This window comes from Populus nigra, chromosome 12, assembly GCF_951802175.1.
Source record: "Populus nigra chromosome 12, ddPopNigr1.1, whole genome shotgun sequence".
NCBI lineage: Eukaryota > Viridiplantae > Streptophyta > Magnoliopsida > Malpighiales > Salicaceae > Populus > Populus nigra.
This window is the reverse complement of record NC_084863.1, coordinates 4,921,262-5,041,928: the sequence shown is the minus strand read 5'-3', so window position 1 is coordinate 5,041,928 and position 120,667 is coordinate 4,921,262. Positions and strand designations below refer to the sequence as shown.

Genomic DNA, 120,667 nt, shown 5'->3' with positions numbered 1-120,667 from the left:
AATATTATTTTAATATATTTTCTAGTAAAAAATATTTTAAAAAATAACCGCAACCACACTTCCAACCACGCTTTCTCTTATTTCCTTATTATGGCCGCCATGCCATGTATATATATTCCAAATAATTTGATTAATTGTTTGACTAATTGTGATGCTTGTTTTTGTTGAATTTAAACTAGAGCATATCAAATCTTATTATCCTATATTTCACCATAATTCTTTCATTATTTATTTATTCCATCTGAATTTAATTCATGTTTCTGGATTTTTTATTTTTTAACTATTTTTCACAATTTATTTTAAAAAACCATATATAAATATTTTATTTTAATTTCTCTCATCTATCACGATCTTCATGAGTTAAATATTCCTTTTACATATTTAGCATAATATTTTCTTCATTGATTAATATTTTTTCGGGGCTTACAAAGTACTCTCTAAGCAAAAAAATAGATGTATACACGAAGCAAATAATATTTGGGTGAAAGTGGGTAAATGTTTAATTTATTAAAGGGGCTAACTTCTCTCCTTTTTTTTTCTTTTTTTTTTTATAGCTTTTGGGTGCCAAGGAGCTAAACATGTTTAAGAAATAAGTTGTGAGCGTGGGAGGAAAATTTTCATTTTTGAAAGGGCCTGTGCGAAATATAAAAAGTAAAATTAGAAAGGAGTGGATGAAAAAGTAAAATTAAAAATATCAAATAACATATAAATAAAATTAACAAATGTAATTATTAAAGGTTAACAACATAACAAATAGGTAAATGAATGGTATTTTTGTAAGTTAAAGAGGTGTTTAGAAGTGTGATTTGATTGTTTTTTAAAATGTTTTTTTTGTTTAGAAATGCATTAAAATAATATATATTATTTTATTTTTTAAAATTATTTTAAATATTAATACATTAAAATAATATGAAAAGCTTAAAAAATTATTAATTTAAAATATAAAAAAATTTAACTTTTTTTAAAATATAAAACTTGACAGCTCACTCTAAATAATACGTGATAAATGTGCTGGAGTCAATGACTGAGCCTTTATGATTTATGAGTACCTTCAGTGTCTTTTACTTAAAGTACGTTTTGTAGCATTGAAAGAAATAAATAGTATACATCTAGTTTATAGCTTGCCCTAAGTTGTTGCTGAAATCAATTTTTTTTATATAATAATAAAATATTTAATTCTTAGATAAATATAAAAGTTTTTTATAATTCAAGTATTAAATTAAATTAAATAAAATATAATTTGATATGATCTAATTGATTTTATAAATTTAAAAATAATTTAATTTTTATAATGGCACGAAATAGAAGGTTAGTTGGAGTGTATTTGTCTATGCGGTTGCAACTGTATTTTAATTAAACCATAGATAACTGTTTGGTAAACATGAAAACGAGATTTTCTGTTTATGGATCCCACGCTACTTTTGCGTTCCAAATACATGGAAAGAAAAGCAAGGAATTCTTGTTTTTTGCGCCATGTTTATACTAATTACACTGTTCACTGAACATTGCACTTAGCATGAATAGTGTACATTGATACACTGTTCATGTGAAGAATTGCACTGTTCACTTATAAAACAATAAACAGTGCAATTCAATTGCATTGTTCATGAGTGAATTGTACTGTTCACTTAGTGAACAATTTTTTTCCAGTGTGTTAATTTTTTTAACAGTTTTTTTTATAAAAAACTAGTTTAGAGTGAATTAAATTCACTCGCACTGTAATATCAATTTTATACCTGATAATATTTTATCTAATTTTATTACATGCTCAAAAAATTATGGAAACTATAGTTCTTATCGGATGAATTTTGTACGTAATGGAATTATAGATAATTTAATGAAATAATAAAAAAATATTTTATATAAAGTATTATTTATTTCATGATATAATAGTAGTAATTAATTCTACAATATTTAAATTTAAAACTATCAATATATATATATATAATTTATTTATTTTATAACCTCAATTTAAAAAGCATTATTAACCAAATAAATTAAATTATTTTTTGTTCAATCTCAATTTTAACCATAGTTTTAACCAAACATATATAAATATCAAATCAACCTCAACTAAAAACACTTTTTATAAAATAATTTTTTTTCAAAACACAATCATAACAGCTACCACAATATCAATGTAAGAAATCTTAAGTTCTAATACTTGTTTGTTGACATTCCTCTCTTTATACTTTTAATTATTTTTCGATCGTTAGCTTATTTTATGAAATCAAAAAGGTTTGTATTCATTGATATACATTGCCGGAGGGAAGAGAGCAAACTCAGCTTTGGGCCTTGCATTTGTTTTTAGGCATATCACTTTGCTTGTTCATGTAGACGAAGTGTCCTTATATAATAAGGCCGACAACTTAATTATTACTAAAAAAAAAAAAGATAACGAAAAAATCCATTTTAAGTCGTGAATTTCTCTTAAATGCTAATTATCACTGTCTGTAATAAGTTAATAACTGAAGAAAAATGCATGCGTGGATTAAGATATTACTGGGTCCCTCCAGTATGTAAATTTTCCATGAATGCTAATTATGGCTGTCTACATACAGAGAACCTTGACTGCAGGGGCGGAACCAGGGAGGCAAGCGGGCTCAGGCACCTACACCACATTTTAATTTTTTTTATTTAGTATTTAAATATATAATAATATGATATTTTTATTTTAAATAAATAAAATTTTTAATAATAAATTTTATTATATTAATCTTGACCTTCCATGATAAATGCTACCAGCTCCGCCCTTGACTGGGACGCTGTCTCTAGAAGATGGGACAAAATGCTTCGGATCCTTGGATTTCCCAGAGTGGATCGGCAAATCAGCGATCTTTTGTTTATTTTTTTTTTATTATTATCATATATACTTGAGCTAATTTATATATAACTTAATTGATTTTATGAATTTTAAAATTAATAATTATATAAATTTTAATGATTTAAAATTTATAAAATTTAAACAAATTTAAAACTTGACCAATTAAATTATACCCTTCAAGTTTATAATACTTTTTTCATGTTGGGTTCTTGCTAAAACCCAGAAATTTATTATTATTTATCAATTGAATCCTTTGTTTTCACGCTGGGTTCTTGCTAAAACTCGAATTTTCTGAGAAATTTATTATTTTTATTTATTAATTGAAGTACATCACGAGCTCAGCCCTCCGTTCCCTTTTATCACCGTTTTTTTATGCAGAAGAAATGTTGTTTGAGAACGGTAACGTGAGAAGATGCACATTTTATGCTTGATAGAGTCAAACGCTGTAAAAACTAGTGTTTAAGAGACCCATTCATTCGTGAAGTAAACAGTTATCAATCCTTGAATTCATCGATTCACTTTAAACACGAAAAGTTATGTACATTTTATGCTTGGATTTTCCAATTTCTTATTTTAAAATTATGGACATGAAAAAGGTTACCGATGGTGAAAAAAAAACACAATTTTTTTGGCCACAACTCAAATAAAGTAAGAGAGTGTTTGTTTGCAGGTGTGATTGAGTTTTTTTAAATGTATAATTTTTTTAAAGTATAAATTACATCTTATAAAAGAAAAAAATACAAGCTTTTTTATGTGAATTTCATTAAAAAAATCATCACACCTCCAAGCTAAACATGCTAAAATCTACTCTAGTATAAGCTATGATGATTGGTTTCAGGGGAGGAGCCCCCCGAACCCCACCTTATTTATAATAATACAAGATGGCATGCCCGCGTGCTGCCGCGGGCTTATAAAACAAATATATTTAATAGTGTTATAATTGTGAACCAGCACTAGATAAGTAATAGAAACTAAAGGTTTGATGAAGCTAATATTTTATGATGGAAAAAAAAGTTGTTTTGGTGATCAAAACTTAGAGACTGAACAAAATGATTTGTAGCAATCCACAGTGTTTTTGGGAGGAAAGATACAGTACTTTCGTTACATGATTTAATTTTTCTGTTAATAAAAAGTAAAAAAAATTATATTATTAATATTGGATTTCCTTCTTTTAATTCAATAAATTAAACCCGGCTCCAGCTGGAACTTAAGGTGTTTAAGAGTGTGGTAGTGTTTATTTTTCAAAGTGTTTTTTTACTCGGAAATACATCAAAATAATATATGTTTTTATTTTTTTAAAATTATTTTTACATAACACAATAAAATAATCTAAAAACACCAAAAAATATTAATTTAAAATAAAAAACAATAAAAAAATTCAATCTTTTTTTTTAATTTTAAAATTAAAAAATAAATAGGGTAAAAAACTAGATACTCCACCAACGCTTTGTCATGGGTTAGTTATTTTTTTTCAAAACACACACACACATACTCATGTGTGTGTGTGTGTGTGTGTGTATATATATTTCTCGCAAATTAAATCCAATTCTATATAGAGAATTTACAATTAAATTGACCAATTCTTTTATAAATTTATTTTTATTTTACAAAACCAAGGAAGACGGACAAGTTGACAAGCATTTGTGATTTAAACCAACACATCAATGGTAGGAAAAACAAGGAAGGTGAAAAAGGGTTAGCGTGGTAAGAACATCTCTAACCGAGAAGGTAAAAGAAGAGCCAAAAGAAAAATCTTGTACTTTTAGCTTTTTTATTTGTTTCTGTCCACTCCAATCGGGTAGCTAAAATGACAGCTAAAATAGCTGTTGGGTACGGTAAAAGCTATTTCTATCTTTTCCTGTAGCAAAAGGCAAATTAAGACGTTGTCAACCGTTTTTTTCTCTGTTGATTTATATCCGTTGGCCAACGTTAATGTTTTTCATTTAAAAGAAGAACCAACAGAAGGAAGAAGACAACATTTAAGCAAAACAGAAGGGAAAAAAACTTACCTGCAAATTTCACCCTTCTCTCTGATTTAGAAAACAAGAATTAATTATTCTCCGGTTAATTAATAGTATCGATTGTGTTAATTAGCTGAAATCAAAAAGTATGTTTGCTTAAAGACTTTTTCTATTTTTATTATTTTTTTGCATCTCTTGATTTATATTTGCTATTTGTAATGATTTTTATTTCTTTGTTATTTTATGTTTTTGATATGGGTCAAGGAAGACAATTTTTATTTATATTGTTATCTTAGACAAAATTGAAAGGAAGTAATGATGGTAGCTGATATTTATAAAAACATTGAGTGACATATCTTAAATTTATTTTTGATTGCCTATTTTAATTTAAAGTCAATTATATTTTATCTTGTTAAAAATGCAACTAAACCAAGTGATTAGATTAATTGTATGATTAGATTAATGTTAGAACAAGTAGAAGGCAATTATTATTATTAATTCACATGTATGAAAACTACAAAATTGCTAGACATTGAATGTGAGCTTCCTTTACACCCTTTTATAAGGTTTTAACTTGAGTTTTTTTTTTTTAAATGTAGATGGATTCAAATTTTCCAAGCTCTTTTACCAACTTTCTTATGAGCGAGTCAGAAGATATTCTCTCTCAACCAAGTGATTCTAATCAATTAATTAATGACTTAACATACTCGAATTTAAATGTCAATACAATAAAAAAATCACAAAGAAGGAAAAACTTCTCACCAGAAGAAGATTGTTTACTTGTCTCTGCATGGTTAAATACAAGTAAGGATCCAATTACAGGAGTTGAACAACAAACAAAACAATTCTGGGCTCGCGTATATGCTTACTTTGTAGAGAATGGAGGAAACTTAAATAATCGTTCCCAAATAAACATCTCAAGTAGATGGTAAGAAATAAATAGAGAAGTCGGTAAATTTGTTGAATTTGTTACTCAAATTGAAAATCGTCAGCAAAGTGGAATGACCGAAGAATCAAGGGTAATTTTAATATTCATTTCCTTGTTAAATTATTTATCACATATTTATCACATTATTTAATTTATTTATTTTTTTACCAGATTAATGATGCTCGGTAAATGTATGCTTCTTGCATTGGCAAACGATTTCAACTAGAACATTGTTGGGTTATCTTAAGAAACGAACCAAAATGGTAATTTGAGCGTGCAAATCATCATCAAAGGTCAAACAAGAAACAAAAAAGTCACGTCAATGCAAGTCCGGCTTCATCAACTTCATCTACCCCTGATTCTGTTAATTTAGGAGAAGATAGTGAACCAATGATTTATCAAGATAGATCAATCGGTCAGAAGGCTGCAAAGGAACGACTTAAACATAGACAAGGAAAAGATAAAGTTGGGGAGGTAACTGTAACAAATCTCTTACAATAATTCAGGGATACTGTAGTTGAAATTGAGGATCAGAAGAAACAAGACAAGAAAATTATGTTAGAGCAACAAGCCATGATGATTTAACAAAGTCAAAAGAAACAAGAATTGGACAGGATTGAGAAAGAAGAACAAATTATAAAAATGGATATTTCTAATTTGGATCCAATTTCTGCAGTGTATTTTCAAAATAAAAAGTTAGAAAGTATGCAAAAGAGGGGTTTTAATTTTTAATTAACTTTGATTGATTTATTGTAATGTAATGTATTTTTAATTAAATATGTAGAAAATTCTTGGTTATTTTAAATATATTATTATAAAATTGATATCAATTCATAATACTTTTTTGAAGTTCCTCTAACACTTAACTATAATAAATAGGATTAATTAACTTAAAAGATAACAACCATAATGAAATAAAATATAAAAAACCTGATAATTATGATAACATAAGAAGTTCAAATTTAAAGATTCTACTCGTTGCCATATTGTTCCCACAAATATTCAATCAAATCTTCTTGTAGTTGAGAACTAGTTGCTCTATCCCTAATTCGATTATGAGTGTTGTAACCCATTTTTGGGTCCCCACAAAAAAAAATAAAAATAAAAAGCCAAAGGAGGTTAGAAAAATAACAGGAGGTAGAAGCGCTCAGAAAATGGTCGGAAAATTGGTCAAGGAGGTTAAAAATACAAAGATTTGATTTTTGACAGTATATTCTTGAAGGATGAGAGCCCTGTTGAGAAGGAAAATTTGAATTTTGAGGAGAAAAGCCCAAATTTGGATGTTTATGGACTTAATTGGATTTTTATTTTTCAATTTATAGAGGATTTGATTGTAAGAAAATTTGATTTTAAGTCAATTTGGGCTTTAATTAGAAGAAATTAAAGTTCTGGGGCCAAATTATAATTTTTAGGAATTTATTAGGTCCAATCAGGGGCTTAATTGCATAAATATTGAAGTTTAATAGCCAATTAGGGACTTAATTGAGAAAATCCGAAACCAAGGACCAAATTGGAAAAGACGCGTAAGTATAGGGGCTGCAATTAACAAAATCCGGGGGCCAAATTGAAGAAATTGAAAGTTTAATGGTCAATAGGGATGAGTTCGAACGAAACCGAAAGTCGGAGGACTAAATTGAAAATTGGCAAAGAAATCTCTATTTTTATCAAAACGGCGCTGTTTTGCATTTTAAAAAAAAAAAGCCCGGTATTGTTCACTTTCTTCCCCACAAAGCTGCCCGAGTGGCTGCTTTCCAGGCGCATTTTCCGGCTCGTCTGGCCTTCAAATCCGACAAAACGTGCACCAACATATCCACCTGAAACCCCTTTATCCCGGAGAATGGTCCGGTCGGGTCGAAAAATTTAGAAACGGCTCCGTTGAGTGGCTCAAAGTTGCCACCTCGGGCAGTTCACAGCCTTGAGCTGCCAAATTTGGCAGCTCGAGGTGCATACTTTAAACCAACGGTTTGGATTCCTCGAGTTGAATCAAGGGCTGAAAATTTTCCCCAATATAGACAATATGGCCCTCTTACACCGCCTATAAATAGAATCTTTGTTGAAGACCTGGAGAAAAAAGAAAATCGGGTCCAAAGTCAGCCAAAAACCAGCATTTTCGCCCAATTTCTGCAGATTTCTTCCTTTACTTCCAACGCCGGCCTCCACCGCTGCAATCACCGGAAGCACACCGTCATCCTCAGCCACCGACCACCGTCACAGCCAGCCGCCGCGACACCAACACTACCAGGAACAAAGCACTTCCTCTCCACCGCCACCAGGTTTGCCCCCTTCATCGCTGTATATTTCCTTGCATTTCACTGTTCAAGTGAAATAATTCACTTGAACAGTGAAATGCTATTTCACTGTTCACTTAAAAAATAATTCAGTGAAATGTTATTTCACTGTTCACGTGAGGCTGCTGGGTTCAGCCCAGCCACGTGGGCCCAGCTGGGTCCAACCCAAAAAACAATAATAATAAAAAAAATTCTTCAAAAATTATTTCAAAGAATTTGTGATTTTTCTGTAATTTTATTACTGTATTTTGGTCAATATCGGTTTTGTATTTTTATACTGTAAAAACACAATCCGGTATTAAAATACCTGGTTTTCGTCAACAAAAAAAATGTTTATTTAAAAAAAATGTTTTGTTTTCATGCATACGGCCAATACCCTAACATTGTTTTTACGTCTTTTATCTAAAAAAACAAATATTTGAAGTTTCAAAAATGTGTTTTCGCATGGATTTCTTAAACACAACAAAAATCATTTTTCTTGCATTTCTGGATTTTACAACATGTTTGTAAAACTCCAAAGGGTATTGGCCAATATTCCAAAAATATAAAAATCTGATTTTTGGGGAATTCATCTATTATTCACCACTAATGTTTGGATAAAGAAATCCCTAAAGGACGAATATCCAAAATATTATCGGGGATAATTTGTTATTATTCACCGCTAATGTTTGGATAAAGAAATCCTTAAAGGACAAATATCCAAAATATTATTGGGGATAATTTGTTATTATTCACTGTTAATATTTGGATAAAGAAACCCAGAGTGGTAAATATCCAAAATAATTTTCAGGAATAATAAATCTGCACACATCCTTGAAAGAAGCCTTGATTATAATCGAGGACATTTCAAATTTTTTTTTTACTCCACGGTTTGCGAGCCGTGAGAGTATAAAACACTAAGACAAAAATAGGTTTTTAAAGCACCCTAGATTTCGTTCATCAGAGCAGACTTATCCTAGGAAACTGATGGGATTAGAGAACATCAACACCATAACAGTTATAAGGCAAAGCAAACACTAAGCAGCTTACCTTAGGTAGGGCGTACTAGGGGTGCTAAAACCTTCCCTTTACGCAACCAGTCCCTTGCCTTAGAATCTCTGAAAGACCAGTTAGGTTTCCTAGTGATCATAATACTAGGTGGCGACTCCCTTTTTTTTCACAACAGAAAGACCCCAACATCAATCCCCGCTACGAAGGATGGGTCGCCTCGACGTCGAGATCTCGGGAGGGTGCGACAATGAGTTTGAGGAAAATCATGTAGTTCTGGTATTTCACCATGTGACACTGATATAAAGGAATTGACTTTATGTTCATGATCAAATCCAAGGTTCATTGCTCCTTCATCCTCAATAATCATATTATTCATTATTATGCAAGCTTTCATAATATATGTAAGCATTTCTTCATCCCAGTATCGAATAGGTCCACGTACAATTGCACAAGGAGATTGGAGCACCCGAAATGCGCGCTCCACATCCTTTCTTACAGACTCTTGCTTGCTTGCAAAATATTTTTTCTTTTCTTCTAATGGTCTTGGGATTGTCTTAACAAAGGTTGACCAATTAGGATAAATCCTATCTGCTAAATAGTATCCCATTGTATATTCATGTTCATTAATTGTATAATTGACAGGAGCAATACGACCTTCAGCAAGTGCAGCGAAGATAGGTGATCGATCAAGAACATTAATATCATTTAATGATCCAGGCAATCCAAAAAAGGCATGCCATATCCAAAGATCTTGTGAAGCCACCACCTCTAGAATTATAGTTGGTTCACGACAATGACCAGTATACATCCCATGCCATGCAATTGGACATTTCTCCCATTTCCAATGCATACAGTCAATGCTCCTTAACATCCTTGGAAATCCACGCTGCTCTCCAATTGATAATAATCAACAAATATCGGCCTCGTTTGGTGCCTTTAGATACCAATCACCAAAAACTTCTACGATTGCTTTGACGAAAGCTCTAAGATTTTCTATCGCAGTGGTTTCTCCATTTCAAAGATATTCATCAGTAAGATCTGCAGGAATACCATATGCAAGTATTCTGTGAGCTGCAGTTACTTTTTGAAGGCAAAATAAACCAAGAACACCAAGAGCATATGTCCTTTATTTGAAATATAGATTATGAGCTTCCACTACATTTGCGATCTGAAGAAAAAACCGATGACTCATCTTAAATCTTCTTTGAAATTAACTTTCAGTGAATTTAGGATTTTCAGCAAAATAATCATTATATAACCTTAACTCACCTTTCTTTCTATTACGATTGACAATATTGTGATAAAAAATAGAGCCACCATATCCTGTTCTCCGCCCTTGATTATTCGATTCTTCTTCAACAACCACAACGGTAGCAACTCGAAAAGCGAACACAAGAGTGTCATCATCAAAATCAAAAGCATCATAAAAATTAAAATTAGAATGATTCATAATGAATTTTAATGAAATATAACAAAGATTGGAGAGAAGAAAATGATGAGAAAAAATGTTAAGGTATATGAGAATATTTATAGATGGATTATTTTTTCAAATTGTAAAATCTTAGAATGTTGGCAGCTTTTTAAAATTTGAAATTTTAAAATTTAAAATGTTGGCGGTTATTTTTTCAAATGTTAGCGGTTATTTTTTTAAAATTTAAAATGTTGGCGGTTTTTTTCAAAGTTTGAATTTGAATTTACTTTTAAAAATTTAAATTTTTAACAATAACATATAAAACTTAAAATTAAAAATATTCATATAAATAAATTTTAAATTATATCTTTTAACTTTCATATTACTTCATTAATTTTATATTACTTTTATAAATTACTCATATTAATTATATAATTAATAACATCATAATTATATTATATATAAAATATCTAAATTAGTTATATAATTATATTAAAATTAATTTAACATGAAATATATTAAAATATAATTGACTTTTCTAAATAGCTTTTGACCATTGGAATGCACATAATTAAAAAAACTATATTTACACTATTCAAAAAGCCATTTTCTCAATTTGTCTATTTAATACAGCATTTCTCATTGGAGATGCTCTAATATCGACACTGGCAAGAAAGCAGACGGCTGCAGAGGGAGGCTGAGCTTGAGTCTAATCCAGTGGGGACACATCAAAATGATCACAATACATGTCAGATCCGCGTCAGTCTACATGTCGCCCTTCTATTCAATTCATCTTTGTAGCTCCAGATATTTCAAATCCATTTTCGTTTATATTTATAATAAGGGGAATATTTTTATGTTTTAAAAGTATTTTTTAAAAAATTAATTTTTTTTTAAATTAATTTTTTTTATTTTTTTAGATAATTTTGATGCACTGATGTCAAAAATAATTTTTAAAAATAAAAAAATAAATTATTTTGATATATTTTTGAATGAAAAATACTTTGAAAAACAATCATAACCACATTCCCAAACAACACTCTAAAGCTGTTGCCTACTTTTCAGACTAGTGCCCGTGTTACCATGTGAATCTATATAATTTTTCTAATAAAATATTTAGATACTATAAGTATGTTTTCTTAAAAAAAATTAATAACTTAGGTTATAATTTTGTTAAATTAAATAAGTTGTTTTTATTTAAATTATATATATAAAAAGATAATATAATAATAATAATAACAATAATTAATAACAACAATAACAATAACGATAACATGAGAGGAAATTTTTTATCTAGAAGCAAAAAGATGATGCTATTTAATTTTTAGCTAATTAAACATAAAAAGATGAAATAAAGTGAAAAAAGATAAAAAAAAAAAATAATGTGAATCAACATGAGGTAGCATTGTAGACTTGTAATATGAATATTAAGGGGTGAGTTAGTGCAAATTAAGCTAATAAATTTGTGCTTTAAATCATGAAATCTGAAGAATTGGATAGAAATTTTTTTTTGAAGAAACCTATAAAGCCATTAAAAAAAAACAATGTCGAATGAAGATATCAGAAAAAATAAGAAAAAAAAAGATGTAGATCTTTGTTAATTTTTCAAACTCGTGACCCGAGTCATCAGATCAGAAGCAATATATATGAAAAAATCATGAAGTCCAACCCCCATAAAATAAAACATTGAATGATGAAAAAACAAATCACACAAATAAATTCAAAATAAAAAATAGCAATTAGAAAAATGAGAGTTAAAATGAAAATTAAAAAAAATAAATTAAAGGTAACAAGAAATTTTCAATTTAAAAGTTAAATTGAAAAGAATAAGAACATTAAAAAAAAAAAAAATCAAAATCAAAAGAATTAGTACCAAAATAAATAAAAAAACAATACACTATCAACTTGGATTAAAGAGTGAAACTAAAAAAAATAAAACTTTTATGAAAGGGTTAAGGAAAATACAAAAAGATCAAAAGAATAAGGATTAAACTGAAAACACTAATACATGATAAAAACAATTAAGTATATAAAGTTTTCAACATGTTTTTTTACATAAAAAATTATAGAAGTAGATCTAAAACTTATGCACACATCTAATTAAATAAATCATGAACCATTTGTGTAAATAAATGAAAAAAAGCCATCAATGATAAATAAAAACATAATCAAGAAAATCAAGAGATAAATGTAGATTAAAATATTTGGCATTGCAACACGGGTTATTTATCCGATTGTGTTTAATGAATTTTTTTATTAAAATAAATTTGTAATGGAAATCAACAAACATATAAAAATTACAAAATAAAATAAAATAAAATAATATTATGCAAAATTGCATATATTAAAAATCTTATAAAAAATAAATGTTTTTTATTTTTAAAAATAAACATCATCTATATAAAATATAAAAATAAATTAAAGATAAATCATATTAACCTCTTAAAAAAAATTAAAAACACCCAATATAAATTAAAAATAATCACTATTTATAAAAAAGGTTAAAGAAACAAAAACGATAACTGCAATTCTTTGGTGTCATGTATTGTTATGCTTTTTATATCATTACCAAACCGAGCATTAAAGACAGGAGCAGAAACCTATTTATTTATGAAAATAAATATGAAAGAGGTACATAGTAATGAAGAAAACATGCCAAACATGAGGAGTTAGGTTTCCTAGTGACCATAATACTAGGTGGCGACTCTTTTATTCACAAAAACAAAAAACCCGAAATCAATTCCCCGCTCCCGGGGATGGTCGCCGCGACGCCGCGCTCCGCGCAAGGGTGCAACAGGATGACGACTCCACTGGGGACCCTAGGACTAGGCTTGGTAATTGTTTTTTTTTATATTGTTATTATTATGCTATGTGTTGTTGTTTTCCTATGAATGATACGTTGTTTAAAAGCTTGAGCATGCATCTTTACATTCTGTCATACATGGTATATTGGAGATGGGTAAGATCTTGTGGCATCCTGTCATGCATCACTTCATTATTATTATCTTTTTGAAGGCACACACATTAAACTTTAAGTTAAGTGGGGGACTAGAAGCTTGCCTTATGAATTGAGTCAAGGTTTAACGGTGTGTAAACCCCAACTCTTTAATTTGCTCAGTGTTTATACTGACAGTGATTGGTACATGCGCCATCCCACTATCTGTTACAAGGGTGATCACTGGGACAGCAAGAGACCCTCTTTAGAGACCAAGTAGTAAACCTACCCTGTGTCTCACATAAAGAAACTAGATCCTATCCTCTGGGTATATGCTCCATAATATCTTTTGCATCAAAACAAGTCTAACCCCAAGGCATCTTTAATTCCAGGACTTGTGAACGAAATGACCACCACTGCTGAATTTTCCATCATAGAATATGGGAAAAATTCTGAACTGTCACAATTGACTGAAGGACACTACCCTAGAAGTGATGCTAAGAAGCTATCGCCAATCAAGAACCTGAATTGCACTATGAATGAGGTGAGCAAGTTAATAGCTCACTTCCAGAATGTGGATAAGGATGAATACGGACGCTTGGTAGAGATTGCAAAGGTAGAAGCTTTTAACCCAGCTGTGCGAGCTCTTAATTCTCCAGATTTTTTTCCTTTAACACTTGTCTCTCAATCACACTGGCAATTAAGATATGCCTTGTAAAGTGAAGAGTGGTATTTTAGAGGGAGTCAAAGGTTGGTATCTTGCCTTAGCATGTTCTGATGAGCGCAAATTTGTTTTTGGAAAAAAAGCATTTTAGGGACTGCCACCTATCATGATAATAATGAATAGAATTCTAATACAAATCATGATTTAGTTTCAAATAATTGTTTGTATTGTTTAAGATCATTGATTATCCTTCTTCGTAGTTTCCTTTTTTATAATTAGAAACAACTTTTACAAGCAAGTAACACTGGCTATGGTTCTGGTCTATAAAAAAGAAAGGATTTTATGTGCTCAATAGGTGTTTAAAAAGTTTAGATGACTAGGATCACTTCAGGATAATTGAGAAATAATTAGGAGGCTTAACCTAATAGTTAGCCAACCCTTTCTATATATATGAGTAGGGCAATATACAATAGTAAAGGTGGAGATTACCACATAAGAATATGATTACAATATTTCCTATATAGTTACATTCTATAATACGCCCCCTCAAGCTGAGGGTGGAGGATCAACCCGAAGCTTGAATCTAAAAGTAGTAAACGAAGAAGCAGGAAGTGGCTTAGTGAAGACATCGGCAAGTTGATCCCGAGAGGAAATAAAACGAATCTGAATCTCCTTTTTCGCAACTCTATCTCGGACAAAATGATAATCAATCTCAATATGTTTTGTGCGAGCATGAAATACAGGGTTTGCGGACAAATACGTGGCACCAAGGTTGTCACACCAGATAATAGGGGCAGAAGCAGTCGGAATCTGAAGATCTGTTAACAAGTACTGAAGCCAGATAACTTCAGCCGTGCCATCGGCTAAGGCTTTGTACTCAGCTTCCGTCGAAGAACGAGCAACAGTGCGTTGCTTACTCGATTTCCACGAAATCGGCGTCTGACCAAAGAACACAAGGTAACCACCTGTAGACTTTCTATCCTCAATACTACCAGCCCAATCTGCATCTGTAAAACCATGTAAAGCAAAGGAAGAGCTGCGAGTAATATGTAAACCATGTGATGCCGTACCACGAAGATAACGCAAGATGCGTTTCACGGTGGCCCAATGAGATTCTGTAGGAGCATGCATAAACTGACAGACCCGGTTAACAGCAAAGCAAATATCCGGGCGTGTGAAAGTGAGATATTGGAGAGCACCAACAAGTTGCCGAAAACGAGTAGCATCAGAAAACAATGGATCCGGCATAATGGTGGCTTTGGATGCCGAAATAGGAGTATCAACTGGTTTACAGGATAACATACCAGCTCGTGTGAGGATGTCAAGTGTATACTTATGTTGGCAAAGCATAAGTCCCAGACCAGTACACTGTACTTCAATACCCAAAAAATAATGAACATCACCCAAATCCCGAAGTTTAAATTCTGAGCTCAGTAGCTGAATGAGGCGTTGTAGCAGAACAACATTATTACCCGTAAGCAGAATATCATCAACATAAACTAAAAGATAACAAATATCGCTACCAACCGAGAAGATAAACAATGAGGTATCCACTTTAGAAGCATGAAAACCAATGGATAATAGGAAGTCATTTAGACGAGTGTACCAAGCCCGCAGAGCCTGTTTTAACCCATATAGAGATTTATGCAATCGACATACATGACCTGGGAGAGCAGAATCAACAAAACCTGGAGGTTGTTTCATGTAAACCTCTTCATCAAGGACTCCATTTAGAAATGCATTATGAATGTCAAGCTGATGAATTTTCCAACCACTCGAAACTGCAATGGAGAACACTAAGCGTACCGTTGCCTGTTTGATAACAGGACTAAAAGTTTCTGAGTAATCAATACCTTTTTGCTGAGTGAAGCCCCTAGCAACCAGGCGTGCCTTATACCTCTCAATGCTACCATCAGATCGGCGTTTAATTTTGTAGACCCATCGGCTACCAATAACATTCATGGACGGATGAAACGGCACTAAAGTCCATGTTCGGTTTGCGCGTAAGGCCTGAATTTCCTCACGCATAGCATTATGCCACGCCTCATATCTGTTAGCATCAGGAAAAATAAGAGGCTCATGTGAGGGAGGAGAAGCTACCCGACTGAAGGAGGCAGCAGATGTGGCAGACGTGGTGGTGGTCAGCGCTGTCTTGGGCTGTCTCGGACGAAGAACCATGGGGTGTTTAGGAGCAGCCGGACATGGAGTAGCAGGACCTGTACCTGGAATGTGCTGAAGAGGATAAGAGGAGAGATCAACACAAAATTGCAGACCAGGAGGTGAAGCCGGGAAGGTGCTGGGTTGTGCCGCTACTGAATCCTGCAATTCAGAACCTGTTCCTGCACAATAATCATTGGAAAGACAAGCATGTGGTGACAGTATGGCTGTGTGGGGTGGTGAGGCAGGGTCAGCTGAATCAATGGGCAAGGGGGCAAGCTGGGGAGGTGCGGCAAGGGGCAAAGATGAGTTGTGTGTTCTGCCGATTTGGGAAGGAATAGGCTGAAAACAGGAAGGGGGATGCAAGGATGGAAGATAGGTATGTGGAGTGGGGGGAACCAGGGGTGGTGTTACCTGTTCAGACTTTTTAAAAGGAAAGACACATTCATGAAAACGGACATGACGGGAGACATAGACACGACCAGACTCTAAATCAAGACACCGATAACCAAGATGAGACGAGCTATAGCCTAAAAACACACAAGGAGAAGACCGAAAATCTAATTTATGAGCATGATATGGACGTAAAAATGGAAAACAAAGACACCCAAATGTACGTAGGAAGTTATAATCAGGAGTGCGATGAAACAGACACGCAAAATGAGATTTATTTTGAAGAACATGAGTAGGCATGCGATTAATAAGATATACCGATGATTCCATAGCATAGTTCCAAAAATGCAATGGGGCATTACACTGGCCTAAAAGGGTTAGGCCAGTTTCGACAATATGTCTATGACGACGTTCAACTGTGCCATTTTGTTCATGAGTATGAGGACAAATTAATCGATGATGAATACCAATGGTTTGAAAAAATTTATTTAATTTTCGATATTCACCACCCCAATCAGTTTGAACAGATTTAATTTTAAGAGAAAACTGACGCTCAACAAGTGTCTGAAAACGTTGAAACGTGGAAAATACATCAGATTTCGCAACAAGCGGATAGTACCAGATATATTTAGTGTGCGCATCAACAAAGATAACAAAATAACGAAAACCATCAGAAGAAAACATTGGAGCAGGACCCCAAACATCACTAAAAATTAATTCAAGTGGGGCAGAGGTTTTGTGACCCGTCGGTCGTAATGACAAACGAGATGACTTGCCTAAAGGACACGCTGGACATTGAGTAAAAGATCGTCTAGATGTACAAATAATTTTATTATCGGAAACTAACAAATTTAGAATGCGAGGAGTTGGATGACCTAAACGACGATGCCACAGGTCGGCAGTCGCGGACATGCAAGGAGACCAAAAAGCTTGAGGAACTGACGTAGCTGAAGACTCAGAGAGAACATAAAGGCCATCATGACTCCGACCGGAAAGAAGAACTTCCTTGGTGACGAGATCCTTCACATAAAACACAGAATCATGAAATTCAAAATAAACATGATTATCACGACAGAATTTCTGAACAGATAACAGCGGTTTGGTAATGTGAGGCACACGAAGAACATTAGTTAACGTAAACAAGCGTTTTGGGGAATATAAAGTAGTATGTCCAACATGGGATATGTCAAGGGCCTTACCATCACCAACATGCAAGAAATCATTACCAAGATAAGGAGCAGAATCAGTTAGAGTTGCAAGGTCAGGCGTCACATGTTGATTCGCGCCGGTGTCGGGAAACCAAGTCGTTGCAGCAGAATCATTCGCAACATCAAGGTGAGCAGAGGGCTGCTGTGTGTTGCTGCGAAACTGAGAGCATTGAAGAGCTGAATGGCCAAGATTGGAACATACTTGGCAGCGTACCTGTCCAGACCACTGCCCCTGATTCGGCCTGAAATCTGCAGCAGAGGTGCGCCTGTTCTGCCACTGATTCTGCCTCCAGTCTGCAGCAGAGTGGCCTCTGTTTTGGGCCTGAAATCGGTTGTTGCTGTGACGCCAATTACCCCTATAGCGTCCCCTGTTTCGGCTGTGATTGGTCATGGCAAGATGAGCAGAAATCTGAGGTGTTGGCAGCAATGGTGGCTGCTGCGGCAGAGAAGAAGAAGACAGCAGAGGTGAAGAGGATGAACCGACAGCCATGGAGTGAAAAGAATTCTTGTGCAGAAACTCATGGGTAAGGAGATGGCTATGAAGATCAGCATACGATAGCGGTTCGGCCTTGGTTATGAGGCTAGTTACCAAGTCTTTGAACTCACCGCGAAGACCACGAAACACATAGAGATTGAAATCTTCAAGAGACATTGGGCGACCAGCAGCAGCCAATTCGTCAAATAACGATTTTGCTTGCTGCATATACATACTAACGGATGCATCACCTTGCTGAAGGTCTTGAAAGGAGCCATGTAGTTGCATGATCCGGGAATTAGATGGAGAGGCAAGTGCCTTCTCAAGTGTGCGCCAAACACAATGTGAAGTAGAACAATCTACTACAAGATGCAACACATCCACGGAGAGAGAGGAGAGTAGAGCACTCAAAATAAGTTGATCTTGTTGCTTCCAACGAAGAAAAGAAGGGCTGATGGCAGAGGAAGAACTAGCCGAAGCATCAATCATATGAGATGGAGGACACGGTAAGGAGCCGTCAACAAAGTGAAAAACACCTTGACCAAGGAGATATGGCTTCATCTGCATTCTCCAATAGAGATAGTTTGTGTTTGTAAGTTTCAACGACACAATTTGGTGGGTGTTGGATAGAGGAACCATTGTTGAAGTATGTGTTCCCATAAGAGGCAAAGGAACGGCAGAATTATGAGAAGAAGAATCAGACACATGAGGAAGTTGTTCTCGACCAGCAGCAGGAGGATGACTGGCCGGTGATGTTGCAGCACCGGTGGAAGGAGGAGAATCCATGGGAAAGAGAAGAAGTTAGGGCCGGCTGCAAAGTTGCAAAGGGAGGAAAGAGTTTTGACGGCCGAAGGCTCTGATACCAAATTGAGAAATAATTAGGAGGCTTAACCTAATAGTTTGCCAACCCTTTCTATATATATGAGTAGGGCAATATACAATAGTAAAGGTGGAGATTACCACATAAGAATATGATTACAATATTTCCTATATAGTTACATTCTATAATAAGGATCAATCTTGTCACATGGTCCTTCTTATTTAAGAATTTTTCTTGACGAGACATCCTTTTGGCTTTGACTTTTTCTTATTTTTGTTTTTAGCATTTTCTTCACATGCTTTTCTGATTTATGGTTGGTTGGAGATTTTAAATTATTTTTTTTTATTTCTTTTTACCCTGGTGTGATCCCGGTAAAAGTGTGAGGTGTGATCCTAGTAACATCTTAGGATTCTAAGTAACAATAAGATATATGAAAAGATACTTTATTAAAAGTGGAATGAAGTCCTCGAAACAAGAAAAAACAAAAGTGAAAAAAATGGTCTCAAAGACCTTATTCAAATTTGTTGAAACCTATTTATTTAGGATGATAAAAATGAAAGAGATACGTTGTAATGAAGAATACATGCCAAACATGCATGAGGCTACAGCTTCATATATGTCTTCTATATAAATGTGTTCTTCTAATTGTTGTTGTCCGTCCAGAGTTGTTTCTGAAGATAGTCGACTACCTTCTTGTCCACTTGGAAGGCCTTGGTTAGAACATTAGGATTAATGGGTGGATCTGCTCCAAACACTGCCTTTGCAATTGTAATCACACCAGGGTTCTGGCTGCTTAAACTGGCGAATGCAACGGCGTTGGTTTTTCCCACATTGAGCTGGAAATGAATGAGTCCGACTGGGAACACAAAAACATCTCCCGGATTTAAGACCTTGGTGATTAGGCGATTATCTCCGTTAGCTAAGTTAGATGTGACAAAACCAACATAGAGGGTACCCTCCACCACTACTAGGATCTCAGTGGCACGAGGGTGAGTGTGGGGTGGGTTCAGGCCACCATGTGGTGCAAAATCAATGCGAGCGAAGGATATGCCAAGAGTGTTGAGTCCTGGAATTTGAGCAACATTGACAGCAGTGACATTTGAACCAACTGGACTGGAAGTGTCCCGAGGAACGTTGAGTCCAGGAAAGAAGAAATCGTTTGCAGCAACTTGCTCTGGGTCCTTGCAGAACTTTCCGTTCACAAACACTGCATGCATGAGAAAGGCATTTTTGATGCCCGTAAAAAGTCAGTCAATTAATAGATAACTAGAATATATACAGGATGCGTGATATTATCATGTAACTCCTAACAAAAACTCTTAACGAAACACTTAAAAACTAAGCACATACCACCGTCGGTTTCTTTGATGGCAACACAGAAGTCCTGAAGCGGACCAGGATCAGAGGCAGAGGCAAATGAAGAAGCCAAGGCCAGGACGACGAAAACTAGTACAAACTTGAGTCCTTCCATCAGATTCTATACCGATCTTTCTTGTGGAGAGGGGTGAGATATCTAGCGAGGATGCAAGGCTATTTATAGAGTGGAGTCATTGAATTAGTCCTAAATGAAGGCGACGAAGACTCAGTAGTTGCTCGTTCTATGATGTCAGTGATGAAACCAAGTCCTCAAAACATTTGACATTATCCGTCATATGCCAACATTCTGTTTATAATACTCTTTCCAACATGAAACTTTTCCATTAAGTTAACAGGACTGGGTGTGCATGTCTCCTGTCACAAGGCTTTATCAAAGAACTCCGGTGAAAATGTCTCTTGTCCAGAACTAAAGATTGTTAGGTGACAAAATGTTACCGGTCCTGGGTGGTTAATTGAATGGAAGTTTTTTATGATTGTCCTGTTGATACGGTTTTCTAGCTCGTTCTTAATATTGTCCACTTTCACCAAGTGCTTACAATCTTGTGTTAAAATAATGCAACTGTGAAGTCTATATGGAAATCACTAAAAACGTTCTTAATATTTCAAACTTATATCGGAGCTAGCTGGTTTAAGGTCTATATAATTAGATAGTCATCTAATCTTATTTTACCTGTCATGTAGAACTGAATAGTAATCTTATTTTGCATTGGTATCGGTAGATTGCATTAAATTTTTCCGATTGAATATGCTCTCACAATATCCATTTGTAGACACCGATGCAAATATTATCTCGGTATATACCGAAGGAATAACAGTAGAAAAATAAGGAATGAAAAAACTCCAAAAAGTACGATGACGTGTTATTTTTATAGACAGAATACCGGCAGATTTAAATACGTCGATTAAGTCCATCTGTAATATTTAATCTATGACCTAATAAGCAACCCTTCGCTCTCCATCTTCCCATTTCTTCTTCGTCCTCTATTTTTCTCTGCAACAAACAGCACAACAACCCTCCCTCCCCAATTTTATCACAAATCAATCACCCACTACAAACTAGACCACCCCAACACATAGTTTGTGCAATATCTGACCATCGCAGCTATATTCTGTCACTCATGACATCTTAAAGAATTGGCCTATACCTTTAGGGCTCACTGCTTCTTATGGCAGATTCCCAGTCAGATTGGGATGCTCGGCATTGTCAGTTTCCTGAATCAGATCAGGAGATCCTTTTGACCAACCAGATTTCAGCCATATTCTGTTCTTCAAAACGATTTATCTCACTTTGAATCCTTCATGAAAGTTGTAGACTTGTACGCGTGGATGAATTTAGGTTTTTGAATCCCCTGATTTCGATATCAGAAGCTCAAGATATTCCCTTTTGAATATCTAGTGTGAAAGCAGAGAATCCTGCCGCAAGAAGGATTCCAGCCCGATTTTTTCACGTCTTGATTGGAGGGGCCCGTTTTAATGTTTTAAGGATTTATCACATTAATTAAATACAAATTTCAAACTTTGGAAAGTGAATCGGTTTCGTTGGAGGAATTAAAAAAAAAAAAAGAGGGACTCGATCATCAGAAAATGATAGGAATTCCACCACGCTGGATAAGGAAATAAGACTTTTGCAGCATGGTACTAGGGGTGCTAATACCTTCCCTTTACGTAACCACTACCTTGCCTTAGAATCTCTGAAAGAGCAGTTAGGTTTCCTAGTGACCATAATACTAGGTGGCGACTCTTTTATTCACAAAAACAAAAAACCCGAAATCAATTCCCCGCTCCTGGGGATGGTCGCCGCGACGCCGCGCTCCGCGCAAGGGTGCAACAGGATGACGACTCCACTGGGGACCCTAGGACTAGGCTTGGTAATTGTTTTTTTTTTATATTGTTATTATTATGCTATGTGTTGTTGTTTTCCTATGAATGATACGTTGTTTAAAAGCTTGAGCATGCATCTTTATATTCTGTCATACATGGTATATTGGAGATGGGTAAGATCTTGTGGCATCCTGTCATGCATCACTTCATTATTATTATCTTTTTGAAGGCACACACATTAAACTTTAAGTTAAGTGGGGGACTAGAAGCTTGCCTTATGAATTGAGTCAAGGTTTAAGGGTGTGTAAACCCCAACTCTTTAATTTGCTCAGTGTTTATACTGACAGTGATTGGTACATGCGCCATCCCACTATCTGTTACAAGGGTGATCACTGGGACAGCAAGAGACCCTCTTTAGAGACCAAGTAGTAAACCTACCCTGTGTCTCACATAAAGAAACTAGAACCTATCCTCTGGGTATATGCTCCATAATATCTTTTGCATCAAAACAAGTCTAACCCCAAGGCATCTTTAATTCCAGGACTTGTGAACGAAATGACCACCACTGCTGAATTTTCCATCATAGAATATGGGAAAAATTCTGAACTGTCACAATTGACTGAAGGACACTACCCTAGAAGTGATGCTAAGAAGCTATCGCCAATCAAGAACCTGAATTGCACTATGAATGAGGTTAGCAAGTTAATAGCTCACTTCCAGAATGTGGATAAGGATGAATACGGACGCTTGGTAGAGATTGCAAAGGTAGAAGCTTTTAACCCAGCTATGCGAGCTCTTAATTCTCCAGATTTTTTTCCTTTAACACTTGTCTCTCAATCACACTGGCAATTAAGATATGCCTTGTAAAGTGAAGAGTGGTATTTTAGAGGGAGTCAAAGGTTGGTATCTTGCCTTAGCATGTTCTGATGAGCGCAAATTTGTTTTTGGAAAAAAAGCATTTTAGGGACTGCCACCTATCATGATAATAATGAATAGAATTCTAATACAAATCATGATTTAGTTTCAAATAATTGTTTGTATTGTTTAAGATCATTGATTATCCTTCTTCGTAGTTTCCTTTTTTATAATTAGAAAGAACTTTTACAAGCATGTAACACTGGCTATGGTTCTGGTCTATAAAAAAGAAAGGATTTTATGTGCTCAATAGGTGTTTAAAAAGTTTAGATGACTAGGATCACTTCAGGATCAATCTTGTCACATGGTCCTTCTTATTTAAGAATTTTTCTTGACGAGACATCCTTTTGGCTTTGACTTTTTCTTATTTTTGTTTTTAGCATTTTCTTCACATGCTTTTCTGATTTATGGTTGGTTGGAGATTTTAAATTATTTTTTTTATTTCTTTTTACCCTGGTGTGATCCCGGTAAAAGTGTGAGGTGTGATCCTAGTAACATCTTAGGATTCTAAGTAACAATAAGATATATGAAAAGATACTTTATTAAAAGTGGATTGAAGTCCTCAAAACAAGAAAAAAAAAAGTGAAAAAAATGGTCTCAAAGACCTTATTCAAATTTGTTGAAACCTATTTATTTAGGATGATAAAAATGAAAGAGATACGTTGTAATGAAGAATACATGCCAAACATGCATGAGGCTACAGCTTCATATATGTCTTCTATATAAATGTGTTCTTCTAATTGTTGTTGTCCGTCCAGAGTTGTTTCTGAAGATAGTCGACTACCTTCTTGTCCACTTGGAAGGCCTTGGTTAGAACATTAGGATTAATGGGTGGATCTGCTCCAAACACTGCCTTTGCAATTGTAATCACACCAGGGTTCTGGCTGCTTAAACTGGCGAATGCAACGGCGTTGGTTTTTCCCACATTGAGCTGGAAATGAATGAGTCCGACTGGGAACACAAAAACATCTCCCGGATTTAAGACCTTGGTGATTAGGCGATTATCTCCGTTAGCTAAGTTAGATGTGACAAAACCAACATAGAGGGTACCCTCCACCACTACTAGGATCTCAGTGGCACGAGGGTGAGTGTGGGGTGGGTTCAGGCCACCATGTGGTGCAAAATCAATGCGAGCGAAGGATATGCCAAGAGTGTTGAGTCCTGGAATTTGAGCAACATTGACAGCAGTGACATTTGAACCAACTGGACTGGAAGTGTCCCGAGGAACGTTGAGTCCAGGAAAGAAGAAATCGTTTGCAGCAACTTGCTCTGGGTCCTTGCAGAACTTTCCGTTCACAAACACTGCATGCATGAGAAAGGCATTTTTTATGCCCGTAAAAAGTCAGTCAATTAATAGATAACTAGAATATATACAGGATGCGTGATATTATCATGTAACTCCTGACAAAAACTCTTAACGAAACACTTAAAAACTAAGCACATACCACCATCGGTTTCTTTGATGGCAACACAGAAGTCCTGAAGCGGACCAGGATCAGAGGCAGAGGCAAATGAAGAAGCCAAGGCCAGGACGACGAAAACTAGTACAAACTTGAGTCCTTCCATCAGATTCTATACCGATCTTTCTTGTGGAGAGGGGTGAGATATCTAGCGAGGATGCAAGGCTATTTATAGAGTGGAGTCATTGAATTAGTCCTAAATGAAGGCGACGAAGACTCAGTAGTTGCTCGTTCTATGATGTCAGTGATGAAACCAAGTCCTCAAAACATTTGACATTATCCGTCATATGCCAACATTCTGTTTATAATACTCTTTCCAACATGAAACTTTTCCATTAAGTTAACAGGACTGGGTGTGCATGTCTCCTGTCACAAGGCTTTATCAAAGAACTCCGGTGAAAATGTCTCTTGTCCAGAACTAAAGATTGTTAGGTGACAAAATGTTACCGGTCCTGGGTGGTTAATTGAATGGAAGTTTTTTATGATTGTCCTGTTGATATGGTTTTCTAGCTCGTTCTTAATATTGTCCACTTTCACCAAGTGCTTACAATCTTGTGTTAAAATAATGCAACTGTGAAGTCTATATGGAAATCACTAAAAACGTTCTTAATATTTCAAACTTATATCGGAGCTAGCTGGCTTAAGGTCTATATAATTACATAGTCATCTAATCTTATTTTACCTGTCATGTAGAACTGAATAGTAATCTTATTTTGCATTGGTATCGGTAGATTGCATGAAATTTTTCCGATTGAATATGCTCTCACAATATCCATTTGTAGACACCGATGCAAATATTATCTCGGTATATACCGAAGGAATAACAGTAGAAAAATAAGGAATGAAAAAACTCCAAAAAGTACGATGACGTGTTATTTTTATAGACAGAATACCAGCAGATTTAAATACGTCGATTAAGTCCATCTGTAATATTTAATCTATGACCTAATAAGCAACCCTTCGCTCTCCATCTTCCCATTTCTTCTTCGTCCTCTATTTTTCTCTGCAACAAACAGCACAACAACCCTCCCTCCCCAATTTTATCACAAATCAATCACCCACTACAAACTAGACCACCCCAACACATCGTTTGTGCAATATCTGACAATCGCAGCTATATTCTGTCACTCATGACATCTTAAAGAATTGGCCTATACCTTTAGGGCTCACTGCTTCTTATGGCAGATTCCCAGTCAGATTGGGATGCTCGGCATTGTCAGTTTCCTGAATCAGATCAGGAGATCCTTTTGACCAACCAGATTTCAGCCATATTCTGTTCTTCAAAACGAATTTATCTCACTTTGAATCCTTCATGAAAGTTGTAGACTTGTACGCGTGGATGAATTTAGGTTTTTGAATCCCCTGATTTCGATATCAGAAGCTCAAGATATTCCCTTTTGAATATCTAGTGTGAAAGCAGAGAATCCTGCTGCAAGAAGGATTCCAGCCCGATTTTTTCACGTCTTGATTGGAGGGGCCCGTTTTAATGTTTTAAGGATTTATCACATTAATTAAATACAAATTTCAAACTTTGGAAAGTGAATCGGTTTCGTTGGAGGAATTAAAAAAAAAAAAAAAAAGAGGGACTGGATCATCAGAAAATGACAGGAATTCCACCACGCTGGATAAGGAAATAAGACTTTTGCAGCATGGTACTAGGGGTGCTAATACCTTCCCTTTACGTAACCAGTACCTTGCCTTAGAATCTCTGAAAGAGCAGTTAGGTTTCCTAGTGACCATAATACTAGGTGGCGACTCTTTTATTCACAAAAACAAAAAACCCGAAATCAATTCCCCGCTCCCGGGGATGGTCGCCGCGACGCCGCGCTCCGCGCAAGGGTGCAACAGGATGACGACTCCACTGGGGACCCTAGGACTAGGCTTGGTAATTGTTTTTTTTTTATATTGTTATTATTATGCTATGTGTTGTTGTTTTCCTATGAATGATACGTTGTTTAGAAGCTTGAGTATGCATCTTTACATTCTGTCATACATGGTATATTGGAGATGGGTAAGATCTTGTGGCATCCTGTCATGCATCACTTCATTATTATTATCTTTTTGAAGGCACACACATTAAACTTTAAGTTAAGTGGGGGACTAGAAACTTGCCTTATGAATTGAGTCAAGGTTTAAGGGTGTGTAAACCCCAACTCTTTAATTTGCTCAGTGTTTATACTGACAGTGATTGGTACATGTTTACAAGGGTGATCACTGGGATAGCAAGAGACCCTCTTTAGAGACCAAGTAGTAAACCTACCCTGTGTCTCACATAAAGAAACTAGAACCTATCCTCTGGGTATATGCTCCATAATATCTTTTGCATCAAAACAAGTCTAACCCCAAGGCATCTTTAATTCCAGGACTTGTGAATGAAATGACCACCACTGCTGAATTTTCCATCATAGAATATGGGAAAAATTCTGAACTGTCACAATTGACTGAAGGACACTACCCTAGAAGTGATGCTAAGAAGCTATCGCCAATCAAGAACCTGAATTGCACTATGAATGAGGTGAGCAAGTTAATAGCTCACTTCCAGAATGTGGATAAGGATGAATACGGACGCTTGGTAGAGATTGCAAAGGTAGAAGCTTTTAACCCAGCTGTGCGAGCTCTTAATTCTCCAGATTTTTTTCCTTTAACACTTGTCTCTCAATCACACTGGCAATTAAGATATGCCTTGTAAAGTGAAGAGTGGTATTTTAGAGGGAGTCAAAGGTTGGTATCTTGCCTTAGCATGTTCTGATGAGCGCAAATTTGTTTTTGGAAAAAAAGCATTTTAGGGACTGCCACCTATCATGATAATAATGAATAGAATTCAAATACAAATCATGATTTAGTTTCAAATAATTGTTTGTATTGTTTAAGATCATTGATTATCCTTCTTCGTAGTTTCCTTTTTTATAATTAGAAAGAACTTTTACAAGCATGTAACACTGGCTATGGTTCTGGTCTTTAAAAAAGAAAGGATTTTATGTGCTCAATAGGTGTTTAAAAAGTTTAGATGACTAGGATCACTTCAGGATCAATCTTGTCACATGGTCCTTCTTATTTAAGAATTTTTCTTGACGAGACATCCTTTTGGCTTTGACTTTTTCTTATTTTTGTTTTTAGCATTTTCTTCACATGCTTTTCTGATTTATGGTTGGTTGGAGATTTTAAATTATTTTTTTTATTTCTTTTTACCCTGGTGTGATCCCGGTAAAAGTGTGAGGTGTGATCCTAGTAACATCTTACGATTCTAAGTAACAATAAGATATATGAAAAGATACTTTATTAAAAGTGGAATGAAGTCCTCAAAACAAGAAAAAAAAAAGTGAAAAAAATGGTCTCAAAGACCTTATTCAAATTTGTTGAAACCTATTTATTTAGGATGATAAAAATGAAAGAGATACGTTGTAATGAAGAATACATGCCAAACATGCATGAGGCTACAGCTTCATATATGTCTTCTATATAAATGTGTTCTTCTAATTGTTGTTGTCCGTCCAGAGTTGTTTCTGAAGATAGTCGACTACCTTCTTGTCCACTTGGAAGGCCTTGGTTAGAACATTAGGATTAATGGGTGGATCTGCTCCAAACACTGCCTTTGCAATTGTAATCACACCAGGGTTCTGGCTGCTTAAACTGGCGAATGCAACGGCGTTGGTTTTTCCCACATTGAGCTGGAAATGAATGAGTCCGACTGGGAACACAAAAACATCTCCCGGATTTAAGACCTTGGTGATTAGGCGATTATCTCCGTTAGCTAAGTTAGATGTGACAAAACCAACATAGAGGGTACCCTCCACCACTACTAGGATCTCAGTGGCACGAGGGTGAGTGTGGGGTGGGTTCAGGCCACCATGTGGTGCAAAATCAATGCGAGCGAAGGATATGCCAAGAGTGTTGAGTCCTGGAATTTGAGCAACATTGACAGCAGTGACATTTGAACCAACTGGACTGGAAGTGTCCCGAGGAACGTTGAGTCCAGGAAAGAAGAAATCGTTTGCAGCAACTTGCTCTGGGTCCTTGCAGAACTTTCCGTTCACAAACACTGCATGCATGAGAAAGGCATTTTTGATGCCCGTAAAAAGTCAGTCAATTAATAGATAACTAGAATATATACAGGATGCGTGATATTATCATGTAACTCCTGACAAAAACTCTTAACGAAACACTTAAAAACTAAGCACATACCACCGTCGGTTTCTTTGATGGCAACACAGAAGTCCTGAAGCGGACCAGGATCAGAGGCAGAGGCAAATGAAGAAGCCAAGGCCAGGACGACGAAAACTAGTACAAACTTGAGTCCTTCCATCAGATTCTATACCGATCTTTCTTGTGGAGAGGGGTGAGATATCTAGCGAGGATGCAAGGCTATTTATAGAGTGGAGTCATTGAATTAGTCCTAAATGAAGGCGACGAAGACTCAGTAGTTGCTCGTTCTATGATGTCAGTGATGAAACCAAGTCCTCAAAACATTTGACATTATCCGTCATATGCCAACATTCTGTTTATAATACTCTTTCCAACATGAAACTTTTCCATTAAGTTAACAGGACTGGGTGTGCATGTCTCCTGTCACAAGGCTTTATCAAAGAACTCCGGTGAAAATGTCTCTTGTCCAGAACTAAAGATTGTTAGGTGACAAAATGTTACCGGTCCTGGGTGGTTAATTGAATGGAAGTTTTTTATGATTGTCCTGTTGATATGGTTTTCTAGCTCGTTCTTAATATTGTCCACTTTCACCAAGTGCTTACAATCTTGTGTTAAAATAATGCAACTGTGAAGTCTATATGGAAATCACTAAAAACGTTCTTAGTATTTCAAACTTATATCGGAGCTAGCTGGCTTAAGGTCTATATAATTAGATAGTCATCTAATCTTATTTTACCTGTCATGTAGAACTGAATAGTAATCTTATTTTGCATTGGTATCGGTAGATTGCATGAAATTTTTCCGATTGAATATGCTCTCACAATATCCATTTGTAGACACCGATGCAAATATTATCTCGGTATATACCGAAGGAATAACAGTAGAAAAATAAGGAATGAAAAAACTCCAAAAAGTACGATGACGTGTTATTTTTATAGACAGAATACCGGCAGATTTAAATACGTCGATTAAGTCCATCTGTAATATTTAATCTATGACCTAATAAGCAACCCTTCGCTCTCCATCTTCCCATTTCTTCTTCGTCCTCTATTTTTCTCTGCAACAAACAGCACAACAACCCTCCCTCCCCAATTTTATCACAACTCAATCACCCACTACAAACTAGACCACCCCAACACATAGTTTGTGCAATATCTGACCATCGCAGCTATATTCTGTCACTCATGACATCTTAAAGAATTGGCCTATACCTTTAGGGCTCACTGCTTCTTATGGCAGATTCCCAGTCAGATTGGGATGCTCGGCATTGTCAGTTTCCTGAATCAGATCAGGAGATCCTTTTGACCAACCAGATTTCAGCCATATTCTGTTCTTCAAAACGAATTTATCTCACTTTGAATCCTTCATGAAAGTTGTAGACTTGTACGCGTGGATGAATTTAGGTTTTTGAATCCCCTGATTTCGATATCAGAAGCTCAAGATATTCCCTTTTGAATATCTAGTGTGAAAGCAGAGAATCCTGCTGCAAGAAGGATTCCAGCCCGATTTTTTCACGTCTTGATTGGAGGGCCCGTTTTAATGTTTTAAGGATTTATCACATTAATTAAATACAAATTTCAAACTTTGGAAAGTGAATCGGTTTCGTTGGAGGAATTAAAAAAAAAAAAAAGAGGGACTGGATCATCAGAAAATGACAGGAATTCCACCACGCTGGATAAGGAAATAAGACTTTTGCAGCATGGTACTGGGGTGCTAATACCTTCCCTTTACGTAACCAGTACCTTGCCTTAGAATCTCTGAAAGAGCAGTTAGGTTTCCTAGTGACCATAATACTAGGTGGCGACTCTTTTATTCACAAAAACAAAAAACCCGAAATCAATTCCCCGCTCCCGGGGATGGTCGACGCGACGCCGCGCTCCGCGCAAGGGTGCAACAGGATGACGACTCCACTGGGAACCCTAGGACTAGGCTTGGTAATTGTTTTTTTTTATATTATTATTATTATGCTATGTGTTGTTGTTTTCCTATGAATGATACGTTGTTTAAAAGCTTGAGCATGCATCTTTACATTATGTCATACATGGTATATTGGAGATGGGTAAGATCTTGTGGCATCCTGTCATGCATCACTTCATTATTATTATCTTTTTGAAGGCACACACATTAAACTTTAAGTTAAGTGGGGGACTAGAAGCTTGCCTTATGAATTGAGTCAAGGTTTAAGGGTGTGTAAACCCCAACTCTTTAATTTGCTCAGTGTTTATACTGACAGTGATTGGTACATGCGCCATCCCACTATCTGTTACAAGGGTGATCACTGGGACAGCAAGAGACCCTCTTTAGAGACCAAGTAGTAAACCTACCCTGTGTCTCACATAAAGAAACTAGAACCTATCCTCTGGGTATATGCTCCATAATATCTTTTGCATCAAAACAAGTCTAACCCCAAGGCATCTTTAATTCCAGGACTTGTGAACGAAATGACCACCACTGCTGAATTTTCCATCATAGAATATGGGAAAAATTCTGAACTGTCACAATTGACTGAAGGACACTACCCTAGAAGTGATGCTAAGAAGCTATCGCCAATCAAGAACCTGAATTGCACTATGAATGAGGTGAGCAAGTTAATAGCTCACTTCCAGAATGTGGATAAGGATGAATACGGACGCTTGGTAGAGATTGCAAAGGTAGAAGCTTTTAACCCAGCTGTGCGAGCTCTTAATTCTCCAGATTTTTTTCCTTTAACACTTGTCTCTCAATCACACTGGCAATTAAGATATGCCTTGTAAAGTGAAGAGTGGTATTTTAGAGGGAGTCAAAGGTTGGTATCTTGCCTTAGCATGTTCTGATGAGCGCAAATTTGTTTTTGGAAAAAAAGCATTTTAGGGACTGCCACCTATCATGATAATAATGAATAGAATTCAAATACAAATCATGATTTAGTTTCAAATAATTGTTTGTATTGTTTAAGATCATTGATTATCCTTCTTCGTAGTTTCCTTTTTTATAATTAGAAAGAACTTTTACAAGCATGTAACACTGGCTATGGTTCTGGTCTTTAAAAAAGAAAGGATTTTATGTGCTCAATAGGTGTTTAAAAAGTTTAGATGACTAGGATCACTTCAGGATCAATCTTGTCACATGGTCCTTCTTATTTAAGAATTTTTCTTGACGAGACATCCTTTTGGCTTTGACTTTTTCTTATTTTTGTTTTTAGCATTTTCTTCACATGCTTTTCTGATTTATGGTTGGTTGGAGATTTTAAATTATTTTTTTTATTTCTTTTTACCCTGGTGTGATCCCGGTAAAAGTGTGAGGTGTGATCCTAGTAACATCTTACGATTCTAAGTAACAATAAGATATATGAAAAGATACTTTATTAAAAGTGGAATGAAGTCCTCAAAACAAGAAAAAAAAAAGTGAAAAAAATGGTCTCAAAGACCTTATTCAAATTTGTTGAAACCTATTTATTTAGGATGATAAAAATGAAAGAGATACGTTGTAATGAAGAATACATGCCAAACATGCATGAGGCTACAGCTTCATATATGTCTTCTATATAAATGTGTTCTTCTAATTGTTGTTGTCCGTCCAGAGTTGTTTCTGAAGATAGTCGACTACCTTCTTGTCCACTTGGAAGGCCTTGGTTAGAACATTAGGATTAATGGGTGGATCTGCTCCAAACACTGCCTTTGCAATTGTAATCACACCAGGGTTCTGGCTGCTTAAACTGGCGAATGCAACGGCGTTGGTTTTTCCCACATTGAGCTGGAAATGAATGAGTCCGACTGGGAACACAAAAACATCTCCCGGATTTAAGACCTTGGTGATTAGGCGATTATCTCCGTTAGCTAAGTTAGATGTGACAAAACCAACATAGAGGGTACCCTCCACCACTACTAGGATCTCAGTGGCACGAGGGTGAGTGTGGGGTGGGTTCAGGCCACCATGTGGTGCAAAATCAATGCGAGCGAAGGATATGCCAAGAGTGTTGAGTCCTGGAATTTGAGCAACATTGACAGCAGTGACATTTGAACCAACTGGACTGGAAGTGTCCCGAGGAACGTTGAGTCCAGGAAAGAAGAAATCGTTTGCAGCAACTTGCTCTGGGTCCTTGCAGAACTTTCCGTTCACAAACACTGCATGCATGAGAAAGGCATTTTTGATGCCCGTAAAAAGTCAGTCAATTAATAGATAACTAGAATATATACAGGATGCGTGATATTATCATGTAACTCCTGACAAAAACTCTTAACGAAACACTTAAAAACTAAGCACATACCACCGTCGGTTTCTTTGATGGCAACACAGAAGTCCTGAAGCGGACCAGGATCAGAGGCAGAGGCAAATGAAGAAGCCAAGGCCAGGACGACGAAAACTAGTACAAACTTGAGTCCTTCCATCAGATTCTATACCGATCTTTCTTGTGGAGAGGGGTGAGATATCTAGCGAGGATGCAAGGCTATTTATAGAGTGGAGTCATTGAATTAGTCCTAAATGAAGGCGACGAAGACTCAGTAGTTGCTCGTTCTATGATGTCAGTGATGAAACCAAGTCCTCAAAACATTTGACATTATCCGTCATATGCCAACATTCTGTTTATAATACTCTTTCCAACATGAAACTTTTCCATTAAGTTAACAGGACTGGGTGTGCATGTCTCCTGTCACAAGGCTTTATCAAAGAACTCCGGTGAAAATGTCTCTTGTCCAGAACTAAAGATTGTTAGGTGACAAAATGTTACCGGTCCTGGGTGGTTAATTGAATGGAAGTTTTTTATGATTGTCCTGTTGATATGGTTTTCTAGCTCGTTCTTAATATTGTCCACTTTCACCAAGTGCTTACAATCTTGTGTTAAAATAATGCAACTGTGAAGTCTATATGGAAATCACTAAAAACGTTCTTAGTATTTCAAACTTATATCGGAGCTAGCTGGCTTAAGGTCTATATAATTAGATAGTCATCTAATCTTATTTTACCTGTCATGTAGAACTGAATAGTAATCTTATTTTGCATTGGTATCGGTAGATTGCATGAAATTTTTCCGATTGAATATGCTCTCACAATATCCATTTGTAGACACCGATGCAAATATTATCTCGGTATATACCGAAGGAATAACAGTAGAAAAATAAGGAATGAAAAAACTCCAAAAAGTACGATGACGTGTTATTTTTATAGACAGAATACCGGCAGATTTAAATACGTCGATTAAGTCCATCTGTAATATTTAATCTATGACCTAATAAGCAACCCTTCGCTCTCCATCTTCCCATTTCTTCTTCGTCCTCTATTTTTCTCTGCAACAAACAGCACAACAACCCTCCCTCCCCAATTTTATCACAACTCAATCACCCACTACAAACTAGACCACCCCAACACATAGTTTGTGCAATATCTGACCATCGCAGCTATATTCTGTCACTCATGACATCTTAAAGAATTGGCCTATACCTTTAGGGCTCACTGCTTCTTATGGCAGATTCCCAGTCAGATTGGGATGCTCGGCATTGTCAGTTTCCTGAATCAGATCAGGAGATCCTTTTGACCAACCAGATTTCAGCCATATTCTGTTCTTCAAAACGAATTTATCTCACTTTGAATCCTTCATGAAAGTTGTAGACTTGTACGCGTGGATGAATTTAGGTTTTTGAATCCCCTGATTTCGATATCAGAAGCTCAAGATATTCCCTTTTGAATATCTAGTGTGAAAGCAGAGAATCCTGCTGCAAGAAGGATTCCAGCCCGATTTTTTCACGTCTTGATTGGAGGGCCCGTTTTAATGTTTTAAGGATTTATCACATTAATTAAATACAAATTTCAAACTTTGGAAAGTGAATCGGTTTCGTTGGAGGAATTAAAAAAAAAAAAAAGAGGGACTGGATCATCAGAAAATGACAGGAATTCCACCACGCTGGATAAGGAAATAAGACTTTTGCAGCATGGTACTGGGGTGCTAATACCTTCCCTTTACGTAACCAGTACCTTGCCTTAGAATCTCTGAAAGAGCAGTTAGGTTTCCTAGTGACCATAATACTAGGTGGCGACTCTTTTATTCACAAAAACAAAAAACCCGAAATCAATTCCCCGCTCCCGGGGATGGTCGACGCGACGCCGCGCTCCGCGCAAGGGTGCAACAGGATGACGACTCCACTGGGAACCCTAGGACTAGGCTTGGTAATTGTTTTTTTTTATATTATTATTATTATGCTATGTGTTGTTGTTTTCCTATGAATGATACGTTGTTTAAAAGCTTGAGCATGCATCTTTACATTATGTCATACATGGTATATTGGAGATGGGTAAGATCTTGTGGCATCCTGTCATGCATCACTTCATTATTATTATCTTTTTGAAGGCACACACATTAAACTTTAAGTTAAGTGGGGGACTAGAAGCTTGCCTTATGAATTGAGTCAAGGTTTAAGGGTGTGTAAACCCCAACTCTTTAATTTGCTCAGTGTTTATACTGACAGTGATTGGTACATGCGCCATCCCACTATCTGTTACAAGGGTGATCACTGGGACAGCAAGAGACCCTCTTTAGAGACCAAGTAGTAAACCTACCCTGTGTCTCACATAAAGAAACTAGAACCTATCCTCTGGGTATATGCTCCATAATATCTTTTGCATCAAAACAAGTCTAACCCCAAGGCATCTTTAATTCCAGGACTTGTGAACGAAATGACCACCACTGCTGAATTTTCCATCATAGAATATGGGAAAAATTCTGAACTGTCACAATTGACTGAAGGACACTACCCTAGAAGTGATGCTAAGAAGCTATCGCCAATCAAGAACCTGAATTGCACTATGAATGAGGTGAGCAAGTTAATAGCTCACTTCCAGAATGTGGATAAGGATGAATACGGACGCTTGGTAGAGATTGCAAAGGTAGAAGCTTTTAACCCAGCTGTGCGAGCTCTTAATTCTCCAGATTTTTTTCCTTTAACACTTGTCTCTCAATCACACTGGCAATTAAGATATGCCTTGTAAAGTGAAGAGTGGTATTTTAGAGGGAGTCAAAGGTTGGTATCTTGCCTTAGCATGTTCTGATGAGCGCAAATTTGTTTTTGGAAAAAAAGCATTTTAGGGACTGCCACCTATCATGATAATAATGAATAGAATTCAAATACAAATCATGATTTAGTTTCAAATAATTGTTTGTATTGTTTAAGATCATTGATTATCCTTCTTCGTAGTTTCCTTTTTTATAATTAGAAAGAACTTTTACAAGCATGTAACACTGGCTATGGTTCTGGTCTTTAAAAAAGAAAGGATTTTATGTGCTCAATAGGTGTTTAAAAAGTTTAGATGACTAGGATCACTTCAGGATCAATCTTGTCACATGGTCCTTCTTATTTAAGAATTTTTCTTGACGAGACATCCTTTTGGCTTTGACTTTTTCTTATTTTTGTTTTTAGCATTTTCTTCACATGCTTTTCTGATTTATGGTTGGTTGGAGATTTTAAATTATTTTTTTTATTTCTTTTTACCCTGGTGTGATCCCGGTAAAAGTGTGAGGTGTGATCCTAGTAACATCTTACGATTCTAAGTAACAATAAGATATATGAAAAGATACTTTATTAAAAGTGGAATGAAGTCCTCAAAACAAGAAAAAAAAAAGTGAAAAAAATGGTCTCAAAGACCTTATTCAAATTTGTTGAAACCTATTTATTTAGGATGATAAAAATGAAAGAGATACGTTGTAATGAAGAATACATGCCAAACATGCATGAGGCTACAGCTTCATATATGTCTTCTATATAAATGTGTTCTTCTAATTGTTGTTGTCCGTCCAGAGTTGTTTCTGAAGATAGTCGACTACCTTCTTGTCCACTTGGAAGGCCTTGGTTAGAACATTAGGATTAATGGGTGGATCTGCTCCAAACACTGCCTTTGCAATTGTAATCACACCAGGGTTCTGGTTGCTTAAACTGGCGAATGCAACGGCGTTGGTTTTTCCCACATTGAGCTGGAAATGAATGAGTCCGACTGGGAACACAAAAACATCTCCCGGATTTAAGACCTTGGTGATTAGGCGATTATCTCCGTTAGCTAAGTTAGATGTGACAAAACCAACATAGAGGGTACCCTCCACCACTACTAGGATCTCAGTGGCACGAGGGTGAGTGTGGGGTGGGTTCAGGCCACCATGTGGTGCAAAATCAATGCGAGCGAAGGATATGCCAAGAGTGTTGAGTCCTGGAATTTGAGCAACATTGACAGCAGTGACATTTGAACCAACTGGACTGGAAGTGTCCCGAGGAACGTTGAGTCCAGGAAAGAAGAAATCGTTTGCAGCAACTTGCTCTGGGTCCTTGCAGAACTTTCCGTTCACAAACACTGCATGCATGAGAAAGGCATTTTTGATGCCCGTAAAAAGTCAGTCAATTAATAGATAACTAGAATATATACAGGATGCGTGATATTATCATGTAACTCCTGACAAAAACTCTTAACGAAACACTTAAAAACTAAGCACATACCACCGTCGGTTTCTTTGATGGCAACACAGAAGTCCTGAAGCGGACCAGGATCAGAGGCAGAGGCAAATGAAGAAGCCAAGGCCAGGACGACGAAAACTAGTACAAACTTGAGTCCTTCCATCAGATTCTATACCGATCTTTCTTGTGGAGAGGGGTGAGATATCTAGCGAGGATGCAAGGCTATTTATAGAGTGGAGTCATTGAATTAGTCCTAAATGAAGGCGACGAAGACTCAGTAGTTGCTCGTTCTATGATGTCAGTGATGAAACCAAGTCCTCAAAACATTTGACATTATCCGTCATATGCCAACATTCTGTTTATAATACTCTTTCCAACATGAAACTTTTCCATTAAGTTAACAGGACTGGGTGTGCATGTCTCCTGTCACAAGGCTTTATCAAAGAACTCCGGTGAAAATGTCTCTTGTCCAGAACTAAAGATTGTTAGGTGACAAAATGTTACCGGTCCTGGGTGGTTAATTGAATGGAAGTTTTTTATGATTGTCCTGTTGATATGGTTTTCTAGCTCGTTCTTAATATTGTCCACTTTCACCAAGTGCTTACAATCTTGTGTTAAAATAATGCAACTGTGAAGTCTATATGGAAATCACTAAAAACGTTCTTAGTATTTCAAACTTATATCGGAGCTAGCTGGCTTAAGGTCTATATAATTAGATAGTCATCTAATCTTATTTTACCTGTCATGTAGAACTGAATAGTAATCTTATTTTGCATTGGTATCGGTAGATTGCATGAAATTTTTCCGATTGAATATGCTCTCACAATATCCATTTGTAGACACCGATGCAAATATTATCTCGGTATATACCGAAGGAATAACAGTAGAAAAATAAGGAATGAAAAAACTCCAAAAAGTACGATGACGTGTTATTTTTATAGACAGAATACCGGCAGATTTAAATACGTCGATTAAGTCCATCTGTAATATTTAATCTATGACCTAATAAGCAACCCTTCGCTCTCCATCTTCCCATTTCTTCTTCGTCCTCTATTTTTCTCTGCAACAAACAGCACAACAACCCTCCCTCCCCAATTTTATCACAACTCAATCACCCACTACAAACTAGACCACCCCAACACATAGTTTGTGCAATATCTGACCATCGCAGCTATATTCTGTCACTCATGACATCTTAAAGAATTGGCCTATACCTTTAGGGCTCACTGCTTCTTATGGCAGATTCCCAGTCAGATTGGGATGCTCGGCATTGTCAGTTTCCTGAATCAGATCAGGAGATCCTTTTGACCAACCAGATTTCAGCCATATTCTGTTCTTCAAAACGAATTTATCTCACTTTGAATCCTTCATGAAAGTTGTAGACTTGTACGCGTGGATGAATTTAGGTTTTTGAATCCCCTGATTTCGATATCAGAAGCTCAAGATATTCCCTTTTGAATATCTAGTGTGAAAGCAGAGAATCCTGCTGCAAGAAGGATTCCAGCCCGATTTTTTCACGTCTTGATTGGAGGGCCCGTTTTAATGTTTTAAGGATTTATCACATTAATTAAATACAAATTTCAAACTTTGGAAAGTGAATCGGTTTCGTTGGAGGAATTAAAAAAAAAAAAAAAGAGGGACTGGATCATCAGAAAATGACAGGAATTCCACCACGCTGGATAAGGAAATAAGACTTTTGCAGCATGGTACTGGGGTGCTAATACCTTCCCTTTACGTAACCAGTACCTTGCCTTAGAATCTCTGAAAGAGCAGTTAGGTTTCCTAGTGACCATAATACTAGGTGGCGACTCTTTTATTCACAAAAACAAAAAACCCGAAATCAATTCCCCGCTCCCGGGGATGGTCGACGCGACGCCGCGCTCCGCGCAAGGGTGCAACAGGATGACGACTCCACTGGGAACCCTAGGACTAGGCTTGGTAATTGTTTTTTTTTATATTATTATTATTATGCTATGTGTTGTTGTTTTCCTATGAATGATACGTTGTTTAAAAGCTTGAGCATGCATCTTTACATTATGTCATACATGGTATATTGGAGATGGGTAAGATCTTGTGGCATCCTGTCATGCATCACTTCATTATTATTATCTTTTTGAAGGCACACACATTAAACTTTAAGTTAAGTGGGGGACTAGAAGCTTGCCTTATGAATTGAGTCAAGGTTTAAGGGTGTGTAAACCCCAACTCTTTAATTTGCTCAGTGTTTATACTGACAGTGATTGGTACATGCGCCATCCCACTATCTGTTACAAGGGTGATCACTGGGACAGCAAGAGACCCTCTTTAGAGACCAAGTAGTAAACCTACCCTGTGTCTCACATAAAGAAACTAGAACCTATCCTCTGGGTATATGCTCCATAATATCTTTTGCATCAAAACAAGTCTAACCCCAAGGCATCTTTAATTCCAGGACTTGTGAACGAAATGACCACCACTGCTGAATTTTCCATCATAGAATATGGGAAAAATTCTGAACTGTCACAATTGACTGAAGGACACTACCCTAGAAGTGATGCTAAGAAGCTATCGCCAATCAAGAACCTGAATTGCACTATGAATGAGGTGAGCAAGTTAATAGCTCACTTCCAGAATGTGGATAAGGATGAATACGGACGCTTGGTAGAGATTGCAAAGGTAGAAGCTTTTAACCCAGCTGTGCGAGCTCTTAATTCTCCAGATTTTTTTCCTTTAACACTTGTCTCTCAATCACACTGGCAATTAAGATATGCCTTGTAAAGTGAAGAGTGGTATTTTAGAGGGAGTCAAAGGTTGGTATCTTGCATTAGCATGTTCTGATGAGTGCAAATTTGTTTTTGGAAAAAAAGCATTTTAGGGACTGCCACCTATCATGATAATAATGAATAGAATTCAAATACAAATCATGATTTAGTTTCAAATAATTGTTTGTATTGTTTAAGATCATTGATTATCCTTCTTCGTAGTTTCCTTTTTTATAATTAGAAAGAACTTTTACAAGCATGTAACACTGGCTATGGTTCTGGTCTTTAAAAAAAAAAGGATTTTATGTGCTCAATAGGTGTTTAAAAAGTTTAGATGACTAGGATCACTTCAGGATCAATCTTGTCACATGGTCCTTCTTATTTAAGAATTTTTCTTGACGAGACATCCTTTTGGCTTTGACTTTTTCTTATTTTTGTTTTTAGCATTTTCTTCACATGCTTTTCTGATTTATGGTTGGTTGGAGATTTTAAATTATCTTTTTTTATTCTTTTTTACCCTGGTGTGATCCCGGTAAAAATGTGAGGTGTGATCCTAGTAACATCTTAGGATTCTAAAGCAACAATAAGATATATGAAAAGATACTTTATTAAAAGTGGAATGAAGTCCTCAAAACAAGAAAAAAAAAGTGCAAAAAAATGGTCTCAAAGACCTTATTCAAATTTGTTGAAACCTATTTATTTAGGATGATAAAAATGAAAGAGATACGTTGTAATGAAGAATACATGCCAAACATGAGGCTACAGCTTCATATATGTCTTCTATTTAAATGTGTTCTTCTAATTGTTGTTGTCCGTCCAGAGTTGTTTCTGAAGATAGTCGACTACCTTCTTGTCCACTTGGAAGGCCTTGGTTAGAACATTAGGATTAATGGGTGGATCTGCTCCAAACACTGCCTTTGCAATTGTAATCACACCAGGGTTCTGGCTGCTTAAACTGGCGAATGCAACGGCGTTGGTTTTTCCCACATTGAGCTGGAAATGAATGAGTCCGACTAGGAACACAAAAACATCCCCCGGATTTAAGACCTTGGTGATTAGGCGATTATCTCCGTTAGCTAAGTTAGATGTGACAAAACCAACATAGAGGGTACCCTCCACCACTACTAGGATCTCAGTGGCACGAGGGTGAGTGTGGGGTGGGTTCAGGCCACCATGTGGTGCAAAATCAATGCGAGCGAAGGATATGCCAAGAGTGTTGAGTCCTGGAATTTGAGCAACATTGACAGCAGTGACATTTGAACCAACTGGACTGGAAGTGTCCCGAGGAACGTTGAGTCCAGGAAAGAAGAAATCGTTTGCAGCAACTTGCTCTGGGTCCTTGCAGAACTTTCCGTTCACAAACACTGCATGCATGAGAAAGGCATTTTTGATGCCCGTAAAAAGTCAGTCAATTAATAGATAACTAAAATATATACAGGATGCGTGATATTATCATGTAACTCCTGACAAAAACTCTTAACGAAACACTTAAAAACTAAGCACATACCACCATCGGTTTCTTTGATGGCAACACAGAAGTCCTGAAGCGGACCAGGATCAGAGGCAGAGGCAAATGAAGAAGCCAAGGCCAGGACGACGAAAACTAGTACAAACTTGAGTCCTTCCATCAGATTCAATACCGATCTTTCTTGTGGAGAGGGGTGAGATATCTAGCGAGGATGCAAGGCTATTTATAGAGTGGAGTCATTGAATTAGTCCTAAATGAAGGCTACGAAGACTCAGTAGTTGCTCGTTCTATGATGTCAGTGATGAAACCAAGTCCTCAAAACATTTGACATTATCCATCATATGCCAATATTCTCTTTATAATACTCTTTCCAACATGATACTTTTCCATTGAGTTAACACGACCGGGTGTGCATGTCTCCTGTCACAAGGCTTTATCAAAGAACTCCGGTGAAAATGTGAGAGTTGGTCGAGAACTAAAGATTGTCCGGGGTAGTTAATTCAATGGAAGTTTCTTATGATTGTCCTATTGATATGGTTTTCTGGCTCGTTCTTAATATTCTCCACTTGCACCAAGCGCTTGCAATCGATCTTCTGTCAAAATAATGCAATTGTGAAGTCTATATGGAAATCACTAAAAACGTTGTTGATATTTCAAACATATATTGGAGCTAGCTGGCTTAAGGTCTTTAATTATATAGTCATCTAATCTTATTTTAACTGTCATGCAGAACTGAATAGTATTCCATATGAGCCTCGTATTGTTGGTAAGATGTCTTCATTCTTTATCTAATATTCACTGCATTTGATCCTGTTAGAGCACTCGAACTGTTTTTTTTTTTTTAAATCCATGTTTGTTTGGATGTTTATTCCTTTCAATAATCCATTAAATTGCCCCACCAGAAGAAATTTGTAAATGCTGGTGGAGTATTCTGTTAGCGTGTAAACACCATTCCATCAACAATTTACATCTTCGACAGTTAGATTTGCTTTACTGACAAAAACATGTCGTCTAAAAAACATTGTTAGAAAAACTCTTTTCGGAGATTTTTTTTCCGTCAGTATTTCTGTCGGTAATTTGTAATGCCAATATAAATAACGACATGCTATTGGCACCAAAAAGAAGAAGAAAAAAGCTCTGATCAGTTTTCATCGACCACTTCTATCTGTAATTAAATTACTGATAAAACATTCCATCGCTAATTTTATTGGCAAATACCTAAACATTGTTGAACGAATGGCCGATGAAATCCCACGAGTCATGACAAAATTTCCATAGCTAATTCCATAAAAACATTTCTGAAACTTTTGAACCACTTTAATTGTAACCTTTCAATGAAATGGCTGCTATATATTGTTGACAAAATCATCGACAAATTTGTTTTGTCTAATTAACTGGTGATTTCATCGGAATTTCAGTAATTGTTTTTGAATTATTTAGTTGTTAATCAAAAAAATAACGAAAATCACAATAATAATTTTATTGAACATCAAAATTTTATTAATTATAATATTCTTTCAAAAATAATTTTACAATAATAAATATATCGCTACACAAATTTGGCTACTCGCTTTTTGACCTGTTTTAGGACCATCGCTACAAATTCCAGATTTGAATAGCTTGGGTTGGATTGTTGTGTGTGCAATAAAATCCGACCTCATCTCTTTAGTTGATGCCATACAAATCCCATAAACCCAATTCCTATCAAGTCCATTAGTTTCTCCATCCTCCATCCACAATTGAGGATCGTGGGGAGTATAGGTGAAAGCGTCTTCTCCATGTTTTTCAACCACTGCAGCAATTTATGTTTCATAGAAAACAAAAAATACAAGTCAAATATAATTATAAGAATTACAAGAAATAAAACATTTTCGCTCTGCTATCTACTAACTTCTTCACCCATTCCCCCCTATTTGTCGTTTTTATACAAGTTTCCTTGTATAACTCCATCAGAGTAGGGTTACGCCCAAGTTGTTTTTCTTGTAAAATAAATAAGTTGTTAAAATGTCTAAAAAATAAATGGTACATTAATAAATAAGGAAAAAAAATAATTTAAACATTCTCATCAGGCACTTTACATGGTTGACAAATGAAAGAGTGCCTACTCATCGAACCATTTGTTTTTTTTTTTGTATTGGTTTTGCGTCCTAGATTGCGAACACCTTTTAAAGTGTTTTGAAGCCCTAAATTGTAGAAACATCCCCCAATTATCCTTTGTGACGTGACTCGGTCTATGCTTCTTGTAACCACGATGTCATCAGAGCTGACTTTTTTTGTTTTTTTTTGGCATATTTGTGGGCATCATACCACAAATCATGCAACATAGTACAAAAAGTTTGTTAAAAATACATAAGATTAGAAAAATTAAGATTGCAATTTCACATATAAAATTTGTTAATTGCTTGATGCTTACTTAATTGCGCTGAGGTTTTCTCATTCTTTCTTGACTATCCCCTCGTTTCCCCTCTCCTACTAAAATCTTTCTAGCATTGTCAATTCATACATTAATTCTTGTTATATATATATATATATATATAAACTATATACTAACTCAATATATTTCTTATCTTAACCTAAAGGTTACCTTTACTATGTGTTTTCTCCTAAATGTTTTTCTTGAATGACCTTAATTATTATAATTAATTTTCTTTTTATAATTTTCTATAGAAAAATTGATCTCCGTTCCTAAAAATAGGAGACTTGTCGGTTTAGTTATGTTTTTTTTATAATTTATATGATTTTCATGGTTTTTTAACACATAAAAACACTTAAATAAAAATAATAGAAATGATGACAGCAATTAAAATTAACTAAAATTAGTAAAAAGATATATTTTTTCTATTGTTCTAATTTGATTTTCAAAATATACCTAAACTAGCATGTGAACACAACAATGAAATAATATGAACAAAATGAATAGTGCTAAAAATAAATACCAACAAATAAAAATATTTACAAAAAAATCAAGAAAATAACATAGCAATCAAAACGAAAAAGCAAGAGAGAATATACAAGTAAAGGCTCAACCCTGAAGCTCCCAGCAAAGTCATCATTTTGTCGCACGTCGATGGACATCTCGATGGGGAACAAATAACTATCATGGAAAATTGGAGTCACCACAAAGAAATCAAGCAAACTAGGGATCTTAAAATGTGCACTGGTTCCAGAGACTCAGGTAAGGGGTTAGTTATGCTTAAGGGAAGATTGACGGCGCCCTCACGACATCCTTTCTTATGAAATATTATCTTTATTATGTGTTTTCTTTTAAATTTATCTTTCTATTTGGTTATTCATAAAATTTAAATCCTGACATCGAATCCCTTTTAAAAGGATCCTTGTTATTTTGAACACGCGTATTGGACATCGAATCCCTTTTAAAAGGATGGCAAAATCGATTTGGGTTTCGGCCCATTCATTTTGGTTGTTTTGAAATGAACCCGAAGGCCAACATTATTCCATGGGCTTTCGTTAGTATTTAGAAATAGTACGATAACTGCAATTCTTCCGCTTTTTATATCATTACCAAACCGAGCACAAAAAGACAGGAGCAGAAACCTATTTATTTAGGATAATAAAAATGAAAGCGGTACGTAGTAATGAAGAAAACGTGCCAAACATGAGGCTACAGCTTCATATATGTCTTCTATATAAATGTGTTCTTCTAATTGTTGTTGTCCGTCCAGAGTTGTTTCTGAAGATAGTCGACTACCTTCTTGTCCACTTGGAAGGCCTTGGTTAGAACATTGGGATTAATGGGTGGATCTGATCCAAACACTGCCTTTGCAATTGTAATCACACCAGGGTTCTGGCTGCTTAAACTGGCGAATGCAACGGCGTTGGTTTTTCCCACATTGAGCTGGAAATGAATGAGTCCGACTGGGAACACAAAAACATCCCCCGGATTTAAGACCTTGGTGATTAGGCGATTATCTCCGTTAGCTAAGTTAGATGTGACAAAACCAACATAGAGGGTACCCTCCACCACTACTAGGATCTCAATGGCACGAGGGTGAGTGTGGGGTGGGTTCAGGCCACCATGTGGTGCAAAATCAATGCGAGCGAAGGATATGCCAAGAGTGTTGAGTCCTGGAATTTGAGCAACATTGACAGCAGTGACATTTGAACCAACTGGACTGGAAGTGTCCCGAGGAACGTTGAGTCCAGGAAAGAAGAAATCGTTTGCAGCAACTTGCTCTGGGTCCTTGCAGAACTTTCCGTTCACAAACACTGCATGCATGAGAAAGGCATTTTTGATGCCCGTAAAAAGTCAGTCAATTAATAGATAACTAGAATATATACAGGATGCGTGATATTATCATGTCACTCCTGACAAAAACTCTTAACGAAACACTTAAAAACTAAGCACATACCACCATCGGTTTCTTTGATGGCAACACAGAAGTCCTGAAGCGGACCAGGATCAGAGGCAGAGGCAAATGAAGAAGCCAAGGCCAGGACGACGAAAACTAGTACAAACTTGAGTCCTTCCATCAGATTCTATACCGATCTTTCTTGTGGAGAGGGGTGAGATATCTAGCGAGGATGCAAGGCTATTTATAGAGTGGAGTCATTGAATTAGTCCTAAATGAAGGCGACGAAGACTCAGTAGTTGCTCGTTCTATGATGTCAGTGATGAAACCAAGTCCTCAAAACATTTGACATTATCCGTCATATGCCAACATTCTGTTTATAATACTCTTTCCAACATGAAACTTTTCCATTAAGTTAACAGGACTGGGTGTGCATGTCTCCTGTCACAAGGCTTTATCAAAGAACTCCGGTGAAAATGTCTCTTGTCCAGAACTAAAGATTGTTAGGTGACAAAATGTTACCGGTCCTGGGTGGTTAATTGAATGGAAGTTTTTTATGATTGTCCTGTTGATATGGTTTTCTAGCTCGTTCTTAATATTGTCCACTTTCACCAAGTGCTTACAATCTTGTGTTAAAATAATGCAACTGTGAAGTCTATATGGAAATCACTAAAAACGTTCTTAGTATTTCAAACTTATATCGGAGCTAGCTGGCTTAAGGTCTATATAATTATATAGTCATCTAATCTTATTTTACCTGTCATGTAGAACTGAATAGTAATCTTATTTTGCATTGGTATCGGTAGATTGCATGAAATTTTTCCGATTGAATATGCTCTCACAATATCCATTTGTAGACACCGATGCAAATATTATCTCGGTATATACCGAAGGAATAACAGTAGAAAAATAAGGAATGAAAAAACTCCAAAAAGTACGATGACGTGTTATTTTTATAGACAGAATACCGGCAGATTTAAATACGTCGATTAAGTCCATCTGTAATATTTAATCTATGACCTAATAAGCAACCCTTCGCTCTCCATCTTCCCATTTCTTCTTCGTCCTCTATTTTTCTCTGCAACAAACAGCACAACAACCCTCCCTCCCCAATTTTATCACAACTCAATCACCCACTACAAACTAGACCACCCCAACACATAGTTTGTGCAATATCTGACCATCGCAGCTATATTCTGTCACTCATGACATCTTAAAGAATTGGCCTATACCTTTAGGGCTCACTGCTTCTTATGGCAGATTCCCAGTCAGATTGGGATGCTCGGCATTGTCAGTTTCCTGAATCAGATCAGGAGATCCTTTTGACCAACCAGATTTCAGCCATATTCTGTTCTTCAAAACGAATTTATCTCACTTTGAATCCTTCATGAAAGTTGTAGACTTGTACGCGTGGATGAATTTAGGTTTTTGAATCCCCTGATTTCGATATCAGAAGCTCAAGATATTCCCTTTTGAATATCTAGTGTGAAAGCAGAGAATCCTGCTGCAAGAAGGATTCCAGCCCGATTTTTTCACGTCTTGATTGGAGGGGCCCGTTTTAATGTTTTAAGGATTTATCACATTAATTAAATACAAATTTCAAACTTTGGAAAGTGAATCGGTTTCGTTGGAGGAATTAAAAAAAAAAAAAAGAGGGACTGGATCATCAGAAAATGACAGGAATTCCACCACGCTGGATAAGGAAATAAGACTTTTGCAGCATGGTACTAGGGGTGATAATACCTTCCCTTTACGTAACCAGTACCTTGCCTTAGAATCTCTGAAAGAGCAGTTAGGTTTCCTAGTGACCATAATACTAGGTGGCGACTCTTTTATTCACAAAAACAAAAAACCCGAAATCAATTCCCCGCTCCCGGGGATGGTCGCCGCGACGCCGCGCTCCGCGCAAGGGTGCAACAGGATGACGACTCCACTGGGGACCCTAGGACTAGGCTTGGTAATTGTTTTTTTTTTATATTGTTATTATTATGCTATGTGTTGTTGTTTTCCTATGAATGATACGTTGTTTAAAAGCTTGAGCATGCATCTTTACATTATGTCATACATGGTATATTGGAGATGGGTAAGATCTTGTGGCATCCTGTCATGCATCACTTCATTATTATTATCTTTTTGAAGGCACACACATTAAACTTTAAGTTAAGTGGGGGACTAGAAGCTTGCCTTATGAATTGAGTCAAGGTTTAAGGGTGTGTAAACCCCAACTCTTTAATTTGCTCAGTGTTTATACTGACAGTGATTGGTACATGCGCCATCCCACTATCTGTTACAAGGGTGATCACTGGGACAACAAGAGACCCTCTTTAGAGACCAAGTAGTAAACCTACCCTGTGTCTCACATAAAGAAACTAGAACCTATCCTCTGGGTATATGCTCCATAATATCTTTTGCATCAAAACAAGTCTAACCCCAAGGCATCTTTAATTCCAGGACTTGTGAACGAAATGACCACCACTGCTGAATTTTCCATCATAGAATATGGGAAAAATTCTGAACTGTCACAATTGACTGAAGGACACTACCCTAGAAGTGATGCTAAGAAGCTATCGCCAATCAAGAACCTGAATTGCACTATGAATGAGGTGAGCAAGTTAATAGCTCACTTCCAGAATGTGGATAAGGATGAATACGGACGCTTGGTAGAGATTGCAAAGGTAGAAGCTTTTAACCCAGCTGTGCGAGCTCTTAATTCTCTAGATTTTTTTCCTTTAACACTTGTCTCTCAATCACACTGGCAATTAAGATATGCCTTGTAAAGTGAAGAGTGGTATTTTAGAGGGAGTCAAAGGTTGGTATCTTGCATTAGCATGTTCTGATGAGTGCAAATTTGTTTTTGGAAAAAAAGCATTTTAGGGACTGCCACCTATCATGATAATAATGAATAGAATTCAAATACAAATCATGATTTAGTTTCAAATAATTGTTTGTATTGTTTAAGATCATTGATTATCCTTCTTCGTAGTTTCCTTTTTTATAATTAGAAAGAACTTTTACAAGCATGTAACACTGGCTATGGTTCTGGTCTTTAAAAAAGAAAGGATTTTATGTGCTCAATAGGTGTTTAAAAAGTTTAGATGACTAGGATCACTTCAGGATCAATCTTGTCACATGGTCCTTCTTATTTAAGAATTTTTCTTGACGAGACATCCTTTTGGCTTTGACTTTTTCTTATTTTTGTTTTTAGCATTTTCTTCACATGCTTTTCTGATTTATGGTTGGTTGGAGATTTTAAATTATTTTTTTTATTTCTTTTTACCCTGGTGTGATCCCGGTAAAAGTGTGAGGTGTGATCCTAGTAACATCTTACGATTCTAAGTAACAATAAGATATATGAAAAGATACTTTATTAAAAGTGGAATGAAGTCCTCAAAACAAGAAAAAAAAAAGTGAAAAAAATGGTCTCAAAGACCTTATTCAAATTTGTTGAAACCTATTTATTTAGGATGATAAAAATGAAAGAGATACGTTGTAATGAAGAATACATGCCAAACATGCATGAGGCTACAGCTTCATATATGTCTTCTATATAAATGTGTTCTTCTAATTGTTGTTGTCCGTCCAGAGTTGTTTCTGAAGATAGTCGACTACCTTCTTGTCCACTTGGAAGGCCTTGGTTAGAACATTAGGATTAATGGGTGGATCTGCTCCAAACACTGCCTTTGCAATTGTAATCACACCAGGGTTCTGGCTGCTTAAACTGGCGAATGCAACGGCGTTGGTTTTTCCCACATTGAGCTGGAAATGAATGAGTCCGACTGGGAACACAAAAACATCTCCCGGATTTAAGACCTTGGTGATTAGGCGATTATCTCCGTTAGCTAAGTTAGATGTGACAAAACCAACATAGAGGGTACCCTCCACCACTACTAGGATCTCAGTGGCACGAGGGTGAGTGTGGGGTGGGTTCAGGCCACCATGTGGTGCAAAATCAATGCGAGCAAAGGATATGCCAAGAGTGTTGAGTCCTGGAATTTGAGCAACATTGACAGCAGTGACATTTGAACCAACTGGACTGGAAGTGTCCCGAGGAACGTTGAGTCCAGGAAAGAAGAAATCGTTTGCAGCAACTTGCTCTGGGTCCTTGCAGAACTTTCCGTTCACAAACACTGCATGCATGAGAAAGGCATTTTTGATGCCCGTAAAAAGTCAGTCAATTAATAGATAACTAGAATATATACAGGATGCGTGATATTATCATGTAACTCCTGACAAAAACTCTTAACGAAACACTTAAAAACTAAGCACATACCACCGTCGGTTTCTTTGATGGCAACACAGAAGTCCTGAAGCGGACCAGGATCAGAGGCAGAGGAAAATGAAGAAGCCAAGGCCAGGACGACGAAAACTAGTACAAACTTGAGTCCTTCCATCAGATTCTATACCGATCTTTCTTGTGGAGAGGGGTGAGATATCTAGCGAGGATGCAAGGCTATTTATAGAGTGGAGTCATTGAATTAGTCCTAAATGAAGGCGACGAAGACTCAGTAGTTGCTCGTTCTATGATGTCAGTGATGAAACCAAGTCCTCAAAACATTTGACATTATCCGTCATATGCCAACATTCTGTTTATAATACTCTTTCCAACATGAAACTTTTCCATTAAGTTAACAGGACTGGGTGTGCATGTCTCCTGTCACAAGGCTTTATCAAAGAACTCCGGTGAAAATGTCTCTTGTCCAGAACTAAAGATTGTTAGGTGACAAAATGTTACCGGTCCTGGGTGGTTAATTGAATGGAAGTTTTTTATGATTGTCCTGTTGATATGGTTTTCTAGCTCGTTCTTAATATTGTCCACTTTCACCAAGTGCTTACAATCTTGTGTTAAAATAATGCAACTGTGAAGTCTATATGGAAATCACTAAAAACGTTCTTAATATTTCAAACTTATATCGGAGCTAGCTGGCTTAAGGTCTATATAATTACATAGTCATCTAATCTTATTTTACCTGTCATGTAGAACTGAATAGTAATCTTATTTTGCATTGGTATCGGTAGATTGCATGAAATTTTTCCGATTGAATATGCTCTCACAATATCCATTTGTAGACACCGATGCAAATATTATCTCGGTATATACCGAAGGAATAACAGTAGAAAAATAAGGAATGAAAAAACTCCAAAAAGTACGATGACGTGTTATTTTTATAGACAGAATACCGGCAGATTTAAATACGTCGATTAAGTCCATCTGTAATATTTAATCTATGACCTAATAAGCAACCCTTCGCTCTCCATCTTCCCATTTCTTCTTCGTCCTCTATTTTTCTCTGCAACAAACAGCACAACAACACTCCCTCCCCAATTTTATCACAACTCAATCACCCACTACAAACTAGACCACCCCAACACATAGTTTGTGCAATATCTGACCATCGCAGCTATATTCTGTCACTCATAACATCTTAAAGAATTGGCCTATACCTTTAGGGCTCACTGCTTCTTATGGCAGATTCCCAGTCAGATTGGGATGCTCGGCATTGTCAGTTTCCTGAATCAGATCAGGAGATCCTTTTGACCAACCAGATTTCAGCCATATTCTGTTCTTCAAAACGAATTTATCTCACTTTGAATCCTTCATGAAAGTTGTAGACTTGTACGCGTGGATGAATTTAGGTTTTTGAATCCCCTGATTTCGATATCAGAAGCTCAAGATATTCCCTTTTGAATATCTAGTGTGAAAGCAGAGAATCCTGCTGCAAGAAGGATTCCAGCCCGATTTTTTCACGTCTTGATTGGAGGGCCTGTTTTAATGTTTTAAGGATTTATCACATTAATTAAATACAAATTTCAAACTTTGGAAAGTGAATCGGTTTCGTTGGAGGAATTAAAAAAAAAAAAAAGAGGGACTGGATCATCAGAAAATGACAGGAATTCCACCACGCTGGATAAGGAAATAAGACTTTTGCAGCATGGTACTAGGGGTGCTAATACCTTCCCTTTACGTAACCAGTACCTTGCCTTAGAATCTCTGAAAGAGCAGTTAGGTTTCCTAGTGACCATAATACTAGGTGGCGACTCTTTTATTCACAAAAACAAAAAACCCGAAATCAATTCCCTGCTCCCGGGGATGGTCGCCGCGACGCCGCGCTCCGCGCAAGGGTGCAACAGGATGACGACTCCACTGGGAACCCTAGGACTAGGCTTGGTAATTGTTTTTTTTTATATTATTATTATTATGCTATGTGTTGTTGTTTTCCTATGAATGATACGTTGTTTAAAAGCTTGAGCATGCATCTTTACATTATGTCATACATGGTATATTGGAGATGGGTAAGATCTTGTGGCATCCTGTCATGCATCACTTCATTATTATTATCTTTTTGAAGGCACACACATTAAACTTTAAGTTAAGTGGGGGACTAGAAGCTTGCCTTATGAATTGAGTCAAGGTTTAAGGGTGTGTAAACCCCAACTCTTTAATTTGCTCAGTGTTTATACTGACAGTGATTGGTACATGCGCCATCCCACTATCTGTTACAAGGGTGATCACTGGGACAGCAAGAGACCCTCTTTAGAGACCAAGTAGTAAACCTACCTTGTGTCTCACATAAAGAAACTAGAACCTATCCTCTGGGTATATGCTCCATAATATCTTTTGCATCAAAACAAGTCTAACCCCAAGGCATCTTTAATTCCAGGACTTGTGAACGAAATGACCACCACTGCTGAATTTTCCATCATAGAATATGGGAAAAATTCTGAACTGTCACAATTGACTGAAGGACACTACCCTAGAAGTGATGCTAAGAAGCTATCGCCAATCAAGAACCTGAATTGCACTATGAATGAGGTGAGCAAGTTAATAGCTCACTTCCAGAATGTGGATAAGGATGAATACGGACGCTTGGTAGAGATTGCAAAGGTAGAAGCTTTTAACCCAGCTGTGCGAGCTCTTAATTCTCCAGATTTTTTTCCTTTAACACTTGTCTCTCAATCACACTGGCAATTAAGATATGCCTTGTAAAGTGAAGAGTGGTATTTTAGAGGGAGTCAAAGGTTGGTATCTTGCCTTAGCATGTTCTGATGAGCGCAAATTTGTTTTTGGAAAAAAAGCATTTTAGGGACTGCCACCTATCATGATAATAATGAATAGAATTCTAATACAAATCATGATTTAGTTTCAAATAATTGTTTGTATTGTTTAAGATCATTGATTATCCTTCTTCGTAGTTTCCTTTTTTATAATTAGAAAGAACTTTTACAAGCATGTAACACTGGCTATGGTTCTGGTCTATAAAAAAGAAAGGATTTTATGTGCTCAATAGGTGTTTAAAAAGTTTAGATGACTAGGATCACTTCAGGATCAATCTTGTCACATGGTCCTTCTTATTTAAGAATTTTTCTTGACGAGACATCCTTTTGGCTTTGACTTTTTCTTATTTTTGTTTTTAGCATTTTCTTCACATGCTTTTCTGATTTATGGTTGGTTGGAGATTTTAAATTATTTTTTTTATTTCTTTTTACCCTGGTGTGATCCCGGTAAAAGTGTGAGGTGTGATCCTAGTAACATCTTAGGATTCTAAGTAACAATAAGATATATGAAAAGATACTTTATTAAAAGTGGAAAGAAGTCCTCAAAACAAGAAAAAACAAAAGTGAAAAAAATGGTCTCAAAGACCTTATTCAAATTTGTTGAAACCTATTTATTTAGGATGATAAAAATGAAAGAGATACGTTGTAATGAAGAATACATGCCAAACATGAGGCTACAGCTTCATATATGTCTTCTATATAAATGTGTTCTTCTAATTGTTGTTGTCCGTCCAGAGTTGTTTCTGAAGATAGTCGACTACCTTCTTGTCCACTTGGAAGGCCTTGGTTAGAACATTAGGATTAATGGGTGGATCTGCTCCAAACACTGCCTTTGCAATTGTAATCACACCAGGGTTCTGGCTGCTTAAACTGGCGAATGCAACGGCGTTGGTTTTTCCCACATTGAGCTGGAAATGAATGAGTCCGACTGGGAACACAAAAACATCTCCCGGATTTAAGACCTTGGTGATTAGGCGATTATCTCCGTTAGCTAAGTTAGATGTGACAAAACCAACATAGAGGGTACCCTCCACCACTACTAGGATCTCAGTGGCACGAGGGTGAGTGTGGGGTGGGTTCAGGCCACCATGTGGTGCAAAATCAATGCGAGCGAAGGATATGCCAAGAGTGTTGAGTCCTGGAATTTGAGCAACATTGACAGCAGTGACATTTGAACCAACTGGACTGGAAGTGTCCCGAGGAACGTTGAGTCCAGGAAAGAAGAAATCGTTTGCAGCAACTTGCTCTGGGTCCTTGCAGAACTTTCCGTTCACAAACACTGCATGCATGAGAATGGCATTTTTGATGCCCGTAAAAAGTCAGTCAATTAATAGATAACTAGAATATATACAGGATGCGTGATATTATCATGTAACTCCTGACAAAAACTCTTAACGAAACACTTAAAAACTAAGCACATACCACCATCGGTTTCTTTGATGGCAACACAGAAGTCCTGAAGCGGACCAGGATCAGAGGCAGAGGCAAATGAAGAAGCCAAGGCCAGGACGACGAAAACTAGTACAAACTTGAGTCCTTCCATCAGATTCTATACCGATCTTTCTTGTGGAGAGGGGTGAGATATCTAGCGAGGATGCAAGGCTATTTATAGAGTGGAGTCATTGAATTAGTCCTAAATGAAGGCGACGAAGACTCAGTAGTTGCTCGTTCTATGATGTCAGTGATGAAACCAAGTCCTCAAAACATTTGACATTATCCGTCATATGCCAACATTCTGTTTATAATACTCTTTCCAACATGAAACTTTTCCATTAAGTTAACAGGACTGGGTGTGCATGTCTCCTGTCACAAGGCTTTATCAAAGAACTCCGGTGAAAATGTCTCTTGTCCAGAACTAAAGATTGTTAGGTGACAAAATGTTACCGGTCCTGGGTGGTTAATTGAATGGAAGTTTTTTATGATTGTCCTGTTGATATGGTTTTCTAGCTCGTTCTTAATATTGTCCACTTTCACCAAGTGCTTACAATCTTAATTGTGTTAAAATAATGCAACTGTGAAGTCTATATGGAAATCACTAAAAACGTTCTTAGTATTTCAAACTTATATCGGAGCTAGCTGGCTTAAGGTCTATATAATTATATAGTCATCTAATCTTATTTTACCTGTCATGTAGAACTGAATAGTAATCTTATTTTGCATTGGTATCGGTAGATTGCATGAAATTTTTCCGATTGAATATGCTCTCACAATATCCATTTGTAGACACCGATGCAAATATTATCTCGGTATATACCGAAGGAATAACAGTAGAAAAATAAGGAATGAAAAAACTCCAAAAAGTACGATGACGTGTTATTTTTATAGACAGAATACCGGCAGATTTAAATACGTCGATTAAGTCCATCTGTAATATTTAATCTATGACCTAATAAGCAACCCTTCGCTCTCCATCTTCCCATTTCTTCTTCGTCCTCTATTTTTCTCTGCAACAAACAGCACAACAACCCTCCCTCCCCAATTTTATCACAAATCAATCACCCACTACAAACTAGACCACCCCAACACATAGTTTGTGCAATATCTGACCATCGCAGCTATATTCTGTCACTCATGACATCTTAAAGAATTGGCCTATACCTTTAGGGCTCACTGCTTCTTATGGCAGATTCCCAGTCAGATTGGGATGCTCGGCATTGTCAGTTTCCTGAATCAGATCAGGAGATCCTTTTGACCAACCAGATTTCAGCCATATTCTGTTCTTCAAAACGAATTTATCTCACTTTGAATCCTTCATGAAAGTTGTAGACTTGTACGCGTGGATGAATTTAGGTTTTTGAATCCCCTGATTTCGATATCAGAAGCTCAAGATATTCCCTTTTGAATATCTAGTGTGAAAGTAGAGAATCCTGCTGCAAGAAGGATTCCAGCCTGATTTTTTCACGTCTTGATTGGAGGGGCCCGTTTTAATGTTTTAAGGATTTATCACATTAATTAAATACAAATTTCAAACTTTGGAAAGTGAATCGGTTTCGTTGGAGGAATTAAAAAAAAAAAAAAAAAAGAGGGACTGGATCATCAGAAAATGACAGGAATTCCACCACGCTGGATAAGGAAATAAGACTTTTGCAGCATGGTACTAGGGGTGCTAATACCTTCCCTTTACGTAACCAGTACCTTGCCTTAGAATCTCTGAAAGAGCAGTTAGGTTTCCTAGTGACCATAATACTAGGTGGCGACTCTTTTATTCACAAAAACAAAAAACCCGAAATCAATTCCCCGCTCCCGGGGATGGTCGCCGCAACGCCGCGCTCCGCGCAAGGGTGCAACAGGATGACGACTCCACTGGGGACCCTAGAACTAGGCTTGGTAATTGTTTTTTTTATATATATTATTATTATTATGCTATGTGTTGTTGTTTTCCTATGAATGATACGTTGTTTAAAAGCTTGAGCATGCATCTTTACATTCTGTCATACATGGTATATTGGAGATGGGTAAGATCTTGTGGCATCCTGTCATGCATCACTTCATTATTATTAAGATGTCTTCATTCTTTATCTAATATTCACTGCATTTGATCCTGTTACAGCACTCAAACTGTTTTTTTTTTTTAAATGCATGTTTGTTTGGATGTTTATTCCTTTTAATAATCCATTAAATTGCCCCACCAGAAGAAATTTGTAAACGCTGGTGGAGTATTCTATTAGCTTGTAAACACCATTCCATTAACAATTTACATCTTCGACAGTTAGATTCAACAATTTATATCTTCGACAGTTAGATTTGCTTTACTGACAAAAACATGTCGTCGAAAAAACATTGTTAGAAAAACTCTTTTCGGAGATTTGCTATCCTTCAGCATTTCTGTCAGTAATTTGTAATGCCAATATAAATAACGACATGCTATTGTCACCAAAAAGAAAAAAAATTCCATAAACAACAATGCTAATTTCATTGGCAAATACCTAAACATTGTTGAACGAATAGTCGATGAAATCCCACGAGTCACGACAAAATTTCCATAGCTAATTCCATAAAAAAATTTCTGAAACTTTTGAACCACTTTGTAACTTTTCAATGAAATGGCAGCTATATATTGTTGACAAAATCATTGACAAATTTGTTTTTTCTAATTAACCGGTGATTTCATCAGAATTTCAGTAATTGTTTTTGAATTATTTAGTTGTTAATGAAAACAATAACGAAAATCACAATAATAATTTTATTGAACACCAAAATTTTATTAATTTTAATATTCTTTCAAAAAATAATTTTACAATAATAAATATATCGTTAAACAAATTTGGCTACTCGCTTTTTGACCTGTTTTAGGACCATTGCTACAAATTCCAGCGTTGACTAGCTTGGGTTGGATTGTTGTGTGCGCAATAAAATCCGACCTCATTTCTCTAGTTGATGCCATACAAATCCTATAAACCCAATTCCTATCGAGTCCATTAGTTTCTCTATCCTCCAACCACAATTAAGGATCGTGGAGAGTATACAGGAAAGCGTATTCTTCATGTTTTTTAACCATTGCAGCAATATATGTTTCCTAGAAAACAAAAAATACAAGTCAAATATAATTATAAAAATTACAAGAAATTAAAAAAATATATATTTTATATAAGTTTCGTTATATAAGCCAAATATAATTATAAGAATTACAAGAAATAAAATATTTTCGCTCTGCTATCTGTTAGAGTATATTACTTTAGATTGTGACACTTGTCATAATCATAATATAGCAGGCAGTTAGTTTGTTAGCTGAAGGTTGTTAGTTTGTTAACTACAACTATATAAACAATTATCTCGTGTGACTGAGGTTAAGTTGAATAAACAAAAGGAATTCATTTAGTCTCTTCACTTCTCTCTATCTACTCTCTATCTGATTATAGTAATATACAAGCTTGTAGTCTCTGTTTTCTAAAGATTAACATGGTATCAGAGCACATTGCTGCTCACGCTTGAAATTCTTGATCCTCTATTGCTTTCGCATTCTCTGTTACCTCTACTTCAACTCTGTTCTTGCTCTGCAGTTCTGCTTAGATTTGAAGTTTCTAGTGGTTCGTGTTAATCTTCATTTCATGACTGGTAATTTTTCTGAATTGTGCACAACAAGTGTTTGGTATATTGTCTCATTCACATATTGATCCAAGAATCACGATGGTGACTGCTTCACAACTTCAACTACTTCAATCTTCAATTACAACCCTTATTCCCTCTATTTCTACATCAGTTAATGTCAAACTTGATGATTCGAACTACCTCAATTAGAACTTTCAGCTGCAGCTGTTGCTTGAAAGCAATGGAATTATGGGGTATGTTGATGGTTTGCTCCCTTGTCCACCTCTTTAACATGACTCAAACTCTGATGAATCTGGTATTACTTCTTCTTCCCCTACTGATGAGTATATAGTATGGAAAATGCATGACCGAGCTATTATGCAATTGATCACTGCCACATTATCACCTATTGCTATGTCCTGTGCAATTGGTAGTATAAGTTCTAAGGATTTGTGGACTAGGTTCAAGGAACAATTCTCCACTGTATCTAGGACTAGCATTTTTCAAATGAAATCCAATCTGCAAACAATTAAAAAGGGGTTAGATTCAATTTCACAATACCTTCATCGAATTAAAGAGGCTAGGGACTACCTTTCTGCAGCTGGGGTCTTCTTTGCAGATGAAGATATTGTTATTCTTGCTTTGAATGGTCTACCAGCTGAATATAACACATTTAGATGTGTTATTAGAGGGCGTGAAAGTGTGATCTCATTGAAAGACTTTAGATCACAGTTACTTGCAGAAGAAGTGATTGTTGACACTTCAGTTCATAATCCTCTTATGACAGCTATGGCTGCCAATACAGGTTCCACACGAGGGGCTCCTTTTCAGTCACAAAGTTTCTCTCTAAATCATGGTCAATCTCAGGTGAATAATAGAGGCTTTCAGTCCTATAATAGGAATAAGCACAGGGGTAGAGGCCGCTTCACTCAGGGATCTAGATTTTATGCTTCTAGACCTACATTTTCTCACCTGCCACATGTGTTTCCCAACTCTAATTCGGGAGTTCTTGGTTCATCTCCTGGTCAGCAATTTCAAACTCCTCCTGCATCAATGCTTCCAATTTGTCAATTATACAACTCTGAGGGCCACACTGCTCCATTTTGTGGAAATTTGTCTCCTCAACATACAAAATGTCACATTTGTGGAAGAAGTAATCATTCCACCTAGTATTGCTTCTATAATGATAAGGGTCCTAATTACATTGGGGTGCACACCAATGCTTCTTATTCTCCACAACCTTATTATCATCTGCCACCACAGAACTTGCAGTATAATTCGTCTCCAGCTTCTTCTCAACATGTATCAGTCACATCAGCATAACACAGAGCAACCTAACAGCCCCCTATGCAAGCCATGCACACGGGGCTTAACTCTGCCTCTCCATCCTCATGTTCTTCAGGTCCTTCACAAGTGTGGTTAACAGATTCTGGTGCCACCAACCATATGACAGCTGATTTGGGCAATCCGTCGCTGACCTCACCGTATCCAATAAATGAAATGATTCACACTGCCAATGGTGAAGGTTTGACAGTGTCTCATATTGGTCATTCTACCATTACTTCATCACTTTCTCCAATTAAATTGAATTATGTGCTTTGTGTTCCTCAACTCACTCAGAATCTCTTGTCAGTCCATCGACTTTGCCTTGACAATAATTGTTGGCTTATATTTGATGCCTTCTGTTTTTGGATTCAGGACAAAGCCACAGGGAAGATCATTTACAAGGGGTTGTGCAGTAATGGATTGTATCCTATCCACTCCTTCTCACCTTCAAATTCCCAGCAGCCATATCCAGCTCAGGTTTTTCTTGGTCAACTTGTTCAGTCCAATCTGTGGCATCATAGGTTAGGTCATCCTACAAATAACATTGTCTCTATGATGTTACATAAAGCTAATGTGCATGTTCCCAAAACCACCTCACCTATAATGTGTCATCCATGTCTTGAAGGAAAGTTTAGCAAACCACCTTTTCTACAACATGTCAATAAGTCTGTAATTCCTTTCGAAACTATACATACTGATTTGTGGGGTCCTGCACCTTGTCCATCGGTTGATGGTTATCGATACTACACCATCTTTGTTGATGAATGTACCAGATATTGCTGGATTTTTCCTTTAGTAAACAAGTTTGATTTGTTCTCTACTTTTGTTCTGTTTTATTCCTTTGTTGTTAATCAATTTACATCCACCATTAAAACTCTTCAAACTGATGGGGGGGGAGAATATACCAGCACTAGATTAAAGAATTTTCTCCTTGATAGAGGCATTTCTCATCACCTCTCATGTCCATATACTCCTGAACAAAATGGGGTAGCTGAGAGGAAACATACACATATCATTGAAACTACTATCACCTTGTTACAAACAACCAAATTACCATCTCAGTTTTGGTCCTATGCTTGTCAAACAGCCACATATTTAATCAATCGTATGCCTACTGTTGTTCTTCATCATAGCTCCCCTTTTGAGATGTTATTCGTCTCATCTCCAAGTCTTAATCATCTATGAATTTTTGAATGTGCTTGTTTTCCTCTCCTCAAACCTTATAATAGCACCAAATTGCAGGCTAAAACTACAAAATATGTGTTTCTTGGATATGCCACAAAATATAAAGGCTATTTGTGTTATCATGTACATACAATGAGATTGTTTATCTCTAGGCATGTTATATTTGATGAACAACAATTTCCATATCCAGATTTATTGTCTACACATTCAAACACACTAACATCACCATCACCTTGCCAGCCTTCCATTTGTCCTGTGCCTATAGTAACTCCAGAAAATGTAATTGTCCCAACCATCCCAGCTTCTCCATCTCCTCCTCCACATACCCATACACCTGTCCCTTATGTCGTCTCTGCTCATTCCCAGTCCATTGCTGCTCCACTCCACGCCTCTCCTCTGTTTCCTGTGGCACCTGATATCAGCGTTACTTCTGGTTTAGAATCTCATGGTTTTATTCCTGATAATTTGCAAGTGGTCTTGTCTATTCCTCCCCTTAATTTACATCCAATACAGACTAGAAGCAAGAGTGGGATTCTTAGGAAGAAGGCCTTTTCAGCTAGTATTCAGGACTTGAGAGGTGTTGATATGTCCTTGGTTGAACCATCTAGTTACAAGTCTGCTGTCAAAATTCCAGTGTGGTTACAAGCCATGAAAGAAGAAGTGAATGCTTTACATGCTCAAAGCACTTGGAGTCTAGTTTCATTACCAGCAAACAAGAATCTGGTGGGCTGTAAATGGATTTTTAAGGTCAAGAGACACTTCGATGGCTCTATTGCTAGACATAAAGCAAGGTTGGTTGCTAAAGGTTTCAGTCAAGAACCTGGATTGGACTATGGGGAGACGTTTAGTCCTGTTGTGAAACCTATAACTGTCAGGTTAGTTCTTGCTCTTGCTGCACATTTCAATTGGTCTCTGCGACAATTAGATGTCAAAAATGCTTTTTTGCATGGCATTCTCCAAGAGGAGGTTTATATGTCTCAACCTCCAGGTTTTGAAGATTCCAATCATCCTCATCTCGTGTGCAAGTTGCATAAATCACTCTATGGACTTAAACAAGCGCCCAGGGCTTGGAATGATCGGTTTACTCAGTTTCTTTCTACTGTGGGGTTTGAAACCACCTACTTTGATTCCTCTTTGTTTGTTAAACATATTGGTCCTGTGATTGTGATACTTCTTCTCTATGTGGATGATATTATTATCACTGGGAGTGCGTCTAGTGCAATTCAACAAGTTATTAGTGCTCTTACTACTGAATTTGATATCAAGGATTTAGGATTCCTCCATTATTTCTTAGGGATCCAGATTACTCGAACTGCTACCGGGTTGTTTCTATCACAGACTAAATATGTTGAGGATATGTTGACTAAATCTGAAATGGTTGCAGCTAAACCCTGTGATACTCCATGTCTCCCTTACCATCGACTACTCAAAGAGGATGGGGAACGAATTGGCTGATGTTGGTCGCCCCATGACATCCCTTGAAGACTTCAATCTCTATGTGTTTCATAGCCTTCGTGGTGAGTTCAAAGACTTGATAACGAGTCTTATAATCAAGGCAGAATCGATGTCGTATGCTGATCTATACAGCCATCTTCTCACCAATGAATTTTTGTACAAGAACTCTCTTTAGTCCATGGATGCCACTATCTCTCTGTTGCCTTCATCTTTGCTGTCGCAGCCACCTCTACTGCCAACACCACAGTTCTCTACTCATCTTGCTATGTCTCATCACAACTCAAACTTCAGTCGTAACAGGGGTAGTTCTTAAGGTAATTAGCATCCCAATAGCAACTACGACCATCAAATTAGTCTTCTCCATTGTCATTTCGTGTGATTTGAAAATTCATCAGCTTGATATCAATAATGTCTTCCTCAACGGTGTTCTTTATGAGGGGTTCTACATGAAACAACCTCCATGTTTTGTTGACTCTACTCTCCCCTCTCATGTGTGTCGATTGTATAAGTCTCTATATGGTTTAAAATAGGCTTTGCGAGCTTGGTACACTCGTCTGAATGACTTCCTGCTATCTACTGGTTTTTGTGCCTCTAAGGTGGATACCTCATTATTTATCTTCTCTGTTGGTGCTGATATTTGTTATCTTCTAGTCTATGTTGATGATATTTTGCTTATGGGTAGCAACTCTCTTCTATTTCAATGCCTCATCTAGCTACTGAGCTCGAAATTTAAGCTCTGTGACTTGGGTACTGTTTATTATTTTTTAGATGTTGAGGTTACACCTACTGGTATGAGGCTTATGCTCCAACAATATAAATATACACTTGACATTCTCACTCAAGATGGTATGCTATCTTGCAAACCTGTTGATACTCCTATCTCGACATCCCAAACTACCATACTACCTGATCCTTTATTTTCTGATGCTACACGCTTTCATCAAATTATGGGTGCTCTTTAATATCTCACTTTTACGAGATCAAATGTTTGCTTTGCTATTAACAGAGTCTGTCAGTTTATGCAAACTCCCACGTATTTTTATTGGGATGTCGTTCAACACATCTTGCGTTATCTTAAGGGTACGACAACACATTGCCTCCATATTACTCTTAGTTCTTCCTTTGCCTTACATGGCTTTACAGATGCAGATTGGCAGGTAGTGTTGATGATAGAAAATCTACGGGTGGTTATTTTGTGTTCTTTGGTTAGATGTCGGTTTCATGGAAATCAAGTAAACAACGTATAATTGCTCGCTCTTCTACTGAAGCTGAATACAAAGCCTTAGCCGATAGCACTGCTGAGGTTATCTGGCTTCAGTATTTAAGCCTCCTAATTATTCTCAACTAATTCTTTTATAATTTTTTCATGGAAAATTTGATGTCGATCTCTAAAAATAGAAGACTTATCGGTTTGGTTATTCATAAAATTCAAATCTTGACATCGATCCCTTTTAAAAGGAGACTTGTTGTTTTGAACACAGTATTGGACCTGTAAGGATGGTAAAATGGAATTGGGTTTTGGCCCATTCATTTTGGTTTTTTTTTAAATGAACCCGAAGACCATCATTATTCTATGGGCTTTTGTGGGATCACATCGACCGAGCTAAAAAAAATTTACCATAGACCCGAAAAAATATTACATAAAGTAAATATGTAATGATTGAAAATGGATTTTTTTGGTGTAAAACAACCTTGCCCTAATTTTCTTGGCAATCCTATAGTTATAAGAATCTAGGTATAACCAGCAACGAGTTGTTTGCCGTAGCGGGTGACAAGTTGCGTGCTGTTTTTTTAATTAAAAAAGTTAGGGAAAATGACATGTCATCTACCATTAAAAATAAATAAATGCCTAGACATGCAAGCATAATCTAGCAAGCTCATTTTGTTGATTATTGAGTTTTCAAAAGTTTACTTTTGTTGTTATTGTTTATTCTAGTCGTTTAAATTGTCTTCCATCATTTTAATTTTCATATAGTTTAATTTTTTTTTACTAGCACCTATTTGTCTTCTCTTTAAAAAAAAGAAAGAAAAAAAAGGTGACCTGTCTTCTGCGTCATGCGGGCCACAATATAGTATCTTTTAAGACATGAACAAGCTTCGGCAATGTAAAGGTACAATGTCTGGTTAGTATTTAGAAACAGTACCATAACTGCAATTCTTTGGTGTCATGCTGTTGCGCTTTTTATATCATTACCAAACCGAGCATAAAAGACAGGAGCAGAAACCTATTTATTTAGGATAATAAAAAAGAAAGAGGTACGTAGTAATGAAGAAAACATGCCAAACATGAGGCTGCAGCTTCATGTCTTCTTAATAAATGTGTTCTTCTAATTGTTGTTGTCCGTCCAGAGTTGTTTCTGAAGATAGTCGACTACCTTCTTGTCCACTTGGAAGGCCTTGGTTAGAACATTAGGATTAATGGGTGGATCTGCTCCAAACACTGCCTTTGCAATTGTAATCACACCAGGGTTCTGGCTGCTTAAACTGGCGAAGGCAACGGCATTGGTTTTTCCCACATTGAGCTGGAAATGAATGAGTCCGACTGGGAACACAAAAACATCTCCCGGATTTAAGACCTTGGTGATTAGGCGATTATCTCCGTTAGCTAAGTTAGATGTGACAAAACCAACATAGAGGGTACCCTCCACGACTACTAGGATCTCAGTGGCACGAGGGTGAGTGTGGGGTGGGTTCAGGCCACCATGTGGTGCAAAATCAATGCGAGCGAAGGATATGCCAAGAGTGTTGAGTCCTGGAATTTGAGCAACATTGACAGCAGTGACATTTGAACCAACTGGACTGGAAGTGTCCCGAGGAACGTTGAGTCCAGGAAAGAAGAAATCGTTTGCAGCAACTTGCTCTGGGTCCTTGCAGAACTTTCCGTTCACAAACACTGCATGCATGAGAAAGGCATTTTTGATGCCCGTAAAAAGTCAGTCAATTAATAGATGACTAAAATATATACAGGATGCGTGATATTATCATGTAACTCCTGACAAAAACTCTTAACGAAACACTTAAAAACTAAGCACATACCACCATCGGTTTCTTTGATGGCAACACAGAAGTCCTGAAGCGGACCAGGATCAGAGGCAGAGGCAAATGAAGAAGCCAAGGCCAGGACGACGAAAACTAGTACAAACTTGAGTCCTTCCATCAGATTCTATACCGATCTTTCTTGTGGAGAGGGGTGAGATATCTAGCGAGGATGCAAGGCTATTTATAGAGTGGAGTCATTGAATTAGTCCTAAATGAAGGCTACGAAGACTCAGTAGTTGCTCGTTCTATGATGTCAGTGATGAAACCAAGTCCTCAAAACATTTGACATTATCCATCATATGCCAATATTCTCTTTATAATACTCTTTCCAACATGATACTTTTCCATTGAGTTAACACGACCGGGTGTGCATGTCTCCTGTCACAAGGCTTTATCAAAGAACTCCGGTGAAAATGTGAGAGTTGGTCGAGAACTAAAGATTGTCCGGGGTAGTTAATTCAATGGAAGTTTCTTATGATTGTCCTATTGATATGGTTTTCTGGCTCGTTCTTAATATTGTCCACTTGCACCAAGCGCTTGCAATCGATCTTCTGTCAAAATAATGCAATTGTGAAGTCTATATGGAAATCAGTAAAAACGTTGTTGATATTTCAAACATATATTGGAGCTAGCTGGCTTAAGGTCTATAATTATATAGTCATCTAATCTTATTTTAACTGTCATGTAGAACTGAATAGTATTCCATATGAACCTCGTATTGTTAGTAAGATGTCTTCACTCTTCATCTAATATATATTCACTGCATTTGATCCTGTTACAGCCAAATTGTTCTTATTGAAAATGCATGTTTGTTTGAAGAAAATTATAAACGCTGGTTGAGTATTCTATTAGCGTGTAAACACCATTCCATCAACAATTTACATCTTCGACAGTTAGATTTACTTTACTGAGATAAATATGTCGTCGAAAAAGCATTGTTAGAAAAACTTTTTTCGGAGATTTGCTATCCTTCAGCATTTCTGTCGGTAATTGGTAATGCTAATATATAAATAACGACATGCTATTGGCACCAAAAAAATAAAACGCTTTGACCAGTTTTCATCGACCATTTCTATAATTTCCATTCCATTAAATTGTCCCACTAGAAGAAAACTTTTGAACCATTTTGTAACTTTTCAATGAAATAGCACCTATATATTGTTGACAAAATCATCGACAAATTTGTTTTTTCTAATTAACCGGTGATTTCATCGGAATTTCAGTAATTGTTTTTGAATTATTTAGTTGTTAATTAAAACAATAACGAAAATCACAATAATAATTTTATTGAAAACCAAAATTTTATTCTTTCCAAAATAATTTTACAATAATAAATATGTCGGTACACAAATTTGGCTACTAGTTTTTTGACCTGTTTTAGGACCATCGCTACAAATTCCAGCGTTGACTAGCTTGGGTTGGATTGTTGTGTGCGCAATCAAATCCGACCTGATTTCTCTAGTTGATTCCATACAAATTCCATAAACCCAATTCCTATCGAGTCCATTAGTTTCTCCATCCTCCAACCACAATTAAGGATCGTGGGGAGTAGACGGGAAAGCATTTTCTCCATGTTTTTCAACCATTGTAGCAATATATGCTTACTAGAAAAGAAAAAATACAAGTCAAATATAATTATAAGAATTACAAGAAATAAAACATTTTCGCTCTGCTATCTACTAACTTCTTCACCCATTCCCCCCTATCTGTCTTTTTTATACGAGTTTCCTCGTATAACTCCATCGGAGTAGGGTTACGCCCAAGTTGTTTTTCCTGTAAAATAAATATGTTGTTAAAATGTCAAAAAAAAATGGTACATTAATAAATAAGGAAAAAAATAATTTAAACATTCTTATCAGGCCCTTTGCATGGTTGACAAATGAAAGGGTGTGCCTACTCATCGAACCATTTGTTTTTTTGTATTGGTTTTGCGTCCTAGATTGCGAACACCTTTTAAAGTGTTCTCAAGCCACAAATTATACCCCAATTATTCTTTGTGACGTGACTCGGTCTATGATTTTTCTAACCACGATATCAATAGAGTTGACTTTTTTTTTTCATATTTGTGGGCATCATACCACAATCATGCAACATAGTACAAAGACATTGTTAAAAATACATAAGATTAGAAAAATTAAGATTGTAATTTCACATATAAAATTTGTTAAGTGCTTGATGCTTCCTTAATTGCGTTGGGGTTTTTCCATACTTTTTTGACCATCCCTTTGTTTTCCCTTTCCTGCCAAAATCTTTCTAGCATTGTCAATTCATACATTAATTCTTTTTTTTTATGTAAAAAAAAAACTATATACTAACTCAATATACTTCTTATCTTAACATAAAAGTTACTTTTACTATGTGTTTTCTCCTAAATTTATTTATTTTTAGTGACCTTAATTATTATAATTGATTTTTTTATTTTTTTTATAACTTTCTATAGAAAAATTGATCTCGGTCCCTAAAAATAGGAGACTTGTCGGTTTAGTTATGTTTGTTTTATAATTTATATGATTTTCATGGTTTTTTAACACACAAAAAACCTTAAACAAAAATAATAGAAATGATGACAGGATTAAAATTAACTAAAATTAATAAAAAGATATATTGTTTCGATTGTTCTAATTTGTTTTTCAAAATATACCTAAACTAGCATGTGAACACAACAATGAAATAATATGAATAAAATTAACAGTGCTAAAAATAAATAAAAATATTTACAAAAATAATCAAGAAAATAACACAGCAATCAAAAAGAAAAAGGCAAGAGAGAATATACAAGTAAAGGCTCAACCTTGAAACTCCCAGCAAACACTACTAAAACGAAGGGTATTTAGCATCAGAATAATTTAGTTGTAATTTTAGTAACAAATTAGCAACAGATTAAATATATATTAATTTTTTAATATTAGTAACGGATTCAGCAACAAAAAATTAGATACTGAAAAAAAATTAATATATTAAGAATCAACAACGGATTTGCCGTTGCTAATATAGTTGCTGATATAAAAAATTAAATTTTAACTTTTATAAAATAATAATAATTACATGTCGCTTTTTTATTGGTCTATATATCTATACCTTGAAAACAACAAAAGAATTAAAAACCCCACAGTTGCAAACTTTACTCATTCTCCGAAAGAACCCAATCTTCTATCCCTTTCTATAATTTTTCAAAAATCTAATTAACCCATTTCTCTTCCTTTCTATTCCTTTTCCAGGAGCCAAATCCATATGTCCTTTTCTTGTCAAGTACAACTAGAAAAAAAAGTAGGATTAATTCGAGGAAATCCACAGCCTCCAATACTTCACTGATTGCAAATGTTTTTTGATGTCTTTCTCATTAACAAGAAGACTTTAAATACAACTGGAATAACAACTGACTGGATTACCAGCACTTAAAAATAGCATAACTATGTATGCTGATATTCAGCTAACAACCGAAGCTAAAGACCTATTCTTAAGCTAAAATACTTGGCTGTAAATCAACAGATTAGAACAAGTATTAACCTGATGCCATGTATAATTATTGGATTCAATATCAAACTCAACTGGACTCTGGACTTAACTAAATTAAATAATAAGCAATAAATACTGGGGTCTTTATGAAGACCATAACCCAGCTCTGGTGACATGACATTGTGCACATAACATTGTCCCCCCTTAAATGACCTTGTCCACAAGGTCTAGAAATTCGTTGACTAAGATAGAATATTCTACCCAAGATGCTTCTTCTGCACCTAGTCCCTTCCATTTCACCAATACTTCAGTCACCGCATGATTTTTTTTCTTCTTCAACCGTCTGTGCAATATTTCTTCTGGTTCAGGCCGAATAATTCCATCTTTGTCTGTTGGTGGAAGAGTAACAACCAGATGTTGTCTTTCTCCCAACTTCTTTTTTAAGCAAGAGACATGAAACACTGGGTGTATTTTTGCTGCAGGAGGAAGCTCAAGCCGATAAGCAACAGTACCAATCTTCTCCAGCACTTGATATGGACCATAGAATCGTGGAGACAATTTCAAATTCCTCCTTTTCACCACTGATTGCTGCTTGTACGGTTGTAATCGAAGGTAAACCAAATCTCCCACATCGAAGCTTCTCTCAATCCTCTTAATATCTGTAAATTTTTTCATTCTGTCTTGTGCCAACTGCAGATTCGCACGAAGAATGCGGATGATTTCGTCTCTGGTCTTCAAGGTATTTTCTACTTCTTGAATTTGTGTGGTGCCCGACGTATATGGAATTAACTTTGGGGTCGGGTAGCCATAGATAGATTCAAAAAGGGATAACTTGGTAGAAGCATGAATGTTGGTGTTGTACCACCACTCAGCTAACGGAAGCCATTTAACCCATCCTTTTGGCTTGTCCCCCGAGAAACACCTAAGATATTGCTCAACCATCTTGTTGACAATCTCTGTCTGGCCATCAGTTTGGGGATGGTAAGCTGATGAAAATTTCAAAGTGGTTCCCTGCAGTTTAAAAAGCTCCTTCCAAAATGTACTCGTAAAAGTAGGATCTCTATTAGTAACAATAGAATTAGGCAACCCATGTAATTTAAAAATATTGGCTAGGAACACCTGAGCAATCTTTGAGGCAGTGTACGGATGAGAAATAGGAATAAAGTGAGCGTACTTAGACAACCGATCCACTACCACCATAATAACACTATAGCCTTCAGAGTTTGGTAATCCCTTAATGAAATCAAGGGAAATATCAGTCCATACCTTCATAGGAATTGGCAATGGTTGCAGCAATCCAGCAGTGTGGATATTCTCAGACTTGTTCTGCTGACATATATCACATTCCTTGATAAACCTTCTGACCTCCTTCCTCATTCCTTCCCAATAAAACTCAGATTTAGCTCTATGAAGAGTCTTGTGGAATCCTGAGTGTCCTCCTTGTGGGCTACTGTGCAACAAATGAAGAATTTGTTCTCTCAACTCCCTTGAGGCGGGGATGGATAATCTTCCTTTGTAAAATAATAGTCCATCCTGCTGTTTATAATTCTGGGATGCAAGACTTCCTTGTTTCAGCTTTTTAATAATCTGCTGCAATTTAGGATATGTATCATAACTGGTTCTAAGTTGTTCCAACCAAGTGTTTGTTGGTGCAGTAATAGCAGATAAGTTCCCTTCCTTCGACTCTTCCATTTTTCAGGACAAGGCATCAGCAACCTTGTTTTCCTTCCCTGGTTTGTATTCTACCACAAACTCATATCCTAAAAGTTTGGTAATCCATTTTTGCTGAAGAGGAGTACCCACCTTTTGTTCCAGCAAGTACTTGAAACTCTGGTGATCCGTTTGTATCTTAAAGTTATGTCCTAAAAGATAAGACCTTCATTTCTTCACTGCTAAAACCAATGCCATTAGCTCCTTCTCGTAGGTAGATAGTTGCAAGGCTTTTCCATGAATTGCTTGACTCATGTATGCTAATGGTCTGCCCTGTTGCATTAATACAGCTCCAACACCAATACCAGAAGCATCACATTGAATAGTAAAAGGAATAGAAAATTCTAGTAAAGCTAAGACAGGAGGGCTAGTTACAGCATGTTTAAGATCTTGAAAGGCCCTTTTTGTTGATTCAGTCCATTGGAATGAATTCTTTTTAAAAGGGCTGTTAAGGGGGCTGCTATAAGTCCATATCCTTTGATAAATTTCCTGTAATAACCCGTTAAACCTAGGAATCCTCTAAGAGATTTAAGGCTGGTAGGAAATGGCCATTTAAGCATTGCTTCAATTTTGGTAGGATCAGCTTGTACCCCATCTTTTGAGATTAGGTGACCAAGATACTCAATTTCAGCACATCCAAAACAACACTTAGATTTTTTTGCAAAAAACTAGTGTTGTTTTAAAATGTCCAAAACAATTTGTAAATGATGAACATGGTCAGACATATTTTTACTATAAACAAGAATGTCATAAAAAAAACCAATATAAACTTTCATAAATAAGGTTTAAAGATGTCATTCATAAGACTTTGGAAGGTTGCCGGAGCGTTGGTAAGGCCGAAGGGCATTACCAAGAATTCATAATGGCCTTCATGCGTACGAAAGGCTGTTTTAGGTATATCCTCTGGTTGAACCCTAATTTGGTGATATCCCGACCTTAGATCCAGCTTACTAAAGATGGTTGATCCATGAAGCTCATCAAGAAGTTCGTCAACTATAGGTATAGGAAATTTAACCTTAATGGTTTCTTTGTTAAGGGCTCTATAGTCAACACAAAGCCTCCAACTTCCATCATGTTTTCTTACTAATAAGACCAGGGATGAGAATGGACTCTGGCTAGGTCTAACAATACCAGATTATAACATTTCATGGACTATTTTTTCAATTTCAGATTTTTAAAAGGGTATCTGTAAGGTCCGACACAAACTGGTTTTGCACCTGACTGTAATACAATATGGTGGTCATGATTTCGAGTAGGGGGTAATCCCTTGGGTTCTAAAAACACTTCTGAATATCGGTTAAAAAGGTCAAATATTTGTGGCTCAATAGAAGTTTTAATAGACAGCAAACTAGAATTTTCAAAATCAATAAGCTGAATAACTAGTCCTCTTTTATTTTGCCTAGAAACTTCACCAAATCTTTCTCCTTCTACTAATGAGATACCAGTTGATGTCATACCTTGTAGTCTTCTAGGATTGTCCATGACTGAGAACTCCATTTGAAGTCGTGAGAAATCCCAAAGGATAGGTCCCAAAGTTCGAAGCCATTGAACACCCAAAACAATATCACATCCTTCTAGGGTCAAAATGTAAAAATCAATGGTATAGAGATTACCCTGTATGTGTAGAGGTACTGTCGCACAACTCCCTTCACTACGAATTGCCTGCCCGTTAGCCACTTTGACAGAAAGCCTTTCTGTTGGATTAGATGGTAGATGAACCCTTTGAACAACAGATGGGTCCATGAAATTGTGTGTACTTCCCGTATCAACCAGGATAACTACTGCTCTTCCACAAATGTGCCCCACAAACCTTATTGTTTTTGGGTTTGGTGATCCAGATAATGCATGGATGGATATTCCGGGTTCTAAATCCATTATAAGTGTTTCTTCCTTAGACTTGCCAGCATTCTCGTCTGCAACTTCAGATTTGGGCACCTCATCATCACTTGATTCATCACACTCTATAATAAATAGTCGAGCTGACTTGCACTTATGCCCCTGAGCCCATTTGTCATCACAATTATAACAAAGCCCCTTATCCCGTCGCTCTTTCATTTGGCTTGGTGATAACCTCTATATTAGAACAATGGCCCTTTTGTCATGTGGGTTTAAAGGTCTAATAGCCAAACGAGTAGGAACAGACCCTACTTTTGCAGTTCTCCTAAGGGCAGCAAACATTCTCTTCTTGCATTTTTGCTAAACCAAAAGCAATATGTAAATTTGAAGGATTTAACATACGTACCATAAACCGAATATCTTCTCGTAACCCACTTAGGAAACAACTGAGTTTGTAAGACTCAGCCAGTCCTCTAAGTTGGTTTGAAAGAGCCTCAAATTGGCTCTTATAATCTTCCACTATTGAAGTCTGCTTCAGCCGAATAAGAGCTTCCATGGGATCTTCATAAGGTGATGACCCAAACCTTGTCTGAAGTGCACGTACAAAACCTTCCCAACTACTAATTCTCACTGCTGCTTCAATGTCCTGGAACCAAACCAAGGCCTTCCCTTCCATATGAAAGGATGCCAATAAGACTCTGTGATGCGGATTGGTTTGATGATAATTGAAGAATTGATTAGCTCGATAGACCCACCCACTGGGATCTTCTCCATGAAATTTAGGAAAATCCAACTGCACTGCGCGAGTCTAAATTCCCCCATTATCTTCAAAAAAAGGATTAGTCATTTGTCGTGTAGATCCTTCTGGATCACCAGAATTATGCACAGTCTTCATCTAGACCAATGTCTTCACATTCGAGGCAACCACTTCTAATTGATGGGCCAACCCTTCAACCATTTGTTGCAAAGAATTATGATTTTGCTGATACTGCTCTTGATTTTGTTTGACAGTTGCCAAAGATTCTGCAAGCTGGGAATATCTAGTACCTGCACCCTCAACCATTGGAACTTGGCTCTGATACCAATTGTCAAGTACAACTAGAAAAAAGAGTAGGATTAATTCGAGGAAATCCACAGCCTCCAATACTTCACTGATTGCAAATGTTTTTTGATGTCTTTCTCATTAACAAGAAGACTTTAAATACAACTAGAATAACAACTGATCAGATTACCAGCACTTAAAAATAGCATAACTATGTATGCTGATATTCAGCTAACAACCCAAGCTGAAGACCTATTCTTAAGCTAAAATACTTGGCTGTAAATCAACAGATTAGAACAAGTCTTAACTTAACCTGATGCCACGCATAATTATTGGATTCAATATCAAACTCAACTGGACTCTAGACTTAACTAAATTAAATAATAAGCAATAAATATTGGGGTCTTTATGCAGACCATAACCCAGCTCTGGTGACATGACATTGTGCACATAACATCTACGTATCCTTGTCATGCGTCCACAAACATAACTTGTTGTTTTCTTAACTTTTTCTCCAGTTACTTTAGAGTTACTTTACGCTTCCAAAAATTCAATCTTGCAGGGAGAAAACATAGTGTGATAGTAGGTATAATCAAAAACCCATATTTAAAAAATTATGTTTGTAATTTAGAGAGAATAATTTTGTAGATCTATTGCAAATTATTTGTTAAATATGGAAGTAGTGAGACTTTTTATAGGGTTATGGGTTTTTTGGTTTTACTGGGTGTATGTGTGTTGTTTTTTGGGGGAGAAATATGGGAAATGTGTCTTAGAAAAGATGGTAGAGTTTGTGCAAAAGTTATGGTAAAAACTATATATGACAGCAGGGAATGTGTGTTAGCCGACTTCCTAGCAAAGCTTCCCAACTTCTCAATACAAATTTTGGGTAATGTGTCTTAAGAAGGTTGGCTAGGCAGCAAAAATGCAAAAGAGGGCTGATTGGTCCTGTGGGTTTGATTAATTTTGGGTTAATAAAAATATTAATATTTTTTTTATTTTAGATTTAATTTTGGCTGAATCAATTTCAAGTTTTTGAAATTAAAAATGAACTGGATAATAGTTTTTTTGGATTTTATAATCAGTTAATTTGATTTTTTTATTTAATTAATTTTTGAAGGCTTTTTTTTTTTAATTTCAAAGCTTTATCAATACTGCATGCTTAATAAACTCAAACGTCCAAGCATGTCGAGAGAGGAGAAATTTTAAATTTTTAAGTTCAGGGAGAAGATTAATGACTCAAATATGTTAAAAAATTTACCTTCCGGCCGATATACTTTTCCTGCTTTTTTCGATTTTGCAGAGGTAGCCCATCGCAATATATATAGTTCCTTCATTCTCGATATGGCTTTGGCTTTGTCTCCTTTAACCTTTGTTTTCTCCAACGTGCTACATTTTTCATTTATGCTAGTAGAGGACGATAACGTGCTACATTTTGTTTTTAACTAGTACGTAGTTATATTGATTTTCATTATTTGAAACCATTGGAGACTCATTATCTGAAATAAATGGAGACAAGAACGATGCATTTTAATATTTTGTTTCTTCATGGTGCCATTATCTTAAGAAGTTAAAAAAGAACATGACCTGCAGGATGGATCCAGAATTATAAGTATGGATCCAGAATTCATGAATTAGTCTTTGAATATATTAGCTACTATGCAATTTCTTCATGTGTTGAAAGAGTCTGCTATGTTCAATTCAATCTGAATATTTTAACTAGAAGTAAATGATTTTCATCCAGATGTCTTGTTTTCTGTCAGGATGCTCAATATAATATGGGACTCTTTAAAAGACTATTATTGTATGTGTTACAAATATGAGTCCAAATTCACCGGCCTCGCCGTCTACAGCCACGAATGCTAACTTTTGTACTATTAATTGCTGGAGGATTTCCTTCTGTGAAGTGTCAGTTGTCATCAATATCAGGTTATTTAGCCTGAGGTTGAGCAGAAAGGTGAGTTGAAATCTACTCCAATTCCGTTTCCCAGTGATTGTCAATTCTCTTTCCAGCCTGTTAAATGATTATTTTCTAACTTTATTTTTTGGTGAGCAAGGATATGGCAGTGTTGGGATTCTCTTTCCAGCCTATTAAATGATTTTATTTTCTAGCCTGTTAATTGACTTTTATTTTATAAAGTCTTGATAAATCATAAATAAAATGGTTGGAAACATTATTCAATGCTATTCTTGCTCATTACATGCTAATTTCCTTTTTTAATTTTTTAACACTATTATTCTTATTTATTTTTATTTTTATTTTTTTAATTTCAGATTGTTGAACCCATCATCATCACATTACTTATTTGCATTTGGAGTTGCCAAGTTTTTGGGTTATGCATATTGGTCCTCCAGGTTTGTCAATGTAGCTTAAAACTTTTTATTAATTTTGGAAGATAACTTGATTTGTAGAAAAATTGCATTGTAATTAAATCTTAGCCTCTATTTGCTAATAATGGTATAATTTGTCTCCAAAGTGTTTTTAGTTTGTTAGTATTTCTTTGTTTAACGTGACGATCTTAAGTAATAAATTATTGATGAAATAAATATTTAATAGTTGGTTAAAAAATAATAATAATGGCATATGTTTGCATGCAGACTTTATTTCTACAATATTACTTGACAATGAAAACGATTATATTTTTTTTTCCAATAGAATAGTCTATATTACTAAAGTTGAAGAAAAAAAATTATGGTGAGAAATAATAAACAGAGCAATTGCTTAGTGTATCCTATTTAGCTAGCTATTTTGCCTACATCATTTTTACTAATCCAATGGACAATCAAAACAACGTATTATATTTCCCTTTGATAACTTATAAGCTAGTTATTAATGAAGTTATTTTGATAATTTATTATATATAGTTTTAAATATAGATTAAGAAATGTATTAAATAATATTATAATTCTTTTTTGGTTTTAATTATGTTAATTAGATTAATATGGGCAATCGATCATGGATGTATTGTCGTCGTAGGGATGGTTATATTTTTCTGGAATTTATTGCAGGTGTACAGAGATCTATTAATTTTGCATTTTCAATTGATGAAAATGTATCTGGAGGTAAAATTAGATGTCCTTGTGTTAGGTGCAAAAATCAAAAGTTTTTAATGGAAGAAGATGCTTATAAGTACCTGTTTTCAAGAGGATTTTTACCTGATTATGAAAATTGAATTGTACATGGAGAGCCTTATGTTTCAGAACCGATAATAGCTGGACCTTCATCAGTTGGGTGTAGTCATGTTGTGAATGATGTTTTTAAAGAAAATTCATATAGGAATATGGTTCTGCATGCAATGGGGGTTGGTGATGCATACTCTAATGATATGATTTCTAGTCTTATGGTAGCAGAGGAACTTCCGAATCCGGAGGCAGATAAATTTTATAAATTACTTAAAGCTGCAGAGGAGTCTTTATGGGATGGGTATACCAAGCAATCTAAACTATCTGCTTGTGTACAATTGCTTAATATGAAGTCAACTCTAAATTTGACTCAGACTGCCTTCAACAAATTTACTGAATTTACAAAAAGTTGCATGCCTGATAATGAAAATTTGGTTTCAAATTTCTATGATGCCAAGAAATTTATGCGGCCACTTGGACTTGGTTAGGATAAATCTGATGTGTGTCCTAATTATTGCATGTTGTACTATGGGGTAGATGCAATGAAAACAAGTTGTGATTTTTGTGGAAGTTTACGATACAAACCTAGAAATCCCACTAGTAAAGGTTCTAATAAGTCAGAGAAACAACTCCGATACTTTCCCTTGACACCAAGACTTCAGAGGCTATTCATATCTCCACATCATGCCAAAGATATGACATGGCATCATTTTCATAGGTCAGATGATGGAGTTATGGTGCATCCATCTGACAGGGAAGCATGAAAGAAGTTTAATGAAGATCATCAAGACTTTGCATCCGATCCATGAAATATTCGATTAGGATTATGCACTGATGGTTTTAGTCCTTTTGACATGTCTTCAAATGTCTACTCTTGTTGGCTAGTAATTGTGACTGTTTATAATTTGCCTCCTTGGAAGTGTATGACCCGACCATTCATGTTTTTGTCAATGATTATTCCTGTGCCGAAGAATCCGAGGAAAAAGCTTGATGTTTTCCTACGATCGTTAATTGATGAGTTGAAAAAGTTATGGCTTGATGGTGTATATAGGAAGGAAAATTTTCAATTAAGGGCAGCTTTGATGTTGACCATTAGTGATTTTCCAGCTTATGGTATGTTATTGGGTTGGAGTACTCATGGGAAGTTGTCTTGTCCTTATTGTATGGAGCATAGCAAAGCCTTTAGATTAATGCATGGGGGAAAAATAACCTTTTTTAACTGTCATCGACGATTCCAACCTATGGATCACCCATATAGATATCAATTAGATAAGTTTTTGAAAGGAGTAACAACATGGCTCCCTCCTTTACCTCGTCGATCTGGTTCAAAAATTTTATTTGAAGTGTCTAATTTGACGATGGGACATATTAGAAGTTCATCTCATAATGACAAAATTCCAGGCTTTGGTGCTAAGCATAATTGGGTGAAGAAAAGCATTTTTTAGGAGCTTTTGTATTGGCATACAAATCTAATTCGTCATAATCTTGATGTCATGCACATTGAAAAAAATTTCTTTGACAATATTTTTTATACAGTAATGGATTGTCCTGATAGAAGCAAGGACAATTTAAAGGCTAGGTTGGATATTCAGTTGTATTGTAAGAAGCCAAACTTACATTTGCAACATGATGCAAATGGTCGGGTTTACAAACCTATAGGCACTTATTATCTCTTCAAGAAACAACAACAAGAAGTGTTGTCATGGATGAAAGAATTGTCTTTTCCTGATGGTTATGCTTCAAACATCTCACGGTGTGTAAAAAAGGCATAGTGTAAGGTTTCAGGCATGAAAAGTCATGATTGTCATGTTTTTATGCAAAGACTTCTTCCAATTGCTTTTCGACCTTACTTGCCTAAACCACTATGGGAGTCATTAACTGAATTGTGAGTATTTTTTCGAGACATTAGTGCTACAAGTTTAAATGTCCAACACATGGAGTTGCTGCAAATGAATATCATTGAAATTATTTGCAAACTTGAAAGGATTTTTCCGCCATCCTTTTTTGACTCTATGGAACACTTGGCAATACATTTATCTTATAAGGCAAAAGTCGGAGGACCCGTTCAATATCAATGGATGTATCCATTTGAACGGTATGTTTTCATGTCATATTATTTTTTACTCTTTTCCATTTTTTTTCCTAAACTAATTGATATCAATGATATAGGTATATGTTTTATTTGAAGAAAAAAGTGACAAATAAAGCTAAAGTTGAGGGTTCCATTGAAGCATATTTGATTGATGAAATTACCAATTTTGCATCTTATTATTTTGGAGATGACTTGCAAACAATATGGAATCGAGTTCCAAGAAATGATGATGGTGGCCTTAAAAGTCTTGACGGACAACTTTCAATTTTTTCTTACCCGGGGAAAAAATTGTCTAGAAGATCATATAGAAGACATTTGTCACATGCTGAAATGAAAATTGCACATAACTATATTTGTTTCAACTGTGAAGAATTGAAGCCCTATTTAGAGTAAGTATGAAATATTTTTTTAATACTTTATTCTTAATAATTTAATTTTAAAAATAAACTATTTATAATTTAGGCAATATCATCAAGAGCTAAAGTCACAACAACCATATGCGAGTGATGCTGAAATAGAAAAACTATGCGAGGAGATCTTTCCAATTTGGTTAAAAAATAATGTAAGTAGTTTTATATTATGGTTTTTTTAATGCAATTTTATAATTTTGAGAAATTATTTTTTTTTGGAAAAAAATATTTATTATGGTATTAAATGTTATGATAGGTTGAATATCAATCAAATGGAACTGAGAATCAAATCTTTGCACTTGTTATGGGCCCTTCAAATTTAGTTAAATGTTATAATGGGTATTATGTGAATGGTTTCAAATTTCACACTCAAAGTTATGGTCGATTTAAAAAGATGATGAATAGTGGGGTTTGTGTGAAAGGAATTTGTTATGATGCCAATGAATGTGACTATTATGGAATGCTTGAAGAAGTTGTTCGGCTAAAATATTTGGGGAGTAAGTGCAAAGTGTTCATGTTTAAATGCCATTAGTATGACACAAGATAAGGAATTAGAATGCATCGTTCAAATGGTTTGGTGGAAATCAAGCATACTTCTCGACTACATGGAAATGAAGATTTTGTGCTAGCGCAACAATGTCAACAAGTCTACTATACATGTCCACCTGACAATAAATCTTCTGAATGGTGGGCAGTAGTTAAGACAACTGCTAGAAGTCGTTATAGCGTTAACATGGGTGAATTTATTGAAGATGATAACAATACAAGATCATTTGATGTCGCTCAGTCAGATGAGATTTCTCAACCATGTCGTGTCCTTCCTACTCAAACACTTGATGACCCAAATATACTTGTTAAAGCATCATATTATACAGAAATCAACCACTGTGAATTGCTTCAATTACAGGCAAATTCAGTAGAAGTTGAAAGGGTTTCAGATGAAGAATTTGATGATGATGTTAATGGTGATTACGATGATGATGATGATGATGATATGGTTATGAGTGATGATAATGATGAGCAGCATGATGATGATATACTGTAAAATTTATTTTTTATGTATTGTATTTGGACTTATTTTTAAGTGATGTAAGTTATGTTTGTATTAATGGAATTAATTAAAAATGATTATTTTGTTCATTTTATTTTCTTATTGTATTAATTAGTTCATATTCAATAATTACAAATAATTCAGTTATATTTATTCTATAATGTTGTTTATTGATGCTAATTTTTTATTCTATTTCAGGTATCTAGCATGCCTCGACGTGGTTCTATATTAGGTTCCAGGAGTAATAGGACCACTTCATCTAGATCAAATGGCCCTTCATTTGGGCTGAATAGCCAAGCATCCATTTCTCATCAACCTATTCATCATGAGTTGCATGATTGCTATAATCCTACTTGGAATGCACATCATACTCAGCAAGATTATAGGAGGAGGGATGATTATCAATCGTACGAGGGTTTTCGCTTTCAAGATTTACTTCAAACTCAAGATGGTTTCCCTCAAGATCACCCATATACTTTTGGAGGATATAATGTTGATGGGGGTTATTATGATTGGAGGGGCAAGGATGTTAGGAGAGGTGAGAGAGTTGAGGAAGATAAAGGAGAACAATATGAGAGAGTAGATAGTGATAATGATAAAGATGAAGATGAGGGAGATGATGTTAATGCAAGAGGATTAGGTGATGAGGGAGATGATTGTAATGTTAGAGATTCAGAGGATCGAGATGACATCCCATCAATCCACGGTTCAACATCTTCTCCATTGCATCATGAGCAACGGGTTCAAAAGCAGGGTTTTGACACACATAAGGATCCAATTACAAAAAAAATAGAGCTTTGTTTATATGGAACATCAGAGTAAGTTGAAATTTATAAGGTTATTGAGTTTTATAATTATTTTTTAAACTTTAAAATTTTAATAAATCTTTGTTATTTTTTTAAAGCTTTAATAACTCATCGTGTGGGCGTGAGATCGGATTTATTTTGAGGTCAAATTTTAAAGGACCATGGCACAATTGAGAAAAAGTTGATTCAACTTATAGGGATGAACTCTTTAAGGAGTTTAAGGTATGGCATTATACATTTTTAAATTGATGAACTTATAGTGATGAAATTGATTATCTTTCAAATTGTTTTAGTAATACTTTTATGTTGACTTATTAATTGATATTGTGAGACTTGAATATATTGATAAGTATAATTTAGTGTTCAGAGATTGTTTGATGAATGAGATGTGATCCAGGATAATTGGATCAAGATTGAAGTTGTAATGACATATAATAGAAGTGTTGTCGATAACTTGGTACCAACAAAAATAGAGAAAACTCTACCGATTTTTTTTAAAAAAATCCATAATCTTAGATATATTATTCAATACTTGACATTAGTAATGAAATATTTAAGATTTCATGACATTATATTTGAGGGTGTTATATTCTTTTTTTCTATGCACATCATATCTTAGATGCAAGGAATATTAATATAGTAAAAATAGTTTTTTATGGAAGTGAAGACTAAAATGAAGTACGAACCTCTTAGATACAATTAAAAGAATTTATAGCAAAGGCATTAAGTTTGTTTGACCATTTCATTGATTGAAAATATAAATTAATATATAATTGTTTTTGCATCTCTAACGATATTAATTAGGTTAGAACATGTGAATTAATTATATTTTAGGAATATATTAAGAAATGGTAAGGTATATACCAAAAAAAATATGTTCATTTTTTTTACTACTGATTGTGTGATTGTAATTATATAGGCTAGTTAACAACTATGTTGAGCTTTGTTTTTTTTTTATAGAAAAAATATATATTTTCTGAGGATGATGAACCAATTGTTCAAAAGATTTAGGAGGATAAGACAAGAATTGCTTTGAACCAGTAGTTGACACGAGCTCGTAAGAGAGCTATGTCGGACAAAAATACCACAAATATTATGGATTGCATTAATAAAGGTCCGGTTTGGATAAACAATGATGATTGGAATCAAATGATTAAAGAAATTTGGTTCACCCCTAAATTTCAAAGGAGATCAAAATCTGCAAGAAATAATCGGCTAACTGAAACAGATGGTAAATTAAGCACTCATTCTGTAGGTACGGTGTCATTTGCATCATATCAAGCTAGCATGGTGAGGATTGTTTATATTTGTTATGTTGGACTTCAAATTTTCATATTTATTGTCTAATATTTTTTATTTGTTGATAGCAAGAAAAAGCAGATGGAAAAGAACATCTATGGGATGATGTGTTTTCGGTGTTGCATCAGAGTGCCAAAAATCCTGAAACCTTCATAGATAACAAGTCTAAAAAAGTTGTTGTAAGTATTTTTTTATGTAATTTAATTATTATTTAAAATTAAAATGAATTTATTATTATATTTAATTTTATTGTAGGAGAATTACAAAAAAGAGATGATTTCAAGATATGGAACTGATCGGGAAAATCATCATTCATTTGATGGAGCAGCTTGGTGTGCGGCTATAGGAGGAGTTGCAAAGGGTAGAATATATGGTGCACCTGGTATGCCAAAATCCATGGTTAGTACGCTTATTTCATCACAATCCTATACGATGGAGTCAACAACTCCTAGCTCATCAATTCAGGCATTGAAAGAGCAAATAAAGAAAAGAGATGGTCATATTTTATCACTACAACAGGAGATGACTTCAATCAAAAACTTTCTTAGTAATATGGGATACCAAGCTTGGGCATCAAATATGGACCAAGGTATGTCGACACCTATGGCTTCATTTATGCTGTCACATATGGCTCCACAGATATATCCCTTATCTAATCCAGTATATCGACCGAGGCCTCGACCACCGTATACCGGTCCCACCTCATGATGGTCAGCATTGTTTTGGTTCATTTCCATCATCACCCCCACCACCACCTTTATGATAAAACATATTTATTAAATTGTGACTTATCTATTTTGATGTAAGTTTGACGAGATTTAAAAATTTATTGTGAAATTCATTTTATTTGACTTATTATTTTTGATAAAATAATTTCTAGTATTAATTTATGTTCTTTCTATATTTATCTATAATTTTTGAAACAGCCATAAATAATTAAAAAAATTCAATAAATGAAAAAAAAATTAAAAAATTCATGTTAAATCAGCAACGGATTAGCAACAAAATTTCTATCGTTAATCAGCAACGGATATTCCGTTGGTGATCAGTAACGGTCATTACCAATGGAATATCCGTTGCTGATTTACATATTCAGCAATCGAATTTCAGCAACTGATAATCCGTTGCTAAAAAATTAGCATATATTATTTGCATCTGAAATTATCTGTTGCTAATTCCGTTGCTGAATTTTATCAGCAACAGATCAACAACGGATTTTAATGTTATCTGCAATGTAATAGTTAGTTGTTAATAGGCTCATTTTTTAGTAGTGAAAGTCGTCATTTTGTCGCACGTCGATGGACGTCTCGGTGACGACCAAATAACTATCATGGCAAATTGGAGTCGCCCCAAAGAAATCAAGCAAACTAGGGATCTTAAAATGTGCACTGGTTCCAGAGACTCGGGTAAGGGGTTAGTTATGCTTAAGGGAAGATTGACGGCGCCCTCACCACATCATTTCTTACAAAATGCTACCTTTATTAATTATGTGTTTCTTCTAAATTTATCTTTCTAATTACCCTTAATTACCTAATTATTTTTTTACTTATTTTTAATTCTTTTATAATTTTTTCATGGAAAATTTGACGTCGATGCATAAAAATAAAAGACTTATGGGTTTGGTCATTCATAAAATTTAAATCTTGACATCTATCCCTTTTATCCTTGTTATTTTGAACACGCGTATTGGACATTCAAGGATGGCAAAATGGAATTGGGTTTTGGCCCATTCATTTTTGTTGTTTTGAAATGAACCCGAAGGCCATCGATCATTATTCCATGGGCTTTCGTTAGCATTTAGAAACAGTACGATAACTGCAATTCTTTGGTGTCATATTGTTACGCTTTTTATATCATTACCAAACCGAGCATAAAAGACAGGAGCAGAAACCTATTTATTTAGGATAATAAAAATGAAAGAGGCACGTAGTAATGAAGAGAACATGCCAAACATGAGGCTGCAGCTTCATGTCTTCTTAATAAATGTGTTCTTCTAATTGTTGTTGTCCGTCCAGAGTTGTTTCTGAAGATAGTCGACTACCTTCTTGTCCACTTGGAAGGCCTTGGTTAGAACATTGGGATTAATGGGTGGATCTGCTCCAAACACTGCCTTTGCAATTGTAATCACACCAGGGTTCTGGCTGCTTAAACTGGCGAATGCAACGGCGTTGGTTTTTCCCACATTGAGCTGGAAATGAATGAGTCCGACTGGGAACACAAAAACATCTCCGGGATTTAAGACCTTGGTGATTAGGCGATTATCTCCGTTAGCTAAGTTAGATGTGACAAAACCAACATAGAGGGTACCCTCCACGACTACTAGGATCTCAGTGGCACGAGGGTGAGTGTGGGGTGGGTTCAGGCCACCATGTGGTGCAAAATCAATGCGAGCGAAGGATATGCCAAGAGTGTTGAGTCCTGGAATTTGAGCAACATTGACAGCAGTGACATTTGAACCAACTGGACTGGAAGTGTCCCGAGGAACGTTGAGTCCAGGAAAGAAGAAATCCTTCGCAGCAACTTGCTCTGGGTCCTTGCAGAACTTTCCGTTCACAAACACTGCATGCATGAGAAAGGCATTTTTGATGCCCGTAAAAAGTCAGTCAATTAATAGATAATTAAAATATATACAGGATGCGTGATATTTTCAGTGCAATATTATCATGTAACTCCTGACAAAAACTCTTAACGAAACACTTAAAAATTAAGCACATACCACCATCGGTTTCTTTGATGGCAACACAGAAGTCCTGAAGCGGACCAGGATCAGAGGCAGAGGCAAATGAAGAAGCCAAAGCCAAGACGACGAAAACTAGTACAAACTTGAGTCCTTCCATCAGATTCTATACGGATTTTTCTTGTGGAGAGGGGTGAGATATCTAGCGAGGATGCAAGGCTATTTTATAGGTTGGAGTCTTTGAATTAGTCCTAAATGAAGGCTACGAAGACTCAGTAGTTGCTCGTTCTATGATGTCAGTGATGAAACCAAGTCCTCAAAACATTTGACATTATCCATCATATGCCAATATTCTCTTTATAATACTCTTTCCAACATGATACTTTTCCATTGAGTTAACACGACCGGGTGTGCATGTCTCCTGTCACAAGGCTTTATCAAAGAACTCCGGTGAAAATGTGAGAGTTGGTCGAGAACTAAAGATTGTTAGCTGACAAAATGTTTCCGGTCCTGGGTAGTTAATTCAGTGGAAGTTTCTTATGAAAGCACTATATTTTACGAGCTTGAGAAAATCTTGAAAAAGAAAAGAAAAGAAAAATAATCATACCTGCTTGATAATCAAGTGCCGGCCTTGTGCCAGTTTCGTCACAACAGAAGTACAACCTTTCAAATCATAGTATGGTATAACATGCACTCTTACCGTCAACAATAATAGACCACCTGGGGGATCAATTTTTGTTCAGCACATTCATGCAAAGGTCTATCAATAGTTTCTAAGTAAATCTCTTACATGATTGTGCGAGGAATAGACAGCCTTAAAAAACCATGTTAAGAGAGCCCATCATCCAGTACATGCTACTTGAGTCCCTTCAATCCAGACACAATTTTCTACAGGGTCCCTTGAAAACCTAGCTACGCCACATAGTGTCCAAATGCACCAAGTGCTTACAATCTTCTGTTAACATAATGCGTCTGTATGGAAATCATCTTTCACCTGTTCTAGGACCGTCACTTCAAATTGCAGCGTATACTAGCTTCGGCTGGATTGTTGTGTATCTAGAGTTGAAGCAGTACAATCCGATCTCATTTCTCTAGTCTATGTCATGAGTATCCTATAAGCCCAATTTTTATTGAGTTTGTTAATTTCTGCATCTTCCATCCACAATTGAGGATCATGAGAAGTATGAGTGAAAGTGTTTTCTACATGTTTTTCAAACCATTGCAGCGTTATATGTTTCCTACAAAACAAAAAATACAAGTCAAATATAATTAAAAGAATTATAAGAAATACAAGAAAAAGAAACTTATAAAAAACACTTTCTTATTAAAAGCAACCTTTACTATGTGTTTTCTCCTAAATTTATTTTTTTGATTGCCCTTAATTATCCTAGTTAACTTATTTTTAATTTTTTAATTCTTCTATAGGAAAATTGATGTCTTGGGACGCAAAGCCTAAAATCAATTTCACCTTAGACAAGAATGCACAGTTACTTATCTACTAATGGATTAAGAGTATGTGTTTTCCTGATAGACATGCTTTAAACATATCAAGGTTTGTAAATTTGAAGGATTGCAGATTGTATGGAATGAAGAGTCATGACTGCCACATGTTTATGCAAACACGTATTCCACTAACTTACCAGAATTTATTGCTAAAGCGAATATGGGATGCACTCATCAAGATCAGTCATTTTTTTAGAGATATATGCTCCAACAAGTTACAGACACAACACATAGAGAGGTTTGAAATGAATATCATCCAGACAATCTGCAAACTTGAGATGATATTCTCTTCATTACTCTTCGAAACAATGGAGCATCTACCCATGCATCTACCGTTTGAAGCAAAAGTTAGAGGCCTAGTCCAATATAGATGGATGTATCTATTTGAGAGATTAGGGATTACATATGCATCATAATTAAAATTCTATTGTCTTTTTTAAAAAAATTGAAAACATTCGTTTAATTTTATGCAGGTACTTGTTCAACCTTAAGAGAAAGGTAAAAAAACAAGGCGCATGCTGAGGCTTTGATATGCGAGGCTTATATTGTTAAAGAGATCATCTCAACATTTATCTCTTACGATTTCAAACTTCACTTGAGAACAAAAATCAATCGCGTTCCAAAGCATAACAATGGTGGGTAAGTGTCTTTGAGGGGGAACTTATCACTATTCTCCTCTTTTGGACAACACGTACAAAAAAATATTGTGAGAAGAAGATATTTGACAGAAATAGAATTCAAGCAAGCATATAATTATGTGTTATTTAACTGCGATAAACTGAGACTTTTTATTTAGTAAGTACACTACTTCATATGTCGTTACTTTTGAATCATTTATCTCTCATACTATCATAAACTAATAGATTGTTGAATTCCTCATAGACAACATCGTCAAGTTTTACTATCCTAAAACTCATAGCAGACTCAATCTTAAATCTTTCGATTAAAAGATGAATAATTTTTCATGTGGTTCAGAACACATGTAAGGGCTGTTTAATTATTCTTATCTCTTGGGATACTTAATTTCATTACACATTTCTTGTTAATTGTGATGAAGATGTAATTAATGTACAAGGGTTATCATTTGGGAGGGAATGCTAATGTTACTTTGAATTTACCAAGTCTGGGTCTTGAAAGAAAGGTGAAGTGCTATAACGAGAATTTCATTAATGGACTTGTGTTTCATACGGAAGAGTATGATCAGGGTAAAAAGATATATAATAATGGGTAAAACAAGCACATCACCTGGCTTAAGGTCTATAATTATATAGTCATCTAATCTTATTTTAACTGTCATGTAGAACTGAATAGTATTCCATATGAACCTCGTATTGTTGGTAAGACGTCTTCATTCTTCATCTAATATATATTCACTGCATTTGATCCAGTTACAGCACTCAAACTGTTCTTATTGAAAATGCATGTTTGTTTGGACGTTTATTCCTTTCACTAATCCATTAAATTGTCCCACCAAAAGAAAATTGTAAACGCTGGTGGAGTATTCTGTTAGCGTGTAAACACCATTCCATCAACAATTTACATCTTCGACAGTTAGATTTACTTTGCTGAGAAAAACATGTCGTCGAAAAAGCATTGTTAGAAAAACTTTTTTCGGAGATTTGCTATCCTTCAGCATTTCCGTCGGTAATTAGTAATGCCAATATAAATAACGACATGCTATTGGCACCAAAAAATTAAAACGCTTTGACCAGTTTTCATCGGCCATTTCTATTTGTAATTAAATTACTGATAAAACATTCCATTAAATTGTCCCACTAGAAGAAAACTTTTGAACCATTTCGTAACTTTTCAATGAAATGGCGCCTATATATTGTTGACAAAATCATCGACAAATTTGTTTTTCCTAATTAACCGGTGATTTCATCAGAATTTCAGTAATTGTTTTTGAATTATTTAGTTGTTAAGAAAACAATAACGAAAATCACAATAATAATTTTATTGAACACCAAAATTTTATTAATTTTAATATTCTTTCCAAAATAATTTTACAATAATAAATATATCGCTGCACAAATTTGGCTACTCGCTTTTTGACCTGTTTTAGGACCATCGCTACAAATTCCAGCGTTGACTAGCTTGGGTTGGATTGTTGTATGCGCAATAAAATCCGACCTCATTTCTCTAGTTGATGCCATGCAAATCCCATAAACCCAATTCCTATCGAGTCCGTTAGTTTCTCCATCCTCCAACCACAATTGAGGATCGTGGGGACTATACGGGAAAGCGTCTTCTCCATGTTTTTCAACCATTGCAGCAATATCTGTTTCCTAGAAAACAAAAAATACAAGTCAAATATAATTATAAGAATTACAAGAAATTAAAATATATATATATTTTATATGAGTTTCCTTATATAAGTCAAATATAATTATAAGAATTACAAGAAATAAAACATTTTCGCTCTGCTATCTACTAACTTCTTCACTCATTTCCCCCTATCTGTCGTTACTTTTGAATCATTTATCTCTCATACTATCATAAACTAATAGATTGTTGAATTCCTCATAGACAACATCGTCAATTTTTACTATCCTAAAACTCATAGCTGACTCAATCTTAAATCTTTCGATTAAAAGATGAATAATTTTTCATGTGGTTCAGAACACATGTAAGGGTTGTTTAATTATTCTTATCTCTTGGGATACTTAATTTCATTACACATTTCTTGTTAATTGTGATGAAGATGTAATTCATGTACCAGGGTTATCATTTGGGAGGGAATGCTAATGTTACTTTGAATTTACCAAGTCTGGGTCTTTAAAGAAAGGTGAAGTGCTATAACGAGAATTTCATTAATGGACTTGTGTTTGATACGGAAGATTATGATCAGGGTAAAAAGACATATAATAATGGGGTCTATGTTGAGGGATTGATTTCTAATGTGTTTAAAGTTGACTATTATGAGAAGTTAGAAGAAGTCATTGAATTGCAATATCATAGCGAGCAAAATAGAGATATTTTATTCAAATGTTATTGGTATGATACCACTGACAGAAGAAATCAGAGTATATCTCCATCATGGTTTGGTCAAAATTAATATAAAGGGTAGACTCCACAACGTCGATGACATATTTATTTTCATCAAGCAATGTCAGCAAGTTTATTACTCATACACTCCTTCAAATGTTATTGGTATGATACCACTAACAGAAGAAATTAGAGTATATCTCCATCATGGTTTGGTCAAAATTAATATAAAAGCAAAACTCCACAATGTCGATGATATCTTTGTTTTCATTAAACAATGTCAATAAGTTTATTACGCATACACTTCTTCTTTTAGAAAGGATCGTTCAAGAGTTGATTGGTTATCCATAGTGAAAACCAGACCCAGGGGTCATGTCCAAGTTGTTTAGGATTGTCATAACCTATTTTTGGATCCCCACACAAAAAAGGAGAAAATACAAAAAAATATGAGCAAAAAAATAAAATAGTGAAAAAAGGATGTTAGAATGTTCAGAAAATGGTCAAAAATTGGTTGATGAGGTTTAAAAATACAAAAATTAAAATTTCCCAATATTTTGTTGACTGATGAGAGCGCTGTTGACAAAGAAAATTCAATTTGAGGAAGAAAAGTCCAAAATCATATGTTTATGGACTCAATTAAATTTTATTGAAGGATTAATTGAATTTATGAAGGTTTTGATTGCAAGAAAAATTGATTTTGGAGTTAATTTGGGCTTTAATTGGAATAAATTCAAGTTTTGGGATCAAAATATAATTTTTGAGAGTTAATTTGGTCAAATCAGGGGCTTAATTGCATAAATATTGAAGTTTGATAGCCAGTTAGGGACTTAATTGAAGAAATCCAAGACCAAGGACCAAAATGCAAAACGCGCGCAAATTAAAGGCCTGATTTTGAATCTGATGCGTTTTGACGCCAAAAATCCATTTAAATGAAACGGCACGTTTTTGAAAAAACAGCGTCGTTTCATGCAGTATTAAAAAGAGAGAGAGAGAGAACATTTATTTTTCTTTTATCTTTTTTTAATTAAAATTTTTTATTTATCATGTTTAGTTTTTATTTTTTTAATTACTATTTATTTTATTTAGAATAATATATGCATCTTTTTATCTATCAACTCTTATATCTGAAAACTACAACGAGCTATTTTGGTTTGTTTTGCAGCAACAGCAAATGAAACTTTTCAGTCATATAACCTCCTCTTCTGACTACATACAAAAAAAAAATTATTCAGAAATTGAACATCTCAAAAGGAGAGCCAATAGCCTTTCTTCCCAATCCATCCTATAAGATTATGTATTTTTCAAGTACAAATTCCTTAGCTTCGAACCGAACAGCCATCTATGAAGACGAAAAAACAAGCGCTCTTCAACCACTTGACCTAACGAGAAAATACAAGATGACAAGGGTAGTAAGCATTCCAAAATATTTGATCCATCTATCGAAACGGTTGCGCCTCTCGATCAGCCTCAGTACAGCATTGGAGAGCCCCACTGTGTTAAGCACATCCAAAGCCTTGCGTTGTGCCCTCTGTACCAGGCAACAGTTACAATCAAGAAAGATGGTTTCAGGATGATTTTTTTATTTTATTTCTTTCAACTCACAACATATAAAATTATTTAAAACATCTACTAAAACCTATATTCCCACCGATAACATCTTGTAAACTGACAGCAATTTCTCTCTGCTCTTTTTAAGAGATAGAGAGGTTAATTAGGGCATGAAAACATTAACATCCATACACTGTGATCCAGTTATATATATATATGTAATTAGAAAGTGCACAGTTGAAGGCAACCACCATTTCCATCTAGGTTTTCTATGGCTAAAGAATTGCAAAATATGCCTTTCAGTGAAGAATGGCAGCGCATATTCTATGGGCAGATGATATGCAATTTTGAGTATGCAAGGAATTGATCACACTATCAAAATTAATACCTTTAAGCGTTCCCTTTGTTCTGAATATTTGGAAAGAATGGCTGCTCCAGTTGATATTGAATCTGCCAGCATTCTTTTTGAATTATGAACTGACTGCATTGCTTGTGCTTCTTCATCGAATATTCTCAAAACATGAGCTGAATCACCATTCTGGAATATAAAATAGACACCACATAGTAAGTAAAGTTTCAGAGCTCTCTGACCAGTTGGATACATTAAACAATAAGCAGAAAACATACAGCTCTTCCAAGCAACTCTGCTCTCTCCTGAGCTTCCTTCATCCGTCTTTGATTCCTTGCAAAATACCTATCCAAACTCTCTTTCAATGACCCAGCCTCTTCAGCTACTAGCTCCACCTTTCTGTGCAATAAAGCATCAAATTTATCAAATCAATATCCCAACCATCATATGATGGTGATGATGATGATGAGATCATCATCATCACCATCATCATAAAAAAAACAAAAACAGAAGCCCGTTGCTTGAAGGAAAAGACAACCTGTGTAGTTTCTACACAACTTGGTTTTCATTCTGTCAACATTAGATATATCGAAATGGGCAAGCTGAGGTTTACTAAGAAAACTCCTGAACTTGAAATAGGGAGCATACAACAACATATCAGAATACGACATTTCAAAAGGCCACAGTGTGCTTGAAACAATATCACAAAATATTTTGACATCTGAAATAGCTGTAATCATTTAAATATGTAATGAGAGAAATCCACTAGTCAATCCCAGGAAAGAGTCTAATTCAACTGCTCAAGTGAAAAGCTCTAATAGAGGTGATTCCCTAGATGGAAACTTGTTCCAAATGTCTCAAGTTAAAATTATGAGGCATGAGTTCAAAAGACAAAAAGTACTATCATCCCAACAATGCGGATGGTTTAATCAAAAGGTTCTTTGATAGTACAAAAATCACATGTATAATAAATAAGATACATCTTCTGGCTCTGCTCTTTAGCAACAACTATGTAGAAAGCCATAATCCCAAACACTCTTCATGGATAGAATATTATCTGATGTTTATCAAAAACAATGAGAATGTTTATCAAAGTGAGTGATTATAAATAATTGTAGTTAAATTACGGCATGTAGTAAATGTGAATATAAAAATGATGAATTACAGATAAACCATACATGATCAAAATAGTCTTCTAGCGTTTTCTTGGTAGAGAACTTATCCCCCATGTCTATCATGAAATAGATAGGTGGTTGAAATAAATTTAAGCAGGCGGATGTCTTGACATTAACGTACAACAAAATAGAAGATCTTGAATCCCCACTAACTTTGGCTTCCTATATTCTACCTTCGAATACCAATTTTGAATCTAAAATTCAAGGGGCTTTAAGCATCCTTGCAATCAGAAGATCAATTACAGTCTGCAAATTTAACACTCTTTTTCAGAAGATCACTTACATTTAGCAAGAAATGAATAGATCATAATAATAATATATATATATATAAAAGCACATTGATCCTTCAATTAAAAGAACATCAAAAATCAAGAAAAGAGAGTAATTGACAGAAAAAAATACAATCAAAACCAATGCGCCTTTGTTTACACATTCACATCACGCAAAACAGAAACCCTAACTTATACATATAAAGAGAGAGAAGAAAGAATAGGATACCTTCTCCAGAGATCGCGTTGAGGTTTGGCTTGAACAGAGCGCCAGAGACGATCCATATCGGCACAAAGAGAAAGAACCTGAGAGATATCCTTCTTGACAACGAAAGATAGCTCAGGTGAATCTAATCCTCCACTAGAAGTCGAGTTCTCCAGTCGCTCCAGTCTCTCGATCCCATCTTGTGCTCTCATTAGCAACTTCTTCGCACTCTGGTATATTTCCGATAGTGTCCCTCCTCCTCCTTCCATCGCCGTTCTTCGATTTCGTTATCCTACTGAGGGAGGATTTTTGTCTCTGATAAAAGAAAGATAGTTGCTATTTTTATTTTTATTTTATATTTTATTTATAAATTACGAAATGAATTCTTAGAAATTGAAAGAGCCCAAGAGAAAAGAAAAGGAGAAGAAGAGGAGATTCGATTTTTCATTGAAATGAATTCAAGAACGAAATGGATTGGTGTCGGAAAGAGAGAGGGGACGCGTCATTGATCCAATAAAACTGTGCCACGTCACGTCATATAGTTAATTACATTAAAAAAAATTACTCACAATTCACTTGGGATTACAACAATGTTTTTTTTTTTTTTTTATCAATTTAATTCTTTAATATTATGTTTATTAGGATTTAAGGTTAGCAATTTATTTCAATTTTTATTTTATGTGGTTATTGTTATATTATAAAATTATTTTGATGTTAAGTTTACGATGAATTTCATAAAAAATAAAAAAAAAATTATTATTTGTAAAAGATTGAAAATCAGCAGCGGATCAAAAATAAAACAAAAAACAAATGACATGTTTTTTAAAAAAAAAATTTATAGTATCAACTCTGATTTTTTTTTCGTGACTGATTTTTTTTTTAATTTGAGTTTTTGATGATGTGTTTTTTGGGAATTGAGATTTATAGAGTTTTTTTTGTTGTGGTTATATTGATCACTAAAACCCTTATGGCTATTTTTATTTTTTTTTGTGTTTTGTTTGGTAAAAAAATAATTTAATTTTGTTATTTAAAAATGATTAAAAATTAGAGGACCAAAATTACATAAGTGAATTATTTAAAGGCCCTTTTTTTAAACAAAGAATGTTACAGTCTCTTTTCCGTATTTTTTGCCTTTGGGTTTGGTCAAAAAATCATTTTTAATCCTTTCAGTTTTGCAATTACAAGGTTAGGTCCAGAATTTCATTTTTCTTAAATCTCTGAATTTAAAAAACAAGATTATTGAATTACAGCGAAGAGAGAAATTTGACAAAAACCCACTTTTTGACAACAAATCCTATTGTTTTTTATATCAATAAATTTCATTTTCTTATGGAAGTTCAATTTAGATCGGAATTTTATTTTGTGTTGGGTTAAATGTTTGTTTTTTTGCAGGTTAAATGGTTATTTAATACCTCGAATGGGTGGTGCGGGTTATTTGAGGTCTCTAAGATGTATTTTTAAGTGTTATGGGATGAAAACATTGGTTTAAATGGGTTTTTTACTCGTAGGGGTGGCTGCGGGGCATTTCACATGTGGTGATCCCAACCACGTTGCATGAATTCCATGAAAGCATCAAGTTGTCGACGCCAATGTAGAGGTTGCTTATGATAGGAGGACAGAAACCGTAGACTAAAATGCTGCAATCCGTGATCTATAGTAAATTGCGAGATTGCTTTAGATTTCCAAGAGTTTGAAGCGTTGTTTTCTGTTTTTTACAACTAAGACTCAAAATTCACTCATCGGAAGGTTGCACTCCGATTCCCAGTTGCTGGAAAGGCCTGACATCTTCTGCCTTGGCGATATTCTCCTGTCTCGTCATCCTTTTGCATTTTAGCTCCCGGTGAACTTTTCATCGTACCCACAGAGTCAAGCACGCCCCTCTGATTTTTGGCACTCCCTACTTTCAACCTACCTGCCGGATCTTCACCAGATCTTAGTGCAGTAGTATAATCAAATGGCTTCAGCTTCAAACCGCCACTTGGTTCTCCAGATTTCTTAACTTCTGCAGTTTTTTTATTTTGATTACCGGATGGGAAGCACTTCTGGAAACTCATAGACAAATCAGCTAGAGAAACAGGTTCCTCTCCATCTGTTTCCAAAGCAGATCCTGAAGATTTGTCATCCCCATTGACATTTGTAGTTTTGGAATCGTCTCTATCTGGTTCTGCAATGTGAGTGTTTTGTTCCATGTCTGAATCATTGTCCAACAGTATTATATCTTGCAAACTAGAACCAGTAGCTGGGACATCCAAAGATTCTTCAGGATGTGAAATTTCAGAAACTCCAATGGGCTCTTCTACTACTAGTTTTGGAGGTTCATTGATGCCCATAAATGAATGGAATGGAAGGTTTACTGAGGATCTTATCTTTTCTAACTTGATCTTCTCCTTGACCTAAATATTTGAAAAACAAAAAAGTCAACCAGAAGTCAAAATAGATACAAGGATTTTTAACCAAGCATAAAAAGGCAGTAAAGATGCATCAAGACAACTTCCTCAGTTGAGCATGTTGACATCCAAGTTTTGTTCCATGATATGAATAAGTTGCACAGTGGAACTGCCAATAAGGATGAAAGTTCCCATTCCAAATAATGACAGTCAACTGGCAAAAAAAAAAAACAAAAAGGGCAAAAACATTGCCATTCCTTCACTCTCAGTTTAGTGTGTGTGAGAGAGACTGATTTTAATACCTTTCAAAATTAATATGCTCGGAAATTCAAGCACAAAGCAGACCACCCAAGTGAAAGATCCATTACTATTTTCTAGATTATCTGCTGTCTACATTGTTGAAAAGGAAGCAAAGTCAAGGTAAGAACGTTCACCTTTTTATCAGTATCAAGTTTCCTCTTTGCAACTGCACCCCCAAGAAGTGCTCCAAAAGCACCAGTTGGCTTCTTGAGAACCTGAACAGTTGCTCCAGCAACCTGTACAGAAACAAGTGAACATGTTAGTCTAAGGATATCTAACAAGGATAAGTTTCGATCAACTTATCAAATATTTACAACCTCAGCTGTTGGAGATGTATCTGAAATATAACTACTGGATCCAGTATTCACTTCACCATTTGCACCATGATGCTTGGCAGAGCTTCCTTGTCCACCTCTGCCAAGTTCAACAATACTGCTTCCCTGCTTCAGAAGCCCCTTTTCCAGCTGCGCAGAAGTTTCATGGCAGGCAGCCACACCGCTGTTCATTCCATTGCCACCAGGAATGCTTTGCGCTTCAGATCCATCATTAGCTTCTGTCTCTTCTTGTGAGGCCTTAATAAAATATATCTTTCAGTTATAAGAAGCACAAAAGGAAGAGAAGAAAAAGAAGAAAAAAAGCAGCAGCAGCAGCATGCACAGCAAAGTAAGAATCCAAAGTTTATTCTCATTAAGTCTCCAGCCCTGCAGGTAACATGATTACAAATTTATTTCAAAAGACCTTCTGAATTTTGAGCAGATACTAAACAAACCCAGCCATGCAGGAAGACAGTTCAGGTTGCCCTGAACTCATTCTACTTGCCCAGCTTTCCAAATTAGAGTGCAACTTTGTGGTTGCCAAGGCTCTGTTAACCTTGACTGAACAGGTTGCTTCACTTTAAGCAAATAAAACCACTGCTTAGCCTAGAATATCAAGTCTTCCATTTTTCTTTCTTTCTTTCTTTCTTTTTTTTTTTTCTTTTTTTTTTGAGAATCTAGAATATCAATAGTTTTTATTTCAGAACTGAAGTCAAGATAACATGACACAAAATAATTTGAATTCTCAGCCTTTTCTCATGCCAGGTAGGGGGGCTGGCCCTCAATTAAATAGTTAGTTGATCTACGAGTAACACATGAATTTGTAATCCAGGCATCCTTGTAAGTTAAGATTCATAATAGTCCCCATAAAGGACTGAGACACCTCTATAATACATGTGGAGATCATCAAATATGTGCAAGCAAAGTCTTACTATTTCCATGTGTCTCTCCTTTAAATGTTGAACAGCAGCTTCAAATGCAGCAGAGGTTTGCATGGAGTGCCTAATGATGCTAACAACAGAACTAAGGTGCCGTTCAATATATGAGTGCTTTGATTTCAGCAGTTGACGTAATTTGCTAATTGTAACAGGCATCTCTTTGGCTTTCACCATTTCCAAACAAAAGAGGATTTAAGAGTCAGCCTTTACCATAAGATATTCACAAACAAACTAAGTTGAAGTTATGACAAATTTGAGAAGATTCTTACCAATTTCAAGAAGAGTTTTGTTAGGCAATATATAACCTGTGCTCTCATCTTCTGCACGGGCAATGGCATCTCTCCACTCATAAAGCCCCTGGAATTCATACAAAGAAATGGAGCACACAAAATACCCTGGGTTAAAACAGGAGACTATAATAACTCGGCAACAAAGTTATATCTATGCAGTATAGTCCACTCAGTTTGACAAATTAAAGAAGTAAATGACAATAAGCAACTACTTACTGCAACAATGGCAAGCTGCTGAGCATTGAAACCAGCACTAGGCAACCTAAATCAAGACATAATTACACCCGGAAAAAAGCATAGAAATTAGTGCTGGTTGATTTTGTTCCAAGATACAGTAATTACAGAAAAAGAAAGGCACAGAAACAGCCCAAATTTTCAGAAAGAAAGACATTCCAAAAAAAAAAACAGCATTGCTGTGTGAAATATCACACGGCTCATGTGATGGTACATAGAATCATAACTAAATCGTCAGTAACATACCCATACATGTTGAGATACGAGTTTTCAGTGAAAAGCTCCTTCTCATACAGCTGCATGCATACATCATGACTGCGTTTGTAGACCTGTTATCAACTACAACTCACTCAATATTGTAATGTTGTAGTTAAAGAATTACCATATCCTATTTTTAAGATCATAATCGACTGCAGTAATCAGATGAAGGAAAGCATTCCCAGTTCCCATAAAAGATTACATGGAAGAAATCAAAACTGTAGCACTAAAAGACTCATAACAACATAAAACAGAGATGTTAAATACAATGTTCAATTTTACAGAAATTCAAGAAATCTGGTATTTTTCATGTGTCTTCACTTACCCAGAGACATGCAAATCAAAGAAAATATGAGAAATATTGCCAAGCAAAAATAATGCCAGCCAAAAGAAATGACTCAGCCCCCATATAAAACAGAGGAAAGGACAGATGACAAGTCACATTTCATCTCCTGTTCTCCGTTGTCTCATTCTCTCATATAGTTGAACAATCTAGAAAATGCCTATTGTTTATCAAAACCATACCTCTAACAAAGGAGGATCAGCATTTTCATTGTCAATAGGCTTTGAGAGTAACAGAGCTCTCATCAAATCATATATATGCAGCAGATAGTGGGTATCTTCTCTGGCATATCTGTCACCAAAAAAGAGTTGCCAATTAGATAATTGAAGAAAGTTAGCATCAACAGCTTTCACCTAAACCAAAATTAATAATGCAAATGACAATGAAGGAAAAACAACAAAGCGATATGAGCGAGCTAGAAAGACTTCACAGAGTATCATGCAAGTCCTAACCCATCTTGTTTCCAAACAACAAATTGTATATGATGAATTACAAACTTGCACAATTGGAAAATTACGAAAGAAACTTTACTACTAGATGGAACTTTTTGCACAAAATACCAACAATGCGTTATTAAACACCAGAAACTCTTGCTTTGTAAAGTGAAATTTCCTTCCATGCCCATCTCACTTGTGGACCATGCAACTAACACTGGCCTTTTTCTTCCATTTTTCACTAATGAACAGAATTTAACAGATATGTTTTTCTGCGCCTCTATTTCTTTTTTATAGATTTCTTGTTTTTATTTCCTCCACGATTTCCCCATTCAATTTTTTTATTCTCTTATTGACATATTAACATTTACAATTATCTAAATTGAAGTTCTTAAATGATATTTATAAAAGAAATCAAATATAGAAACATCATTCTTCCAGAAACCAGATATCTGTGTATCAGAAGAACAGCCTCATGCTCAGAAGATGAAATTTTTTGCAGGTATAACAGAAAATTAGACAGAAATTGATCAATTTTGATTGAAATATACACTTGACATGAGTGAATAAAATAGCATGAGCAAGAAAATCTTTGTACGTGAGAAGCTGTCACACTCCACTAAAAGAGCACTATGAGGAGTTGTTGCATGAAACAAACTACTACTCAACAGCCATTGTTTTCATGCTTCTGCAACCTACTACCCCACATTAGCGATCAGAGCATAAGCTGGAGTCTTGAGCAAATATTTCATAATCAGTTTTACAAATGCACAGGTAAACTCAGATTTATTTAGATGGACAGTCAAGGATATTTTTGGTGTTTACAAGAGTCAAACTAGGTTCAACTAGTTGGCAAGGATAATTTTTCCAGCTATGCAATCGAAGATATTTGCCATGCGACATTACTACAAGAATGTGTAATATCAAATGGTTTCCAATCTCTGGGGAAAAATGATACCATAAGATGTCCACAATATCTGACAATATATAGTCAGTGTAGTCTAAAATGAAGTTCAGCACAGTAATATTTCTTTCTTTCTTTCTTTGATTTTTTTTTTTTTTTTGTCATCCAAAGAATTTCTGAAACTTCTTTGTAAATTACTGACAACAACTATTCCTTATATCAAATGGCTTACATTCAGGCAAATTCAACATAAAATGTGCAAGGGACAAGTTTGGAAAACAAAAGACAATTTCTAAATTATGTATTCACCTTATCATCTCATCAGGAAGAGGGCGTAGTCTCCAATCTGCATTCTGGTATCTGCAATGAACAAACAGGTCATCTTTACTTAAAATTTTGAATTAAAAAACACGCACAAGAAAACAAGCACATGTTGCACTCTGGTAAAACACAAATGTGCGAAGTTATATGAATCAAGCCATAAGCAGTGGCAGATCAAGTGATTACATGAGAGGACCTACTCTTTATTGGCAGTAACCCCACAAAAGTGATGTAAGAGGTGCTCCAAACTATTTCTTTCCAACTTTAGCACTTTTGAGGCCTGAGGATTGAAACAAATGTTAATCATAAGAAGCACCAAATGCTAATGGATGCTATAGAAGAAGGAAAAAAAGAAAGAAATTTTTTCGGACAAAAAATAACACAAAATTGGTTATTTTACCCACTGATATGTGCAAGAAAAAGGGTCATAACACATTTGTTTAAAAAAGGCACAGGAACTTAACAATTGATTTCCATAGCCAGACCCTCCTATCTTGCTTGAATCAAAGACACAAAAATCAACATTAACAAACTACTTGATAGATAACAAAGAAAATGACCAACCTAATTTATTTAATGACAGAAGAGGTTGTACATGAGAAAAATCAAATTGCACAAGATCACATGGCATACTGCCAAATTGGCACAAGCAAACCATCAACTAACTATGATGCCAGATTTTCTGAATAAAACATTGCAAAAATGAGTTTGCAGAGTCATGATATACAATGTTGACATAAAGAACCATTGAGTAACAAGAAAAATAAAATCAAGTGATTATGAGAAGCGATAAAGTCAAAGTACAAGACCTGTCCGGTATCAAAAAGATTGCAGATATATATGCCAAAGTCCCGTTGAAGCCACACAACATCTCGATCTGCTCCATGCATGACCTAATTAAATTAAATGCTATCACAAATATGAAGAAACCTGACACAATGAAGCAAGAAAAAAGAACTTCAATACCAGACCTTTCTCTTGGCAGGATCCTTGAAAACTTCCCTAAGATATGGGCCAACATGTATTCGAAGTTTTAAAGTATCTACAATAAAATCCTCGGTTCTGGTAGAAATTTGCATTAAGCATGTCAATCCTTGAAAAGATCGATATTGATTGTGCTCCAAATCAACCTGAACATTCCATCAAGCATGTTGAGAATGATTTATGATAAGAAAAAAATAATCACCTGATGAAAGCTGCAATACAATATAAAAAGTTTGTGCATTTGAAAACTCTAGAAAGAAACCAAATGGCATTCATAAGACATCTATGTTTGGTTATTCAATGGTTATATCTTGTAACAACAATTGAAATAGTTTTTACCGCAAATTCATTTACACCACGCAATTTAGCTGCCAATTCCTTCAAATCCTTGACTTCTTCCACAAGCTTAAATGTAGTACTCTCTACTGGAAGAGGTGGTGCAGGTTCAACATCTCCAGTACTTTTATCCATGAAATCAAGAACAGATAGCCTTTCCTGTACACATGAAAGAGCAATAATTAGAAGCTAACTAGAGTCTTCTCTCTTCCAGAAAGCAAAAGGAATAAAGAAAGCAAAAGGCTACTAAAGTTGAATGAGAACAATAAATCAATAGCTACATCCAAATCTTATTGCATTGGTAAAGAAATTCTAGACAGCAAGCATGTATAAACAGGAAAAACCAACAGCCTTTCAAACACATAGTGGTACACCAAAAGATAGTTAATGATGTAACAGGAACACATATTCTGTCAGATTATATAGAACCCATCACCAATTGAAACATAATCATGCATAGAACTAACATAATCAGAAGGTCGCATGATCATGTAAATGGATTGGGAAAACAAATACTTCATTCATGGATAGAGCTGTCAGCATCTGCCTCTTACTATGAATTCTAGTTGCAATGAAAATCTATAGGTGATATTCAGTACTCCTTCACAAATCCCTCAATCAAAGTTGTTTAGGCTGGGAAGATAATAGAAGAACCCTGCTATTGTCAAAAGAAAGGTTTCCCGATCATGGAAATCACCTTTCAAGGATTAAAACTTTCTGGCACGGAATATTTCGAAAATAAGGATATTTCCAAGCCAGGGAAAACTGTAAACAATGCACCCAGCAGATCTCATGGAGGGCAGTTGGACACCTATAAACGAAAGTAACAAATGAATCCTGTGGAAATAACTAAATTAACTTCATTGGCTATGTCTCCAGCTTAGGAATCATTTTGGCAGTAATACTAACATCAACTAATTGTTATAAAAATTAAAAAAATTAAAAAAAAAACACTGAATATTTTAGGTATTCAGATCCATGTGAGATAAAAATTACAACAAGAGATGCTTATAACAGTAAAGATTAATTAAACTTCTTTTAATACAGGCCAGATACCAAGACTAGCTATATTTTTATATAGCAATCAAAATATTTACAGATACTAACTAATCAGAGGTCATTCAAGGTGCTTGAGAAATGAAATTAACATCCCAAAATATCTGTAAAAGAAGAAATCATGAATCGAAAATTCTAAATGAGGGTGTGCATTCATCACTTCTTCAACCATGTATATAGATGCAAACCACATCGCACCATTTTTACAAAATTATTATCATTAGATTACTTGAAAGATAACGAAATTTGTTACAAGTCAAAATTCTCAAAGAACATGAAGAGACATCCAAAATATTCAATTTTTATTCATCCAAGTTTCACTTGTCAAAAAGCTATCGCGGCCCTTTATATAGAAACAACTAGAAAACACTATTGATACTGAATAGAAAAATAAAAATAGAATTACACTTCAAATAGAAAAACCAGAAAAGCCTAATAATACTTAATAGGAAAATAAAAATAGAAAAAAATAAAATTAACTAAAAAAAATATTTATTTTCCAAAAAAGCTCCTCGTGGGTCAATGTGAACCACCCATTGAACACTTTTGTGTGGGCCACCCCATCGTAGTTCTAACTGTGTGGGCCACGTTATTGTGGGTCTCTAACACGATAACTTTGTGTGAGCCGCCCCATCATGAGTCCCACCACCAAGATTTCCAATAACAGCAAATTGACACAAACAGAAACAACACACTAGTTTTTGGACGTCTCTTTCCCAAGGGCAAAACAACATCATCGAGTCCTCCTACACAAGCACTTCTTGTTTTGCAGCCTCTTTTAACTATGATTATTCAAATCATCGATCTATGATACACGTCCCAAAACCAATGAGGCAAAGAATAACGGGGTTTCTTACAAGTCAAAGCCATCATAGGCTAAGAACACCATAATACTCATTTTTCATCCATCCAAGTCTCATTTGCCAAAAGGCAATTACAAGGAAAAAAAACTAGAAAACCCTACTAGTATTGAATTGAAAAACAAAAAGAAAACTAGAAAAGCCTAATAATACCGAATAGAAAAACAGAATTAGAAAAAAAATAAAATTAATAACGAAAATATTCATTTTTCCAAAACAGCTCCTGCATGGTATTCTTAAGACTTTATCCCTTCATCTTTTTCTTATAACTAGTATCCAATTGACTACTCACCGACAGAGTAAACCTGTGGTACTTTTATTGCAATTGATAACATGTTAGTCAATAACACTTGAGAAAAACCTAAAAAAACACAACTCTGCACGCATGCTTTCCAAAAATCTAAGATTACAAATATAACAATAACCACAAACAAACAGATTAACCATATGTGAATCAAACCGAATAACACAATTTAGAATCCTCAAATGTGTAAATCACTAACCAGTGGATGAATAACCCTCAGCCCATCTTCGCTTCTCTCCAACCAAACATGATCAAAAGCCCTATTCGAATTATTAACCAATATATTATGTTCCTCTTGCGGCCTCCTTATCGTCGGTATATGAAACGGAACCTTGGCCTTATTTCCCAAAATCCACTTCTTGTTATCCGCCACTTTCACTCCTGAGTCACCACCAGCACGACTCACTGAGTCATCACTCACCGTTTTCTTCATTGACTTCTTATTCTTCTTCCCTAGCACCATTTGAAAACCATCCTCACTAACTACACCCACGACCCGACCCGTTTCCTCTCGGACTCTCCTAAATTCATCAATTGAAGCATCGAAACGCTCAAAGATCTCGTCGTTTACATTCACCAGCCAATCATACGCCTCGTCGATGTCGACATCAGTAGGGAACTGTAACTTGTCTTTGAAAATATGATTTGAAGAGGAAGACCCGATTGATTCGAGTAGCGATTGCGACTTCTCTGCGATTTCTTGAATCGGGATCTTGAATTCGTCGAAATTGCAGTAGAAATGGAAGTCTTTGTTCGATGGAATCGCGCGAGAGGAGGCGGAGAGGTTTGAAACTGAGCTAGATAATTGGGTAGCTGTTAGGGTTTGTAAAGTTTGAGATTCTTTGGGGGATTCTTCTTCTTCCGTTCCGTCCATATCCGCGTCGTTTTGGGTCATCGTTTTTGTGTTGAGAGAGAAGGCGGGAGGAGGGTTTTGTTAGGGTTTTGGGTTTTAAACACGTGACATTCTTGAAGAGAATGAGAGGTCTGTTTCAGTGTAATAGTTAAGTGGGAAAGAAGGAGAGGGAGGTTGTTAGGTTTTGGTCACGTGATATGAGTTGAAATGCACGTGGAGAATGATAAACCAGGGGGAGGGAAAATGTGCATGATGTGGATTTCGTTATGGACAATCGACACGTGGATTGCTTGTGAATTTCAGGAGTTTGTTATTATTGGAAAACTACAAACAGTCAAGATTTATTCTTCACAAAAACAACTCTAAATTAATTTTAAAATCTAATTAATTTCCTCTCCAGGAACACAAAAATAATCAAAATTTAACCACTTGTATTAAATTCATTTTTGCTCTTATATTTTTTTCTCACAGTATATTTAAAACCAAATCACATATGAAATTTAATTTAAAATATAATTTAAATTCAATAAATAAATTATTATAATTTTTATATTTAAGATAAAATATTAAACCACTTAATGAAATTCCAAGAAAATAAAAATAAAACCAAGTAAAAATTTTCTAGTTTTTTTAATTTCAAGAAAATGAAAATCCAAGATAACTATACCACTCTCAATCTTCGTTCATGGCAGCCTAAATTTGCAACAGAGAATGATATGATTGATAATTAAGAAGAATTATAGCAATAAATTGCTTTCCAAAACAATATCCAAGCAAATAATTGGTGGCTAAACAACTAAACCAAAAATAAAAATAAAAAAGAGTTAATGATATGAAAATGACCATCATAGCCTTTATCAGTTGTTAGCCATAAAAAAAAATAGAAATGAATAATTGGCTTTTGGGCGGTCTGAAATTGTAGTAGTAGTTGCGATTTAAAGTATTTTTTATTTAGAAATGTATTAAGATGATATCTTTTTATTTTTTTAAAATTATTTTTTATATCAGCGTATCAAAACAATCTAAAAACACTGAAAAATATTAATTTTAAATAAAAAAATTCAAATTTATTAAAAATATAGGTTGGACCGTGTTTTCAAACGTGTTCTTCATCAACAAAAACAAGAAAAACTATGGCATATAAATAATAATAATAAGAAAGCTTGTCATGAAAACTATGAAGGCAACAGATTGTGTAAAAGAGACAAAAGTAAAGATCAATGTAATGATCATAAAGAGGGGTGAGCGAAAAAAATTAAAAAACCAATTAAACCGAGAAAATCGAAAAAAAAATAGCTGAAAAAACCAAATTGTAAAAAAAAACCAATTAGATTTTTTAAAAAACTGACAGGTTTATTTTTGGTTATATAAGCCTGAAACCGAAAAAACTGAACCGAACCGAAACCAGAAAAAAACCAAGCCAAACAGAAAAAAACCGAGCCAAACTGGTTTTTGTTCTAAAATAACCGAATTGAACTGAAACTGGTTAGTTTGAATATATTCCGGTTCGGTTTCGGGTTTTTTAAATAAAAAAAACTGGTTTGGTTACTATTTTTATAATAACCAAACCAAACAAAAAATGATCACCTCTAACCATAAATGTTATTACTTTCAGTTTCCTAATCATTATCCATCTATAGTATTTTTAAAATATATTTTTTAATCTCAATCCCAAGAGAAATTAGTGATGCAAATTAGAGGGTATTTCTTTTTTTTTTTATCTTTTTAGTAATTAAATTTTAAATGAGATTCAAATCAATACCTTAAAAAAATTACAAATAAAAAAATTAATTTAACCCTTGAAACTAAACTCAATTTCAAATATTCAACGAATGGAAAATATTTTTGTTAATCTCACATTTTAATTTGAGTTTAGGAGAGAGAAAAATCTTCATCAATTCAAAGATCTTATTAAGAGTTTGAGAATATTAAAAGGACTATGATAAAGAAAATAATGATAGTGAGGTTTTTGTGGGGTGTTTATGAATGATGTAATAGTTGTTTTTTTAAAAAATATTTATTTAAAAATATATTAAAATAATATTTTTTATTTTAAAAAATTATTTTTAATATAGTACATTAAAACCATTTGAAAATACAAAAATAATTAATTTAAAGCAAAGAAAAAAAAATTAATTGTTTATAGTGTTTTGTAGGTATTATCACGTTAAAAAAGGGTTGAAATGAATTTTTAGGATTCAAAAAATCAAACCCCAAGATCATCTTTAGAGACCGAAATCTTTACTAGTAGATGACGAGTTATCTACTTTTACACAAAAAAAAAAACATATCATGCTAGATGTGTGTGTCTAATCTTGCAAGTTCACGTGTGTCTAGATTTTTATTTATTAAGTTACGCTAATAATAATCCAAGTCCATGCATTTGATTTTTTTTATTAAATCATTTTTTTTATTTTTTTTTAAGATTTAAATAAAAAGTTGTCATAAATAAAGTAATTAAAATTAGATAAAAATATTACTTTATTGAATACCATTAAGTTTTGCCTTTATTTTCAAATAAGCTTTTAGTATTTTGTTTATAATATTAGCAATTATTTTGTTATTTATTATACATGAAACTAATATGCAAAATGTTATCAAATTTACTATAATAAATATTCAATAAAACTAAAATTTATATTTTATTATAAGTTTTTAACAAAACTTTTTAAATTAATTTTTTTTCTCCAGTTGCATACTATATAGACTTGATTTGCAAACAAAACCAGAGTTTTTGTTAAAACTTGCCTTTTAAATCATGATAAGTTTTTTTTTTAATTTGAAAGGCAATCATTATGATTAAAAAAATATTTTTTAAAATAAATTATGTAATAAAGAAATGTAGTTTAGATTGAAGAGATATATTTTTATTTTTATTTTAATTCCCTTTAATTTTAATTAAAAAATACACCACTTGGTAAAAAAAATTGCATGAATAAAAAAAAAATCGTTTAGCAAAAAAACTATTTTTTAAGAATTTAAATAGTATTCTTCTAAAAACCATAAAGGTATACTTCAAGCCCTTTGGTTTTAATTCCAAAAAAAGACTCTATTTGTTCTTGACAGACCTAAATTAATGTCAGAGAGAGAGAGGATTGAGCCTATTTTGCAGCATCTAACAGAGTGCTGACTATGAGCCCGGTTGACAATTCTTTTCTTGTTTTTTTAAATATATTTGTGGATGTTTCTCTGAATTCCAGGGGAAAAAGTGTTTGGTGAATTTGTTTTAAAAAAAATTGGAAGCCATTTGTTTTTTTCATGCAGCAAGAGTATTGAAAATACCTTGCAATCCTTGCCCATAACCCAAATTGGAAATGGGCTGGAATGGAATTCTTCCTTCACCTTCTATCCTCCTTGTTGCAATGCGACTGAGCAAAAAAGGGGCGTGGCACCAAGTGTCTGCATGGCCAACCCAACGTGTCAACCAAAGAAACGAACAGGTCTCGGTCTCTCCACAAAAGGGTTGCTTCTATTAACCTCTCTCAGAGTGCAAATTCACAAAGCCAACTTGAAGATGAAGCATCAATCCTCCATTGCTAATGATGTTATCCACAGATGTGCCCAGTAAATCTCTGTCTATACATGTGTCTTCATAGTTTTTATATGTCCAAATGTCCATGTACATAGATTGCATCATTCTCTTGGTTTGGAACTTGCTGTTAATGAGCTGATGGGCTCAAGAACTTTCAATGTTTGTACATGCCATCATTAGTTGATACCACCTTAATGTGTTCTCTATAAAGTTTTTTTCTTATTGTAAAAAACTGATTTCACTCTTCCGTTTGCATATTTTATGACTGTGAAACATATTGTTTGGTTAAATTTTGTCCAGAAAATTGGGTGTTTCTGTGGAGAAATTGGTGGAAGAGTTTGAAGCGGGATGGAAGCAGGAAATAGGTGATTATTCGAGGAAATTGGTGGAATTTTGTTGCTCTAAGGCACTTACTGTAGAGTGTCCATATATACAAGAAAAAATCATTGATGGATCATTCAGCCGGTTGACGTTTGATATGATGCTGGCCTGGGAGATGCCCACTTCCCAGGATGAAGAATCTCATGTGGTACAGATATTTGCCCTCTGTCCAAGTATATTTACTGCTAATTCCAACTGATTAGAAGGATTCGTTTTTGGTTTGCAAGGAGGCTCATAGAGTCAATCTGCGCAACATATTTCACTTTTCCTGTGTGGCTAATTAAGAGCATATCTTCAATTTTGCATATATTTCTCTGTTGTGATTTTTTCCCTACGTATATATGCATTTGTGTCATATATATATCAGTTTCGGGCAAATGCAAACACGGTTGTTGGTCACATGAATGTATGGTTTCAAGAACCATGGTATTCCTCTAGGCAACCAATTATGCAGTGGTGTAAATTCTTGTACATTCTTTTCCTAGTTAAATATGGGAACTTATTTCATACGAATATCAGAACATTAGTAGAACCATTAATATGTGATTGCCTTGTAAGTTTTAGGATATTAGTAAAAATTTAGGGTCATAGAGATTGGTTATATGCACTACAAATTTTCAAATTCTGTTGTCCTACAGATTCTTTGTAATCGTTAAATATGTCTGGCCAATTTCAAATGGATTGGAACCGTTGGGAAGGATTCTACATTTCAATATCGTTATAAAATCTGCTGTCTCCTTCATTTCCATTTCAGTTTTTATGTTAATGTGTTATTCGGATCACAGGAGCAAGTGGGGAAGGGAAGAGAAGACAGGAAGCTACCAACAAATGTTCCTGAAGAACAAGATGACATTCCTCTTTTCTATACCGACCTTATGCCGCTTCTTGTAAGAAATTCTTTTTTGCTAATTTAATATCACAGAACAGACATCAATTTGTCCTATAACCCCCCCCCCCACCTTCTTTTTCTTTTCTTTTTTTTTGCCCGCCTTAAGTAATAGAATATGTTTTACATTAGCCATCTAACATTTAGTTTACATGGCATGTATAACTGGTTATCTAGTTGTTTCAGCTGGCTTGAATTTTTTCTTCCTTCTTTCGCTGCTCTTTTCTTGCATTATGTTTTGATTGTGTTCTGTGACTAGGTTAATGAGGAGCCAAGCATTGGAGAAGATGCATTTGTTTGGCTTGGATCAGTGGTTCCGTTAGTTGTGGATGTTGTTAATGGAAGATTTGCATTTGAAACTCTAACAGCACCTACAGGCCACCGGCTCTTTTTTCCTGGTTACAAAAAGTTCTTACAAGAAATTGACAAGTAATGCATCTGAACTGTACTTTTAAGGAGTCTGTATGCTAATCTATTGATGGAGATTGAGTAAATAAAAAAATATAATGAAGGGATGAAATTAGTTGTAAAAAGCTTGATTTTCCAATTGGATAACAGGATGGCATAGAAAACAACTTGGCATGTGATGATTTCACATACATCTCAACCTGTAACTAATACCTAAACACAGTTAGCCAGTTTTGAATTTCACATAGATCTCAACCTGGAACTAATACCTAAACACAGTTAGCCAGTTTTGACCAGGTTGAGGTGCAAAATAGCAAACAAATGTAGTGCTGGCCATGCACCATTCTGGCATTAAACTGAAGGTCTCAGTTTATTTAACCGCTCAAATTTTGGACACGTTTATTTTGGACACGTTTAGTTATTAGAAATCAGGTACCTTGAATGGACAATGACCGTAAAATAGTTCACCGCCTCAATATGGTAACAGCTCCGCTTCAGAACAATGTGCCCCATGTTTTATGTTGCAGGATAATAGTAATGGCCCAAAATAGTACAAGATATAAATATATGTTTGTGGGATACAATTGCATTTGAAATGCAATTTTTCTGTTTTATGTTTTCTGATTTATACTGATTTATACAATTGCATTTGAAATGCAATTTTTCTAATGGCCTATTTGAAATTGCATTTGCATAAGATGCATAAAGCATTTGCAAAAGCATGCAAAGCCCAAGGGAGTGGAGCTTGCCGATGATGAGTTTATACTGCATGTCGAAGGCACTGCAAGCTCACAGAGAGTAGTGCAGCATGTTGGAGGAACAAGTTGGCCTGGTATACCCTCCTCTCTTTTCATCTTGTGTTTATGATCCGAAGGAATAATAAATAGGCCCTCTAATGATTTTTAGAGGTTTCTTCTTCTATGGTGATCTGACTTCAAAGTTTATTTTTCTAGGTAGGCTTACTCTGACCAATTATGCTGTCTACTTTGAGGCTATGGGAGTGATAACGTATGATGATGCACTTAAGATTGACCTTTCAAAAAACATATCACACACTGTGAAGCCAGCCGCCACTGGTCCATGGGGTGCTCCACTTTTTGACAAGGCCATAATCTACGAGTCTCCTGAATTGTAAGACTTACTATGCCTTTGTAAGACTGTCACGAGTTTTAGTGGCCAAATCACAAACAAGGTCCTAGCTAATGGGCATGAAATTCCTATTGTTAGTTTATTAATGCTGCTGCTTGACGTTGTGCTATTTTTTTTCTACTTTTTTGAAAATTGGCAACCTTAAATTTAGATCCCATGTGATATGCATATTAATGATATTGATGCTTGAACTGGAATAGTAGACAGTTTCAGGGTGCATGCCTTACTTACAATTTTAGTATTGCCTGCCTTCATGCATGCCAAAACCTCAAGCTAGAGCATCGTGACAATTATGCTAATCTTGTTGATACATCTTGTTGTCTGTGTTATTATGAATGATTTTTCCTTTGAAATTCTCTAGTTCGGAAGGAATTGTGCTAGAGTTTCCAGAGATGACAAGTTCCACAAGACGTGATCATTGGCTTGCACTCATCAAAGAGGTTATGCTAATGCACCAGTTCTTGTCGAGTTATAATGTGGAATGTCCAATACAAGCATGGGAGATGCATGCAAGAACAATATCTGGAATCATAAGGCTGCATGCAGCTAGAGAATTGCTTAGAATATCGCCCCCTTCTCCAACAAAATTCTTAATATTTGCCTTGTTTGATGAGTTACCCAAGGGAGATTATGTACTAGAACAACTTGCCGAGAGCCTGAAGAAAGTTAATAGTGGGCATCCATGCAGCGCTTGCTCGATTCTAAGAACAATGAACATGTCTCAGTCAGTGCTCCCAGGTGTAGAAGTTGAAGCAGTGGGAAAGGAATGTATAAGTGCAACTGGTCAAGACGACATTCCCTCCTCATTGGAGAGTGCTATTAATCAAGTAAGAGAGGAAGCAAAGGAAGTTGAAATTGCCAAAGCTACTACTGAGGTGTTGAAAGAAGAAGGGATTGGTGAAAGTGCGACCGTTCTGGTGGTAAGTTTCCAAATCATCCAAACTTTGGGATATGCAAGGTAGCATATTTGTGATTTGTAAAATAATTGTCATACATCCAAAATAAAGATCTCATAGGTTCATACTCTGTATCGTAGGAGTTGCTAAAGCCACTGAAAAATGTGGTGCCGTGGTTTCAAGATGTCACTTCATGGAGAAGACCAGCCACCACCCTGACCATGATTGTTGCATCTTTAGTTATCATCTACAAGTAAGTTGTTTTTTCACACTAATCCTCTAAACCATGCGTGAAGAAATCTTTGAGTTATGCATGACTGATGAAGAATATATCTGTATTCGGTAATATAGGGAGTGGGTTGGAAAGGCTATAGCTGCTGGCTTGTTGTGGTTGGTGTTAAAGATGATTCTGGCAAGGTATGGAAGATCTCAAGACAAATGCAACGAGGTAGTAGTGTGCAGTGGTTCAAACCAGAAAACTACAATGGAGAGCATAGTAGCAGCTCAATTTGGTTTGAAAAATGTTTATGAGATGATGCAGCTGGCAAATATATCGATATTGAAAATCCAGTCACTTACACACGCAAAAGCCCGCAAGGTATTTCTTGCACCAATCCATGATTCCACTTTTTTAAAGCAATCTTTACTTGAAAACTTTTTGCGCAAAAGAAACATGCCTTCTCTTCCATCATATAAACTGCACAGAACTTTATGAATAAAAATGAGTGCCATTTTAACAGATTCCTGAAGTTATAGCCTGGTTTCGCTTCACACAGAATGCTCGTAACTCTTCCCAAGTAACTAATGGCTCGCAATAGTAATATTGAAAAGTAGTTTCCAGTGTTCTAAGTTTCATGCTCTGTTCACTTCTCAAGGAATATGAGATTTTCTCACCTTTTGCTATTCTGACAGATGGAAACTAATTGGAAATGTTTGTTTCTAAATTCCTTAGGCATTACTGGACTGATTCGCATGTCGTGCTAATGTTTCTTGCAAGAACTGTTCTATCGAGCTCCATTACCTTAATTCACATTCTTGGCTCAATGTCTTTTGCATCAATAAAAAGTTCTTGTCGTTGTTTGCAGCAAGCTGATATAGTGATGGCGGCGATGACTGTATTGGCAATAATCTTAGCAGTGGTTCCCTTAAAATACATGCTCATAGCCATCACATTACACAGCATCATCATGACATCAAAGCTAGGGAGGCACTTTGGAAATGCACGAGGGAACAGAAGGCTAAAAGAATGGTGGGATTCAATCCCAATTGTCCCCATTCATGTGGTAGAAGACGCTTCTCAATGCCCGTCATAGTCTGTTAGCAGCCTTGGCTTGCTATAAAAGCTGCAGTAATAACTGCTAGAAATGCACCATGGATTAGTGTCTGCTGCTCAAGTTGGCAAACCTCCTGTGGCATGATTGAACATTTCCTCTCTTTTTTCCCCTTTTATCCGTTGGTTGAAGAATGTATTGCAGCAGTTGACAAACAGAAAATAACATCATCTAATAAGGGTTTGATCTTATAGAACATAGAAGAAAAGTAACATGGCAATGTACTTCATAAATGTTGCACATGTATTTCGGTTTTTGATATGTTTTTCAATTTCTTTTGGCCATCTTCAATAAAAAGAAGCTTGATGGACTTGCTCTCAGATATCATCCGTGTTGCACTTTTATGCCGTTGATCATGTTCATGAAAACTTTTGGGGTTACAAAAATATCCCACCCCATTGTTAACCTCCAACGCTCGCCCGAAAGACAGTTTCAATTTTTCTTAAGGACATGGCTTGCATTGTTACATATCCTTGAACCTCGAATGATCTGTACATTTAAAAGTTGGGACCTTTTATTTTCTTCTGAGAAAGTCGATGGATCATGTTTTAGGTCAGTTTGGTTTCCCCTCAAAAGAGGTTAATTCTGGGGCACAATTTGTGGGAATTTTTAATTTTTTATGGTTAAATTCTACTGAACAACATGCCAAAACCACTGGAATGAGAATGTCTTCTCAACCACGAGAACTTATTACTGAGCCACACTTTAAGAATGACTATTGAAAAACCACTCCCAATTTCTGAATCGCCAGAACTAAATCTACACTGCTGATACATCTTCAATCCGATTGACCTCGGTAGAACACTGAATCATCAAGTAATAGCGTCCGCGACTAAACTTTAAGCCTCTGTTTAATTGACACAGAATTTGCCGCTTTGCACCCATACATTTCCCTTATGGCATAAAGGTAAGAAACGTTTCATGGGGAAATCGCAGGGATGCATTAAAGTAAAAGGAGAAGTAAAAGTTACCGAAGCCATATAATATAGCTGAGAGAGTGGTCAAATCATAACCTTCATCTTGTCAAGCAACTGGTACCACGGTCCAGTAACTGCGAGTCCCTTGATGGTTATGTTTTGAAAGTTTTCATCAGCCACATGACCAGGGAAATGGGAGAATACGAGTCAAACCCCAGATAACTCGAGTAGTTTCAGAAGAGTACAGTCATAATTTCTAGGGATAAATCCTGCAAGCCAACCTCTACTTTACTAAAACTGACACAACTAATATATACAGTCTTCCGTTGTGTAATAGTTCTGCAATCTGCATATTTTCAACTTCAATCTCCTTGCATACCAATCACTGATGCAGTTCTGCAATCACTGGAACTCAAATTGAAGTCAAAACACACTATGGTACTTGATTGTCGTCAATTTCCCCTTGCCTTCTCAAGATCAGGAAGATCTGCAAGTAATGTCTAATACAGTTAGGTATCACAACCATATCAGATGAAATGGCAAAACTTTTAAAGGTAAAGTCGCACAAGCACAAAAGCAGTTTATTTGATTCGCGTAATCATAACTTGACACTTGTGGACTGAAATGATATGGACCGTATAATAATGAAATAATTATAGCAAGTTTCATGTCTTCATTGTTTTGGAATCGAAAGGCTAAAATTTTCCATGTGGACTGAAAGCCACAAAGCATTCTTTTCATGACAATCAATGATAATGCATATATAGATGATAAAAGTGAGTGTACAACACTGTTGCAGAACCCTATCTATGCATGTAAAGCACACACATAGGCTACTAAGTATCAACTTTGATGACAGTTCATAAAAGCAATCAAGGTCTAACTTACAAAGCATTCCATCATCATCACTGCTCTCATCATCTTCTCCATGCTGCAAAAGAACAGGTGTTGAATAATCATTCGCAGATATGAAGCACTAGTAAAAACATTCTTTATATTAACAAATAACCAAATAGAAAAATTAAAAAAATTACCGCAGCATTATTGTCATCAGAGGCATCAGCTGCATGGGACAAAGGAAATTTGATCAAATTCAATCAGAAACTAAAGCTGTAATTTATTGCATACTGAACAGTATATTCTCGAGTTATTTAATAGAAATCATAAAGCAACATAGCATGCAAACAAAGACGATGCATATTCATATTTATGTAATTGGTATTATATATCACTAGAGCTATAGTACTTTCGGGAAAGCTTTCTATAATAACTAACCACCATGCAAATTATGCAATGAATAAAGAGTAATACGGAAAAAATCATGCATCCCACATTACAAAGGATTGTGTTGGGATGCAATAATGGTTGAAAGATTAAGCCTTTATTTCCATTGAAGAACACAAGCATTTACAAAACTCAAAAGCATCACCATCATGGTATTGCTCGTAAATTTCCAGCATTGTTCAGTCATTCCAGGCCATGCAGACTCATAGCGTGTGAAAAATCAAGACTTAAGAACACTTTGAATAGTGTAAGCTAACCGATTTTTCTATAAATATCAGAATTACGCATTCTGCATTCATTGAAAAAGATAATGAATGCCAACCATACAATAGCAATATCAACATACATGGTTGCTGCAACTCACTGGGTGGAAGCAGTCAAAACAACTATTTAAGAGTCTTTTAGCATACAATTCTTCTTCAAGCTAAGAAGATAATATCTAAATTTCCTATATGCCTAAGTTTAGGGTAGCTGAAATAACAAAAGTTTCCACACTACTAGAACCTCATTTATGTGCACTCCCATTTTAAAATGATGTTAGAACAATATCTTGCTTTATCAAAAAAAAAAAAAAAAGAAGCCTGAAACAGGAATCGAGAGAAAAACACTCACTACTATTCAAGGGAAAACAGGACCACATAAAATTCCACAAGAAGCGATAATTTAACAGCACAAACAGTAAGCAGGAAAATCCAGCTTGTGTTAGAAATCTTGATATTAAACAACCCAAGTTAAATGCATTAAACCATCACGTGACAGGACTTTGGGCCAGGATTCAAATATCATAAAGTTCAATTAATAATATATACCCTAACTCAGGGCAGAATCATGATGTGTTTCAAAAATTGGACCAGGAGCAGAACTTTGAGGCCTCATGTCATAATACAAAGAACAGGTTGGAAGAACTTACAAGCTGACTCGTTGTCATCCTCATCACACCACTTGTTCCAATCCACCTTAATGTAAGGAGCAGGCTTCTCTTCAGATTTTAACAGCCTTTTCCACCAACCTTTCTCTTCTTTCTGGATTGAGCATATAATGTTCCTCAACCCAGCCTTAGTTTTACAACCCTGCATAGCATCATAGAATTGAAGCATAAGACTTAAAATGTTTCAAAAGTTTGAGATAAAAAACAACAACAGAGAAAATTACTTGGAATGTCATCTAGACAAAATGCTCAGTTATGTGGCACCAAGTTTCTTTAAATTGAGAGGGTCAGTCAAACAAAGAAAAAGTAGGAGGAGAAAATTCTAAACATTTGATATTATATGGTACGTCAAAACCTTTGAGTAACAGATCATAATTGCATGAAAAAAGCTTGATCAGAGAAAAAAAAAATTAAGATACAAGAGTTTTCTAATAATTGATGCTTATGAACACTCAGCAATAATTCTACAAAATATTCCTTCTGATGTCCTTAAAGATGTGATGTACATAATAGACTAAAGAATATCTCTGCAAGTAAAAGAAGGAACCTGTCCTGAGTAGAAATTCATCAGGGTGAACTGGAAGCCTGGCTTCATGTGAACTCGTTCATCACAATACAACTAGAAGACTGACTGGCTCCAAGCTAACTCGTCAATAGTTGATTAAGATAACCACCAACAGACAGATAGAGGGGGGGGTGGTCATCTTTCTTGTTTTAGAAAGGCATTACTTGGCATTGAGTTAGCAGCAGCAATTTTTTCATAATTTAAGTTCTCTCTTTTTGGTTCCTATTTGAGGGGGAGGAGGGGCACAGAAAAAATAAAGGCAAAGGCATTGCGTAGGCCATAGCTCTAGAGCTAGTGGCAACAAAAACAGATGCCAGAGACAATGATGGCTGACGTGCTGGAACAAAACACTAATCAACACGGAAGTTGTGAAGGGAGATGTGATAAAGCAGAAGCAATAACGACAAATAGAAAGGAGAAAAGCACTTTTTACAATCTAAGGGGAGCGGTAGTGATGGTTACATAGATCAATGTTGGATACCCTGACAACAATTCAGACTTAATCCATTAATTTTTCCCGTCCAAAAGGATTAGAGCATGAAGCACAACATACATGAGTTATTTTCTCCAAACTAAGCCTAATTTTTCACACAAAAATGCATAACATGAAGATGCATTAACAAGTGTGGCCAAAAGGTATGCAGCAATTCCCCGCCTGGCTTCAAATCTACCAAAATCAAGTCTTTTTTTCCTTCTTGAAACCAGTAAAAGCAGCATGCAGAAATTGTTCAAAAACCATAAAGCTAAACTGACGTTAGCCCCTCAAACAGAAGGACCGAAGAGCCCATGATTAAAATCCTTCTAATGAAACAAAATGGCTGAAACAAAATAACTGTGAACTAAAAGGTCCCAAAATGGCTGCCCATGAAACCCGTGAACTATACAACTGTGCACTTTCCAATAAAATGACAATAACCCACAAAATATTTCACAACTCTAAACCAAAAGAGTGAAAATGCAAAGACGAAATAAATAATAAAGCACTAACCTCGGGAACAATGTTCCCAAAGAGTTCCAAACTGAAATCAAACGATCCACCTTGAACCCCAACAGCAGAGAAGCTAAATAACCCTTCACCTTCACATTTCACTGATATGTCTCTAGCATCAGGTAATGCAATTGTCAAGTAAACCTTGTCTGATCTTTGAGCCCATAGAACCTCTGGGTGCCGACTGCACATACAAAACACCAAAGAAAAAGAAAAGAAAATTCACAGTGTTCAAAAAAAATGCTGAGATAAAGAGAAAGGGAGGACAAGAGAAGTGACCTGACCTCATTGATCCCATGGAGGGTCACTCAGTTATGGCAGAAATGCGGGGTTGTTTGAGGGAAATGGGGAGATGGCAGTTGCCAAATGCCAACACTAAAACCTTATGAAGAAGAATACTACTGTCTTTGCTTGCTGCTGTTGGTTTTAGTTTGAAGAAACAAATAAGTCCCTATAGTCTCGAAAATAATTAATTTTAATAATTGTTGAGCTGGCCTGGCCTATTGTGTCCGTTAATTCTGTTCCTGACTTGACGATCAAGGGATTAATTAATAATTTTTATGACTAAAGGAGCTAAAATATTTGTTTTATAAGAGCACAGGGACCAGGTCATAAATATTTGTTTTGTTGATTATTGGTGTTAAACCCCACGCAAAGAATTTGGAAGTAATTAGATGCTTTTTGTCTTTGGATAACTTGTTTTAAAAATTAATATGAATTCATTTTTTTTTATTTTTTTTAATATTAGTTTTTTAAAAAATAAAGAGTTTTGTGGTTTTTTTTTTATTAACTTATCTTAATTTTATTATTTAGACCACGAGTTAGTACATGCTGACCTGATTTATTTATTTATTTATTTATTTATTTATTTTTACTTAATTTTATCCTTTTATATTTAATTAGTTAAAAATTAAACAAAATTTTTTTTTCTCAAATTATCATAATTACTTTTCTTTAAATTTGATTTAATTACTATTGTTTCTAATTTTTTTCATATCATTAATAAAATTAATTTATTTAATATAGTGGGATAGTTGTTGATTTTTTTCTTTTTTAAAAAACATTTACAATACCTAAACAAAACATCATGTTTTTTTTAAAAAAAGTAATAATAATATGGCCTCGTTATTAAAATTGAGAGAGTAGTTATAGTTGTTTTTTTAAATATTTTTTACTCAATAATACATTAAAATATATTTTTTATTTTTAAAAAATTATATTTAACATCAGCACTTTAAAATGATCTAAAAATACTAAAAAATATTAATTTAAAATAAAAAAATATATAAAATATAAAAAAACAAACAGTGTAATAGTGTGTACACACATTTATTACCATGCTAGAATCTAACATTAAAAAATAAAAAGAGAGAGAGAGAGAGAACACTGTTGAAGGGACGAGGAGAATGAACTTGAAACGTTACAAACACTATACATCGGCTTGGACAAGATATTAATGGATGTGAATGCCCACATAGAGTCTAGATTCATGAAAGGGATAGATACAACTATTGCATATTTTGGCCACCCAAACCATGTTCTTCAAAATACAGATATTAAATAAAAAAAAATATTGATTAATTTAATTTATGATAAAAAAAATAAAAAAAAAAACTTTATAGAAGAGCATTCAGACATAAATAGACAGAAGCAAGGAGAAGTCCTCAATTATTAAATAAAAATATGAGCTTTTGAAGAAGACACGGTAGTGGTAGTGTTTGAGAGAGTATGATTATGATTATTTTTCAAAATATTTTTTATTTATAAATATATTAAAATAATTTTTTTTATTTTTAAAAAATTATTTTTGATACCAACGCAACAAAATAACTTAAGAATACCAAAAAAAATTTAATTTGAAGTAAAGAAAAAAATATAAAAAATTAATTTTTTTTTAAATACAAAAAAAAAACAAACCAATAAATTAAAACAAGTGTCAACGAAATAGCTACCGACAAGAATTAGGAGTGCACAAAAAAACAAAATAAAGATCAAAGGCAAAAAGGAATAAAGTTTCTTGGTCAAGGAATAAAACTAATCTCATCAAGCAAAGAAATTCGATGGAAAGGATCATATCACAACCTCTGAAAACCAAGCCTGAAGCCGACAAAAAATGAAAAAAATGTGCACAGGAATTATTTTTATATTTTAAAAGTGTTATTAAAAAAATTAAAAATTTTATTGTTTTTTAATTTTAAATTAATTATTTGTGTGTTTTAGACTATTTTGATGTAATAATTTAAAAAAATAAAAAATATTATTTTAAAATATTTTTAAACAAAAATATATTTTAAGGGACAAAAATTGGCTTTGTCAATTAAATGGGCACTTGTCCCAACTCTCTGTATACGATCCAAACGCTACCTATTAATTTATTTGCCTTGTTGTTTTTCAATCAAATCATTTATTTAAAAAATGATGAAATCATGTAATATAACTTCGTAATTTGTATTTAAATTGAGTATGCATGGAGAATGTAGAATATTATATGTATATATATGATTTTTTTTCCCTTTTTCCTATCATAATAATTTGTTTTCATTTCAACCAATATCAATTGATGAACAAGCATGTTTTGGATGAATGAAAGTAACATAAAAATGTGTTTCGATCTAACAAGAAAATAATTTAGATTGTTATGATTAGTATATAATATTTAAAATCTAAATCAATGATCATCAAGGATATCTGATTTGTTAATGTTCTTGTTTAAATACAACAAAAAACAAATAATGAAAAATAATTATATCTAGTAGCATAATATTTCGATAAAATCATCGTACAAAATCTAATATAATAAAAAAAAATTATTTACACATAATTGAATTATCAAAATCGAACTATCTTAGGCATAGTTTTAAAGCCCAGCTTGGTCTGGCAGGTCGATCAGAACTCTGGGGTTGAAACCGGGTCGGGTTGAAGAAAATAGGAGAAGGAAAAATCTAGTGTGACCCGGCTGGTTGACCCGGTATCCAGTTGACCCGGCAAGACCCGGTTGCAACCCGTTGATTTTTGTTTGTTTTTTTTAATAGAACAATGTTATTTTGATTTTTTTAATAAAAAATGATCCGAACGATATGGTGATCTAGTCAAAACTTGAAACCTGAATCTTAAATCGGGCCAACCACCAAGCCAAATCTAAAAACTATAACCCTAGGCATTCCGAAGCAATCCTATATTTTCAATGATTTTGACTTTTATGATAAGTGAAGTTGATTATGAGATAAATTGTAGATAATTTATGTTGGTAATTTAATAATTTATTATTAACAAGTTAATTACCTTACACATTTAAAAATCTTGAATTCTATGATGGTCTCTTCTTTTTTGCTTTTTTTTTTAAATCGATCCTTACATTTTTTTTCTCCTTTTGATTTGGTTTTTTTATTTTTTTCATAAATTGGTCCTTAGACTTCTTGGCCTATTTTATTTTATTCTTTTTTGGCCTAATTGTATGAGATAAATGTTTCAATTTAATTAGAAATTAACTAGTATACCAAAACTGACGAGGTTTTGTCCACCTACTTCATTATTTATATGAACATTTAAGGATGTTACCTTTTTTAAAAAAAATTATTTTTTAAATCTATTTTTTGATTTTTTGTTCTTTTAATTGAATGTGTTTTTTTATCAATTTTATCATTTAATATTTTATTGGTTTTAAATCAATTGTTATAATTTATTTTAATTTGTTTTATTTAAGATTATCGAAATCTTAAACAAACATCCAAACATTTTGTTGGTACTTAATCATGTAAATGTCTATTTTGTTATTACATTATTAAATAAAAAATAGTTTTTAAGTCCAGTGGAATCTATAATCTTGGTTGCGGGTTTGACGAGTTAAGTCACAAATCTCTAATCAATCTAATATGTCGTCGTCTCAATATTAAAAAAAAAATGACATCTTAAATTTTTTAAAAGTCAGACCACACTTTTACCTGTCGCATGGATTATCTTTGGA

The 120,667-nt window shown here is 35.2% G+C and overlaps 17 protein-coding genes across 18 annotated transcripts; 2 read left to right on the top strand and 15 right to left on the bottom strand.

The window, feature by feature from the left end:
- Positions 1-9,157: 9,157 nt before the first annotated feature.
- On the bottom strand, positions 9,158-9,862 carry LOC133669906 (uncharacterized). Its single transcript, XM_062090233.1, has one exon. It carries the CDS (start codon positions 9,860-9,862, stop codon positions 9,158-9,160), a length of 705 nt encoding a protein of 234 aa, XP_061946217.1.
- A 9,833-nt stretch (positions 9,863-19,695) lies between these two features.
- LOC133669084 (germin-like protein subfamily 1 member 16) lies at positions 19,696-20,540 on the bottom strand. Its single transcript, XM_062089094.1, has 2 exons — positions 20,405-20,540; positions 19,696-20,261 (listed from the first exon to the last, which is right to left on the bottom strand). The coding sequence occupies exons 1-2, from the start codon at positions 20,523-20,525 to the stop codon at positions 19,696-19,698; spliced, it is 687 nt and encodes a 228-aa protein (XP_061945078.1). The 5' UTR covers positions 20,526-20,540.
- A 3,363-nt stretch (positions 20,541-23,903) lies between these two features.
- On the bottom strand, positions 23,904-24,748 carry LOC133669074 (germin-like protein subfamily 1 member 16). Its single transcript, XM_062089084.1, has 2 exons — positions 24,613-24,748; positions 23,904-24,469 (listed from the first exon to the last, which is right to left on the bottom strand). The coding sequence occupies exons 1-2, from the start codon at positions 24,731-24,733 to the stop codon at positions 23,904-23,906; spliced, it is 687 nt and encodes a 228-aa protein (XP_061945068.1). The 5' UTR covers positions 24,734-24,748.
- Positions 24,749-28,100: 3,352 nt separating this feature from the next.
- On the bottom strand, positions 28,101-28,945 carry LOC133669082 (germin-like protein subfamily 1 member 16). The gene is made up of 2 exons (XM_062089091.1): positions 28,810-28,945; positions 28,101-28,666 (listed from the first exon to the last, which is right to left on the bottom strand). Exons 1-2 carry the CDS (start codon positions 28,928-28,930, stop codon positions 28,101-28,103), a joined length of 687 nt encoding a protein of 228 aa, XP_061945075.1. The 5' UTR covers positions 28,931-28,945.
- A 3,362-nt stretch (positions 28,946-32,307) lies between these two features.
- LOC133669083 (germin-like protein subfamily 1 member 16) lies at positions 32,308-33,152 on the bottom strand. Its single transcript, XM_062089092.1, has 2 exons — positions 33,017-33,152; positions 32,308-32,873 (listed from the first exon to the last, which is right to left on the bottom strand). Exons 1-2 carry the CDS (start codon positions 33,135-33,137, stop codon positions 32,308-32,310), a joined length of 687 nt encoding a protein of 228 aa, XP_061945076.1. The 5' UTR covers positions 33,138-33,152.
- Positions 33,153-36,514: 3,362 nt separating this feature from the next.
- On the bottom strand, positions 36,515-37,359 carry LOC133669114 (germin-like protein subfamily 1 member 16). Its single transcript, XM_062089139.1, has 2 exons — positions 37,224-37,359; positions 36,515-37,080 (listed from the first exon to the last, which is right to left on the bottom strand). The coding sequence occupies exons 1-2, from the start codon at positions 37,342-37,344 to the stop codon at positions 36,515-36,517; spliced, it is 687 nt and encodes a 228-aa protein (XP_061945123.1). The 5' UTR covers positions 37,345-37,359.
- Positions 37,360-40,623: 3,264 nt separating this feature from the next.
- Positions 40,624-41,564, bottom strand: LOC133669099 (germin-like protein subfamily 1 member 16). The gene is made up of 2 exons (XM_062089119.1): positions 41,430-41,564; positions 40,624-41,286 (listed from the first exon to the last, which is right to left on the bottom strand). Exons 1-2 carry the CDS (start codon positions 41,548-41,550, stop codon positions 40,721-40,723), a joined length of 687 nt encoding a protein of 228 aa, XP_061945103.1. The 5' UTR covers positions 41,551-41,564; the 3' UTR covers positions 40,624-40,720.
- Positions 41,565-45,016: 3,452 nt separating this feature from the next.
- On the bottom strand, positions 45,017-45,896 carry LOC133669100 (germin-like protein subfamily 1 member 16). Its single transcript, XM_062089120.1, has 2 exons — positions 45,761-45,896; positions 45,017-45,617 (listed from the first exon to the last, which is right to left on the bottom strand). The coding sequence occupies exons 1-2, from the start codon at positions 45,879-45,881 to the stop codon at positions 45,052-45,054; spliced, it is 687 nt and encodes a 228-aa protein (XP_061945104.1). The 5' UTR covers positions 45,882-45,896; the 3' UTR covers positions 45,017-45,051.
- A 3,365-nt stretch (positions 45,897-49,261) lies between these two features.
- On the bottom strand, positions 49,262-50,091 carry LOC133669117 (germin-like protein subfamily 1 member 16). The gene is made up of 2 exons (XM_062089142.1): positions 49,971-50,091; positions 49,262-49,827 (listed from the first exon to the last, which is right to left on the bottom strand). Exons 1-2 carry the CDS (start codon positions 50,089-50,091, stop codon positions 49,262-49,264), a joined length of 687 nt encoding a protein of 228 aa, XP_061945126.1.
- Positions 50,092-53,420: 3,329 nt separating this feature from the next.
- On the bottom strand, positions 53,421-54,317 carry LOC133669062 (germin-like protein subfamily 1 member 16). The gene is made up of 2 exons (XM_062089072.1): positions 54,176-54,317; positions 53,421-54,032 (listed from the first exon to the last, which is right to left on the bottom strand). Exons 1-2 carry the CDS (start codon positions 54,294-54,296, stop codon positions 53,467-53,469), a joined length of 687 nt encoding a protein of 228 aa, XP_061945056.1. The 5' UTR covers positions 54,297-54,317; the 3' UTR covers positions 53,421-53,466.
- A 9,757-nt stretch (positions 54,318-64,074) lies between these two features.
- On the bottom strand, positions 64,075-64,919 carry LOC133669101 (germin-like protein subfamily 1 member 16). The gene is made up of 2 exons (XM_062089121.1): positions 64,784-64,919; positions 64,075-64,640 (listed from the first exon to the last, which is right to left on the bottom strand). The coding sequence occupies exons 1-2, from the start codon at positions 64,902-64,904 to the stop codon at positions 64,075-64,077; spliced, it is 687 nt and encodes a 228-aa protein (XP_061945105.1). The 5' UTR covers positions 64,905-64,919.
- A 3,535-nt stretch (positions 64,920-68,454) lies between these two features.
- Positions 68,455-82,463, top strand: LOC133669646 (uncharacterized). 2 transcript variants are annotated; one of them, XM_062089865.1, is made up of 8 exons: positions 68,455-68,854; positions 68,939-68,981; positions 74,591-74,784; positions 75,102-75,182; positions 79,702-80,321; positions 80,408-80,531; positions 81,677-81,787; positions 81,864-82,463. In XM_062089865.1, exons 3-6 carry the CDS (start codon positions 74,647-74,649, stop codon positions 80,481-80,483), a joined length of 915 nt encoding a protein of 304 aa, XP_061945849.1. In that variant the 5' UTR covers positions 68,455-68,854; positions 68,939-68,981; positions 74,591-74,646; the 3' UTR covers positions 80,484-80,531; positions 81,677-81,787; positions 81,864-82,463. The 2 variants fall into 2 exon arrangements, with proteins under 2 accessions (XP_061945849.1, XP_061945848.1); XM_062089864.1 differs by lacking the exons at positions 68,455-68,854; positions 68,939-68,981; positions 74,591-74,784; positions 75,102-75,182 and adding exons at positions 75,726-78,431; positions 78,505-78,604.
- A 1,138-nt stretch (positions 82,464-83,601) lies between these two features.
- LOC133669080 (germin-like protein subfamily 1 member 16) lies at positions 83,602-84,460 on the bottom strand. The gene is made up of 2 exons (XM_062089090.1): positions 84,325-84,460; positions 83,602-84,167 (listed from the first exon to the last, which is right to left on the bottom strand). Exons 1-2 carry the CDS (start codon positions 84,443-84,445, stop codon positions 83,602-83,604), a joined length of 687 nt encoding a protein of 228 aa, XP_061945074.1. The 5' UTR covers positions 84,446-84,460.
- Positions 84,461-89,945: 5,485 nt separating this feature from the next.
- Positions 89,946-92,799, bottom strand: LOC133669704 (membrin-11-like). The gene is made up of 4 exons (XM_062089935.1): positions 92,347-92,799; positions 90,952-91,072; positions 90,713-90,862; positions 89,946-90,304 (listed from the first exon to the last, which is right to left on the bottom strand). The coding sequence occupies exons 1-4, from the start codon at positions 92,589-92,591 to the stop codon at positions 90,143-90,145; spliced, it is 678 nt and encodes a 225-aa protein (XP_061945919.1). The 5' UTR covers positions 92,592-92,799; the 3' UTR covers positions 89,946-90,142.
- A 1,175-nt stretch (positions 92,800-93,974) lies between these two features.
- On the bottom strand, positions 93,975-103,624 carry LOC133669703 (protein RRP6-like 2). Its single transcript, XM_062089934.1, has 14 exons — positions 102,785-103,624; positions 100,369-100,524; positions 100,017-100,175; positions 99,855-99,938; positions 99,246-99,325; positions 99,034-99,084; positions 97,569-97,677; positions 97,032-97,114; positions 96,768-96,813; positions 96,531-96,618; positions 96,256-96,425; positions 95,327-95,581; positions 95,144-95,245; positions 93,975-94,715 (listed from the first exon to the last, which is right to left on the bottom strand). The coding sequence occupies exons 1-14, from the start codon at positions 103,478-103,480 to the stop codon at positions 94,059-94,061; spliced, it is 2,736 nt and encodes a 911-aa protein (XP_061945918.1). The 5' UTR covers positions 103,481-103,624; the 3' UTR covers positions 93,975-94,058.
- Positions 103,625-106,752: 3,128 nt separating this feature from the next.
- LOC133669905 (uncharacterized) lies at positions 106,753-112,333 on the top strand. Its single transcript, XM_062090232.1, has 10 exons — positions 106,753-106,835; positions 107,271-107,499; positions 108,137-108,238; positions 108,497-108,666; positions 109,344-109,477; positions 109,599-109,776; positions 110,156-110,714; positions 110,831-110,943; positions 111,042-111,288; positions 111,776-112,333. The coding sequence occupies exons 1-10, from the start codon at positions 106,753-106,755 to the stop codon at positions 112,001-112,003; spliced, it is 2,043 nt and encodes a 680-aa protein (XP_061946216.1). The 3' UTR covers positions 112,004-112,333.
- Positions 112,334-112,938: 605 nt separating this feature from the next.
- On the bottom strand, positions 112,939-117,148 carry LOC133669245 (co-chaperone protein p23-2-like). Its single transcript, XM_062089306.1, has 6 exons — positions 116,988-117,148; positions 116,704-116,887; positions 115,133-115,292; positions 113,973-114,001; positions 113,827-113,869; positions 112,939-113,425 (listed from the first exon to the last, which is right to left on the bottom strand). Exons 1-6 carry the CDS (start codon positions 116,999-117,001, stop codon positions 113,391-113,393), a joined length of 465 nt encoding a protein of 154 aa, XP_061945290.1. The 5' UTR covers positions 117,002-117,148; the 3' UTR covers positions 112,939-113,390.
- Positions 117,149-120,667: the final 3,519 nt, after the last annotated feature.

What these genes read in the sequence shown, in the direction of transcription:
- LOC133669906 (XM_062090233.1), bottom strand. Translation starts at nt 9,862, where the DNA reads ATGTTAAGGAGCATTGACTGTATGCATTGGAAATGGGAGAAATGTCCA.
- LOC133669084 (XM_062089094.1), bottom strand. Translation starts at nt 20,525, where the DNA reads ATGGAAGGACTCAAGTTTGTACTAGTTTTCGTCGTCCTGGCCTTGGCT. An exon ending in CATCAAAGAAACCGACGGTG is followed by an intron (nt 20,262 to 20,404) that starts GTATGTGCTTAG and finishes TCATGCATGCAG; the next exon opens with TGTTTGTGAACGGAAAGTTC.
- LOC133669074 (XM_062089084.1), bottom strand. Translation starts at nt 24,733, where the DNA reads ATGGAAGGACTCAAGTTTGTACTAGTTTTCGTCGTCCTGGCCTTGGCT. An exon ending in CATCAAAGAAACCGATGGTG is followed by an intron (nt 24,470 to 24,612) that starts GTATGTGCTTAG and finishes TCATGCATGCAG; the next exon opens with TGTTTGTGAACGGAAAGTTC.
- LOC133669082 (XM_062089091.1), bottom strand. Translation starts at nt 28,930, where the DNA reads ATGGAAGGACTCAAGTTTGTACTAGTTTTCGTCGTCCTGGCCTTGGCT. An exon ending in CATCAAAGAAACCGACGGTG is followed by an intron (nt 28,667 to 28,809) that starts GTATGTGCTTAG and finishes TCATGCATGCAG; the next exon opens with TGTTTGTGAACGGAAAGTTC.
- LOC133669083 (XM_062089092.1), bottom strand. Translation starts at nt 33,137, where the DNA reads ATGGAAGGACTCAAGTTTGTACTAGTTTTCGTCGTCCTGGCCTTGGCT. An exon ending in CATCAAAGAAACCGACGGTG is followed by an intron (nt 32,874 to 33,016) that starts GTATGTGCTTAG and finishes TCATGCATGCAG; the next exon opens with TGTTTGTGAACGGAAAGTTC.
- LOC133669114 (XM_062089139.1), bottom strand. Translation starts at nt 37,344, where the DNA reads ATGGAAGGACTCAAGTTTGTACTAGTTTTCGTCGTCCTGGCCTTGGCT. An exon ending in CATCAAAGAAACCGACGGTG is followed by an intron (nt 37,081 to 37,223) that starts GTATGTGCTTAG and finishes TCATGCATGCAG; the next exon opens with TGTTTGTGAACGGAAAGTTC.
- LOC133669099 (XM_062089119.1), bottom strand. Translation starts at nt 41,550, where the DNA reads ATGGAAGGACTCAAGTTTGTACTAGTTTTCGTCGTCCTGGCCTTGGCT. An exon ending in CATCAAAGAAACCGATGGTG is followed by an intron (nt 41,287 to 41,429) that starts GTATGTGCTTAG and finishes TCATGCATGCAG; the next exon opens with TGTTTGTGAACGGAAAGTTC.
- LOC133669100 (XM_062089120.1), bottom strand. Translation starts at nt 45,881, where the DNA reads ATGGAAGGACTCAAGTTTGTACTAGTTTTCGTCGTCCTGGCCTTGGCT. An exon ending in CATCAAAGAAACCGATGGTG is followed by an intron (nt 45,618 to 45,760) that starts GTATGTGCTTAG and finishes TCATGCATGCAG; the next exon opens with TGTTTGTGAACGGAAAGTTC.
- LOC133669117 (XM_062089142.1), bottom strand. Translation starts at nt 50,091, where the DNA reads ATGGAAGGACTCAAGTTTGTACTAGTTTTCGTCGTCCTGGCCTTGGCT. An exon ending in CATCAAAGAAACCGACGGTG is followed by an intron (nt 49,828 to 49,970) that starts GTATGTGCTTAG and finishes TCATGCATGCAG; the next exon opens with TGTTTGTGAACGGAAAGTTC.
- LOC133669062 (XM_062089072.1), bottom strand. Translation starts at nt 54,296, where the DNA reads ATGGAAGGACTCAAGTTTGTACTAGTTTTCGTCGTCCTGGCCTTGGCT. An exon ending in CATCAAAGAAACCGATGGTG is followed by an intron (nt 54,033 to 54,175) that starts GTATGTGCTTAG and finishes TCATGCATGCAG; the next exon opens with TGTTTGTGAACGGAAAGTTC.
- LOC133669101 (XM_062089121.1), bottom strand. Translation starts at nt 64,904, where the DNA reads ATGGAAGGACTCAAGTTTGTACTAGTTTTCGTCGTCCTGGCCTTGGCT. An exon ending in CATCAAAGAAACCGATGGTG is followed by an intron (nt 64,641 to 64,783) that starts GTATGTGCTTAG and finishes TCATGCATGCAG; the next exon opens with TGTTTGTGAACGGAAAGTTC.
- LOC133669646 (XM_062089864.1), top strand. Translation starts at nt 78,124, where the DNA reads ATGTTTTATTTGAAGAAAAAAGTGACAAATAAAGCTAAAGTTGAGGGT. An exon ending in GAATTGAAGCCCTATTTAGA is followed by an intron (nt 78,432 to 78,504) that starts GTAAGTATGAAA and finishes TTTATAATTTAG; the next exon opens with GCAATATCATCAAGAGCTAA. An exon ending in TGTTTATATGGAACATCAGA is followed by an intron (nt 80,322 to 80,407) that starts GTAAGTTGAAAT and finishes ATTTTTTTAAAG; the next exon opens with CTTTAATAACTCATCGTGTG.
- LOC133669080 (XM_062089090.1), bottom strand. Translation starts at nt 84,445, where the DNA reads ATGGAAGGACTCAAGTTTGTACTAGTTTTCGTCGTCTTGGCTTTGGCT. An exon ending in CATCAAAGAAACCGATGGTG is followed by an intron (nt 84,168 to 84,324) that starts GTATGTGCTTAA and finishes TCATGCATGCAG; the next exon opens with TGTTTGTGAACGGAAAGTTC.
- LOC133669704 (XM_062089935.1), bottom strand. Translation starts at nt 92,591, where the DNA reads ATGGAAGGAGGAGGAGGGACACTATCGGAAATATACCAGAGTGCGAAG. An exon ending in CAGAGTTGCTTGGAAGAGCT is followed by an intron (nt 90,863 to 90,951) that starts GTATGTTTTCTG and finishes TTTATATTCCAG; the next exon opens with AATGGTGATTCAGCTCATGT. An exon ending in AACAAAGGGAACGCTTAAAG is followed by an intron (nt 90,305 to 90,712) that starts GTATTAATTTTG and finishes TGCCTGGTACAG; the next exon opens with AGGGCACAACGCAAGGCTTT.
- LOC133669703 (XM_062089934.1), bottom strand. Translation starts at nt 103,480, where the DNA reads ATGACCCAAAACGACGCGGATATGGACGGAACGGAAGAAGAAGAATCC. An exon ending in AGCAGCTTGCCATTGTTGCA is followed by an intron (nt 96,619 to 96,767) that starts GTAAGTAGTTGC and finishes TATGAATTCCAG; the next exon opens with GGGCTTTATGAGTGGAGAGA. An exon ending in AGGAGAGACACATGGAAATA is followed by an intron (nt 95,582 to 96,255) that starts GTAAGACTTTGC and finishes TATTTTATTAAG; the next exon opens with GCCTCACAAGAAGAGACAGA.
- LOC133669905 (XM_062090232.1), top strand. Translation starts at nt 106,753, where the DNA reads ATGGGCTGGAATGGAATTCTTCCTTCACCTTCTATCCTCCTTGTTGCA. An exon ending in AGGATGAAGAATCTCATGTG is followed by an intron (nt 107,500 to 108,136) that starts GTACAGATATTT and finishes TTCGGATCACAG; the next exon opens with GAGCAAGTGGGGAAGGGAAG. An exon ending in TCTTTAGTTATCATCTACAA is followed by an intron (nt 110,944 to 111,041) that starts GTAAGTTGTTTT and finishes TCGGTAATATAG; the next exon opens with GGAGTGGGTTGGAAAGGCTA.
- LOC133669245 (XM_062089306.1), bottom strand. An exon ending in GGATGACAACGAGTCAGCTT is followed by an intron (nt 114,002 to 115,132) that starts GTAAGTTCTTCC and finishes TGTCCCATGCAG; the next exon opens with CTGATGCCTCTGATGACAAT. An exon ending in CTGATGACAATAATGCTGCG is followed by an intron (nt 113,870 to 113,972) that starts GTAATTTTTTTA and finishes GTTCTTTTGCAG; the next exon opens with CATGGAGAAGATGATGAGAG.